General features: G+C 40.7%; 1 protein-coding gene across 1 annotated transcript; it reads left to right on the forward strand.

Annotated features, from left to right (window-relative positions):
* The first annotated feature begins 23901 nt into the window (after positions 1-23901).
* Positions 23902-24595, forward strand: LOC133784247 (uncharacterized). The gene has a single exon (XM_062223679.1). It carries the CDS (start codon positions 24134-24136, stop codon positions 24392-24394), a length of 261 nt encoding a protein of 86 aa, XP_062079663.1. The 5' UTR covers positions 23902-24133; the 3' UTR covers positions 24395-24595.
* The last annotated feature ends 119584 nt before the right edge of the window (positions 24596-144179 follow it).

Here is a 144179-nt window from a genome sequence, read left to right on the forward strand (position 1 = left end):
CGTACATGTTCGGCCTGCCCGACTGCTTTGGTTGGGGGCATTTTGAATATGGCTGTATTAACTTGTTCTTTTGATAGTCAATCAAGTGTAAATCTATTTTTGAGTTGTAAATATTTTGTAAACCTTATTTTTGGGATCCCAGATATTGATACTTAAAGTTTTCAATGAAACTAAGTATTTTCAAAGATTACAGCCTTAACTTCCGGTTAGTCACACTTTTGGTCTTTGAAAACCTCGCAGAGTCAGTTAGTTGCACAGTTGTGTTTTAAACTCACTTAGTAACGACTCTAAGGTAGTAGGGCGTTACAGCTTCAGCCCAGGTTAGCCCGTGATGTGCGTATCACCACTGTGGCTGGGGTTACTACCTATGCACAGGTGGTTAAGAAGGCACACACAGCTGAGAGTGCAGAGAACAAGATCTGGCGTGACAGTGCAGCCAGAAAGGATTTCAGGAGGCCAGGTCCTCCATTTGTGGGTTCTGGTAGGGGTATAGGCCCCAGTGAGCAAAATAGGAAGGTTCCTGACACCTTCCCAGTTCCAAGTCCTGATAGGCGGCCCCGTGGTATTTCAATGGGTCGTCCAGGTGGTAGTGAAGCCTGGAAGTCTTATCCTAAGTGCCCTAGATGCAAGAGGCATCATTTGGGAGAGTGTAGGGCAAGGGCCTGCTTCTCATGTGGAGCAGTGGGTCATCTTAAAAAGGATTGCCCTAAGGCAAGAAAAGAAGAACCCAAGAAAGCGGACAGCTCGGCCCCAGCTCGAGTGTTCGCATTGACTCAAGCAGAAGCTGAGGCTTCTCCCTCAGTTGTTACAGGTCAGCTTCTTAGTGCTGGAACCCCTTAGAATGTATTGATTGATTCTGGTGCTACACATTCTTTTGTGGCCAGTAGTATTATTGATAGACTGTGTAGACCGTATGATTTTTATGCTATGGGGTTTGGAACTTTGTTACCCACTAGAGAGTTAGTGGTATCCAGGAGATGGGTCAGATCTTTGGCAGTGACAGTGGAGGGCAGAGAGTTATCAGTGGACTTGACAGAGTTGGTTATGACTGACTTTGACATGATATTAGATATGGATTGGTTGGCAAAGTATGGGGCAACCATTGATTGCAGAAGGAAGATGGTCGCCTTTGAGCCTGAAGGTGAGGATCCTTTTGTGTTTGTTGGTGCTGTGCATGGACCTCGCATTCCTATGATTTCTGTATTAAGGGCTAGGGATCTATTGCAAGGAGGTTGTATTGGGTTCTTAGCCAGTGTGGTTGATACCACTTAGGTCGTGCCAGTGAGACCAGAAGATACCAGGCTTGTTTGTGAATGTCTGGATGTGTTTCCAGAAGATTTGTCAGGGTTGCCACCGCACAGGGAAATAGAGTTCATTATAGAACTGGCACCAGGGATGGAGCCAGTGTCTAGAACACCTTACAGAATGGCCCCAGATGAGTTGAAAGAGTTAAAGGTACAGTTGCAAGAACTGTTAGATTTGGGTTTTATTAGACATAGTTTCTCACCTTGGGGTGCGCAGTTCTGTTTGTAAAGAAGAAGGATGGCTCTCTGAGAATGTGTATTAATTACAGAGAGCTGAATAAGCTGACAATTAAGAATAAGTATCCTTTACCAAGGATAGATGATCTGTTCGATCAGTTGCAAGGTAAAAAGGTATTCTCAAAGATTGACCTTCGTTCTGGTTATCATCAGTTGAGGGTCAAGGAGGGAGATATACCGAAGATTGCTTTTCATACCAGGTATGGGCATTATGAGTTCCTAGTTATGTCATTTGGATTGACTAATGCCCCTGCTGCTTTTATGGATCAGATGAACAGAGTGTTCAAGGATTATTTGGACCAGTTTGTGATCGTCTTCATCAATGATATTCTAGTATATTCTCAGTCTGAGTCAGAGCATGAGCAGCATCTGAGGTTGGTTCTACAGAGACTGAGGGAACACAGACTTTTTGCAAAGTTAAGAAAATGTGAGTTCTGGTTATCTCAGGTATCCTTTCTTGGACATATTGTCAGTAAGGAGGGGATTAAGGTAGATCCAGCAAAGATTGAGGCGGTCAGAGATTGGCCAAGGCCAAAGAATGTTTCTGAGGTTTGAAGTTTCCTTGGATTGGTAGGCTATTATAGGCGTTTCGTGGAAGGGTTCTCAAAGATTGCTAGTGCATTGACTGAGCTGACACGCAAAAGCCAGAAATTTGTGTGGTCAGATAAATGTGAGAACACCTTCCAGGAACTGAAGCAGAGATTGATTACAGCTCTGATCCTGAGTCTTCCAACAGATCAGGAGAAGTTTGTGATTTATTGTGATGCTTCTCATCAGGGTTTGGGCTGTGTTCTAATGCAATCAGAGAAGGTAATTGCTTATGCTTCTCGTCAGTTGAGGGAGTATGAAAAGAGATATCCCACTCATGATTTAGAGTTGGCGGTTGTGGTTTTTGCTTTAAAGATATGGAGGCATTATCTCTATGGAGAAAAGTGTGAGATCTATACAGACCACAAGAGCCTGAAATACTTCTTCACCCAGAAAGACCTAAATATGAGGCAAAGGCGTTGGTTAGAGTTAGTAAAAGATTATGATAATGAGATTTTGTATCATCCAGGAAAAGCCAACGTGGTAGCTGATGCTTTAAGCTGGAAGGGTCCGGGACAGATTCATGGTATGAGACTGATAGCCAAAGAGTTAGCAGATGATATGACCAGAGCTAGTATAGAGTTGTTGGTGGGCCAGTTGGCTAATATTACGCTATAGTCTACGCTGTTAGAGAAAATTAAGGAGGGTCTGTTGAGTGATCCACAACTGATCAAGATCAGAGAGGATGTTCTGGCTGGAGCATCCAGAGATTATACAGTGTCTGAGTTAGGCTTGTTGAGATACAAGGGACGGATATGTGTTCCGTTAGACACTACTTTGAGGCGAGAGATTCTGGATGAATCTCATACTACACCTTACTCTTTGCATCCAGGCACCACAAAGATGTATCAGGATGTGAGATCGTTGTATTGGTGGCTGGGGATGAAGAGAGATGTAGTGGAGTATGTGGCTAAGTGCTTGACATGTCAGCAGGTCAAGGCTGACCATCAGAGGCTGGCAGGGTTGTTGTAGCCTCTGGATATCCCAAAGTGGAAATGGGAAGAAATAATGATGGATTTCGTGGTGGGCTTACCCAGGACTATTGGTCAGCATGATTCTATTTGGGTGATAGGGATCGCTACACCAAGTCAGCTCACTTCTTGCCAGTGAGGACTACTTATACAGTTGACCAGTATGCATATCTCTATGTGAGAGAGATCGTGCGCCTCCATGGAGCACCTAGGATGATCGTGTCAGATCGGGACCTTACTTTTACTTCCAAGTTTTGGGGGAGTTTGCAGAAAGCCATGGGGACACAATTGAAGTTCAGTACTGCTTATCATCCTCAGACAGATGGGCAATCTAAGAGGATGATCCAGATTTTAGAGGACATGCTGCGGGCATGTGTGATGGACTTTGGTGGATCTTGGAGTAAGTATCTACCTTTGATAGAATTCTCCTACAATAGTTATCAGTCTACCATTGGAGTTGCACCTTAGGAGATGTTGTATGGTAGGAAATGCAGATCTCCCATTCATTGGGATGAGACAGGTGAAAGGAAATACTTAGATCCTGAGGCAGTTCAGAGGACCAGTGAGACCATTGAGAAGATTAGAGCTCGGATGCTTACTTCTTAGAGTAGACAGAAGAGCTATGCAGATCCCAAGCGTAGGAACGTGGAGTTCCAAGTGGGAGACTATGTCTTCCTTAGAGTCTCGCCATGGAAAGGGGTGAGAAGGTTTGGGAAGAAAGGCAAGCTGAGCCCCAGGTTTGTAGGTCCATTTGAAATCCTAGAGAGGGTTGGTCAAGTGGCTTATAGATTGGCTTTGCCTCCAGCGTTGTCAGCTGTGCATAATGTATTTCATGTTTCAGCACTTCGGAGGTATGTATCTGATGTGAATCATATTTTGAGTTATGAGGATCTGGAGCTTGAGCCAGATCTCTCCTTTGAGGAGCAGCCAATCCAGATTCTTGATAGAAAAGATAAGGTCCTCATGAATAAGACGATACCTTTGGTTAAGGTATTGTGGAGGAATAGCAAGGTTGCGGAAGCGACCTGGGAGCTGGAGTCAGATATGCAGAGTTAGTATCCCGAGCTGTTCAGGTAAATTTCGAGGACAAAATTTCTGTAAGGAGGGGATAGTTGTAATGCCCCGAATTCTTCGATGTGGTTTAATGGAAGGATTAGTAGGCCGGGAGGGTCATACTTGTTTAATTATGCCATTAGTTGATAAATGCATGTATATGTGAATTATATTATAATATGATGTTAAATGCATGCATGTGGTCCACATTTTAATTACAGGGGTGTGATGGTAATTTGGCCCGTTGAGGGTATAATTGTATAATTGTATGCATGTCGGTGATATTTTGTTGAGACCACATTATAATGTGGATTTGTTCGAGCTATTTGGCATGAGACGATCTTGGAATATTGATTAGCGCTCTAGTCACAACAGGTTTAAGTTCGGGGCTTAGGATGAGTCTCGGGGTGATTTTAATGATTAGAACGTTGCTGGGAATTAAAGGGTAACGGGATATGAATTATTGAGAATAGCGGGAATTGGAGAGCGTTAATTATGATTAACGAGATAGGTGGAAAATACCAATTTTACCCTTGGGAGCCTTTAGAAACCTTTAATTGACCTAGGGGTATTTTGGTCTTTTCACCCCTAGGATAGATATAAACCATTTTTGGGCTGTGAAAGAGGTAGAAAACAGAGTCTACTTGAAGCTTCTCCCGTACCTATCTTCCCTTCAGTTTTCCTTGTGATTTTTGAACCATTCTTGAGGATTCAAGCTTGGGAAGTAAGCCTTGGGAGTTTGGGAGTGTAACGCCCTGGTTACCCCAGAACAGTTACGGTGAACAGTGAACCGGAAATTTGACTCATTGCCTGAGTCCTTTGGTTAAAAACGTGTTCTAGGTGTTATTAACAGGTTAAGGTGAAAACCAATCAAAAGGAAAGGATATGTTTTATTGATACATAAAACTGTTCATGGGCCCACAAGAACATTTACAATTTATTTACAACTCAAAAAGGTCACTACTGTTCCAAAATTATAAACCCCGCTGACCTAAAGGACAAAAATAGGGTAAACCCCCTAGTTCCTCTGAGAACTCCTTGGCCGTGGTGGTCAAGCGGCTGCATATGTATGCATCACCACCTAAGCTCTCCACTCAAGGCTGGGTGAGCTTTTCTTTTCCTTTACCTGCACCACATAGCACCCATGAGCCAAATTCCAGCAAGAAAACATAACATTATGTGTAAACATTATCAAATGATTATCATTATAATCACACTGAGCACAAAGCTTTCAAGCAAATGAGTGAGTATCACTTGAGGTCCTGATAAACCATACTGAGTGACTGACAAGCAAGTCACTAATTCAAATGGAAGGGTAGCTGTTGGGTAAGCCTCTAGCCTTTAAGCGCTTATAATGTTCATCGACCCTGAGGTTGGTCTGGCATTAATGCTCTTTGAGTCATTCAATGCAGATAATCGATTAAATCTAATCTTTGATGGCTTGCGTGATACACGCTAAGGCCGTTCTGACTAATGAGTCAGCGCTACGTGACCAGTGTCCAGTACCACTGCCGAACCTGACTAATGAGTCACAGCTTCACAGTTGATACTAACACCTTTGCCAATTCTTACTGATGAGTTAGTGCAACGTGACCAGTGCCCAGTACCACTGCCGAACCTGACTAATGAGTCACAGCTTCACAGTTGATACTAGCACCTTTGCCAAATCTGACTAATGAGTCAGTACCATGCACAAGTGAGCAACATTTGCTAAGTATTCCATAATCAATTCATGTCCATATTTATACAACTAACATGCCTCATGAATAACCATGCATGTCACGTTTGGGGTACAGTTTTCTTACCTCTGGTTTGAGCTAGAATGAATAAAAGAACGACCCTTGAGAACGATCAACCTTTTGGTCCTTTAGCGGTTACCTGGTCATAACCAATTATGGGATTCCATCAATAAAATAAATCATAATAGGTCCCCAAACCAAAACCTAGCCTCCAAGACATCAAACACTACTTAACCGGGTAGTAGGTTCGACCCCGAGGCCTAAGGCTTGAATCCCTAAGCTAAAGACACTTTTCTGGCCAAAATAACACTAAGGGCCGTGGCCCTCCCCAGCTGCGCTGCGGCGCGCCTCCAAATAGAGGCGGCCTTACCCTGACCAGCACCATGGGCCGCGACTCACCTATGCCATGCCGCGGCTCATTACCCTGTTCAGCCAAAAATTCAACACGCACCAGCTCGACTACCCCTGCATTTTCCCTTGAAACCAGCCCTTCAAACCAATCCAAAACACCAACCTAACACTCAATTTAACCCCTAAACTTCACCTACAACTCACCCTCATCAAAACCCAAGTAAAACATCAACCTAACTCCCATTAATTCCAACTATCCACCAAAGAATTACAAGATGAAAACTCAAAGCTAAAACAGAGATAAACCAGAAAGTTATGGCTAAAACTCACCTCAAATTCGAAATCAAACCCTCTTCAATGGCTGAACCAAGTCTACAAACTCAGCCCCTTGATTTCCTAGCTTGATTCCACACTTTGAGCCCAAAAACTCCAAAGAGGAAATGAGAGAAATGGAGGTACAGGAAGGAGAAGTTCTTGCTCTGTTTTTGTTCTATTTTCTATAGCCATCTAAAGCTTCACATATATCCAAACCAAATGACCTAAATGCCCCTAGGTCATTCAAGGCTTCTAAAATCATTTCAAGGGTAAAATTGGTACTTTCCACTTATCCCGTTAATCATAATTAACACTTCCTAATTCCCGCTAATCTCAATACCCTCAAACACCAATAATTCACATCCCGTTACCCTTTAATGCCTGGTAACATTCTAATCATTAAAACACCCCGAGACTCACCCCGTGCCCCGAACTTAAACCTGTTATGACCAAACCGATAATTTACATTCCATGATCGTCTCATGCCGAATGGCTCAAACAAACCCACATTACAATGTGGTCTCAATATATATCACCAACATGCATCCAAGTAAACAATTTACCCTCAACGGGCCAAACTACCATCACACCCCTGTAATAACAAATATGGACACACATGCATGCATTTAACATAATATTATAATATAATCCACATATACATGCATTTTATCATTTAATAACATAGTTAAGCAAGTATGGCCCTCCCGGCCTACTATTCACGCCTTTAAACACATCGGAGAATTCGGTGCATTACAGGGAGTGTGTTCCACCCTTGAAGAGCATCACAAGTTGAGCTTTGGGTAAGTTTCTAGCCATTGAATTCCCTGGTTTGCCCTGTTTTAGTTCTGTTTTGCAGTTATGATTTCTAGGTTGAGATCTTGGTTTTGTTGGGAGTTTTGGATAGGGTTCTTACGGTTGTGATGTTTAGGGTATGTTAGGATGGTTTTTGGGGTCATTTGGCACCAAAAATGGGATTTGGAAGCATTGGAATCAGGTTAGAATCGAAGGAGATGAAGAAGGAGGTTTCAGGGGGCATCTGGTCTGGAGGTAGCGCTATAGTGCCCACCCTAGGGCGCTACAACGCTACACAGGGGTCTTTTGGGCGTGTTGGGGGTTCTGAGAATAGCGTTGGGGCGCTAGGGAGCAGCGCTGTAGTGCTACTATATTCCTTCAAAGTCCCGTTTTGGGTGTTTTTAAGGGTTTTTGGCTTGAGGTTTCTATCTTTAAGGCTCGGGATCGAATCTACTCACCGTGTGGGCATGTTTCGAGGTCCCGAGAGTGGGGTTTAGGTTAAGACCCTTTCCATGTTGATTTTCATTAATGGAGGTTATAATTGGTTGTGATTAGGTAACCGCTAAGGAACCAAAAGGTCGATCATTCTCAGGAGTCGTTCTTATTATATTTCTCGCTCGAACCTGAGGTAAGAAAACTGCACCCCGTGTATATGACATGTATGATAGTTGTTCAGGCATGCTGTTTGATAAATGTGGACATTGATTGCATATTAAATGCTAGCGAATATTGCTTACTTGTATATGGCACTGACTAGTCAGGGGCACTGACCTAAGAGTCAGAAACGGCATAAGCGTCTTAAATGCAGGGCCAAATGAAGATTAGATCTAATCGATAGCAGCGTTGAATGACTCTAAGGCATTAACGCTGGACCGACCCTAAGGTCGATGAATCTTATAAGCGCTTGGCTAGTCTAAGACTAGTTACTAAGAGCTAGGGCCTAAGGCCCAGGTGATTGCTTGTCACATGGCTAGGGAACGATGTTCCAAGGTTATGACCCTATGATCATGAGGAAGGTTATGTTGGTGACTAGTCACCATGCACCTGTCCTGTTAAAGCTAGTGAAAGGTTCACTTATCTATTAAGCCCCGGTGACCTTATCGTCACATGGCTAAAGGGAGCTATACCCATCTTGGTGACTCTTGCGACTGTCACTTACTTGTTTTGGACTGAAAGTCCTTAATGATTATTATGATCATTGTTGACATTATATCATGCTATATTGTGTTTTCTTGGTGGGCCTTGGCTCATGGGTGCTATGTGGTGCAGGTAAAGGGAAAGAGAAGCTCACCCAGCCTTGAGTGGAGAGCTTAGGTGGTGAATGTGTACATTTGCGGCCGCTTGACCACCACGACCAAGGAGTTCTCAGAGGAACTAGGGGGTCTACCCTATTTTTTCCGCTTAGGTCGGCGGGTTTGTAATTTTGAAATAGTAATGACCATTTTGAGTTGTAAATAACTTGTAAATGTTCTTGTGGGCCCATGAACAGTTTTATGTACTTAATAAAATATATCCTTTCCTTTTTATTGGTTTTTCAGCTTAGCCTGTTAATAGCACTTAGATGCACGTTTTTAACCAAAGGACTTGGGTAGCGGGTCAAATTTCCGGTTCACCGATCACCGTAACTGTTCTGGGGTAACCAGGGCATTACAGTTATGGCTAGGCCACCCCGGGAGAGCAATATGCACTTGACTGGCTCAAATGCCATAGGAATGAATGGGAGTGCATTATGCACTTGACTGGATTGGATGCCATAGGAATGAACGGGAGTGAAACACACACTCTCCGGCTTCGGGGGATACCAAGATAACCTAAAAGCACTGTGAACCCTGTGCCCTTCGGGGGATACCAAGATAAGACCTGCTCCGGCTTCATTCTCGTTCGAGGACCCATCTACATACAACTTCCACGTGGGCCCAACTAATGGGGCTTCCCCGAGTTGCTCACGCGTTCCCGTACATTCGGCAATAAAATCCACAAGTGTCTGTCCCTTAGTTGTAGTCCTAAGGTGGTAACTGGATCAGTTCGATCACCCATTGAGGAGTCTCTTGGAGGACTCCAGTTTCTTGAGGTCTTGTTGCAATGGCTAGTTTGTGAGGACCCTGATAAGATGCGCCTGGAAGTAGGGCATTAGCTTTCGAGAAGCTACCATCAGAGAGAATGTCAACTTTTCCATGAGTGGATATCTGGACTTTGCTCTGAGGAGCCTTTTACTCACGTAGTAGACAGGATGTTGGACCTAGCCTTCCTTGCGAACTAAGGCAGCACTAATGGCATTCTCGGAGACAACCATGTAGAGGATTAGGGGCTCTCCATCTACGGGCTTAGACAAAATTGAAGGTTTAGCCATGTGCACCTTTAGTTGCTGGAATGCCTGCTCGCATTCCTTCATCCACTTGAATCTTTGGCCTCCTCGGAGGGTGTTGAAGAAAAGGGTGAACTTATCAGACACCTTCAAGAAAAAATTTCTCAGAGCTACTATCCTTCCCGTCAGGTTTTGCACATCCTTATGCTTCTTGGGGGAGGGCATTTCTATCAGGGCTTTGATCTTCTCGGGGTTTGCTTCTATTCCTCAGGTGCTGACTATGAAGCCAAGGAACTTCCTGGAGGTAACTCAAAAAGTGTTGGGGATTCAACTTCATCCCAAACCTACGGAGGATTGAGAATACTTCAGCCAGATCTTTCATGTGGTCGGGGGTTGTCCCAATCTTCACCAGCATTTCATCCACGTAATCCTCCATGTTCCTACTGAGTTGGTTTTTGAACATCCGGTTCACTAATCTTTGATACATGGCACCAACATTCTTGAGACCAAAGGGAATTACTTTATAGCAGTAGACACCTTTGTCTGTTCGGAAGCTGGTGTGCTCTTGGTCAGCGACATGCATGGAAATTTGGTTGTACCCAGAGTACGCGTCCTTAAAGGACAAGAGCTCATAATCAGAGGTGGCGTCGACCATCTGATCAATCTTAGGCAAAGGAAAAGAATCCTTTGGGTATGAATTGTTAAGTTCAAAGAAGTCTATGTAGGTCCTCTAGGTGCCATTAGGCTTGGGCACCAGGATCGGGTTTGACAACCACTTTGGGTAGTGGCCTTCTTGGATAAAACCGTTTGTGAGAAGCTTGTCGACTTCTGCCTTTAAGGCCAGCGCCCAGGCCGGGTCAATTCTCTGCTTCTGTTGCACTAGGGCAACATTAGGATCAATATTCAAGGCGTGGAATATGATGTTTGGGTCAATTCCCGTCATGTCGGAGTGAGACCAAGAGAAGATGTCCTGGTTCTCCTTGAGAAATCCCACCAAGGCCTATCGAACATCCGCCTTGATATTTTTCCCGACCTTGGTTTTCTTGTCTGGAATGGAGGCGCCAAGGGTTACCTCCTTGACCTCCTCCATGGGCTCCATACCCCTTTCTTCTTGAACTCTGGGGTCTAACTCATTGGACTCCCTTTCCTCTTGAACACCTGGACCTCCATCTCCTCGCGAGGAGGCTGCTCGAGGGCTGCCACCTCAATCACCATTACTGAATATTTGAGGGACACATTGTAGCACTGGAATGCCTCATTTTGGCCTTCGCGAACTATGCATATTCTTGCCTAAGTGGGGAACTTCATGAACAAGTGGCTTATTGAGGTGACAACTCCAAACTCCACCAGGGTTGGACGTCCCAGAATGGCATTGTAAGCGGAGGAGCAGTCTACGACCACAAATGTGCAGCACTTGAAGGCTTGGCGAGGCACTTCTCCAAGTGTCACTGGCAGCTTGATCTATCCCATCAGAATGAGACCTTCCCCTGAGAACCCATATAGAGTGGAGGTGCAAGGGTACAATTCACTAGCAGTCAGCCCATTCTTCTCGAAGGCTGAATTGAACAAGATGTTCATAGAACTCCCGTTATCCACGAGGATCTGAGCCACCATCTTGTTGGAAATTTGGCTCTCGACCACTAAATGGTTGTGGTGGGGAAAATGCACTCTCAGAGCATCGTCCTTGAAGAATGTGATAACTTGGTCCGCCATTCGGGGAATTTGTGCTGGCAGCTGGCTAGTGCCAACACTTTGTCGTCATGGTTCAGGGCTCGCACATAGTGATTCTGTGAGCCCCTCGATGTCCCCTCTCTAGTGGGGTCCTCCAGAGAAAGTCCGTACTCTCCCGTTCACTGGGGGAGGTCCGTGGCCTACCTGCTGCTGCAGGGTCGCAGGCACTTAGCCCGGAGCTTGAGGAACCACTTATTGTGGATGCAATCCTGCGGCTGAAGCCTGGGCTGGGCATGCCCCGGCCCTAGCATAATGGTGGAGGTGCCCCAGTTTGATGAGGTTCTTAATTTCATCTCTAAGTTGCATGCACTCGTTGGTGTGGTGCCCCACATCATTGTGGAACCGGCAAAACTTAGTGGAATCTCTTTTCTCTCGATCCATCTGGATAGGCTGTAGTTTCCTATAATGAACTTGTTGTTTCGTGGCTAGGAAAATATTCTCCCAAGTTTCCACCAAGCCCGTGTACTCAGAGTATTGTGGAGTGTACTTCTTGTCAGGAGCTGCTCCAATTCTCTTGGGCTTCTTGCCCTTTCCCTTTCCCCATGTTTGCTCCCGTTGGGTGCCGCGGACTGGGCTGAAGCCACAGTTCCAGCACTGAATGTAGAATGAAAAACACTTTATCAAGTGAGAGCCGCTCTAAAGCTTGTCAGGGCAACACTAAAACCAACATTTGGCATGGCGTTGAAGCCAGGTGGTTGAATAGCTTAATTGAACTATGGATCGCTCATAACACTCATTTGGACTGAAGTGTATGGCGAGTATTGGGTTCCCGGAGCCACAACTGGTCCCCCAAATGCTTCAATATAGGCATCCTCCCAGTTGATGTACTCTTGGGCTCGACGTATGAAGTCGTCGAGCCTGTGGCATCCTCTCCGCTGGAGGTCATCCCATAGTGGGGAACCTTCTCGGATGCTAGCTTGTAGGACCCTCTTCATCCTAGTTGCTTCATCCTTAAAGTGTTTAATGTAGGATTTAAGGGTCTTAAGTGGTCCATGTCTTTTGTTGGAAAATCATTGACCTCAAAGTTCACCTTCCGAGCAGCTATGAATTGTCTTCAAAAGGAGGATGAGAGTTGATTTAAGGAATGAATGGATCCTGGCTTGTGCTTCTTGAACCACTCATCTGCTGGTCCCATCAAAGTCAATTGGAAGACATGGCACTTGGCATCCTCGGAGATGCGGTGGACCGACATCAATCTATTGAACTTTGAGAGATGGTCAGTGGGATCTGTTTGTAATGCCCTGAAATCCCTAATGTGGTTTAATGGTTGGATTAGTGGGCCGGGAGGGCCATAATTGATTTATTATGCCATTAAACTGTTATATGCATGTTTATGTGAATTATATTATAATATGATGTTAAATGCATGCATGTGGGTCCACGTTTCATGACAGGGGTATTTTGGTAATTTGGCCCATTGAGGGCGTAATTGTATATTTGTATGCATATCGATGATATATTGTTGAGGCCACATTATAATGTGGATTTTTTCGAGCTATTTAGCATGAGACGATATTTGAATATCAAGTAGCGGTTTAGTCATAATGGGATTAAGTTTGAGGCTCGGGGTGAGTCTCAGGATGATTTAATGATTAGAGCATTGTCGGGAATAAAAGGGTAACGAGATATGAATTATTGGTATTTGAGAATATTGAGAATATCGGGAATTGGAGGGTGTTAATTACGATTAACGAAATAGGTTGGGAAGGACGATTTTACCCTTGGGAGTTTTTAGAAACTTTTAAATGACCTAGGGGAAAAATAGTCATTTCACCCCTAAGATATATATATATTAGCATTTGGGTTGTAAAAGCTTACCCGAAACAGAGTACTCTTCTCCTTCAACCGATCATCATTCCTCCTCCTTCCTCCTTTGAAGTTTTGAACCCCAATTTGAAGATACAAGCTAGGAAATCAAAGCTTGGAGGTTATATACTTAGTTCATCCATTAGAAAGGACTCAAATCCAACTTGAGGTAAGATTTTGTCCATGAATTTCAAGTATTGCTCTATTTTTCTTCATAGTTTTCAGCTTATAGTTTTGATGTGGATAGTTGGGAATTAAGGGATGTTTTTGTGTAAAATTGATTGGGTTTTGATGAGGGTGTGATGCAGATGAAGTTTAGGGGTTGAATTGGATGTTTGGGGGTGATGTTTGGGATTGGTTTGGAGGGTTGGTTTCAAGGGAAATCACAAGGAGGGAAAACCAGAAAGATTCTGGTATGTAATTGGCGCAGCATCGCTAGGCAGGGCAGAGAGCTGGGTCTCTCTGACTTGGAAATAGCGCCTCAGCACCATTTAATAGGGCTGCAGCGCTGGTCCATTTTCCAACAAGCCTATTTTAGGGCTCGGAATGACTTTTAAGGCTCGGAGTTTGGTTCCTTTGCCCCGTTTGGGTATATTAAGATTCCCGAGAGTGCGGGATTGATCCCGGAAGCGTGGTTTCAAATTGTGAACCATTTATTGATTTACTTTATTAATGGATTCCAATTGGTTATGACTAGGTGACCGCTAAAGAACTAAAAGTCAGATCGTTCTCAAGGGTCGTTCTTGTTCTATTTCTCGCTCGAATCAGAGGTAAGAAAATTGCATCCCATATGTGACATGCATGGTTATTCATGAGGCATGCTGATTGTGTAAATGTGGACATGGATTGATTATCGAATGCTTAGCAAATCTTGCTCACTTGTGCATGGTACTGACTAATTAGTCAGAATTGGCAAAGGTGTCAGTATCAACTGTGAAGCTGGGACTTATTAGTCAAGCTCGGCAGTGATACTGGGCACTGGTCACATAGTGCTGACTTATAAGTCAGGAACGACCTTAGCGTGTTCAACGCAAGCCAACAAAGATTAAATCTAATCGAAATCTGCATTAAATGACTCAGAAGAGCATTAATGCCGGACCGACCTCAAATTCAATGAAAACTAAAAACGCTTGTGTGACTTACCCATCAGTCATTCATCTGTTAAGTTAGAGACTTACCCATCAGTCTCTCACCTGTTTAAGCTAGTGACTTACCCAACAGTCACTCATCTGTTTCAGCTAGTGACTTACCCAGCAGTCACTCATCTCTTTAAGCTAGTGACTTGCTTGTCAGTCACTCAGCATGGTTTACCAGAACCTCAAGTGTTGAATCACTCATCTGTTTAAGAGCTATAAGCTCTGTGTGATTATAATAATAATCATTTTGATAATGTTTATATGCAATATTGTGTTTTCTTGTTGGGCTTTGGCTCATGGGTGCTATGTGGTGCAGGTAAAGGGAAAGAAAAGCTCGCCCAACCTTGAGTGGAGAGCAGGTGGTGATGTGTACATATGCGGCCGCTTGACCACCACGGCCAAGGAGTTCTCAGAGGAACTAGGAGGTTTACCCTATTTTTGACACTTAGGTCGGTGGGTTTGTAAATTTGAAACTGTAAATTTGAGTTGTAAATGACTTGTAAATGTTTTGATGGGCCCATGAATAGTTTTATGTATTAAATAAAATATATCCTTTCCATTTTATTGGTTTTCCACCTTAGCCTATTAATAACACTTAGATGCACGTTTTTAACCAAAGGACTTGGGTAGTGGGTCAAATTTCTGGTTCACCGTAACTATTCTGGGGTAACTAGGGCGTTACACTGTTCCTCCGATGTACGACATGATGTCTGGCATCTTGAAGCCTCGAGGAAATGAGGCTTCCACAATGTGAGGAGCACAAGGCTCCCCATCTTCATCCTCCGAATCAGAGTCATGGCCTTGTCTTCGAGCCATTCTACACATTATTCTCTTCAAACTCTCCAACTCTGCTCGGAGAGGGTTGTGGTCTTGGTTGGCATTAAGGTCCCGAGGACAAACTCCTTTGAGCATTAAGGTCATCTTGGAGGTCTGGTTGATTTCTTCTCCCAAAATTTTCCTCGGGAGCTTCCCTACCCCTGCGAGCGTTCAAGTCATCTCGGAGGTTAGGTTATGCTTGGTGGAGACCATCATCCTTGGGGTATCCTACTTTTGTTTCTCCCTTAGAGTCAACATACTAGTTATTGACCGAGACACTAATTCCTTGTCCTCGGCATGCAGGGACATTTCTCCTAGTGGCCCATTGGCCATGGTTTCTTGGAGGCTAGCGAGGTGCTGGTGGGACACCACCTCCAGGCCTAACGCAATCTGTCACAGCTGGGCTCTGCGGACGCTAGCGGCCTTGCGGTGTCCTCAGGCTCCATGCCCTTTGTCATCATTGGTCCATCTCGGGGCCTGAATGGGCTTGGAAGCCTAAAGAATTCTCTTCTGCCCCTACACGGGATCTTCATCAACTTTGCCTTTACCACGATCTTGTGGTGCAAGTGGGGCTCCAACTCTAGCTGGGTGTGCAGTGCAGGTGGCACGCCAGCTAGCGGATCTTGCGCCATGTAAGTGGGCTTTTCGGGAGGCACACCCACTAGTTCAATATGTGGCACTCCAGCTTGGTGCGCAAGTGGCATGCCAGCTGGCTGCCTAGGCAGTATCTCGCCATGATGATCCACTCGTAGCCCTTGGGCCACCAGAGTATCCCTCATGGTGGTAACCATCTCTTGTAGGGCGGCGATATTCCCCTCCTGGGCATTAATTTTCTGTTGCTGGGTGGTGACTTGGCCTTTGAGAGCCACCTCTTCTGGCGGTCCCTCCACGTCCACGAGCTAAGGATAATCATCCTCATAAAACTCAGCATTTTTGTCATATCCTACTGGGCCACCTCTGGGTATTCTGGCGGAGGTGGTTAGCTGGGTTCTCTTCCCTTAGCTCTGGTGGGAGGAGCAACGTTGTTTGGAGCGTTTCTTCTGGTGGTCACCTGGCTGAATCTTCGAAGCTTTCTTCAAACTCTCAATAAAAGCACCAAAATATTGACTGCATTTTTTGCTATCAACTATTTAAATAAGAACTTAAAGAAATGTAGGAAAAAGAAACGGGTTTTACATGGTTATGGTTATAAAAAGACCATAATCCACGAGACTTTAGTATTAGTGTTCTTGAAGCTTTAAATGTCAAGCTCCAATGGAGGTTTGTCAGGCAGCGTATATATTGCCCTAAGTACCAAGAATGAGATCAAAAAGTCCAAAAGTCCAAAAAGTCCTTTACAATGGAAGCCCTAGCCCTATTTATAGTGGTTAAGGACAATTAATTCCATTAATGAGGATTTATTACAAACATTCCCTATCATTTTGGAGTTTAATGCTAATTAACACCTCCGAGTGCACTAATTATGGTGGTGAGCCCAAGCGTATTGCACAGGGCCTAATTCGTAGGTTGTAGCCCACCACTTTACGGGAGACCCGACCCTGACACTATCAGAATGCAGCTGCACATTTTCTCATGTTAGACGTCGCATTAGGACATACCAATTGTCGGGTGTACGAATTCAACAACACTACTCGAGGCACCAAAACCTGTCAGACAACTGCTTGTGGTCCAAAGTCGCACATGGCGTTCCCTCCAAGTCCCGAGGACAAACTCCTAGACCTAGAGGACTAACTGACCAAGAATACGGGAGAACCACAATGGAGATCCTCGAGACGTGTCCTAAATTGAAGACATCCACGTTGTGAAATGTTTCATAACGCACTGGGAGGTGTTTACACTTTGTGGAGCTCTAGGCAATCTCCACCGGACTTCATTAGCTCCCAAGGTGCCTAACTACTTCTCTAATGAATGTCACGTGTCAAATGATGAAATCATGGACAACAATATAAATTTTTATTAATAAAAAATATTAACCAAAATTAATGAAATGTACAATTCTAAATTGATTTTCAATATACAAAGTATTAAAATGACATTAATTAAATAAAATGGAACTAAATTGGTTCCAGAATAAATAATAGCATCGCTAGTCACAACTTAATTTATGACTAGAATGTTAAAATTTGTAAGTAGAAAGCGTATACAACTTGATATCGCCCAATAAACTCCTAAGCGGTCGCAGTAGTAATCGGGCTATGTGGTATCCACAGAGAGGCAAACACAACTAAAGATTAGATTAGTAAATAAAAGATAAAAATAAAGTAGAATTGAAGAGATGGATTTTGTGAAATTAAAATGATAGATTAGAGAAAGCGATCAGATAAAGAGCATGGCAAGGTAGAGAGGCAGTGCTGTAAAACCTATTCTAATATTGATATTAATTCAAAACACAGTTGCAATTCTACACCATTAATTGCAACTAGAAGATGTATATGTTAACAACACAAATTAAATAATCTAGATTAAATTGAATCTAACTCCTAATTTCATAGCATATCACATTATACATTCAAGAGCGACAAAATACCACTGGCAGAATGCAGTAAAAGATATATAATATAACAAATATACTAAAATAAATTAATAATCTAAGTTACATAAGAAAAGCATGACTGAACTTGTGTAAAAGATGCAAAATAATTTTAGAAAAGAAATTAGAAGATGAGAAACAAAATAATTAATGAGATATGAAAATGAAGCATAAGAAGAATCAATATCACTATTGAAAATGAGAAGTACAACAACTACACTCTAACCTCACCAATATTTCTAAAATAATTCACTCATTTTTGCCACCTAAAACAAGTAAAATTAAACTAGAAATAAGAAAAGAAACAAAGTGTATTTTTCCACCCTCAAAACGTGATGATTTTTTCCCTACATTTGGTCCTCTATTTATAGTGAAAATAGGACCCAAAATGTGTATTTACGTGCATTAGGAAGTGGAGAAAGTTGATTCAAAATCTGGTGGAAAATGGGACAAGTGGGACACATGTCGGCCTTGGATTGGCTTTGGAAAAGGCTGCAGGTGGAGTGGGGGGACACGGTCAGAACATGGCAGGCGGCTGGTCGGGCGCGTGGGGAGCAGCTGCAGGCGGGCAGGCTGGCGCGGGACGTGTGGCAGCAGCTGGTTGGTTCAGCAGGCTGGTGCGGGACGCGTGGCAGCAACTGGTTGGTTCGGCAGGCTGGCGCGTCAGGCGGGTGGCAACAGTGTCAGATAGTGGCAGGCGCGGCAGGTGGCTCCGGCTCGGCTTGGCTCTGCTGGGCTGTGCTTGGCTCGGCTGGTTGCTGAAGACTTTGGGCCTGGGCCGTTTTGGGCCTAATTTTGTCAAAAATGCCATTTTCTTCATGATTTCTTCAATTTTCATTATTTCTTTCTTCTTTCTTTTTCTTTGTGTCAAAAATACATTTTATTTCTTGAAAATTAAGCACAAATTAAATTAAAATTAATATTTTAAAATATAAAATATATAACAATAAATCTATGAAAATATTAATTAAAACTTAATTAATTTTAAACTTTAAAACTAATAAAATGATATTTTTGAGCACTAATCACAACCTCCAACCAGCTTATTACTTGTCTCTAGCAATTCAAGCAAAATAATAAATGTCAACATGATATATTCCAGGTCAAAAATTATAAAAAAACTTAAGTATTAACAACAAATGTTAGTAATAAGTCAAGACGAGTTATCCAATTTACTTCGAATAAATCTAGAGTTGTGAGTGTGTGCACCAAACTTGAACCTTCTTACCACAAACCATAGCACATAAAGCTTTCAAAATTATGCCAAGTAAAAGTCTCAACTCCATTAACCTCTCATGTAATTGAAAATATTTAAAGTTTAAGGGTTTCGCTCATGGAGTTGGAGAAGAAGTAAGCACTCATCAAATGGGTATATATTTAGGACAAACTCTTAAATAATTATTGAAACGAAGATAGGAAATAAACTATTTGGACAACCACCATAAAGAGTACCACAAAATTAGTTTTTCGGGAATTCTAAGTTAAATAGACAATCTTTACATTTATTCTAAGAGCCATAAAATAGAACATGAAATTAATAAACACACATTTTTTTCTTGGATACAAGAGACAACATAATTGAAAATGATAGAAATATTGCTCTCTTTCTCCTTTTTTCTATTTTTTTTTCTTTTTTCTTTTTCTTTTTTCTCATTTTTTTTATGAAGAACATAATAAAAGGCTCTCTAATAAGATTTGTCTACAGAAAATATTATCCCTAAAACATCATCCATTCATACCACAATACCTTGTCCAAATAATTATAACCATTTCTAAGAATCAATAAAAATTAAAAGTTATTTTCTCAAGTTTCACCTCTCACAGAAAAGAATGAATTCTTAAACATGTAAAATTTCTAAGCAAATATGTACTAACAACCATCTTACCACAATGTTTGGCATGTGCATTAGGTAACTCTAGAGAAACTCTTAGTAATATAGATAACAAAAATTGACTCAATAGTAACATTTTGCAAGAATAAATAAGTAATTTTTAAAAAAAAATTGACCATGAAAATATTAGTATGACTTAAATCAACATGAACGTGCATGAATATGCTTACCACCCCCAACCAAAATCAGACAATGTCCTCATTGTTTAAAAATCTATACATGAAAAACGTGAAATGAGAACATGTAGAGAGTGAGTTAATGCAAAATGATATGATATTTATTCTTAGAAAAAGAAAATTAAATGACAAGACAAACTATCATAATAAAATAAAAAGGAAAAATAAAACAAACCAGAAATAAAGAAAGCAAGGAAAGATAGAACTTGATTAGTCTTGGCAAACCGGAGAAAAGTCTCCTCAGGTTGGTTCACCAACTCAATATTCTTGACTATCCAGTATCAAAAATGAATTTTCTTTTATCCTATGTCTAAAAAATGGAAGCATTAGTAACATTCTCAGGATAAAGAAAAGGTTCATTTTCAGTATCGTGGAGGAAATAGTGTGATTGATTCTTTGAGAAAAGTTTGTGAATTTCGTCCACAATATGGTTTATCACATCAATATGATAACACTTGTTTTCATTCAGAGTTGTTGGAAGAATTTCAGTATGAGAAATATTTTCACTCCGAATAGTAATGACATTGTCCTCATCAAATTTGTAGGAAATAGGATTAGAGATTGGTGCCATTGTTTCCTCATCTGATTGGAATTGACTGAAATAATGTGAATTAACTTTGTCGGTCAATTCTGAAAATTGAGTTCGAATTTCTCTAAGTTCCTCCATCATGTGTTTAGTAATGTTGCTTATGTGTTCAGTAAAGTTTATTTGTTCCTCCATAATTATATATAATGTTTCCTCTAAGGAATCTGTATTAGTCCAGACATTATGTGGAGGTTCATTGTACGAGTTAGAAAAATTGTGCTCAACATTCCTACTAGATGGTGCCAATTCCCAACCAATCGGTGCACTGTAGTTGTACTTAGACTTCCAACTTGAAGCAACAGGGTTTTTCCAACTAAGATTACTGTTCTTGTAGTAAGAATAGTATTGAAAGGCTTCCTCCCTTTCTCTAAGAGTTGAGCAATCTTTAGCAAAATGGTCGACTCTTTCACAGTCAAAATATGGTTCATCATACTCTACCCTTATGACCTCGTTACTTTCTCGACCATACTTAGCTTTCAAGTTTTCGAATTCTCTAGTCAAGAATTCTACTTCAGATTTAAGGTACTCTCTTTCGCTAAGTTGGTGGGCACCTCTAAAATTTCTAGTACCCTTTGTAGCACTAGATTTTGGATTGTTTTGAAGTGAAGAGAGATATATTGGATAATAGTACTCGAAACATCGATGATCTTCTTCATTCATTTGTTGTTTTTTTTTGTTAATATATATATTGTAAGTATTATAAGCGCAAGTGTGTAATAGCGTAATAAGTATACACCAAAAATGTTCCCAAACCAATTGGGAATGCTGCCAAGGTACCACTTTAGGCCCAAGAGCTTTTCTAGAACTCCCCGAGGTTCTTAGAAAAGGTTGGAGGGTAACGCTAACACATACCTTATTTAAGAACCAATTTTTCTAAGACAGAACAAGTTTAGTTTTTACTAATTTCCACAATTACACAAATGTTCTCAATACTTTGTTTTGATACAAAAATTTTTTTTAATTTTTTTTTGGATAAAAAAACTAAATCTAAAAAAAATAAAATCCTAAACCTAAACCTAAAAGTAAAATAAATAATAAAAAAAAACTAAAAATGAGCCCAAAAACAAAAATTAAAAACAAATAAACAAACTAAAAATAAAATAAACCTAAAAGTAAAATAAACACAATTAGAAAAATGAATAAATAAATAAAAAGAAATTAAAAATAAAATTACTAAGGAAAAAAATTAAAAGAGAAATTAAAAAAATTATACTACTTTTTTTTTTATAAAAAAAAATAATAATTTACTATGCAAATATTTAATTGTAGAATTACATCCCCAGCAACGACGCCAAAAATTGATATCTCCCAATAAACTCCTAAGCGGTTACAGTAGTATTCGGGCTATGTCATATCCACAGAGAGGCAAACACAACTAAAGATTAGATTAGTAAATAAAAGATAGAAATAAAGTAGAATTGAAGAGATGGATTTTGTGAAATTAAAATGATAAATTCGAGAAAGCGATCAAATAAAGAGCATGACAAGGTAGAGATGCAGTGCTGTAAAACCTATTCTAATATTGATATTAATTCAAAACACAGTTGCAATTCTACACCATTAATTGCAACTGGAAGATGTATATGTTAGCAGCACAAATTAAATAATCTAGATTAAATTGAATCTAACTCCTAATTTCATAGCATATCATATTATTTATCAAAGAACGACAAAATACCACTAGCAGAATGCAGTAAAAGATATATAATATAACAAATATACTAAAATAAATTAACAATATAAGTTACATAAGAAAAGCATGACTGGACTTATGTAAAAGATGCTAAATAATTTTAGAAAAGAAATTAGAAGATGAGAAACAAAATAATTAATGAGATATGAAAATGAAGCATAAGAAGAATCAATATCACTATTGAAAATGAGAAGTACAACAACTACACTCTAACCTCACCAATATTTCTAAAATAATTCACTCATTTTTGTCACCTAAAACAAGTAAAATTAAACTAGAAATAAGAAAAGAAACAAAGTGTATTTTTCCACCCTCAAAATCTGATGATTTTTTCCCTACATTTGGTCCTCTATTTATAGTGAAAATAAGACCCAAAATATATATTTGTGTGCATTAGGAAGTGGAGAAAGTTGATTCAAAATCTGATGGAAAATGGGACAAGTGGGACACGCGTTGACCTTGGATTGGCTTTGGAAAAGGCTGCAGGTGGAGTGGGGGACACGGTCAAAACATGACAGGCGACTGGTCGGGCGCGTGGGGAGCAGCTGCAGGCAGGCAGGCTGGCGTGGGACATGTGGCAGCAGCTGGTTGGTTCAGCAGGCTGGCGCGAGACGCGTGGCAGCAGCTGGTTGGTTCGGCAGGCTGGCGCGTCAGGCGGGTGGCAGCAGCGTCAGATAGTGGCAGGCGCGGCAGGTGGCTCCGGCTCGGCTTGGCTCGGCTGAGCTTGGCTTGGCTCGACTGGTTGCTGAAGACTTTGGGCCTGGGCCGTTTTGGGCCTAATTTTGTCAAAAATGTTATTTTCTTCATGATTTCTTCAATTTTCATTATTTCTTTATGTCAAAAATACATTTTATTTCCTGAAAATTAAACACAAATTAAATTAAAATTAATATTTTAAAATATAAAATATATAACAATAAATCCATAAAAATATTAATTAAAACTTAATTAATTTTAAACTTTAAAACTAATAAAATGATATTTTTGAGCATTAATCACTACTTGTGTAATTGAATGGTGACTAAAATATTTAGATTACATTTGATACAATGTGTTGTGTTTAAAATATTTTAGTCACAATAAATTATATTCTTATCTAAATAATTGTAGTACAAAAAAAATATATATTATTAAAAATTTTAATATACACTTAGTTACAGTAAATATGATTTTTTTACTTTAAAAAAGTGACTAAAAACTGATAGCTAAATATTTTCTTAACCCAAAATTATAAAACTTAAGAAGATAGGGAATTTAAAATTATTATTAGGCACAAATTTTTTCATTTTTTTTTTAATTTTGCAAATCAAAAAAGTCTGGAAGGTTCTATTTTCTTATTATTTAAATCAGGAACAACGTACAATTTTAATTTGCTCAAAATGATATGAACCAGCTCCTTAAATAAATAAATAAATTAAAAACTATATATATGGGCTGCCATGCCAACTTGGAGGCTTTATCCTTGAAAAACATGTATATTGCAGCTTAACACCATCTAGCCAACTACTTAACAGTGTGGATGACTTAAGTAAACAATGAAAAAGGAAAGTAGGGTTGGATCTTGCTAAGAGGTACAAGGTTGCATCTAGTGTAATCATATGTGTTCATTTCATAACAAACATATGTTCATTAATTAATTATACCAAAATGAAAGAGGCAACAACATGCTGTTTTGCTTAATTTTCCTAATATATTTGTAAAAGGTAATTATTTGGCATAATTTAAATTAATTAATAAATAAACCATGTTTTGGAATCAACTCTTTAAATAATACAGGGACCCTCCTCTTTTGTCGGTACACTCACTAGAATTTTATTTTAATTTACATGGACACGTTTGGAAGTAGTAATGAGCTAAGCAAATGGTTTTTATACCCAAAACCACAGTTTTCTCCCAAACGGGAGGTGAAGTAGTGTCTAGTTTTCCTCTTCCTTTTATCTTTCTTCAAACCAAACTCCCTCACATACTACTCCTCTATATAAGTTCATAAACTTTCTTAAACTCCACTCAACACAATCGCAAGAACCCAATTACTTATCTCTCTCTTTTGTCAACTCACAACACAACTTTCCCACATTCAATTTGATCAGTCTATATTATTCGAGAGCAAATATGAGTTCAACAAGCAAAGCTTGGGCAGTGGCAACAAGCATTGGAGTAGTGGAAGCTTTGAAGGACCAAGGTGTCTGTAGATGGAATTCTGCTCTGAGGTCAATTCAGCAGCACACAAAGGCCAATCTCAGATCATATTCTCAGGCCAAGAAAATCCCAGCTCAATATTCTAACAACATCTCCGAAGATGAGAAGTTGAAGAAATCTGAGGAATCTCTTAGGACCGTCATGTATTTGAGTTGCTGGGGTCCCAATAATTAGGCTCTCATATTCATCTTTTTTGTAGTATATATTTCCAATTTTATATAGAAATATAAATTATATGGACACATGATTTTGAGTTTTACCACATCAAGTTTTCCATAAACATATAAAGTAACAGAACAATTAGGTTTGATGAAAGAATATTCCCATTGTAATAAATAAATAAATAAAATAATGGAATAATAGATTTGATGAGAAGATTTTTTTTTTTTGCCATTCTCTCTTTCTAATACTAGAATTTCCCAACTTATATGTCATACTTATATATTTGAAGGAGGCAACAAAATCCGAAAACCAAAAGAAAAGGAAGAGAATTCGATTAGAGCTGTTGGTAAAAATTTATGGGTAAATTGCTGATCATTTTAAAAAAAAAGCAATCAATAATACAAATACCTTATAAAAACAGAACTAAAAAACTTGTGTAATAAGTTAGGGGAAAATATGTGATTGTCTTCTATTATAATTTACCTTATATCTTGTTGAGCTTTTAATTTCTTATTTAAATATGAAAAAAATTATGTTTTCAAAATTATTATTTAAATCATCTTCTAGCTTAAATTAAGTTTTATAATCAATTTATTTCGTGATATTAAAAAAAATAAGATTAATGAAAAATCATAATTAGATCCAATCAAGGGGATAAAAATGGATAATAAAAAAAAGAAGGTAAAAATCTAAAGAATTGGTAAATAGAAGGCATAAAACAGAATCAACCCCCATTTTCTCCATACGATAAAGCTCGACCTAGACCATGGTAGTAAAAACCCAACCCAAAACGAAGGTCGGTCGTGACCTCAGTCAGCATAGAGGATATTTTGAGCGACATCTCCGAGGAGATTGGTCGACCAATAAAGTCGTTCCAGCTTGAAATTTGGAGAACAAATTGCAATGATGACAGTGCAAGTTTTGAAAGGTGTCTAGATTACAAGACTAGGTCAGATATCTTAGCAATCTTGGTAATAGAAACTCAAATATCTATGAAGTACCCGATTTTTAAACATACAAACGATCTTGCATATTTTTTTTATCTTCTGCATTTATTTTGTGCTTATTATAAATAATAAGTATTTCACGCTTATGATGAAATTTCTGAATATTGTTTCACTGTTTTGTAGGAAAAAATCTTTATTAATTCACTAATTCGTGAAAAGATACTAAACTTCTGCATTTAAAATATCTTTCAAGCGGGATCCCTAAACTAGATAGTCTCATCCCTGAACAAATTGCAATGTTGTAAATAATAAATAAATGTTAATTGTTAGAAATCGCACTGCACGAAATAGAAATCTATAAACAAATAACTCCCATAATTAATCTGTTTTTTTTTTAATATCCCGCATGGTCTTTTAATCCAACTACTTCTTAAAAATTTAATTGTTGAACTAAGCCTCAACAAAGTACATAGTACATATATAGTTCTATCACAATATTATTGGAATAATTATGCTATTTCTATATAAACTCATCTTATATGTTATCTATATGTAAATAAAAAGAATAGCAAAGAATAAAAAAAATAAATTGTAATCCACAAAACATGAGTTGTGTAACGCCCTGGATAACCAAGACCATTACATTGTTTGTTTATAAAGGTGCAAGACTTGCTAATCAAGTCATTTAGTTGAAAATGTGTCACTAAAACCATTATTGAACTAGGGTTAAAAGATTTTGGTTATAAAAGATAAATTTCCATTTAAATAAGCATTTGATACACGGGATCCCCAAAACAGGATTAAATAACAGTTTACAAGATTTTCAGAGGTTATAAACAACCACAAGCCACTCTAATGGCAAAATAGGCATTTTAGGGTCTCCTGTCCCTGTATCATCCCTCAGCTGTGGCGGCCGAGCAGCCGGCTATGCACATTCCGCCCCTAGAGCTCTCCAATTTAGGGTTGGTCCAACTTACCCTTGCCTTTACCTGCACCACGTAGAACCCGTGAGCCAATGCCCAGTAAGAAAACCTATAACAGAGCATAATCAATAATAGTAATCACATAATTCACAGATCATTAATCAAATACTCAATAGACCACATCGTTCACATAATCAGTGATATCAGTCAACAAACCAATAATCAATCATCCAGGTAATAAACATGTCATAATCATCAGATTAACATCAATAAACATATCATACAATATCCAAGGTCGACGCCCTTAGGCCACAGCCTTTGTTTAACCCACTGACTTCGGCTCACTTAGGCCGAGCTCAGTGATTATATAATTAACCTCAGCTACCAGTGGCCGAGTCGCGTCCTTGTGTGCCAATATTAATTCCAGCACTCTTAGGTCGTTTATCTCATGTCCACATGGCATAATACCATCATATGACATTGCATACAAGTATAGGGAACTCTTAGTCCCAACATAACCACATAACCGGGTGCAGTTTTCTTACCTTTGATTCCGAGCGGAGAAGGTGAACCGGTTCCGAACACAATCCCTAGCCTCGAGCCTTGGTGACAAACCTAGTCACAAGAGTTACCAATATCTATCGACTTCCAAATCATAAATAAAATATTTAGGGAACAACACTAACCTCTGAGACCTCAATTTCTACTAAACCAGATAGTAGAAATTGTCCCGAGCCCCTAGGTTCGAACCCTCGAGCCCTAACAACAGTAAGAACTCCTTTAAGCTCAAAACTTCCAGGCGGGTCGCGACTTGGCTCAGCAAGTCGCGACTTGCCCTAAGTCAGAGAGCAAGCCCTCACACCAAAGGGGAGGCGAGTCGTGACTTGGCCAGGCAAGTCGCGGCGCGCCCCCAAGTCAGAGGGCTCCCATGGCTAGGAGGGCCACACGCGTTGTGGGGCCCTTAGGTTGGGTCGCGGCGCGCCCTGCGAACCTAGAGAAAACCTGGGGTTTCCTCCTTCTTCCAGCCAAGAACACACCAAATTACCCAGAATTTCCCCCAAACTCCACACTAAACCAATTACGAACTTAGACCCATAATCACCCCTATTTTCATCCTATAATTCCCAGCAACACAAACATACATCAACACCTCAATTCAGCACAAGAATCACAATATAACCACTGAATTTTCTACTCAAACCATCAGCCCAATTCATCACTAAGTTCATACTCAAGAACCTAACATTCAACTTAAACCATTGAGCAAAACTCAAAGATGAATATGAAGCTCTTACCTCAAATTTAGCTGATTTCCCCTCTGAACTTCCAGCTCCAACACCAGCTGAATTCTCCTTAGCTTTCTGTCTAATTCTTCCAAACTTCAAGTCTCTTTAACAACCAAAAGGATGAACACCAAGGTGAAAGGGAGAGAGAATTCGCAAGGGAGAGAGAGAGAGCAAGCTTAAGTTTTTTTCCACTTTTCTTTCATTAATTGTTCTATATCCTTCTGCATTAATCTAACATAAAGAGCTTATCATATCCTTAACTTAGAAATGACCATAATGCACTCCCAAATAAAACTAACATATAACTTATTCTAGGGGTAGAATGGTCATTTATTCCCAATTCCCACTAATTTCTCGAGTGTTTCTAATATTTACCATTTAAATCCCAGCATCAAGTTAATCACCAATTATTTACCCAATGACTAATAACCTCCAATATATCTCCTAAATTCCCGAAAATACCCCCAGGCTCCCCCGAGCCGGGTATAAATCCCCGCCGTGACTATTTCGCCAAACCGCTCATTAGGACCGTCTCGAGCCATATGCTGCAAATATATCCACATAATAATGTGGTCTCAACAATTTATCACTAATAATCATATTTATGCCCTCAACGGGCCAAAATTACAGATATGCCCCTATAATCTAAACATGGCCTACATGCATACTAATACTCATAATCGTGCATCTCACATATCCATATAATCATATAAGCATGCTTATCACATAATCATGCATTAAATCATTTAAATCGCACATAAACCAATTATGCCCTCCCGGCACACTAATCAAGGCCTTTAAACCTTATTAGTAATTTTGGGTCATTACAACTATCCCCTCATACTTAGAATTTCGTCCTCAAAATTTACCTGAATAACTCGGGATATTGATCCCGCATCGCTGACTCGAGTTCCCAGGTCGCCTCCTCGACCCTATTATTCCTCCATAACACTTTAACCAGAGGAATTGTCTTGTTCCATAGAAACTTATCCTTTCGATCTAAGATCTGAACTAGTCACTCCTCATAGGAAAAATCTGTCTGCAATTCCAAATCTTCCTACTTCAACACATGTGTCATATCCGAGACATACTTCCGAAGCATAGAAACATGGAATACATCATGAACTCCCGACAATGACGGTGGCAAAGCTAACCTGTAAGCCACCTGTCCGATCCTCTCCAGGATCTCAAAAGGTGCAATGAATCTAGGGCTCAGCTTGCCCTTCCTCCCAAATCTTCTCACCCCTCGTAGTGGTGAAACTCGCAGAAACATGTGGTCCCCAACCTGGAACTCAACGTCCCTACGCTTAGGATCAACGTTGCTTTCCTGTCTTCTCTATGAAGCAAGCATCCTAGCTCAGATCTTCTCAATAGCTTCATTAGTCTTATGAACCATGTTCGGCCCCAAATACTTCCTCTCACCAATCTCATCCCAATGAATGGGAGATCTACATTTCCTCCTATATAACATCTCATAGGGAGCCACTCCAATTGTCAATTGATAACTATTGTTGTATAAGAATTCAATCAATGGGAGATACTTACTCCAAGATCCCTCAAAGTCGATCATACATGCCCTAAGCATATCTTCCAACACCTTAATCATCCTCTCAGATTGTCCATCAGTCTAAGGATGAAAGGTTGTGCTGAACTTCAACTGAGTCGCCATAGCCTTCTGCAAACTACCCCAAAACTTTGAGGTTAAGATAGGGTCCTGGTCGGACACTATAGACTTCGGAACCCCGTGGAGACGTACGATCTCCCTCACATACAACTGTGCATATTGATCCACTGTATATGTCGTATTCACTGGAAGAAAATGAGCTGATTTGGTGTATCTGTCCACTATCACCCACACCGAGTCATGAAGCCTTACTGTCCTGGGTATACCTCCCACAAAGTCCATCGTGATATCCTCCCATTTCCACTTGGGAATACCCAAAGGCTGAAGCAACCCTACTGGTCGCTGATGCTCAGCCAGGTTAAACACTTGGCCAAGTACTCCACTACATCCTTCTTCATCCCGGGCCACCAATAAAACGTCTGTAGATCCTGATACATCTTCGTGGCACCCGGATGAAGTGAGTACGACGTATTATGAGATTCATCCAACATCTCTCGTCTAATCCCCACATCAGTCGGAACACAAATCTGACCCTGATACCGCAGCAGACCAACCTCAGAAATAGAATAGTCCTTAGCTTCCCCCGCTAAGACATTCTCTCCAACCTCCTGTAACTGAGGATCTACCAATTGATCATCCTTAATCCACTCTAGTAGGGTCAACTACAGAGTAATATTGGCCAACCGGCCCACCACCAACTCTATCCTCCCTCTGGCCATCTCATCAGCCAACTCTCTCGATATCTGAGTGGAACTAAATAACTGTCTCGGGCCCCTCCGACTCAATGCATCCGCCACTACGTTGGCTTTCCCTGGATGATAAAGAATGTCACAATCATAGTCTTTTACCAACTCCAGCCAATGCCTCTGCCTCATGTTCAGGTCCTTCTGCGTGAAGAAGTACTTCAAACTCTTATGATCGGTGTATATCTTGCACTTCTCCCTACACAGATAATGTCGCCAAACCTTCAGTGCGAATACCACCACTTCTAACTCTAAATCATTGGTAGGATACCGCTACTCATACTCATTCAGATCCCGTGACGTATAAGCTATAACCTTCCCATTTTGCATCAAGACACAGCCCAAACCCAATCTCGATGCATCATAGTATACCACGAACTTCCTTCCCTCCGTAGGAAGACTCAACACAGGTGCAGTAATAAGTTGTCGCTTCAACTCTTGAAAATTGTTCTCACACTTGTCTGACTAGATGAACTTCAAATTCTTCCGTGTCAATTCAGTCATCGGTGCAGCAATCTTCGAGAACCCTTCCACGAATCGCCTGTAGTAACCCGCTAACCCGAGGAAAATCCGAACCTCCAAGGCGCTCCTTGGCCTCGGCCAATCTCATTGCTTCCACCTTGGATGGATCCACCTTAATCCCATCTTCGCAAACTATGTGTCCAAGGAATGTCACTTATGGTAGCCAAAACTCACACTTCTTAAACTTGGCATACAGTTGATGCTCTCTTAACCTCTGCAAGACCTGTCGAAGATGTAATTCGTGCTCTGCCTCTAAACTGGAGTATACTAAAATGTCATCGATGAAGACAATGATGAACTGATCCAAAAAGTCCTTTAATACCATGTTCATTAAGTCCATGAAGGCTGCTGGGGCATTGGTCAAACCAAATGACATGACCAGAAACTCATAGTGCCCATACCTCGTTCAGAAGGCCGTCTTCGATATATCCTCGTCCTTGACCCTCAGCTGGTGATAACCAGATCGAAGATCAATCTTCGAGAATACCGTCTTTCCTTGCAGTTGATCAAAAAAGTCATCAATCCTTGGTAGAGGATACTTATTCTTTATGGTCAACTTGTTCAACTCTCTGTAGTCTATACATATCCTCAGAGTCCCATCCTTCTTCTTCAAAAACAAAACTAGAGCACCCCATGGCGAGTAGCTAGGCCTGATAAACCCTAAATCCAGAAGTTCATGTAACTGTATCTTCAATTCTTTCAATTCTACCGGTGTCATTCTATATGGTGCCCTCGACACTGGCTCTATCCCTGGTGCCAAATCAATGACGAACTGAATCTCCCTGTGTGGCGGAAATCTTGGTAAATCCTCAGGGAATACATCCAAGAATTCACAAACCAATCTAGTCTCCCCCGACCCTGTTGAAAAAACCCTAGTGGTATCAACCACACTAGCCAGAAAACCTATACATCCTCCCTGTAATAAGTCCCTGGCTCTCAGCGCTGATATCATAGGTATGCAAGGTCCACACACCGCACCCACGAAGACAAAGGGATCCCCGCCCTCCAGCTCAAAGGTCACCATCTTCTTCCTACAATCAATAGTAGCTCTGTATCTAGCCAGCCAATCCATTCCCAAAATCATATCAAAATCCTCCATACCTAACTCAATCAGGTTGACTAATAACTCCCTACCATCAACCATCACTCGCAGTGCTCTAATCCACCTCCTAGAAACCACCAGTTCCCCTGTAGGCAATATGGTCCCAAACCCCGCAATACAATACTCACTAGGTCTACACAATCTATCAATTACCTTACTAGAAACAAATGAATGTGTAGCACCAAAGTCAATCAATACAGTAAAAAGAGAGCCAGCGCTAGAAAGCTGACTTGTCACCACCGAGGGACTAGCCTCAGCCTCTGCCTGAGTTAAGGTGAACACTCGAGCTGGAGTCAAGCTGTTCACCTTCTCTGGTTCCCCTTTCTTCACTATTGGGCAATCCTTCTTTTGGTGTCCCACCACCCCATACACATAACATGCCTTAGCCCGACATTCGCCCGGATGGTGTCTTTTGCACCTCGTGCACTCTAGATAGCTCCTCCATGTGTCACTGCCTCCCTGATGGCCACCCTGAATACCCCGACCCCTCCTATCAAGACCAGTAGTGGTCGAAGTGTCCAGGGTCTTCCTCTTCAGATCACTGGGGCCTCCGCTCGTACCAGACCCAGAATATGGAGGCACCGCTCTACGACCCTCTCGTCTTGCAGCATTCTCCCTCAAGATCTTGTTCTCCGCTTCCTCAGCGGTAAGAGCCTTCTCAACAGCCTGGGCATAAGTTGTCCCTCAGGTACTGTTGTAATTCTCACATCCCGGGCTATCATAGCATTAAGCCCTCTGATAAATCTATCCTGCCTAGCTGCATCTGTAGGCACAAGATCTGATGCAAACTTCGCAAGTCTATCAAACTTCAGGGCATACTCTGTAACTGTCACATTGCCCTGAACCAACCCCACAAATTCATTAACCTTTACTGCCTTGATGGCAACATTGTAATACTTTTACTAAACAAATCCTTGAATCCGTCCCAACCTAGAGTAGTAACATCCCTAGTCTGTGATGCCACTTCCCACCAAATGCGGGCATCCTCTCTCAGCTTATAGGTGGCACATGCCACCCTGTCATGACCCTCTACCCTCATGAAGTCCAGGATAGCAGTAATCATACTCATCCACTGTTCATCTTTTTGTGGATCTGGTCCTCCATCAAATGTTGGAGGATGCTACCTCCTGAACCGCTCATACAACGGTTCCCACATATTCCCAACCTCCACTGGCTGTACAACTGGTGCCACTGCAGGTGGCACAATGGATGTGGCACTCCCTTACAGAGCCTGCTGTCTCAGAAGTTGGATCTGCTCATCTTGGCTCTGAAGTCGAGCTTGTATATCTACGATAATTTGTTGCCAGTTCTCAGGGACTGGCAGAGGGTTCTGGCCCTGGTCATCATCTCTTGTCTCAAACCCAGTGCCGGCTAGTCGTACAGATCGTCTTGGACGCATAGCTATCTAAGTTAATCTGTAATTAATGACTCGTCGGTCAGATTATGATGACAGGGTAATAATCTTTCCATGCATCACCATTGAAATGCAACCAATCACAAACAGTCAAAATATAACAATTCATCCAAATATTCATCCACATGCAGCAACAATGCTAATAAGCATGCCTCATTATCATCACACAACAATCAAGGGCCAGGCCCTATCAGTGTCTCATGCTCCCTATTAATCAAACATATATCAGCATTCATATTTCTTTCCAGTCACTTAAGCACATAAACATGTATACACAATTACCAAACCTTGAGTCGAACTTATCTTTAGCGGCGAATGTACATGTCCAGCCAGTCTTCAGGAACCCTTTAACCAAGACTGCTCTGATACCAAGTTGTAACGTCCTGGATAACCAAGACCGTTACACTGTGTGTTTATAAAGGTGTAAGGCTTGCTAATCAAGTCATTTAGTTGAAAATGTGTCACTAAAACCATTATTGAACTAGGGTTAAAAGATTTTAGTTATGAAAGATAAATTTCCATTTAAATAAGAATTTGATACACGGGATCTCAAAAACAAGGTTAAATAACTGTTTACAAGATTTTCAGAGGTTATAAACAACCACAAGCCACTTTAATGGCAAAATAAAGATTTTAGGGTCTCATGTCCCTGTATCATCCCTCGGCCGTGGCGGCCGAGCAGCCAGCTATGTACATTTCGCCCCCAGAGCTCTCCAATTCAGAGTTGGTCCAGCTTACCCTTGCCTTTACCCGCACCACGTAGCACCCGTGAGCCAAGGCTCAACAAGAAAACCATATAACAGAGCATAAGCAATACTAGTAATCAGATAATTCACAGATCATTAATCAAATACTCAATAGACCACATCATTCACATAATCAGTGATGTCAGTCAACAAACCAATACTCAATCATCGAGGTAATAAACATGTCATAATAATCAGATTAACATCAATAAACATATCATACAATATCCAGGGTCGATGCCCTTAGGTCGTAGCCTCTGTTTAACCCACTGACTTCGACTCACTTAGGCCGAGCTCAGTGATTATATAATTAACCTCAGCTACCAGTGGCCGAGCCATGTCCTCGTGCGCCAATATTAATTCCGGCACTCTTAGGCTGTTTATCTCATGTCCACATGGCATAATACCATCGTATGACATTGCATACAAGTATAGGGACTCTTAGTCCCAACAAAACCACATAACCGGGTGCAGTTTTCTTACCTTTGATTCCGAGCGGAGAAGGTGAACTGGTTCCGAGCACGATCCCTAGCCTGGAGCCTTGGCGACAAACCTAGTCACAAGAGTTACCAATATCTATCAACTTCCAAATAAAAAATATAATATTTATGGAACAATACTAACCTCCAAGACCTCAATTTCTACTAAACCAGGCAGTAGAAATTGTCTCAAGCCCCTAGGTTTGAACCCCCGAGCCCTAACAACACTAAGAACTCCTTTAAGCTCAAAACTCCCAGGCGGGTTGCAACTTGGCTCAGCAAGTCGTGTTTTGGCCCAAGTCAGAGAGCAAGCCCTCACACCAAAGGGGAGGCGGGTCACGACTTGGCCAGGCAAGTCGCGGCGCGCCCCCAAGTCAGAGAGCTCCCATGGCCAGGAGGGCCACACGTGCCGCAGCGTCCCTAGGCTAGGTCGCGGAGCTCCCTGCAAGCCCAGAGAAAACCTTGGTTTTCCTCTTTCTTCTTCCAGCCAAGAACACATCAAATTACCCAGAATTTCCCCTAAACTCCACACTAAACCAGCCACGAACTTAGATCCATAATAACCCCTATTTTTATTCTATAATGCCCAGCAACACAAACGAACATCAACACTTCAATTCAACCACAAGAATCACAATATAACCACTGAATTTTCTACTCAAATCATCAGCTCAAATCATCACTAAGTTTATACTCAAGAACCTAACAATCAACTTAAACCATTCAGAAAAACTCAAAGATGAAACTGAAGCTCTTACCTTAAATTTAGATGATTTCCCCTCTGAACTTCCAGCTCCAACACCAGCTGAATTCTCCAAACTTCAAGCCTCTTTAACAGCCAGAAGGATGAACACCAAGGTGAAAGGGAGAGAGAATTCGCAAGGGAGAGAGAGAGAGAGAGAGCAAGCTGAAGTTTTTTTTCCACTTTTCTTTCATTAATTGTTCTGTATCCTTCTGCATTAATCTAACATAAAGAGCTTATCATATCCTTAACTTAGAAATGGCCATAATGCACTCCCAAATAAAACTAACGTATAACTTATTCTAGGGGTAGAATGGTCATTTATTCCCAATTCCCACTAATTCCTCGAGTGTTCCTAATATTTACCATTTAAATTCCATCATCAAGTTAATCACCAATTCTTTACTCAATGACTAATAACCTCCAATATATCTCCTAAAATCCTGAAAATACCCTCAGGCTCCCCCGAGCTGGGTATAAATTCCCGCCGTGACTATTTCGCCAAACCGCTCACTAGGACCATCTTGAGCCACATGCTGCAAATATATCCACATAATAATGTGGTCTCAAAAATTTATCACTAATAATCATATTTATGCGCTCAACGGGCCAAAATTACAGATATGCCCCTATAATCTAAATAGGGCCTACATGCATACTAGTACTCATAATCATGCATCTCGCATATCCATATAATCATATAAGCATGCGTATCACATAATCATGCATTAAATCACTTAAATCGCACATAATCTAATTATGCCCTCCCGACACACTAATCAAGGCCCTTAAGCCTTTTTAGTAATTTTGGGTCGTTACAGGTTGCGAACTAGGAATGCATATATACGTTAAAACTAAGATTGTGGGTTGTTTTGAGTTATAAAAAATGACATATAAAGTTTAATAAGGTTTGCATTTATAATTATGTTTTAAGAGTTATTTTATTATAATGAGTTATTTGTGTAATTATTTTAAAAATATTATATGTCAGCATAATTATTCCTTAAAAAAATATTTCCACTTCAAATTCTGAAAAGTCTTAACAATTATAAAATATTCATCTTTTTGGCATGCTTGTAGTGACTTCAAATATAACATATATGTAGTCACCATGTTGGTGTAAAACTAATTTGATTACTATGTGTTGACCCTCGATTTGGCCAACGACACAGAGTCAAATAAATGATAAAGAACAAAAGGAAATCAAATGGAAAGCAAATGACACAAACAATTTATAGTGTTTCGGCCCCAACTAGATGGTAATGACTTACGTCCACTTAGTGTCCTTATTGATATTGAATCCCAATATTGTGATCAATGAACTAGGGTTCACGAGTTTCACAAGCCTTGAGAGGATTACAATTTCGGTGGATGATCACACTTTGCTCTATTCTACGAATACCAAGATCAGAAGTTCAAAAGTCCCTCCCTTGAGCTCTTTGATTCTTATTTATAGGCTCAAGAAGGCCACATGGGCCAATGGTCCTTAATTACAATTAAGATTTGTGTATCAAGGTACTAAAGGAAAATATAATTAATGCAAATATTACAAGCTTGGGCATCCAAAAGGAAATAGATGAAAGTGTGTGACCAGACTGGTCGCACTTAAGCATGAGGCTTGACAAATCAATAACTATTTGGTCGATAGTCGAACAAGACTCATTCATTTAAAGTTGCCATGTCCTTGCCACTTGAAGGTCAATCTTGCCACATCCCCATGAGCCATTTTAGTGTAATCATTTGCCCCCAAGTTTATTTTACTGCGACCAGCATAAAGTAAAATTAAGCAACAATCTTTTCGTATGCCCTATCAAATCTGTTAGAGCCGCCCATGCCTTCTCGAAAAGGGCAACCAATCACGTCTTTTCCCAAAAGTGGTCTGACGGTTATTACACTTACCCATGCCTCGGAAAGTTACCCCTTATGATTACCTTGGTAACTGCTCCTCGCTTAATATAAATAACCCCTTAGAATCATTTTTCACTTTTTACGTTTCACCTTATCCTCAAGAACATCGAAGAACAAGGCATAAAAACTCAGAAACCCAGATGACCTTGACGATCCACGAAGCTCCTGCCCAGCCAAATCGACTTAGCGTCTCAGAAATTTACTCCAACTTTTATCCAAGTAAGTTTCTCAAAATTTTCAGTCGTTGAGATGCCATGCAATATCTGTTTCATATTTGTTACTCTTGAATGTTCTTGACTGTTTTTGAAAAAAATTGTTTCGGGGTAAAAAGGGCACGCAGATGTTAGCCTAATATGGTAGGAAAATAACACTTTGTAGGGGTTAGGAATCAGTTTGGTAATTAGGATTATTAACCTAGGGCGTAAAATCGAAGTAAAAATTAGATTTTTAAGCTATTAGAAAAAAACTGGGTTTTTTCCCAGCCCTTCAGAGTCGAAAAAAAACTTTTCACTTTTGCTTTTTAATCTGTTTTTCGAACTATTCGCTTAGATTTCAGTGTTTTTGCTAGAATGTTGCTGGTCATATACAAGCTTAACTTTTATACACGAGCAACGTTATTCCAACTTTCACACTTCTTGGTCTTTTGGCCGTTGATTATCATCTCCCCTTCTCTACTCCCAGATTTTCATGCACGATTTGTGGGGAGGTGAGAGGCGACGACCTGCTAGCTCAACTAGTTGAAGATGAAGAATAGTCGTTGTTGCTGATCCGAGAATTCTTTTCTTTCGCAACCCTTCATAAAATCCTTCGACTAGACCGCAAAACATGGGTTGAGTAAAATCCACTGCCCAAAAGAAAAGGCAAACAAACACTCCTGCCAAACAGCCTACTCCTCAGGCTGAAATTCCTTCGACCAGACCGGTACGTGGTACCTCTTAGCAACAAAGGCCCTACTCCGGGACGTCCTTCGACTAGAGGTCAAATGGTACGTGGTACCTCTTAGCAACATCACTGTTAGGATGGTAGGGAACTATCTCAAAAAGTACGGACTTTCTGGGATAACCCTAACTAAACCTTCCATCGACCAGCGGGCAAACTTGCCTGGGGGCACCTACAGCGCCTGGTCGAGATTCCATATTGAGGCAAGGACAAACTAGCCTCTTCATCCATTTTTCCACGGGGTGGCCAACTATTTTGAGGTCGCCCCCTTCCAAATCACCCCAAACAGATATAGAGTGCTTTCTGCTCTCTATATCTTGTACAGCCACAAGAAGTGGCCTGTGCCTACACCGCATGAGATCAATTACCTATTTGATCTCAAGTCCAACCCTAATCACAACAACACGGGGTTTTTTTCATTTCTGTCATCAGGAATCTGCTCGCACTTTCCTGAGTGAGACCACCTACAAGTCCAATGTAGGAAAGTACTTCCAGGAGTACTTTTTAACCACATACCTGGTCGCCAACAACTTGGCCTTCACTGAAGGAGGTAAATTCTTTATTCACTAGTCGTTTATATTCATTTAGCTTTCCCGAGCGTTTCTTAGTACTTTTATGACGTTCAGGTCCATGGCATCGACCAGCTCCTATTCCAGATATGGAAATACAAACAACATCTTTGGCCAGCATGACTGATGTAGAAAAAAGCATCAAAGAGCTGGTTACAGAGGCCAATCTAAGGCTGGTCGGTCTTCTGGCACCTCACTAGGATGTGAGGGAATCAAAGACGGGGAGTGCTACCGGTGGAGAAGTTACTGAGTAGCATCAAGACGTGTCACAACCTCTGAGGAAGAGGACAGCTGGGGTGACAATCAGGGAACCCTCCAACACCCCACAAGCAGCTACTCCCCCTGCTCCTTTGGGAAAGGACAAAAAAAAAGTTTTCGAACACCCTACGCCCATTGACGAATCTTTAGATGAGAACGGTACTGACCTCTCACTCTTAGACAGTTTGCCCATTCCCTGTCATTTATTTGACGGGGACGACAACTTTAAATACACACCCAATTTAAATTCAGATTTCTTCCAGGCAGTGAGTGAGTGTAGTGGTAGTACAGTAAATAATGTAGTGACCAGTAGTTATAACTCAGGTCTTTTACTTATGGTTTCCCTGCTCTTATTTCCTTGACATTGTAATACATCTATTCATATTGTCTAACTGCTCGTATGTTTTCTTACTTGTAGATATGTCATTTGAAGATATGTTTGAGCTTTATAGCCCCGTTGCTCCCCCGAGCAAGAAAAAGGAGAGCAGGAAACACCGTGGAGAAAGCAGCAAGGCCCTTCCAATGAAAAAGGCTCGGACTAGGGATCTGCTAGCAGCAGTTCCTTCAAAGGAAACAATGCCCCCTACGTCTCCCCTGGACTAGACGTCTCCCCCAGCACCAGTCGACCAGAACCCTCCTCCACCAGCACCTGTCGACCAAACACCTCCTGACCAAACTGGAGATGTCCTGAAAAATGCCGTGGTTAGCTCAGCCAAAGAAAGAATGACCAAACTCTCAAGGCAAAAATGCAGCCGAGAGGCCATTGTCAGCACAGACTCCATGGAGGTTGACCAGATAATTAATCGAGCGCTGAACGAAATAGCCAACGTAAGCTGCTATTTATTGCTGAGTCTTTATTTAATTATTTTTCATTTTCTGCCATCACCTTATCTTTTTGTCTGATTGCAGGGAATGCTCACTATGACCGCCAGTTGGCGTCACTCGGGGGCTTTGATTACTCAATTCAAAGAGTCCGAGGCCAGGCATGCCGAGGAGTCCCAGATGGCTGAGAAGAAAAACACAGAATTGCTCGAGAAGAACACCAAGTTGGCTGAAGAGCTGAAGCAGTTCCAGGCTGCCTTGACCAAAGCCATTGGAGAAAAAGAGAAGTATAAAGAGTCTTCTAAACTTAACTTCCAGGAAGCCAAAAAGCTTGAGGGTGAGCTGGTCACTAGCAGAAAGGAAATTGAAGTGCTGGAGGGGCGTATCAAAGAGCTCGAGGAGGCCAACGCCAGCAGCTTGGAGAGGTATAAGGGAGCCACCTCCAATAGCTTCTATGCATTCTGGAAACACAACCGCGAGGCCAACTTCAACTATCTTTTCGAGCGCATGAGGCGAACTGAATTAGCCCGTGCTTTGCTCGCCTAGAGGAAGAGGAAAGATAAAATATTCCAACCTCCCCCGAGATCTCCTTGGCCACGGGCATTGAAGGCGCGGAAGTGGAAGCTAGGGCCTCTGTCGACCAGCCAACTCCTCAGGACCCTCCTACCGCTTCATAATTTTACTTGTTTTTCTTTAATTTTAACCTGTAGTTTAAGACACATGTACTACGGTTTGTGATGTCAAAAAAATTTATATTTTTATTGCTGCACATGCATCTTTCCTTTTAATAGACAATTACATCCGAGCAGTAGCTGCTCGCGATGTAAAGGATTTCATTTTTGATATTATAATATTTGCGCATTTTATTATAACATCTGTTGGCATGACCGAACTTAGCATAGAACTTTGGTTTGATTTAACAAAATAATTTTTTTTTGAAAAATTCTCTAAGTACCGTAGCATGCTTTCACTTATTTTTCTCGTGTGTTTACATACCTGTTAATATGCTTTGCTTACTAGATATATTATATGCCCCCAAGTGATTGAGGAACTTTAGGTCCTTGGTCACTTGCCTTGACCAAAGCCTGTTCGAACATTTCTGCTCGTAATAGAGATTTTAGAATGATAATATAGCAAAACAACACACGTAATGAGCAAATACTTGTAATAAATATAATAGTTTGGCAAGATTGACTGGCTGTGCACAGTCCCTTTTATTTATCGTAATAAATGGAAAATCTTGTCTGTACGAGTGATCAAGAAAATGATCTTACACTTATAAGCGATCAATCACAAGAATGACTAACCCTTGTTCATAAACTTGTAAAAAGTAAAATTAATACAAGCCAATTCTTTAAGAAGAATTGTTTATTGATAGTACTTGCGCAGGTGTTCTCCATTCCAATAGCGAGGAAGGAGATCTCCATTTAAGCGAGCAAGTTTGTAAGTGCCTGGATGGAGGACTTCTTTGATTTGGTACGGTCCTTCCCAGTTAGGTCCGAGTACTCCAGCAGCTTGATCGCAGGTGTTAAGGAAGACTCTTCTAAGTACCAGATGTCCCACATTAAATTTCCTTTCACGTACTTTAGAGTTGAAATATCGGGCGACCTTTTGCTGGTAAGCTACTACTCGGAGTTGGGCTTGCTCGCGCCTCATCGACCAAATCCAATGATTCCATCAATAACTAGCTATTAGCGCCTTGATTGTAAGTCGTCCATCAATGTGATGGCGGATCTAATTCAATAGGCAACATAGCCTCATATCCATAAGCTAAGGAAAATGGAGTATGGTCTGTTGCTGTTCGATGGGATGTTCTGTACGACCAAAGGACTTCAGGAAACTGCTCTGGCCGTGCCCCTTTTGCTTCCTCTAGTCTTTTCTTCAGAGTATCCTTCAGTATTTTATTGACAGCCTTGACTTGCCCGTTTGCCTGTAGGTGAGCAACTGAAGAAAAGCTTTCAATAATTCCATGCCGCTGGAAAAAATCCGTGAACAGATCACTATCAAACTGTGTGCCGTTGTCTGAGACAATTTTTCTTTGTAATCCATAGCGACACACTATGTTTTTGACCACAAAGTCCAGCACTTTCTTGGTTGTTATGGTTGTAAGTGGCTCAGCTTCAGCCCACTTTGTGAAGTAATCGATAGCCACCACGGCGTATTTGACGCCGCCTTTCCCTGTGGCCAAAGATCCAATTAGGTCTATACCCCATACTGCGAATGGCCATGGATTTTACATATGCTTTAGCTCATTAGGGGCTGCTCGCAGAATCTTGGAGAATCTCTGACACTTGTCGCATTTTCGAACAAATTCTATCGAGTCTTCATTCATTGTTGGCCAGAAGTATCCTTGCCTTATGATCTTTTTCGATAAACTCTGCCCGTCAGCGTGGTCCCCACAAAAACCTTCATGGACCTCTCTCATTAATTCTTTGGCCTTTTCCTTTGAAACACACCTGAGGAGTGGCATAGACTATCCTCTTCGGTACATAATTTCGTTGACCAGGATAAAACTAGCAACCTGCCGCTGAAGAGTCCTGGCTTTGACCCTGTCCATCGGCAATACTCCCTATGTCAAGAATTCAATGAAAGGTGTCATCCACGTATATGCTGCCTGAATCACCGGAGAGGTTTCTTCTACTTTGATGCTTGCTGTGGATAGCCATTCAACAGGTAATATATTCAGGGTGTCAGCATCCTTGGCACTCGCTAACTTGGCCAAAGCATCAGCGTTTGAATTCTGGTCGCGAGGTACTTGCTGGAGAGTATACTTTTCAAATTGTGCCAACAGATCCTTTGCTTTGTCCAAGTAAGCAACCATCTTCAGCCCTCGGGCTTGATACTCTCCAATAATTTGATTAACCACCAACTGGGAGTCACTATCGATTTCAAGTGACTTTATGTTTATGTCCTTGGCTAACTGTAAACCTGCGAGTAGCGCTTCATACTCGGCTTCGTTGTTGCCGTAGGGGCTGGTTGGTTAGTACAGTGATGGGGTGTGCTTGAAAGTATGGCCGTAACTTTATGGAGGCTAAAATAAAGAAGTAGGCTAATTTTTCGATGGGTGGATACCGCAGCTCTGCTCCTATTAGCCTTTTGCTTACATAATATACGACCTTCTGCACATTTTCCTCCTCCCTTACCAAGACAGCACTTGCAACATATTCTGTGACCGCCAAATAGATGAACAAAGTTTATTTTTTGATTGGCGTAGATAGAATCGGTGGCTGCGACATATGAGACTTTAAAGCTTGAAAAGCCTGCTCGCATTCCTCCGTCCACTCGAATTTCTTATTGCCTCTAAGTAGATTAAAAAATGGGATGCACTTGTCCGTCGATTTGGAGATAAATCTACTTAGAGCAGCAATTCTCCCGGTTAAACTTTGAACATCTTTTATCTTTGTTGGTGATTTCATATCGACCAGGGCCTTGATCTTTTTGGGATTAGCTTCAATTCATCACGAGTTTACTATAAATCCCAAAAATTTCTCTGATCCAACTTTTAAGGAACACTTGAGGGGATTCAGCTTCATTTGATATTTGTTCAAGACATTGAAGCATTCTTGTAGATCCTCAATGTGTCCTTCTGCCTTTTTTGACTTAACCAGCATGTCATCAACATATACTTCCATGTTTGTATCGATCAGCTCTTTAAACATGTGATTGACCAATCGCTAGTTAGTTGCACCAGCGTTTTTCAAACCGAAAGGCATTACCTTGTAACAGTAAAGTCCTGTATCGGTCTGAAAGCTAGTGTGATCATCATCAGGTGGATGCATACTGATCTGATTGTACCCAGAGTACGCATCCATGAATGACAGGGTCTCGTGTCCTGCAGCGGCATCGACCAGCTGGTCGATTCTAGGGAGTGGGAAACAATCTTTAGGGTAGGCTTTATTAAGGTCTGTGAAATCCACCATGTTCTCCATTTTCCATTCAGCTTTGAAACCAATATGGGATTAGAGACCCATGATGGATAAAATGCTACCCTGATGAATCCGTTCTCCTTTAGCTTCTCGACCTCTTCCTTTAGAGCTTTTGACCTGTCTTTGTCGAGCAGCCTTCTTTTCTGTTGTACTGGTGGAAAGCTTTTATCTATGTTCAGGACATGGCTGATAACTACTGGGTCAATTCCAACCATGTCTTTATGCGACCAGGCAAAGACTTCCTGGTTTTTCTTCATAAATTCCACCAACTTTTGCTTTATGGTTGTCTCTAAGTTTTTACCGACTTTCACAACCCTGGTCGGATCTGCTTCATCAAGTTGGACCTCTTCGAGGTCCTCGATGGGTCTCACTTCTTCATCCAAATCCCCAAAGCGAGGATCCAAATCCCTATCTTCACTTTGGGCAACACCCTATTTGGTGACACAATCACCTGATTGGGCTTGTACTTCATTGGCCGTCTGCAACTCTTTTCCAGTGGCTTCCTTCGATCCACCTTTCTTCGCCTTAGATATCAAGGAGTTGTAGCACTCCCTCGCTTCTCGTTGGTTTCCCAATATGCATCCTATCCCTACATCAGTTGGGAATTTCATGGCAAGGTGGCAAACTGAGGTCACAGCTCGCAGGTCGACCAGAATAGGTCTTCCAATTACAGCATTGTATGCGTAAGGACAATCAACTACTATAAAAGTAGTGAGTAATGTCCTGTTCGCATGTGCAGTTCCTGCGGTAAACAAAAGCCTAATCGACCCCGTTGGTGCGAGCCCTTTTCCAGAAAAACCATAAATGGTTTGGTTGCACGGCTCCAAGTCTTTCACGGACAACTTCATCCTTTCTAACGAAGATTTGTACAAGATGTTGACTGAGCTCCCTGTGTCAACCAACACCCTCTTAACCATCATGTTGGCAATCTAGACGTCCACGACCAGTGGATTCGAATGTGGGAATCAGACATGCTGAGCATCGTCCTCAGAGAAAGTTATTAACTCTTCCTCTGTTCGAGCTTTTTTAGGCGCTCGATCTTCCACACTCATCATCTCAATGTCCTGGTCATAGCGTAAGGTCCGAGCGTATCACTCCCTTGCCTTCCCACTATCTCCTGCAAGGTGTGGGCTGCCACATATGCTGAGTAACGTACCTGCCATAGGAGCTAGCTGTAAAGGTGGCGAGCGGTAGCGTATAGGCGCCTGCTCGTTGCCTCCTTGAGCCACTCATTGAGAACCTCATGTCGCTCGCATGTATCTCCTTAGATGTCCTTATCTGATAAGGTACTTAATCTTGTCCTTCAACTGGTTACACTCATTAGTGTCATGACCGTAGTCGTTGTGAAAACGTTTTGTTGTATCTCTCTTGGAGATATCCTTCCTTATAGGTGTTGGTCGCTTATAAGGGACATTGGAGTTGGTCTCCTGGTAGACCTCTGCACTACTCTTGACAAGGGCCGTATAGTTGGTGAATCTTGGCTCATACCTATTGCCTTTGGGGCATTTATTTTCGGATGTTGATGGCTTATTGTTCGCCCTTTTTCTACTGTTTTTACCATTCCTGTTCCTGTTTCCTTTGCCGTTTCCATTCGGTTTATCCAACCCGTTGGCGGCTTTGCCAGGATTTTCCTTTGGTCCCTTGTCTTTCGCAAGCGATTTCCCCTCATTGGCAATCGTATCCTCGAGCTTGATATACTGATCTGCTCGATCAAGAAATTCTTGGGTACTCCTCACCTTATTATTTCTTAGGCTATTCCAGAGGGGAGAATGGCGCCTTACTCCGGCAGTAAGGGCCATCATCTTTCCTTCACCGCCCACTGTTTTAGCTCCAGCAGCTGCTCGCATGAAACGTTGGACGTATTCCTTTAAGGATTCTCCCTCATGACCAACTGGCGTATCTCGACCAACTGGTTGGCCTCAGTGGGGTGTACATGACCAGCGTAAAATTGTCCGTAAAATTCCTTCATGAACATTTCCCACTATACTATACTAGCAGGAGGGAATTTAAAGAACCACTCCTGCGCAGTGTCAGATAGGGTGGCCAGGAATATCCTGCAGCGGGCATCGTCCGATACCTTCTGGATGTCCATCTGTATCTCAAACTTGTTTACATGAGATACTGGGTCCCCATACCTATCAAAGTTCGACAGTACTAGCATCTTGAACTTGCTGGGGATGTCTGGCTTCCCACCATACTCGATATGGGATGTCTGGCTTCCCACCAGCTGCTGGATAGCATGTTTCTGTGCATTAATTTGGGCCTGTACAACGTCTGGGATCGCTGGGGCGACTGGTGCCGAAGGAGCATACTCATCGCGCCTCTCGCGCCTGTCGTTGAGCACGTCCCTCAGGTCATCATCTCTGCACCTTTGCTCGCTAGCGCCCAACTGATCAAAGACGTTATGCTGGTTAGGCTGCCCCCAGCATTTTGGCTCGTAGGCCTATTTTCTCTTGGTGGGGTGCTCCTATCTCCACCCCTCGACCAGCATTTCTCTTGCTAGAGTCGACTTCATTATAATCATCGCCGTCCCTAAACTGCGGCTGACTATAGCGCGACCGGCTGGTCACACTGTTTCCTCCTCTAGTTGGCATCTCTCGAGCGTCAGGGGGAGGCCTGCGTTGGTTGGTGGGTCCCCGTGCATTATTATGCCGTGGGGGTCCCCTGACCGCAGAGTCTGACTCGGCGTGCCTTCTGTTAGCAGAAAGACGTTGCCCCCTGCTCGGTGGATTTGGCTCATCGGCCACTGGGCGTCTAGGGCTTCGGGGAGGCTGCCCGACCCTATTCTGCCTCTGGCGCTGGGGATTGCCTCGACCAACTTGAGAAGGTGGCTGCTGCTCAGGATCTTGAATTGGGATATCCTGTTGAGCAGCAAGCAGTTGCTCCAGCCTTTGAGGGCTTGCTAGCTAAAGTGGAGGACTTGGATTTGGGGCCCGTTGCGGTGGTGCATTTGGTGGCTGATCCAGTTGAGAAGCCGGTGCAGCTTGTCCCCGAGCCAACTGAATGGCTGCTTCTAAAGCGACTGTGACATATCTCTACTGGCGGTCTATTTCTGCCTGCCGCTCATTCAGTTCCTGACGCTGACGCTCGATTTCCCTCTGCTGTAGTGACAAGGTCTCCACTGCATTCTCTTGATTGGCCCTCAAATTGGCCAACTCGTCTTGCAACACACTTAGTGTTGTCCTCAGCGTTTTAGAATCCATTTCTTCCTTCTCAAAATCCAAGTGTGGCTTATTTTTAGCCACATTTGGAGGAGGAGGCTGAGTGGATGCGGCACCAGAAGTCTGCCCAGTTCTCTTGGATGTCTTAGCCATTTGATCTTCTTGAAGTCTCGAATTAAGCTCTCAATGAAAGCACCAAAATGTTGACCCTCGATTTGGCCAACGACATGGAGTCAAATAAACAATAAAGAATAAAAGGAAAACAAGAAGAGAATCAAATGGAAAGCAAATGACACAAATGATTTATAGTAGTTCGGCCCCAACTAGATGGTAATGACCTACGTCCACTTAGTGTTCTTATTGATATTAAATCCCAATATTGTGATCAATGAACTAGGGTTCACGAGTTTCACAAGCCTTGAGAGGATTACAATTTCGGTGGATAATCACATTGTGCTCTTTTCTCCGAATACCAAGATCAAAAGTTCAAAAGTCCCTCTTTTGAGCTCTTTGATTCTTATTTAGGCTCAAGAATGTTACATAGGCCAACGGGCCTTAATTACAATTGAGATTTGTGTATCAAGGTAATAAAGGAAAATACAATTAATGCAAATATTATAAGCATGCGCATCCAAAAGGAAATAGATGAAAGTGTATGACCAGACTGGTCTGGTCGATAGTCGAACATGACTCATTCATTTAAAGTTGCCACGTCCCTGCCACGTGTAGGTCAATCCTGCCACATCACCATGAGCCGTTTTAGGGTAAACACTATGAAATATTATTATCACTTAATATAGATGTTGGTGTAAAACTAATTTGATTACTACGTAATATATATAAAAGAGAGCTTCAAGTAGATTATGCAGTACTCTAAAATCTCTTCAAAGCACTATTTCTATTTTCTCCTTAATCTAATTTTTTAACTCATTTACAAAATCAAAATATATACTAATAAACTAACAAAAATTAATAAGATATTTTTTGAGTTTATATTTATATTTATTTTTAATTATATTTAATAATTTAAGATATTTAACCATTTAATAAATATATATGAATAATCATAATAAAGATCCCATTGTAGTACGAATCTATATATATATATAAAGTAGAGTTTCAAGAAGATTATGTGGCACTCTAAAATCTCTTCAAAGTACTCTTTCTATTTTCTTCTTTAATCTATATTTTTATTCATTTTATTAATTAATTTTAAAAAATGTAGTTACATGTAACTAATTAGTATAAATTTAGTTAGACATTTTAAATTAAAATAAGATATTTATAAGATGTTGTTATTTAAATTAATAATATTATATATAAAAAATTTATGTTATTATTTAAATTAATAATATTATATAAAAATATCTTTTCTTGAAATACATATATATATTTATATATAAAAGAGAGCTTCAAGGAGATTATGTTGCATTCTAAAATCTCTTCAAAATATTTTTTCTATTTTCTCCTTTAATCTAATTTTTTTATTCATTTTATGGATTAAAATAATAATAGTAATTTTTTTATTCATTTTAGTTTATTATTTTTATTAATTAATTTTAAAAAATGTAGTTACATGTAACTTGTTACACCTAGATTTCGAGCATGGGAATCATGATCTCGAAATCCAGGCTCGTTAGGTGTATGCTCGAAATGAACACGGCCATTATTTTATCCACTATTCAGAGACGGTTTCGCTGTGAATGACAACCTTGCGAGCTCGGGGAGTATGTAACCTCGAAAGTGCTCTGAGAGTTGGACTCGCAATTCGTTAACGGTAACTTGTTAGGAGCATGCGCGAACCGGTGTGATGAACTCGTAATGTGTAAATGGTCTCAAAGGCACATGGATCCAACATCCGAACACGTCAACTGTGTGTGAATGTATTTATTGTTATAACTTCCCAATGTTTGAGGGATCTAATGTGATATTGTTATTAAATCTCACATTTTATGGGATATTATCATGCACGTAGCAAATAATGCATTAATACGCATTATATTATTTGATTTACTGAATATCTTCCCGAAATATGTTGGAACGAATTCTGAAACCTTCTCTATAAATAGAGAAGGAAATTTCATTTGTAAGGGGCTGAAACATTGAGCTTTAGAGATAACTCTGGGCAACTATTCTCTGAAAGTTTCCAGAAAACTCTAAGGAACTAATAACATAGACTCGTGGACTAGGCAGATTTTAACTGCTGAACCACATAAAAAGATCTTGTCTTCATTCTCTTTATTCAAATCATTCGGTATATTATTGATTAATTGCTCGTTTTTCTTAAGTTGACAAAAAACGACGTCAACAATTTGGTGCTTTCATTGAGAGCCATTAAACAGTGCGTGAGTCTGTTTAGTCAGAGAGCCTCTTGGATTAACAATGGCTGCAGACGATCCCAATATACCTGAAGAGGAAATTCTTCATGAAGAAGAATACCCTCGGCGGCCTAGAAAGGAGCCTATGGTGGATTCCGATCCTGACGAGAGGAGTGACTCATCCAACTCCCGGGGACCACCTGCTCCCAGGGCCGACGAGTACATGTATTATAATCCCGAGAGATATGTTCCAATTGTGGAACTTGAGAATCGCCAACTGCGCAAACAGTTGGCAGAAGATAAAAAATGCAATGAAGAGCTAGCCAGACTAGCTACCGAAGCACAGGCGCCTCCTCGAGATACTCAGGCCCCACCTCCTCGAGACAATCAGTTCCCACCTCGTAGGCCTAGGGGACGCTCTTGTAAGAATGCGGCCACCAGGAGGGCGGAACACGCTCCGCCACCAACAAACCATCCTGTTCCACCAAGACCCCGGAGGAGTAACCAGTCTGAGGGTGCTGCCGACCCGCCTGCAGAGGCACAAATGGGAATGGGGAATAATCGAGCCCCCTCAGTGACTCGGACCCCAAATCCTGGTGCCACACAGAACATCCCAGAACATGATCGGGCGAATTCGGGACCATCTAGGCCCAACAATGGGAGGCAGTCACTTTCTCCAATAAGGCACCCACCATCGCCGTTAAGGCATCCCTCACCAGTCTAGAGGGCTCCGCGACCTATCCACCAAGATAGGGATAGGCGGGCTAGATGTAGACATGGAAATGAAGAGTCTCCTCGAGATCGCAGGGCTCCTTAGCCTACGAGAAGCCAAATGTCACAATCACAAACTGTTGAGACAAGAAGGCCTGCAAGAAGCCCATCTCGTAATAACCGAGCAACGAGCCATGTCAGTGAAAGCTAAGATTACACTAGGTCCATGAGTATATATAATCCAAAGCCAAGAAATGCTGGGAATCAAGGAGATCACTCGGATCTACAGGAACATTTAAACCATAATCGGGGGCATGATAATCCCTCGAACCCAGATCTACGGGATCATCTGAATGGTTACAAGCAGCCAATTTACAATCCTGCACCAAGACAGGGAGCTGGAGTTGTTATCAACAATAACCAGCCCCCTCAGGTCCAGGTCAGGCCTCTTATAGATCCAGTCCAAGAGAGGATTGAATAGATGGAGAGAGCGTTCAAGCTCTTGCAGAACGAGCCCAGCCGGGAAAGGGATGAAGAGTTCGATGAAGAACTCGAGTTGTTTGCTCCGCATATCTCCGACACTCCCTTTCCTCAAGGGTTTAGGATTCCTCATGTCCCACCATTTGACGAAAATTTTGATCCCTACAGCCATCTGAGCACGTTCAACACAATTATGCGAGCCAGCAATGTGGGCTACGAGCTCGGGTGTATGCTGTTCCCAGCCATTCTCACGGGACCAGCAAAAAACTGTTTCGAAAAAGTCAAAAGACATTGGATTGCATCCTGGGATCAACTATCGAGAGATTTCAAGAAACAATTTAAAGCCATGGTCGACATTAGGCTCGAGGCTTCAGCCTTTAATCAATGCCCGACAGCAGCCAAACGAGTCACTAAAAGGTTACCTCACAAGGTTTAACCTAGAAGTGGCCTAAGCTCAAGATGTCGACGATAGTGGTCATTTAATGGCTGTTCGAGCTGGTGTAATGCCAGGAAGTCCTCTCTAGGAAGACTTACAAAGAAAACCTGTCAGGTCCTTAACCGAGTTCAATCGAAGAGCTCAGAGGTTTGTTAACGTAGAGGAGGCGAGGTCAGCATTGAATATGACCTCTCAGCCCATAACTACAACAAAAAATGCAAACTCTGCCCCCCCCCCCCCTGAGGACAACCCTTCTAAGAGAAAGAAAAATGAAGGGAATAACCTCAGATGGAGGAAAGAAGAAGAAAAGGGGAAAGATACTTCTCCGTATACAAAGTGTATACCGAGCTCAATGAGTCTCGGGAGAATATCTACCTGGCTAATGAAAACCAGGTCCCATTCAGACGACCTGACCCCATGAGGAACCAAAAGGCGAAAAGAGACTCTAGTAAGTACTGTAGATTCCATAGGGATATCAGACATACAACCGATGAATGTCGACAGTTAAAAGATGAGATCGAAGAATTGATCTCGAGGGGATATTTTGGGCAGTATGTAAGAAACCAAAACCCTAATCAGACTTCCACTAGTAAGAGGGCAGCAACTGCACCACCTGCCCAGAATAGTAACTCTCGGGCTCGGGAGGAAGAACGACCCCCTCCGATTGATGGAAAAGATGTCATAACCATCTCGGGGGGACCCCATATCGTAGGACTGGGCAAGAATGCCCAGAAAAGATATGTGAATGAGCTAAAAACTGGTGACGGTTCTCCCTACGAACCCGAACCTAGAGCTCCGAAACAACAAAGGGTTGAAACTCAACCCATAACTTTCACTAGAGAGGACGCATCTCATGTCCAGTTTCCCCATAATGACACCCTGGTCATCACCCTTCAGCTCGCAAACAAGAGGGTGCATCGAGTCCTAATTGATAATGGGAGCTCGGTGAATATCCTCTATAAAGCCACTTTAGAAAAGATGGGACTCGTGCTTCGCGACCTAAAAGCCTATGCAACCACGTTGTACGACTTTTCAGGAGAACAGATTGCCTATATGGGATCCATCAAACTCCCTGTGACCTTGGGAGACTACCAGGTCTCTATAAACAAGATGATGGAGTTTGTCGTAGTGGATCTTCCATCTGCCTACAACGTACTACTCGGGAGACCCGCCCTAGTAGGGCTGGGGCAGTTTCATCTGTTAGGCATTTGGCCATCAAGTTCCTGACGATGAAGGTATAACCCCAACCCACGAGCTGTGGAAACTTTATGTCGATGGATCTTCCAACGAAAATGGATCGGGGGCAGGAATCATACTAATCACTTCAGCAGGAAATCAATTTCATTCCGCCTTAAGGTTCAACTTCGAAGCATCTAATAACAAGGCTGAGTATGAAGCTTTATTGGCAGGACTCCGAATAGCCAAAGAACTCAAGGCAAAAGTAATACACTGCTACAGTGATTCACAGTTGGTGATCAACCAAATTCTATGGGAATATCAAGCTCGAGGCATAAGAATGGTTGCGTATTTAGAAAAAGCTAAGGCTGCACTCGAACATTTTGAGTTCTATGCCATAGAGCCGGTTCCCCGAGAACAAAACTCAAATGCAGACGCCTTAGCCAGGCTCGCTACATCCAACGAGGCCGGCATGCTAAACATAGTACCAATAGAGTTCCTGTCGACCCCCAGAATCAGCGAGCCTAAAGAGGAAGACGTATGCATGATTGACTCCTAGCCAACTTGGATGACCCCAATAGCTGATTACCTCGAAACTGGCATTCTCCCAGCAGAATGGAACAAGGCTCAGAAATTGATGTATTAGATTCTGAGATACACTATTGTGGAGGGAAGGTTATATCGGAGAGGATATTCTATGCGACTACTCCGATGTGTGACTCCACCCGAGGCAAAGAAAATCCTAGAAGAAGTTCATGAAGGATTTTGAGGAGACCACACTAGGGGGCATAGTCTATCAAAGAAAATCATAAGACAAGGATACTTCTGGCCTACTGTCAAAGTAGATGCATTCGAATATGTCAAGAAATGTGATAAATGCCAATGATTCGCTACAATTTCGCGAGCTCCACCATCCAAGCTAACCACGATGACCTCCCTATGACCATTTGTGGTATGGGGAATCGATATCATAGGTTATTTACCAACCGGAAAAGGTGGAGTAAGATATGCTGTGGTCGCGGTTGATTATTTTACAAAATGGACCGAGGCCAAACCCCTGGCAATGATTACCTCGAAAAAAGTCCTGGACTTTGTGGTAAAAAACATCATCTGCCGATACGGAATGCCAAGGAAAATAGTATCAGATAATGGTACTCAATTTGACAGCAAATTGTTTACCAATTTTTGTGAAAAAAATGGAATAATAAAAATCTTTTCCTCCATTGCCCATCCCCAAGAAAACGACCAAGTCGAAGTAGTAAATAAAACCCTCAAGAGCTCTATGAAGAAGAGATTAGAAGAGGCTAAGGGAAAATGGCCTGAGGAGTTACCCCAAGTTTTGGGGGCATATCAAACCACAGCTCACACTTCGATAGGGCATACCCATTTTTCCCTGACATATGGGTGCGAGGCCATGTTACCAATTGAGGTTGAAATACCCACCATCCGAAGCCATGCTTACGACCAAGCCTCGAACCAATCCCAACTCGAAGTAAGTCTGGACCTTATTGAGGAAAGGCAAGATGAAGCTCAACTGAAAAATGCAGCATATCAACAGCGAGCTACCCGATATTTCAATAAAAAGGTTAAGGATAGAAAATTCAGATTGGGAGACTTAGTATTAAGACGTGTATTCCTAGCTACAAGGGACTCGACTGCTGGAGTACTCGGACCTAATTGGGAAGGACCTTACCAAATTGAGTCCATTATTCTACCTGGAGTATATAGATTGGCTAGATTAAATGGAGACCTGGTACCACGAGCTTGGAATGGCGAGCATCTACGACCTTACTATCAATAGTGTAGGAATGATGTCTCATTGTAACCAAGCAGGTTTGTTTTTATAAAACTTTCGATTTTGATCAAAAGTCATTCTCTTTCTTATATGTTGTATTTTTTACAAACTCTCTTAATTAAATAACCTATGGTCACACTTATAGGATATTAAGGGGGCATCAGTGGTATACAAGAATACCATAAGTTTTAAAAAGTAAATAACATTAATTAAAAAATAAGTGTCTGGATATAACCAGATGCGCAAGCTAAGATAATTTGGACAAAACCAGATTATTAAAAAAATAAGTGTCTGGATAAAACTAGATGCGCAAGCTAAGATAATTTGGACGTAACCAGATTATTAAAAAATAAGTGTTTGGATACAACTAGATACGCATGCTAATATGATCTGGACATAACTAGATTAAAGATATGTAAGTGTATGGATTACGAACCAAACACGACCTAAATAGGTTTGGAACAAACCAGCTAAAACTGATCACCAAAAGTTGGGAAAAAGATAAACCTACTTCGAGCTAAGTCGAGATCAAGGCTGGAATATTTTGCAAAAATAGTTTCGACCTTATAACCTTAAGGAGCTACTCAAGGAAGAGGAAAAGTGACTAGAAAAAGCAAGATATAACTAAACTACCTATCTTACATGCCACATAAGTACTTTCGAGTGCGTGGTAAAAGTAAGATCTGACCTTGACAAATAACGATATCGGATATGGATATATCGAGAAAACTGTGAATGAATGCATCAACACTCGAGCTTAAATCCAACAGATGTTTGTATGAATAAACAGACATAAAGGAGAAATTTTATATAAATTGCTCAAAATATTTTGATCTAAGAAATATGAGGAAAAAATATTAAAGTAAAGTCGAGCATAAAATTAAGAATACCAAATGTAAGTTTAGATAAACAAAAAATAACTCTTATACGAGCTGTGAATTGCTTTTGCCCCGATGGCATATATATATAAAAAAACAAAGTTCAATTATTACAAAAATTTTAATGGGACGCAGCCCATGATCTCGCTTCTAGGAAGCTGGAGCGTCCCCCCCGGCGGCATCTGGCATCTGCTTAGCCTTTTCAGCCTCCTCTTCAGCTTCCTCTGCCTCCAACCGAGCTTTCCATTTAGCCAAGAGCTCATCCTCAAGAGTACCCAAGAAGCTCGTATCAAGATCGACATTGTTGGCCCAGATCCCGTACATGGCCATGTCCACTGCTCGATCCTTCCTTTGCTTGAATTCTTCGAGGAGGCGAGCCTTTTCACCCTCCATTATATCGAAGGTGGCCTTTTTCTCCTCCTTGAGCTTAGCGTTTAACTTTTCAAGCTCCTTAACCCTTGAGTTCTCCTCCTCGAGCTCTTTGATTCTCGAGTTCTTCTCTTCGAGCTCGGCCTCCAACTTCGACTTGGCAGCTTTGAACTCGTCAGGGAGCTTAAGCTAGAGATTATTCGACTCTTGAGCATAGGACATGGTCGAATGAACCTCATTGTTCAGCTGGTAATTCAGTTAAGCAAATGCAGCAAGAGCCTACACACAAAAAAATTGGGTCAGAGCATATACTAAGTAAAACCCAAATAAATAACAACAAGAGTAAGAGAAAAAATTACCAAGGAGATGAGATCGATACCCTTGTCGTAAAGGGCATTGGAATCTTGCGAGTTGGTTAGGAATTGCCACTGAGGAGCCCCAAGATTGCTGAAGCTTTGGCCCACTCAAGACTGAGCATCCGAACCAAGAGTGGCTCTGTGGGTCTCCACAGCACTGTAGATAACATACTCATCAGAATGAGTAGAAATCGACAGCAAGTTCTCCCAAGTTGGAGCTGGTGCGGTCGTCTGGAGGGCTTGGGTAGCAGGAGGCAGGGAAGGAGCGGTTTCCACAGGATCCCCGACCTGGGGGTCTGAGGTCACAACTTGGCTTGGGCCTTGGGGGCCCAGAGGAGGAGGAGTCACCTCAGTCCTTTTGGGGACTTTAGCAGGTCGTCCTGCTTTTTGTGACGTTCTCGGGCGTTTGCTTTGCTTGGCTCCCGAGCGGCTATTGAGCACGTTTTCGAGGTCAGAGTCCATATCGCATGCATAATCAAGTCACACATTAGTATACGAGCTTAAAATACTAAAATAAATGTGAAGCAAACATTTAATGTAAACAAAGGTTCAAGTGACAAGAAAACTAACTGGAACTCTCCCCCGAGCTCGTGCTCGGTGACCAAGTAATCCCCCTATCTTCAGAGGAGGCTGGGGGAGTCCCTTCCCTATACGTGGAAGTTATCCTCGAAAGGTCCCTATACTCGTTTGTTCCGTATTGAACGGCTACCTCATCCCAAACTTCATTTAAATTGTACATAGTTTGGTATTTCCCTAGCCAACTATCGAACCTATGAACCCTATCATCTACCCAAGACCATACGTGGAAATTATCCCTAGAACCCGAGAATAGGATTAGGGTGTCAGGTTTATATTGAAGCAGGGAAGGGGACCACAATGCTGAGCTGAGAATGACTTTACCTCTGTCACTCGAGCTCGAAGCCTCGTCGTTCGCATCATTTCCCAAGCACGAACTCCTGCGATGACGGGCTGGGGATCGGGCCCTTGAGCTCGTTGACCTTTGCCTCGGAGGAAGTTTGTCAGTATGGAGTGGTACATGCTCCCACTTTGTGTATTTTCGGTAGGTGGCATCATCCATTGATTGATCCTGCTCCAAAAGGCCACATGCTCTAAGTTTATCTTCGTGGAGAAGATAGGATAGAGAACGCCTACCGTATGGCAGCTGGAGCAAAGCCTCCTTGTGCTCCCTCATTGTGTCTGTGGGGGTGGGACGGTGATAGTTGGCTAGAGAATCTAATACATTCCAATTAGTTCGAGCATAAATAATAATCGAGCACGAAAAGAAAGGAGGTTATATACTTACGAATTCGCTGAAATGAATAGAATTTCGAAGGAGCCATGCCATCCGTCTAGAAGAAGGCCAACTTGAAGTTGGGGAGATGGTTGGGCATGTCCTCAAAGATCTTCTTCTCCTTGGGATAGCTCGACAAGTAATAGAAGCCATTTCCTCCCCGAGCTCGGGAAGGGTTTCTTTTCAGACAAAAGAGATACAAGATCTCTCTTGGCGAAGGTTCTTCCCACTTCAGTTCGTGGTACAGCGACCTCAGGGCTGACAAGACCCTGTATGAATTGGTCTGGAGTTGGAAGGGCACGAGCCCAACAAAATCCAGAAAGTCCTTAAAAAAGGACTTCAAGGGCAGTAGAGCCCCTGCCTTCATATGCTCGCGACTCCAGGCCACGAGCTTAAGTTTCTTGTCAGGACGACCATCACCTGGGGCGTAGCAGCTTCGTTCGTTGAGGGTAGGAGTGATCATGAAAATCTATAGACGCAAGTATAAGTGGTCGAATAAAGTAATATATGATAAATAGAGTGTCGATCCCACGAGGACTGATTTCCAAATACCACTAATTGATTTTCAAATTCTATTTGGTGAATTAAAATATAATTGAATAATTAAAAGTAAAAGGGATACTATAAAGGCTATTTAGGATTTTTACCCCCCGAACTATTACTACTACCGTATCGTGCCCCCTAATTTTTTCAGGCCGTTAAAAATTCCCCCCGAAATATTCACAGTAATGTAAAGAAGGACATCCGTTAACTTTCAACACATGTGGCTAACAGAATGCTGACATGGCTCTTTACATGCTGATCAGTATCTTGGCCATGTCAGCGCCATGTGTGTAATTTTATTGTTTTTAAATATGGTTTTTATTTTTTTAATGTATAAAAAATGGTTTAATTTATTAATTCTATTTTTTAGTGTTTAATTCATTAATTTTTAATATGATTATAGATTTTTTAATTTAAAATTACACACATGGCGCTGACATGGCCAAGACGCATCAGCATGTAAAGAGCCATGTCAGCCTTCTGTTAGCCACATATGTTGAATGTTAACGGAAGTCCTTCTTTACATTACTGTGAATATTTCGAGGGGAATTTTTAACGGCCTGAAAAAATTAGGGGGCACGATACGGTAGTGGTAATAGTTCAGGGGGTAAAAATCCTAAATAGCCTACTATAAACTATGAACAAAAATTAAAGAATTGGAAACAATACAATGAATCAACTAATTAAAAATCAATAATAAAAAACCTAGGAATTAATTTCATCAACTGTTCATTCTATTAATTTTAATAATCAATTCTAAATCTCTTCTTTTTATTATAATAGCAGGTTAATATAATCGATTCCTATTCTTTTTCAAGATATAAGATCTCAATCTATATGCAGGTTTTCTACATTTCTGTGATAAACTTGAACATATAAAAGGCATTAAACATGGAAACCTAATTACTACACAAGTCATACAGGTACTTTCGTCCAATATGCAATCTATGTCTATACAATGATAGCATATTCAAGTTTCATCTTTCAAATTTTGAATCAAAACCATTAAATCAAGTAAATAGTGATCAAGTATTTACTAGCATTAAACAAACATCATATAGATTAGAATAGAAAAGAAGTATCAATAGAAAATCATAATAAAATTAAATAGAAATCCCAGTGACTATATTAATTCCTAGATAAAAGAAATTAGTTCATAAATAACATGATGGAAATACACTGCAAATAATTGTTCATAAAATCAACCTAAAGAATTCAAATGAAAACAGAAAAGTAATTACAGCAGCCTCTTCTAATCTAGGGTTTCTAAAAACTGAGCCTCCTCTCAAAATCGCAGAAAAATGTTCTTAAATAGCCCTCCAATGTTCCCAAGTGAATAGACCATTTTGCCCTTCAAAAAGTTGTTTAAAATCTGAAAAAGGCGTATACAACGCTGTAGCGCTAAAGTCAGAGCCAAAACGCCTAAAATTTTGTTCACTAGTGTTGTAGCGCCCTTTATATAGCACTGGAGCACTGCCTTTCAGTTCTTGATAGCGCTGGGGCACTACTTCCAGAATAGAACGAAAACTCGTTTCGAATAGCTTGCAGCGTCAACTCATCGTATTTTAATCATAACTCCTTCGATATAACTCAGAATTGAATGACTCAAAAAGCTATGGAAAGCTAAGAGAAATATATACAACTTCTATTTCTAGAAGTGTTTCCAGAAAGTGAATAAATCATGATCAAAATGCGGCTTGAAGTCTTAGACTTGCGTTATAGAGCATAAACGACGTGTGTTGAGCATCTTCAATGTAGTATTTTCTTCACATAATGTCTTGAAACTCCACAATCAACACGAAATCTATATTATTTATCATATTTAACATGTTTCTTCTCATTTCACTCCATATTATGTACTTGACTATTAAAACCCGAAACAAGAAGAAAACAAGCATAAATCTGCGCTAAACAACCCTAAATAACTAAAAACATAACATAAAAAAATCTCTAAAACAACCCTAAAATGAACCTAACAAGGAGCTTGACACCTCAGCGAGCCTGATAATCCTAGGCCGTGGCGAGCCAGGATGTCGGAGATTTTTCCTAATGAAGAAACCAAGCTCCAATAGTGCGCAGCCTAAAAAAATTCCTCCCTTGAGGTAAGAATGATAGTCGATTGCGAAGTGGATTGGCAGTTTGATGAATCCTCCATCAGCGAGAACACAAGATCACCAGGCTTGAAGGCAACAGTTACTTTGAGCGTGGGGACAAGAGGGACCGGTCTAAGCACGAGGTCAGGATCCGGGTAGATTGCGACCCGAAGTTTCCTCCTTTTCCTCTCCTCAACCTCGTCGATTTGACGTCGGAAGTGAGCTCGAAAATCTTCTTGATCACACCTCACTTTGTGTTTGCGAATTAGCCGCTAGTTTCGAGTGAAGGGCGATTCTGGACTTAGAGTTGTCAGAGAATAGGGAATTGCGAGCACTGACCCCCATTGTTTTTCAGAATTCTGTGACATCCAGCAAGAAAGAAAAGGGGGAGGGCCAGGCACACAAGAAATAAGAGTAAAATTTTAGGTGATTCGAGCTTGAAGGCCCGAAATCATGGAATAAGCTCGATCGAGATCGAAATTGTAACACCCTAAGTTGCTAATAAGGTTTAGGACCTTGATTAGCGTGCCTGGAGGGTAATAAGTAAATTAATATGATAATATGTGAATTTAAATGAATATGTGATTAGAATGCATGTTTAGGTAGTATAAATATGCATGTGGGCCCCGTTTGCATGATAGGGTTAAATTGGTAATTTTAGCCCGTTGAGGGCATAAATGTGATAATTATATTCTGTGATTTGTACCACGTGGATGTGGTAATATTAGTGTGATGCACGTGCCAAGACAGTCCTAGAGAGCTAGATAACTCAAAAGTCACAACGAGATTTTATGCCTGGCTCGGGAGGAGCCTAGGGGTATTTTGGGGATTTTGTAATTTAGTTCTTGAGAGATAATGGTAGCTGGTAATTTGGTAACTTGTGTAACTGTTAGTAACCGCTGAGAGTAACAGGTTTAGATGGAGAAATGGTAGAATTGTAATGGGTAGGAAATGACAAAAGAGCCCTTGAGGTTTAGTTAGGAAGGGATATGTAAGGAAGGGTAAAATGGTCAATTGGCTAGGGATAGATAAGCTTGAGCTGAAGGGAAAGGGTGGTTCACGCATAACACTTGGTGATAGTGGTTTATGCTGAATTTTGAGACCTAGAGATAGAGCAAAAGGAAAGCGGAAGAGGGAAGCTGAATTTGAGCCTTGGAAGGAAAATCAAGGCGTTTGAAGTAATCAAGATCAAGCTTAGGCCAAGGTTATTCAGAGGTAAGGATTTGTCCCTGTTTTGTTTAAGTTTCAAGTCTGGTTTTTAGAGAATAAGCAAGAAATTGAAAGAGGATGGTGGTTGGTTTTGCATGGAATTCAGAGTTGGGATAATCAAAAGGAAGGTGACTTGAAGCTAGAGTTGAGGAGAATTCAAGCTTGGTTCTTGACTGAGGTAAGAATTTATCATGTTTAAGTTTTGTATCTGGTTTGGTTTGAGATGTTAGAGGCATGGTTTATACTTTTCAAGCTTTGGTTTAGGTTTTAGGAGTTATGGTTTGAATTTCTGAAATCTGAAACTCAAGTATGAACTTTGGGAGTGATTGTGTAATTGAGCTAGGCTATGATGTTTATAGGTTGTTGAATGGTCTATGTGGGGTTTTGAATTGGTTTTGGGGCTTAGGTATGAGTTTGGGATGATTTGGAGTGGCTTTGACTCGGGGAAATGCAGGGGAAAAACCCAGATTTCTAGGTTCGCGAAGAAGCGTCGCGGCCCTCTAGGGCAGCGCCGCGGCGCTAGGCCATTTTCAGAACACAAGATTTTGCAATTTTGAGCCTTTGCTCCGGGGGATGTCTTTGATGTGTTGTTTTAGGGATTTGGGAGTTCCGAGAGTGTGGGATTGGCCCTGAAAAGTGGTTTTGGATTGGTTAGCATTAAAGGGTGTTTCATATGTGTTGTGACTAGGTTTTCGGAGGGGCTCGGGATAGAGGACCGTGCTTGTGATCTTGGTGCATCGGAAAGCTTGGGATAGAGGTAAGAAAACTGTAGCACCCGTAGAGCAGGGCTCGGGCCCTTAGTTTTGTTGCAGGGCGCGGCCCCAGATTGTATTATTGCTAGGATGTAGCATTACATGAATGATTATATGTTTGATTGTTATTTGAGAATGCTAAATGTGGAAATAGCCGAATGAACGGCAAAGGGCCGGGAACGACGAAAGGCCGAGAACGGCGAAGGCCGAGAATGGCAGTGGGCCTCGGCAATCGTCCAGACTCTGCGGCAATCGGGCCGAGGATGACAATCAGGGTCAGGACCCTCCACCTGCCCCACAGAACTGGCAGTAGATATTGGCCAAAATGGAGGCTAGACTGCAGAGAACAGAGGAAGAACTCCGTCAGATGAGGCAACAGGCCCCTCCGCAGGTTGCAGGGTTGACAATACAGCAGAATGTGCCGCCAGTGCTGGTTCAGCCCGTGACTGAGTACAGGTGGGAACCCTTGTACGAAAGATTCAGGAAGCAGCAACCACCTACCTTTGAGGGTGGGTCGAACCCACTGCGGGCAGAGCAGTGGATGAACATGATTTCTTTGATCTTGGACTTTATGAGGGTCAAAGGAAGTGAAAGGATAACCTGTGCTAGCTATATGTTTAGGGATGATGCCCGCATCTGGTGGGATGTGGTGAGACAGCGGGGAAATGTTGCAGACATGACATGGGAAGAATTTAAGAGTGTCTTCAATGAGAAATACTACAGTATAGCAGTCCGAGTTGCAAAGGTTGATGAGTTTATCAACCTCACTCAGAACCGGTTGTCAGTTACCGAGTACGCCTTGAGATTTGACAGACTGGCGAAGTTTGCGCCAGACCTAGTGCCAACAGATGCGGCCAGGAGAGACAGATTTATACGGGGATTGAATGTGATGATTGCCCGTGATGTGAATATTACATTGGTTCCAGAGACTACTACTTATGCACAAGCAGTAGATAAGGCCCTTACTACTGAGAGGGTTGAGGATCAGATATGGAAGGTTAGTGCTGTTAGGCATGATGCCAGGAGGACGGTGCCTCCTTTTGTTGGGTCTAGTCGGGGCAGTGGCCCTAGTGAGCAGAAAAAAAGGGCTCCAGATTCATTTACTCCTCCTAGTTTTGATAGGAGAGTACGGAGTTCTGTTGGTGGCCGTCAGGGCAGTGGTGACAACTGGAGGAGCTTTCCAGTGTGTCCCCGATGCAGGCAACGACATCAGGGTGAGTGCCGGATTAGGGCATGTTTTGTTTGTGGGAGTGCCAACCATTTAAAGAAGGACTGCCCACAAGCTAAGAAGGAAGAGCCAAAGCAGGGAGACAGTCTTGCTCCCGCCAGGGTATTCGCTTTGACTCAGACTGAGGCAGAGGCTAGTCCCTCAATTGTGACAGGTCAGATCTCTAGCGCTGGTTCTTTGTATACTGCATTGATTGATTCAGGGGCTACCCACTCATTTGTATCTGCTAGGGTGATAGACCGGCTTTGTAGAGCTAGTATTGTGTATGCTAGGAATTTTCAGACTTTGTTGCCAACAGGAGAACTGGTAGTCTCTAAGAGATGGGTTAGAGCGTTACCAGTAGAGATAGATGGTAGGGAACTGTTTGTTGATCTGGTTGAATTAGATATGGATGATTTTGATATGATACTAGGAATGGATTGGTTAATGAGATATGGAGCAACGATTGATTTCAAGCGGCATATGGTGACTTTTGAACCGGAAGGTGAGGTGCCTTTTGTGTTTGTGGGGACGGTGAATGGACCGCGAGTGCCTATGATTTCAGCACTGAAGGCTAGGGACCTGGTGCAGGAAGGCTGCATAGGATTCCTAGCGAGTGTTGTAGATACTTCTAAGGTGGTGGCAGTGGGACCGAATGAAACCAGATTGGTATGTGAGTTTCCAGACTTATTTCCAGCAGACTTGCTGGGGTTGCCGCCACAGCAGGAGATTGAGTTCGTCATAGAGTTGGCACCGGGGGTGGAGCCAGTTTCCAAGGCTCCTTACAGAATGACTCCAGTAGAGTTAAAGGAATTAAAGATCCAGCTACAGGAATTGTTGGATTTGGGGTTCATCAGACCGAGTTTCTCGCCATGGGGTGCTCCAGTGCTATTTGTTAAGAAGAAGGATGGGTCGCTTAGGATGTGCATTGACTACAGGGAGTTGAATAAGCTGACCATTAAGAACAAGTATCCACTGCCTAGGATTGACGATCTATTTGATCAGCTTCAAGGGAGTACGGTGTTCTCAAAGATCGATCTTTGGTCAGGCTATCATCAGTTGAGAATTAAAGAGGAGGGCATACCGAAGACAGATTTTCGGACAAGGTACGAGCATTATGAATTTCTGGTGATGTCCTTTGGATTAACCAATGCCCCAGCAGCTTTCATGGATATGATGAATAGAATCTTTAAGGACTACCTGGATAAGTTTGTGATTGTGTTTATCGACGATATACTAGTATACTCCCGGTCAGAGACAAAGCATGAGCATCATCTGCGCCTGGTATTGCAGCGATTGAGAGAGCATAAGCTATATGCGAAGTTTAGCAAGTGTGAGTTATGGTTACCGCAAGTTATATTTCTGGGCCATATCGTTAGTAAGGAGGGGATACTGGTTGACCCAAGCAAGATAGAGGCAGTAAGAGATTGGCCTAGATCGGGTAGTGTTCCTGAAGTCAGAAGTTTTCTTGGATTAGCAGGGTACTACCGATGGTTTGTAGAGGGATTCTCCAGAATTGCCACTCCATTGACGGAGTTGACAAGAAAGAAGACTAAGTATGTGTGGATAGATCGGTGCGAGAATAGCTTTAAGGAGTTAAAGCGACGGTTGATTACTGCACCAGTGTTGAATTTGCCGAAAGAGAATGAGAAGTTCGTGGTTTATTGTGACGCTTCTAGACAGGGTTTGGGATGTGTGTTGATGCAAGTTGGGAAAGTAATAGCTTATGCATCAAGGCAATTAAAGAGTTATGAGCAGAGATATCCCACGCATGTCCTGGAGTTGGCTGCAGTGGTATTCGCACTTAAGGTATGGAGGCATTATCTGTATGGTGAAAAGTGCGAGATATACACTGATCACAAGAGTCTAAAGTATTTCTTTACCCAGAAAGATCTGAATATGCGCCAGAGAAGGTGGCTAGAGTTGGCAAAGGATTACGATTGTGACATTTTATATCATCCTGGAAAGGCTAATGTTGTGGCTGATGCATTGAGCCGGAAGGGCCCAGGTCAGTTGTATAGTTCGAGGCAGATATCAGACAGACTGGCTGAGGAAATGGCCAAAGCAGGTATAGAGTTAGTGGTTGGTAAGTTAGCTAACATAACTCTTCAGTCAACACTCCTTGAGAGGATTAAGGAAGCACAGGGAAAGGATCACCAGTTAGTTGAGCGTAGGGAGAATGTCCTAGCTGGAACGATTAAGGAATTCTCTATTTCAGAGATGGGTCTATTGAGGTACAAAGGACAGATCTGTGTTCCGATTGATCCAGATATTCGACGAGAGATTCTAGATGAGGCTCACACCACTCCCTACTCTTTACGCTCGGGTACTACGAAGATGTACCAAGATTTGAAAGTTTTATACTGGTGGTCAGGCATGAAGAGGGATGTGGTGGACTATGTGGCAAGGTGCCTAACTTGTCAGCAGATTAAGGCTGACCATCAGAGGCCAGCAGGGTTGTTGCAGCCTCTAGGGATTCCTGAGTGGAAATGGGAGGATATTGCGATGGACTTTGTGGTTGGATTACCGAAGACCGTGGGTCAGTAAGATTTGGTGTGGGTGATTGTAGACAGGTATACTAAGTCTGCTCACTTTTTACATGTGAGAACAACCTATACTGTGGAGCAGTATGCTGAGCTTTATGTGAAGGAAATTGTTCGACTTCATGGGGCTCCGAGGTCGATAGTATCCGACAGAGACCCCACCTTCACCTCCAAGTTTTGGGAGAGCCTGCAGAAGGCAATGGGCACACAGCTACGGTTCAGTACCGCTTACCATCCTTAGACAGATGGGCAGTTTGAGAGGACAATTCAGATACTAGAAGACATGCTTCGAGCCTGTGTGTTAGATTTTGGGGGATCTTGGAGTAAGTATCTCCCATTGATTGAGTTCTCGTATAACAATAGCTATCAAGCGACTATCGGAGTGGCTCTGTATGAGATGCTGTATGGGAAAAAGTGCAGGTCACCGATACACTGGGATGAGACAGGGGAGAGAAGTTATCTAGGTCCTGAAATGGTTTAGAGGACCAATAAGGCAATTGAGAAGATTAGGGCTCGTATGCTCGCCTCCCAGAGTCGTTAGAAGAGTTACTCGGATCTGAGACACAGGAGTGTGGAGTTTCAGGTTGGCGATCATGTGTTCCTTAGGGTTTCACCCCTGAGAGGAGTGAAATGATTCGGTGTTCGGGGCAAGCTGAGTCCCAGGTTTGTTGGCCCCTTTGAGGTTCTGGAACGAGTTGGTGAGGTAGCTTACAGGTTAGCGATGCCTCCAGCTCTATCAGGGGTTCACGACGTGTTTCATGTGTCTATGCTCCGGAAATATGTATCAGATACTACCCATGTGTTGAGCTATGAGAATTTGGAGTTGGATCAGGATTTGTCATACGAGGAGAAGCCTGTTCAGATCCTTGATAGGAAGGACAAAGTCTTGCAGAGCAAGACCATCGCCTTGGTTAAAGTTCTGTGGAGGAACAGCAAGGTTGAGGAGGCGACGTGGGAACTTGAGTCCGAGATGCGGGAGCGGCATCCTGAGTTGTTCAGGTAATTTCGCGGAGGAAATTCTTGTAAGGAGGGGATAATTGTATCACCCTAAGTTGCTAATAAGGTTTAGGACCTTGATTAGCATGCCTGGAGGGTAATAAGTGGATTAATATGATAATATGTGAATTTAAATGAATATGTGATTAGAATGCATGTTTAGGTAGTATAAATATGCATGTGGGCCCCGTTTGCATGATAGGGGTAAATTGGTAATTTTAGCCCGCTGAGGGCATAAATGTGATAATTATATTCTGTGATTTGTACCACGTGGATGTGGTGATATTAGTGTGATGCACGTGCCAAGACAGTCCTAGAGAGCTAGATAACTCAAAAGTCACAACGGGATTTTATGCCCGACTCGGGAGGAGCCTAGGGGTATTTTGGGGATTTTGTAATTTAGTTCTTGAGAGATAATGGTAACTGGTAATTTGGTAACTTGTGTAACTGTTAGTAACCGCTGAGAGTAACATGTTTAGATGGAGAAATGGTAGAATTGTAATGGGTAGGAAATGACAAAAGAGCCCTTGGGGTTTAGTTAGGAAGGGATATGTAAGGAAGGGTAAAATGGTCAATTGGCTAGGGATAGATAAGCTTGAGCTGAAGGGAAAGGGTGGTTCACGTATAACACTTGGTGATAGTGGTTTATGCTGAATTTTTAGACCTAGAGATAGAGCAAAAGGAAAGCAGAAGAGGGAAGCTGAATTTGAGCCTTGGAAGGAAAATCAAGGGGTTTGAAGTAATCAAGATCAAGCTTAGGCCAAGGTTATTCAGAGGTAAGGATTTGTCCCTGTTTTGTTTAAGTTTCAAGTCTGGTGTTTAGAGAATAAGCAAGAAATTGAAAGAGGATGGTGGTTGGTTTTGCATGGAATTCAGAGTTGGGATAATCAAAAGGAAGGTGACTTGAAGCTAGAGTTGAGGAGAATTCAAGCTTGGTTCTTGACTGAGGTAAGAATTTATCATGTTTAAGTTTTGTATCTGGTTTGGTTTGAGATGTTAGAGGCATGGTTTATACTTTTCAAGCTTTGGTTTAGGTTTTAGGAGTTATGGTTTGAATTTCTGAAATATGAAACTCAAGTATGAACTTTGGGAGTGATTGTGTAATTAAGCTAGGTTATGATGTTTATAGGTTGTTGAATGGTCTATGTGGGGTTTTGAATTGGTTTTGGGGCTTAGGTATGAGTTTGGGATGATTTGGAGTGGCTTTGGCTCGGGGAAATGCAGGGGAAAAACCCATATTTCTGGGTTCGCGAAGGGGCGCCGCGGCGGAAGGCTGTGTCTAGGCAGAGGAAGCTCTCTGACTTGCTGGGCGCCGCGGCCCTCTAGGGCAGCGCCACGGCGCTAGGCCATTTTCAGAACACAAGATTTTGCAATTTTGAGCCTTTGCTCCGGGGGTTCGGGGGATGTCTTCGATGTATTGTTTTAGGGATTTGGGAGTTCCGAGAGTGCGGGATTGGCCCTGGAAAGTGGTTTTGGATTGGTTAGCATTAAAGGGTGTTTCATATGTGTTGTGACTAGGTTTTCGGAGGGGCTCGAGATAGAGGACCGTGCTTGTGATCTTGGTGCATCGGAAAGCTCGGGATACAGGTAAGAAAACTGTAGCACCCGTAGAGCAGGGCTCGGGCCCTTAGTTTTGTTGCAGGGCGCGACCCCAGATTGTATTATTGCTAGGATGTAGCAGTACATGAATGATTATATGTTTGATTGTTATTTGAGAATGCTAAATGTGGAAATAGCTGAATGAACGGCGAAGGGCCGGGAACGGCGAAAGGCCGAGAACGGCGAATGCCGAGAACAGCGAATGCCGAGAACGGAAGTGGGGCTGGGAACAACACTTAGCACATGGAGTGCTCGCAGTTAGGGTAAGACCCCAGTGGATACATGGTATATCCTTACGGTGTAGACCGAGATTCCAGGCTTTGGTAACGCTTCTGGGACGACATGGTCGTATATGTGTTAGATTTTATGGACCGTCTGACTAGATATGAGCTATCTGCTGTGATGACTGTATATTATGCATGTGTTATGTACTGCTTGAGTTTTCTTGTTGGGCTTCGGCTCACGGGTGCTCTGTGTTGCAGGTAAGGGCAAAGAGAAAGTCAACCAGCCATGAGTACGGAGAGCGTGGGGGCGGCGCGTACATGTTCGGCTTGCCCGACTGCTTTAGTTGGGGATATTTTTGAGGAATGGCTGTATAAACCCTAGTTTTGATAGTTAATTACTTATAAACTTGATTCGGGTTGTAAATATTTTATAAACTGAGTTCTGGGATCCCGTATGTTAAACTTTTGAACTTTTAGTGAAATAAAGTACCTTTTTAAAGATTACAGCCTAGATTTTCGCTTAATCACACTTTTGTTTTAAAAACCTCGTTTAGCGAGTTGATTGCACATTTTAACTTCACTTAGTAATGGCTCTAAGGTAGTAGGGCGTTACAGAAATCTTGAAGGAACGGGACAAACTCGAGGGAACCCCCGAGCCATTGTAAGGTTCGAGCTTCGAGCGTGTATTTGATGCGAAGGAGGGAAAGTGGATTCATTTTAAGAATCCTGGATCTTTAGGAAAAAATTTGACGGTTACTCAAAAAAGGTGATAATTTTGGGTAACGTGCAATTTAAAACCCTAAATCAGTACCCTATTTCTTGGTCTACACAATACATTACCCGTAGTCTAAAAATTATTATAAAAGCTACATTTGCATCCTTTACGCTAAATCTGGGTTTGAAACCCATGATATTAGAAATCTTTTTAATCCAAAATCTATGCAATATCTGCTAAACAATGTGGTTGAGGTTACTAATTGCTATAAACATTCTAGTGCGAAACTAGCAAATATGCTCATGATGCGACATAAACACAAAAATGTAATATATATATATATATGTGAACATATGGGATCAAGAACAGAAACTTACACACAGTGGCTTGCGGATACAAAGAGATTGACGACTGGAGGAGTGGTTGCAAGAATGATCTCACGGAGTTGAACAGGCCAAGATTGTTTTGTTTTCTCGGTTTGGAGAACAAGCAAAGAAAAGAGGATTAGTTGGGTCTGGTTTTTCTTTCCAAAACTTGAGAGGTTAAAATGAAGAAGAAGGGGATGACATAGTTATATATGTGTCCCAAGAGGAAATCAAAGGTCGAATTGATCTGAGCCATTGGCCAGATTCGGTATTTGATCAGATTGCCGAGAAAAACGTGATGATGGCGGCATAAAGTTGGCGACGAACGGACGTGAGAGTGTTGAAAAAAGTACTTGAGTACTCTAGTTGAGCAACCCGTGACTGACGCGTGTCCACACTTGAGTATATTAGGTTGCTCAATTTCCAAGGAGGGCAGTTCAAAAGTTTCATTCTCATAGGATTCGAACTGATACTTTTGAGGGGGCAAAATGTTACACCTAGATTTCAAGCATGGGAATCATGATCTCAAAATCCAAGCTCGTTAGGTGTAAGCTCGAAATGAACACGGCCATCATTTTATCCACTATTCAGAGACGGTTTCGCTATGAATGACGACCTTGTGAGCTCGAGGAGCATGTAACCTCGAAAGTGCTCCAAGCTTATAAGTTGGACTCGCAATTCGTCAACGGTAACTTGTTAGGAGCATGCGCGAACCGGTGTGACAAACTCGTAATGGGTAAATGGTCTCAAAGGCACATGGATCCAGCATCCGAACACGTCAGCTGTGTGTGAATGTATTTATTGTTATAACTTCCCAATGTTTGAGGGATCTAATGTGATATTATTATTAAATCCCACGTTTTATGGGATATTACCATGCATGTAGAAAATAATGCATTAATTGGCATTATATTATTTGATTTACTGAATATCTTCCCGAAATATGTGGGAATGAATTCTGAAACTTTCTCTATAAATAAAGAAGGAAATTCCATTTGTAAGGGACCGAAACATTGAGCTTTAGATAAAACTCTCGGAAACTATTATCTGAAAGTTTCCAGAAAACTCTAAGGAACTAATAACATAGACTCGTAGACTAGGAAGATTTTAGCTGTTGAACCACGTAAAAAGATCTTGTCTTCATTCTCTTTATTCAGATCCTTTGGTATATTATTGATTAATTGCTCTTCTGTCTTAAGTTGACGAAAAACTGCGTCAACATAACTAATTAGTATAAATTTAGTTACACATTACTTTAAATTAAAATAAGATATTTATAAGATGTTATTATTTAAATTAATAATATCATATATAAAAATATCATGTTATTATATAAATTAATAATATTATATATAAATATATCTTTTTGAACTAACGTATACGATAGATATACCATACAACTTTTAACATGTAGTTTTTCATTAAAAATTACTAAAAAATAATATGAATTTAAATGACAAACTAAAATATCTTAACAATTAAAAATATCAATATATATATACATAATAATTTGATTAAAAATTTATTTAGTTTAAATATCTTAACCACTTAATCATTGAAAAATACTAAAAATATAAATCTAATTACAAAAAATGTACAATACATGTTTTCTCATGTAGTTATTCCTATTTACCATCTTAATGATAATAATAATAATCTAATAAAATGTACCTCACACGTTTTCATGTGATTTGATTCACAAGAATAATATTGTACTTGATCAAGTACTGCAATTATTTTATTTTAAATTCAAGACCATTTATTTATGATGAGTTTCCATATAATTCATATATAGGTAACATTTATGCAAGTCAAAATTAAATAAAAATAAAATATAAATTATTTATGTAATTATATTAATTATTAATATGTGTATAATTTATGATAGATATGATGCAATGCACCTAGATCTTGTTAGTAAAACAATGAGCTCAATTGTCTAGATAAAAAAAAAATTTATATTTATATTTTGAATTTAAATTTGATTAGATATTTAATTACCACAACTATTTGATTAAATTATAAATATAAGTAAACATTATTTTTTTCTCATTTTTTTTACTTTTCTAATTTATGGCTATTAATTAATTAAGATTTTTTTTTTATCTATTTTCTCACTTTTATTTTTAATAAAAATTAAAATAGATAAAGTATCTACATATAATAATAATAATAATAATAATAATAATATCTATTTATATTTTAACTTTTTGACAAAACACGGGATCCAAATGTTAGTTTTTAACAATAAAAAATCCAAACGGATTATCAATCAAATTATACGTGGTTCAAATAATCTATCTTTATATTCCTATTTTTAATATTTTGACAAAAACATAAGGTGCACAAATTAATTTTAATAAATAAATGGTCAAAATGGGTAAACGGCTAAAGTATAAGGTTCAAAATGATGCGAACCCTTATAGAAAACATAAATTATATACATATTTATATAATTTACTCGTTATAAAGAATTTTTAACATGTTGAATAAATATATGATCCAAAGGTTAATTTTAAAAAATAAAGAATCAAAACGAGTAATCAACAAAAATATAGTTTTCAAATAATCGATATATCTATTCCTATTTGAACCTTTTGACAAAACTTGAGACTCACAAGTTCATTTTTAAAAATAAAGATTCCAATGGGTAATTCACTAAAATACAAGGTTCAATATGGTGTGAGCCCTTACAGAAAACAAAAATTATATAAATATATAATTTAATTTTTATAAGAAGTTTGAACCTTTTAAATAAATACATGGTCCAATGGTTTTTTTTTTTTAAATAAAGGGTCAAAACGGGTAATCGGCAAAAATACAGTGTTCAAATAATCTATATACCAATTCCAATTTTTAACCTTTTAACAAAACACAAGATCTAAAAGTTAATTTTTAAAAATAAAGGCTTCAAACAGGTAATCGTCCAAAATAAGTCTTACACAAAACATAAATTTTCTTATACATAATTTACACATTATAAAAAAAAAAACCACGCAAAGCATATAATAATAATAATAATAACAATAATAATAATAATAATAATAATAATAATAATAATAATAAATAAAAGCACATGTACAACAAGTTTTTTTAATTTTGTTTTCAATACTTTAAATTGTGGGAATTTTTCATAAACCTATAGGAGATTCACTATACAATGAATAGTTAACACTATCATGAAAAAAAAATTATAGTCAAAATGCATTCACATGTCCATATAAAAAGCATGTTGTACGAGTAGGGTGAAAATGAATCACTACCCCCACAATCTCCCAAAAAATATTTAAGAATATATATTTTTTAATAATTACAAAAGACTGCACAGAGTGCAGTTATGTTTTCTAGTATTTATATAAATGAGAGCTTCATATAAATTATGTGGCACTCTAAAATCTCTTCAAAGCACTATTTATATTTTCACCTTTAATCTAATTTGTTTTATTCATTTACAAAATCAAAACATATACTAATAAACTAACAAAAAATTAAATAAGATATTTTTTGAGTTTATATTTATATTTGTAAAGTCCTTTTTTGGCTAACTTTATTTTAGACAAAATATTTTAAAGTTATTAAGGAAAATCAGAGTATCTCCATATTGATTTTCGGTTTTATTTGGCAATATTTTCAGCTGATTTTGTAATGTGAAAAGATCTCTAAATGTGAATATATTTGTTGCCTTTTTTATCTCAAATAATCAATTTTTGGTAAAAATATATTGTGCAAATATCTTGAGATTATTTTCAGGGATTATATGAGATTATGGTTATCCTGGAAATAAAGAAGGTGTCGAAAATGAACATGGTCAAGAGAAATGACCATGTTCGTTCTGCCAGATCAAACGGATCACGTTGCTGACTCATCAGTTTCCTTTTCTGTCGACTCAGAATCCATCTGGCTGGCTGTTTTCCTAAATCAAAGGAATTCGCAAATTGATTTCAAAGATACCAGAAAATCATGGCCTTGGACGATTTCCCTTCCTATAAATACCTTGCCAAGGCCTTTGGATTTTTCACCTCTTCCATTTTCAATATTTGTAAACATTATTTTGAAGAGTGTCTTTATTTGTAGAGATTAAGTTTGTTCACCTTAATCTTTGTGAGAGTGCTGAGTGTACTTGTGGATATCTATCTAGTCCATTGTAAACAGATAGTGTCTATTGTGAACGTGTTCATAAGGATCTTCGGGAGAGGATTCCATCTAAGTCTCACTTCGGGAGGAAGTGTGCACTCGCTGTTATTTGAAGGGAGTTCAAGAGAATCAGCGTTTCATCAAACCAGATTCGTAGAGAAGAGTACAACAAGATTGCGGCAATAGTTTAAGAGGGAGTCTTACATTGTTTAAGTCAATGCTTTTGTACACTTTGTTTCTTTACTAATTGGTTTATTCTCTGGGCGTGGCCCCAAGGAGTAGGATATCCGAAAGGGTTTCTGAACCTTGTAAAAATTCACTGTGTTCTTTAATTTTTGCACTGTCTATTTTTTGTGTTCAGTTCTGTCGTGACAAGTTTGGATTCTGTCCCGACAAAACCGTTTTCTGTGTAAACAACTAATTACCATTCCGCATTTTAATTAATTCATTATTTAATTAATCTGGTAATTACTAAAAACGGAATTTCAATTGGTATCAGAGCGGGTCACTAAACTTTTAGTGCGATCTTGTATTTTTCCGTTTGTTTTGTGCCTTGTGCAATGTCTATCTTTGCAGAAGGTAGTTCTATAACTCGCCCTCCATTGCTGAATGATACAAATTATCCATACTGGAAAGTAAGGATGAAAGCTTTTATCAAATCCCTTGATGAAAGGGCTTGGAGATCAATATTATCTGGTTGGACACCACCTGTCGAGATAAATTCGAAATCTGGTAAGACTCAGGTAAAATCTGAACTTGAATGGTCTAATGAAGAAGATAAACTGTCAATTTATAATAATAAAGCTTTACATGCAATTTTTAATGGTGTTGGTGAGAGTTATATAAAATTGATTTCATCTTGTGAGTCTGCCAAAGATGCTTGGGAAATTCTTCAAACTCAATTTGAAGGAACCACTGATGTTAAGCGATCTAGGCTTGTAATGTTGACCACAAGATTTGAAAACCTTCGCATGTCTGAAAAAGAAACCCTCACTGAGTTTTATGAAGAATTGTCTGACATTGCTAATGAATATTTTGCTTTAGGAGAAAAGTTGTCTGACTCTGTTTTGGTTAGGAAAATTGTTAGATCTCTTCCTGACAGGTTTCAATCCAAGATCAAAGCCATTGAGGAGGTAAAGAACCTTGACACCTTGAAAGTTGAGGAATTAATGGGATCTCTTCGAACTTTTGAACTTAATCAAAAGATTCGCCAAGAGAAACCAATTGCCGTGAAGGAGAAATCGATTGCCTTGAAATCTTCCAAAGAGAAAATGGAAAGCTCAGATGAGGAAGATGATGATGAAATGATCTTGTTATCGGAAAAATTTAAGAAGTTTATGAAAAAGATTGGTAACAAGAAAAACATGTCTAAATCCTCCAAAGGTAATAATTTTTCAAAACCTTTTGAATCTACTAATAAAAAAGGTATTCAATGCAGGGAGTGTGAAGGTTTTGGACATATTCAAGCTGAATGTGCCAATACCTTAAAGAAAAATAAGAAGGTCATGGAAGTCACTTGGAGTGACCAAGACTCTGAAAGTAGTGATGAGGAAGAAAAGTCTAATCTTGCCTTAACTTCTGTTTTTTCTTGCTTACCTCCTTCTGTGCAGGTGAATGAGAATCTTGTTTGTTTAAATAATACTATTTCAACAGATGAGGGTTCCCATGGTGATTCAAATGAATCCGATTTGGATGAGGATTCTTTGAAAGAATCATACAAAAACATGTATGATCAATGGTTGAAAGTATGTTCAGATAATCGTTTGATGGCAAACAATAACAAAGTTCTCGAGAATAAAAAATCTGGTCATTTTATTCCAATTTGCAATTTCTGTGGAGTGATAGGTCATATTCGACCTAAATGTTTTACCTTGATGAATTTTCTTCACAAAAATTGCTTTAATCATCATGGTAATTTGAGACAAATGCCCTTGAAGAAAAGGTCTCCACCTAAGAAAGTTTGGGTGAAGAAAAATAAATTCAAATGTCTTGCTGCCTTTTCTTGTCTTAGAACATGTGCTTCTAACTCTTGGTTTTTTGATAGTGGTTGTTCAAGGCATATGACAGGTAACAAAAGCATACTCACTGACTTCAAGACTTTGAAAAATGGGGAAGTCACATTTGGAGATGGTAAGTCTTGTAAGGTACTTGGTAGTGGGACTCTAAATTCTGAAGGACTACCAAAGTTGCAAAATGTTATTTTGGTTGATGGACTTAATACTAATCTAATTAGTATAAGTCAAATTTGTGATCAGGACTTGTTTGTAAATTTTTCTCTTGATAATTGTTTTGTGCTTGACCAAGGTGGAAATTGTGTTTTGAAGGGTTATAAATCTGTCGATAATTGTTACACATTATCTCAATCACACAATTGTCACACAATTACAAGGGGTGATACTAATCTGTGTCATGAAAAACATGATCATGTGGTTTGTGAAAATTTGAGAAAAATTGGATGTATGAGTCATGTTCATGATTTACCGATTTTAAGTAAATATTCTTTTGGTAAATGTGAACCAGGTCAATTGGGAAAACATTTGAAAATTTCTCATGAAAAATGTTTTTGTGTTGATGATGTGTCTCGACACACTGAGGATATTGTTGAAAATAAAACTTTGGTCTTAGAATATATTGAGTGTGACAAACAAATTGCACATATTTTCACAAAAGCCCTTGATACGGTCAGGTTTTATTCCCTCAGGAAATCCTTGGGGGCTTGTACTAATTAAATATTGTTTGTGTTGTGCCATATCCATGTGCTAGAAAGAGTTGCTTGATGTCTTCTTGTTCTTGTCCAAATAGAAAGTCTCAAACATTATGTCAAAATGTATTTTTACTACTTGTTAGAATTTATAGTTAATGTATATCATGCACATTTTTTTAAAAAAAAAAAAATCAAAATAAATAGTCCTTCCAATTAATATTTTTCCAAATCAATCTGTGTTTGTAGTGTATGAGCATTTGATCCTTAAAAGTATTTTCAGGCTCCATCTTAGAATAGAGCTACCTACACTGTTGTGTAAAATGCTATCTTTGAGTAAGTTGGAACTATGTAACTAAAAATTATGTAGAAGATACTCTACCATTGATAATTGCAGCCTTCAGTATAGTGTGAAAGCGTCTAATTTGGGTACTCTTTGAGAAAAAGGCTAAAAATTTCCACATAGGGCAATGACCCTGAAAAAGGCTAAAATTGTCATACAGGGCAATGATCTCTGCTTTCACAATCACACACAAATGCTTAAGATATACTGTTGGAAAAATTTGTAAGTCTCATACACACTTATTAATTTGGATAAAATATTTTTTGTGTCAGGAGTACATATTTTGTGATTTTTTCTAAAAAAAAAAAAGTAATAGCATGATTTATATTAAATATATTTTCTAACTTTATAGTAAAAATATGTTAAGAATTAATGTTTGTTACTTTCTCCAAGGACAAGGCACGAAGACATTGGGCACAATCAAAATATGATATTTTTGGTACTTTTGTTTATATATTATATTATATAAAAAAAATCAAAAAAAAAAAAGGGGACTTGACCGTGGCTATCAAGAAAGGGAAACTGTGTTAATATGTTGTTTTTTGTCACTTATTATATTATTTGACATCAAAAGTTTCTATTTTTGGTTTATTTTCCTTAACTGTGCAAAGTTTTTTTTGGGATATCAATTCATTAATTTGGTCTTGAAAAGGAATAAAATCAAATCCCTGAGTGTCATTTTCTTCTCTTTATAATCGGTCAAAGAGAGACTCATTTTCTCATTATTTTAAAAAAAAAAAAAAAAAAAATCTCTTTGTTTTTGTTTGTTGCATCTTTGGTGAAAACTCGAGGCAGTGGAGTACATGCATTTCTCATTGGTAACAACCGTCTCGGTCACACAAAGAAGGCTTGAAAAATTGTGTTGTCATTGTCTTTTGATTTTTTTGATAGACAAAGAGGGGGAGTAGTAGTTTGACTCTTTGGATTGTGTTTTGTGTTGGTATTACTCCGTTGGCTTATTGATAGACAACAAGGGGGAGTAAAAGGTTCATTTTGATCGGTTTATCTTGTTTTATGTTTTGATCCTTGTTACTTTTGAGATGCTTTTCGCAGGGGGAGTAATGTAACATTACTATTTGCTCTAATCTTGATTGTCTTTGCAGGATCTTTCAAATAAACTCTTAAAATATTTTTGTCTATCAAGTTGCCAACGGGGGAGATTGTAAAGTCCTTTTTTGGCTAACTTTATTTTAGACAAAATATTTTAAAGTTATTAAGGAAAATCAGAGTATCTCCATATTGATTTTCGGTTTTATTTGGCAATATTTTCAGTTGATTTTGTAATGTGAAAAGATCTCTAAATGTGAATATATTTGTTGCCTTTTTTATCTCAAATAATCAATTTTTGGTAAAAATATATTGTGCAAATATCTTGAGATTATTTTCAGGGATTATATGAGATTATGGTTATCCTGGAAATAAAGAAGGTGTCGAAAATGAACATGGTCAAGAGAAATGACCATGTTCGTTCTGCCAGATCAAACGGATCACGTTGCTGACTCATCAGTTTCCTTTTCTGTCGACTCAGAATCCATCTGGCTGGCTGTTTTCCTAAATCAAAGGAATTCGCAAATTGATTTCAAAGATACCAGAAAATCATGGCCTTGGACGATTTCCCTTCCTATAAATACCTTGCCAAGGCCTTTGGATTTTTCACCTCTTCCATTTTCAATATTTGTAAACATTATTTTGAAGAGTGTCTTTATTTGTAGAGATTAAGTTTGTTCACCTTAATCTTTGTGAGAGTGCTGAGTGTACTTGTGGATATCTATCTAGTCCATTGTAAACAGATAGTGTCTATTGTGAACGTGTTCATAAGGATCTTCGGGAGAGGATTCCATCTAAGTCTCACTTCGGGAGGAAGTGTGCACTCGCTGTTATTTGAAGGGAGTTCAAGAGAATCAGCGTTTCATCAAACCAGATTCGTAGAGAAGAGTACAACAAGATTGCGGCAATAGTTTAAGAGGGAGTCTTACATTGTTTAAGTCAATGCTTTTGTACACTTTGTTTCTTTACTAATTGGTTTATTCTCTGGGCGTGGCCCCAAGGAGTAGGATATCCGAAAGGGTTTCTGAACCTTGTAAAAATTCACTGTGTTCTTTAATTTTTGCACTGTCTATTTTTTGTGTTCAGTTCTGTCGTGACAAGTTTGGATTCTGTCCCGACAAAACCGTTTTCTGTGTAAACAACTAATTACCATTCCGCATTTTAATTAATTCATTATTTAATTAATCTGGTAATTACTAAAAACGGAATTTCAATATTTATTTTTAATTTGATTATTAGATCACACATAGTTAATTTTATAAAATATTTAATAATTTAATAAGATATTTTTTTAGTTTATATTTATATTTATTTTTAATTATATTTAATAATTTAAGATATTTAACAATTTAATAAATATATTTATGAATAATCATAATAAGATTCCATTGTGGTACAAATATATATATATATATACTAGTTACAAGCAATATGCAATGTGCACGTTTGCTTAATTTTATTTATAGAATTTATTAATTATTTTTATTAAATTTATATTAATGTCATATAAATTTCAAATAAATATCATATTTTAATTAAATAATTTATTTATTTTTGTTTAAGTTTATGTTTGTTTTAGTTATGGAGTTGGGAGTGACAACAAGAGATTATATATTATATGTTTAATGTAATATTAAATATTATACGTAGATTTTAAATTTAAGTTTCTTGCTAGTTTTTTTAAAACAATATTTTGTTGCTAATTCACAGTAGATTATATTATATGTTTAATATGATATTATTCTGAAAAGTGAGTTTAAATATAATTAAATTTGTTTAAGTTATAAAACGTATGATTTTATTATTTTTAAATAATTATCATTGTAAAATATCTCAAAAATATCATACTTGAATTTGTTTAATTATTAATTATTTTTAAATAATTATCATTGTAAAATATCTAAAAAAAAGATCCTTTTTTAATTTTTTTTAATTATTTATTTTATTTTATTAAAAGATCCTATTTTAATCAGTAGAGTTTGTAAAAACATTTTATAAGTGTTTACAAACTATCGTTAAATATAATAATATTCTGTTAAATATAATAATATCCTGTTAAAGTTAACATTAAGAAAATAAAAAACCGTTAAAACTAATAATTTACGTTATCTACACATTTATTATATAGAAGATATATAAATGAGAATTTCAGGAAGATTATGTGGCACTTTAAAATCTCATCAAAGCACTATTTCTATTTTCTCATTTAATCTAATTTTTTAATTCATTTACAAAATCAAAATATATACTAATAAAGTAACAAAGATTTAAATAAGATCTTTTTTGAGTTTATATTTATATTTATTTTTAGTTTTATTATTAGAATCCACATAGTTAATTTTATAAGATATTTAATAATTTAATAAGATATTTTTTGAGTTTATATTTATATTTATTTTTAATTATATTTAACAATTTAATATATATATATATGAATAATCATAATAAAGATCTCATTGTGGTACAAATGGTGCTAATTAATAATTTGATAATGTCATAATTAATTATAATCACTTAATCATGCATTAAGTGTGTATATATATATTGACTTATATACATAAAATATAATTTTTGATCTCAATAGTTTATAATACGTTCGGTGTATGGAAGTAAAGAGAATTATTAGAATATACTGAATATAAATTTTATATGGTGCATTATTATATTGGATAAATATATATTACGAAGCTAATGGGTTAGTGATTGAAAAAAAAATCTTTAAAGTGATTGATTCTAAAATAAGAATCAAAATTTTATGTATTAAAAATATTTTAAAATAACAAATAATTTAAGAATAACAATGAAACATTCATATTCATATATAATTTAAGGAATACAATGAAATTTTAAATAAGATATATAGTTGATTTTAAGAATAATGTTCATATATAAATATATACTATAATTTATATATGAGATGTATAGTTGATTTTAAACATTATTTGTTTTTAGGATATATGAATAAATGTTTATATATGAATAACTACATCCGATGGTAGTTTCATTTGATTCATTTTTTATTCATTTGATTAACCGTATACAATATTTTGTAACCATATATTCATTTTATTCATTTTTTACCATTTAGTTATTATTTAAATTAATAATATTATATATAAATATTTTTTCATAATTTTGTATATATTCTAAACATTCTCTTTAACTCTCATATTTTCTTCTTGTTATACCCAGATTTCGAGCTATGTTAAATATGACCTCGAAAGGTGGATTCGCAGCAAGTGGACTCATAAGGTTTGAAGTATGCTCCAGGATTGAATATCGAGCCTGCAAGACATAGAGGACCTCGAGTATGGTGACCTCAGAGTGTTCATGATCTCGAAAGGTAGCTCCGAAAACGCATCCATCTTCAGGGATGACCTCGGATCAGGGGTCCCGAGCTCGACGCACATACGATCTCGAAAGCCATGTGACCTCGGGAGATGTCTCTAGCTCGAAAGATGACGGGAAACCTGGGAAGCTAATGCCTTGGAGATATATGTTAACCACCTTGAATATCTATAAGTGTTGTCCATACGAGATGTAATCCTCATTTATTACTGTAAATCTCCTATAATCGTGGGATATTATTTGGTCAGTTATACGTCCCCTGGTCTTCAGGGGACGTTTCCTTTTATATCTGATTATAGGCATTTAAGGCCATTAATTTTATTCACAAAAAGAGTAACTACCCAAAATATGTGGGATAGTATTCTGCAGCCTACTCTGTAAATAGAGAGGTCATGCACCATTGTAATGGACCGAAATTCTGAACCTTGAGAGAAAACTCTGAAGAATTCATGTTTAAAGAATTTTCAGAGATAATCTTGAGTTTAATAACAGAGACTCGTGGACTAGGCAGATTTAACTGCTGAACCACGTAAAAATCGTGTGTTTGTGTTGTCGTATTTAAATTGGCCATTATCAGTTATTGTTTACATGCTCTTCTTTCACTGCTGACGAAAAACGGCGTCAACAGTTTGGTGCTTTCATTGAGAGCCTTAAGCATTCATCCCTGAGAAAAATCATGGCCACAAACAATCAGAACACACCTGAAGAAAATTACCCAAGACGTCCTGGAAAACAACCAATGGAAAACCCGGATGTTGAGGAGAGAAGTGGGTCCTCTGATTCCCGGGGACCACCCCCTCCACCAAGGGATGAGGATATGTACTACAATCCGGAGCGGTATGTTCCTATTGTGGAACTTGAAAACCGGCAACTGAAGCAGCTGTAGGCAGAGGCCAACAAACGGAATGAGGAGTTGACAAGGATAGCCACAGAGGCGCAGGTGGCTCAGCCCCCGCCTCCGCGCGAAAACCAAGTCCCTCCTCCAAGGGACGTGCATGTTCCTCCCCGGAGGCCCCGCGGGCGTCCACGAAAGGATGCTGCCACAAGGAGGCCGACTCAACCTCCGGCACATCCGCTCCACCTAGGCCCCAGAGGAGTACTCAAGTTCGGGCCCCGGTTAACCCGCCTGTGGAAGTGCCTGCAGGAGCTGAGAATAACCGAACCCCTGCAGAGGCTCGGACTCAGGTACCTGGGAGCGCACCAAAATGCAACTGACCCATCTCGGGCGAATTCCGGACCCTCTAGGCCACGACAAGGGTGGCAGCCACCGTCGCCTATACGGTTTCTTCCGTCACCCATAAGATTTCCTTCGCCCCCCCGCAGGAACGCTCAACCTGTTCGAGATCAGAATGAAGGGCGTACGGGGGAAAGACAAGGAAACAGGGAGACTTTCCAGGAGCGGAGAGGCGCTCCATCTGAGAAAAGTCGAACGTCTCGGTCTCGCACGGCGGAGACGAGGCGACATAGAAAGAATCCATCACGGAATAACCGAGCAATGAGCATCACCAGTGATGAGTCCGGAGAGACCAGGTCCGTTAGTAAACATGACCGAGGTCGCAATAACACTGGAAGCCGCAAGAATCGTCCCGACCTGCAAAATCACCTGAACCAGAGTCGGGGTAATGGAGAGCAAACAAACCCGGACCTAAGGGATCGCTTGAATAGGCGTAGAGATCCCTTGCAGAGACGTGAGCCTGGAATCACGATCGATGACAATCAATTCTAGACAGCACCTCCTACTGACCCAATTCAAGAAAGAATCGATCAGCTCGAAAGAGCCTTTAGGCTTTTAAAGAATGAACGAGGAAATGGTCGATATGAGGACTCTGATGAGGAGCTCGAGCCGTTTGCTCCCCATATTTCTGACACTCAATTTCCTCAAGGGTTTGGGATTCCTCACGCCCCTACATTTGAAGGAAAGACCGATCCGTGTAGTCACCTGAGCACGTTCAACACTATCATGAGAGCCAGTAACGTGGGTTACGAGCTCAGGTGCATGTTGTTTCCAACATCATTGGCAGGACCTGCCAAAATTTGGTTCGAAAAGTATAAGAGACACTCAATAACCTCATGGGAGAAGTTGTCTAAAGACTTTAAGAAGCAGTTCAGAGCAATGGTGGGGTTCAGGTCAGAGGCATCCACCTTAACTAACGTCCGACAACAACCGGGCGAAACACTAAAAAGTTACCTGACAAGATTTAATCTGGAAGTAGCCTGAGCTCGGGACGTGGATGACAGTGGACACCTAATGGCTATCCGAGCTGGTGTATTACCAGGAAGTGCCCTTTGGGACGACATGCAAGGGAAACCAGTAAGGTCAATAACCGAGTTTAACAGACGAGCGCAGAGGTTTGTCAATGTAGAGGAAGCGAGGTCGACGCTCAAAGCGACTTCCCATTCCGAAACTACAACGATAAACATCAACTCTACCTCAACCTCGGCGGACCCAGCAGCTCCAAAGCCTGCCACGGAGAACCCCTCCAAGAGGAAAAAGAACGAAGGAAGTAACCCCGAAGCTGAGGGAGGAAAGAAAAAGAAAGGGGAGAGATATTTCTCTCTGTATAAAGTATACACCGAGCTCAATGAGTCTCGGGAAAACATATACCTGGATAATGAAAACCAGGTCCCCTTTAGGCGCCCGGACCCGATGAGGAATCAAAAATCCAAGAGGGACTCCAGTAAATATTGCCGGTTCCACAGAGACACCGGACATACAACAGATGAATGTCGACAATTGAAGGACGAGATCGAAGGGTTGATCTCGAGAGGTTACTTCCGGCATTATGTCAAAAACCAGAGTACTGGTCAGGCGGCCGCGAGCCAGATAGTAGCCGCGCCTCCGACCACACAAAACAATAACTCCCAAGGTCAGGAAGAAGACAGGCCCCCGCCGATAGATGGAGAGGATGTAATAACCATCTCGGGAGGGCCTCATCTCGCAGGAGGGGGCAGGAATGCCCAAAAGAGGTATGTTAACGAGTTGAAGACAGGGGACGGGTCTCCTTATGAACCCGAACCTAGGGCACCAAAAAGCTAGAGGATTGAAACACAACCAATAACCTTCACCGAGGAAGACGCCTCCCATGTTCAGTTCCCTCATCATGATTCGCTGGTCATTACTCTTCAGTTGGCCAATAAAAGGGTCCACCGAGTTCTCATAGATAATGGGAGCTCAGTCAACATCCTTTATAAAACAACCCTCGAGAAGATGGGACTCTCCCTTCGCGACCTGAAAGCATGTGCAACTACTTTGTACGGATTTTCAGGAGAAGGAACTGCCTGTATGGGATCCATTGAACTCCCCGTGACCTTGGGAGACTATCCAGTCTCGGTGACCAAGATAATGGAGTTCGTGGTAGTAGACTTACCGTCTGCCTACAATGTGCTGCTCGGGAGACCCGCTCTGGTCGGGCTGGGGGCAGTTTCATCAGTAAGGCATCTGGCCCTTAAGTTCCCGACCCCTAGCGGAGTCGGGACATTAAAAGGAGACCAATTGGCAGGGAGGGAATGCTATAGCATCTCCTTGAGGGGAAAGAAACAAACGAACGCTCAAGCACTCGTCATCGTACAAAACAAAGACGGAACGGTCTTAGAGATTGACGAAGAGATCGATCTGAGGATTGAGGAGAAAGTTGACCTCGAACCTTTAGAGGAGCTCGAAGAAATTCAGCTCGAGGAAGCTGATCCCTCGAAGAAGGTGAAGGTCGGAAAACACCTCCAAGACGAGGCAAAATAGCAATTAATCTGTTTTTTGAAGAAAAACCAGGATGTCTTCGTGTGGTCGCACTCAGACATGGTGGGGATAAGCCCGAATGTAGCAAGCCACGCACTAAACATAGACAAAAGCTTTCCTCCAAAGCAACAAAAGCGAAGACAGCTGGACGAAGACAGAAAGAAGGCGTTAAAGGAGGAGGTTGACAGGTTAAAGGCAAACCGATTCATTAGGGATGCCTTTTACCCTGACTGGGTAGCCAATCCGGTGTTGGTCCCAAAGCCCAATGGGACGTGGAGAACCTGTATTGACTACTCAGATCTCAACAAAGCTTGCCCAAAAGATTGTTTTCCATTACCAAGAATTGACCAACTCGTAGATGCCACGGCGGGGCATGGCCTGATGTCGTTCATGGATGCTTATTCTGGATATAACCAGATTCCCATGCATGCCCCCGACCAAGAACATACGAGCTTCATCACGGATAAATGGCTATACTGCTATAATGTCATGCCATTCGGGCTCAAGAATGCTGGAGCCACATACCAGCGGCTCGTAAACATGATGTTTTCAGAACAAATAGGGAACAACATGGAGGTTTATGTTGATGACATGCTTGTAAAGTCTCAACTCAACAAGAACCATGTTGATGACCTCGAAGAGTGCTTCAACGTGCTCAGGAAGTATAACATGAAGCTAAATCCTCACAAGTGCACCTTTGGGGTGTCTTCAGGAAAATTTCTGGGCTTTATTGTGAACTCTCGTGGAATCGAGGCTAACCCCGACAAGATCAAGGCCCTGATCGACATGCCCTCACCTCGAAGGCACAAAGATGTCCAAAGTCTGACCGGCAGGATGGCAGCCCTAAGCAGATTCATCTCGAAATCTACGGATCGTGGTCTTCCATTTTTCAACTTAATAAGGGGAGGTAAGAAGTTTGAATGGACAGAGGAATGCGAGCTGGCCTTTCAGGAGCTCAAAAAGCACCTTGCGGAACCACCCATCCTGTCAAAACCTGAAACGGGGGAAATACTGTACCTATACCTTTCAACTACCGAACACGCGATAAGTGCAGTGCTCATCCGAGAAGAAGAGAGGGTGCAACGACCCGTTTACTACATCAGTAAAAGATTACTGGGGGCAGAGTCAAGATATCCATTGATGGAGAAACTCGCGCTCAGTCTAATTCATTCATCCCGAAAGCTCCGCCCCTACTTTCAGGCACATCCCATCCATGTGCTGACTGATCAACCACTTAGGCAAATGGGCTGTTGAGCTCAGACAGTTTGAGATCACCTACCACCCAAGAACGACCATTAAGGCACAGGCATTGGCGGACTTCATAGTGGAATGTACGGGTATAGCCGACGACGAGGTAATAACCACGGCCCACGAGCTATGGAAACTTTACGTCGATGGCTCGTCAAATGAAAATGTAGCAGGGGCAGGGGTCATTTTAGTTACCCCCGCAGGAAGCAGATTTCATTCTGCCCTAAGATTTGGCTTCAAAGCGTTGAATAATGAGGCCGAATACGAGACTTTACTCACGGGACTTCGTATAGCTAAGGAGCTCAAAGCTAAAGCTATACATTGCTACAGTGACTCCCAGCTAGTGGTTAATCAAATATTGGGTGAATACCAGGCTCGCGGCACGAGAATGGCAGCTTATTTGGAGAAGGCAAAATCAGCGTTAGAGTGTTTCGAATTCTATACAATCGAACAGGTTCCCCGCGAGCAGAACTCGAATGCAGATGCCTTAGCTCGACTCGCCACGTCCGCCGAAAACGAAGAACTGAATGTTGTACCCATAGAACACCTATCGGCACCTAGCATTAACGAGCCAGAAGAGGAATATGTGTGTATGATCGAAACAGAGCCGACTTGGATGACCCCGATAGTTGATTATCTCGAGAACGGAGTTCTTCCAAAAGATCGGAACCAAGCTCGAAAGTTGATGTATCAACTTCCCCGTTACACAATTTTGGATGGAAGGCTGTACCGAAGGGGATATTCCATGCCGTTACTCAGGTGCGTAACCCCTCCCGAAGCTAAGAAAATCATTGAAGAAATTCATGAAGGGTTCTGCGGAGATCACACCGGGGGGCATAGCCTGTCCAAGAAAATCATACGCCAGGGATATTTCTGGCCAACCATTAAAACGGATTCTTTCGAGTATGTGAAGAAATGCGACAAATGCCAGAGATTCGCCACGATACCCCGAGCCCCACCATCCGAGCTGACCATGTTGACATCCCCATGGCCTTTCGCGGTATGGGGCATCGACCTCATAGGCTCTCTCCCGACTGGCAAAGGCGGAGTGAAATATGCTGTAGTCGCCGTGGATTACTTCACAAAATGGACGGAGGCTGAACCATTGGCAACTATAACCTCAAAGAAGATCCTTGATTTCGTAGTAAAGAACATCGTGTGCCGATACGGAGTGCCGAGGAAGATCGTATCCGACAACGGAACCCAGTTCGATTGCGACCTGTTCACCAACTTTTGTGAAAAGAACGGCATAATAAAGAGTTTTTCATCAGTGGCTCACCCCCAAGCGAATGGCCAGGTCGAAGCTGTGAACAAAACTCTAAAGAGTTCTTTAAAGAAAAAGTTGGAGGAAGCAAAGGGACGGTGGCCCGAAGAATTTCCCCAAGTCCTTTGGGGATACAGGACCACGGCTCGAACCTCAACAGGACATACCCCGTTCTCTCTAGCATGCGGCTGCGAGGCAATGTTGCCCATAGAAGTCGAAATCCCAACGATCCGAACTCAGATTTACGACCAAAGTTCAAACCATACTCAGCTCGAGGAAACCTTAGACTTGATTGAAGAAAAAAGAGAAGAGGCTCAGCTGAGAAATGCTGCCTACCAGCAACGAACTACCAGATATTTCAACAAGAGGGTTCGAGATCGAAAGTTCAGAATGGGAGATCTGGTGTTGAGACGCGTATTCTTGGCAACTCGAGATCCGGCAACTGGAGTGCTCGGGCCAAATTGGGAAGGACCATACCAGATAGAGTCAGTCATCCGACCTGGTGTGTACAAACTTACGAGATTGGACGGGAGCCTAGTACCCCGAGCATGGAATGGCGAACACCTTAGACCTTACTATCAGTAGTATAGGAAAAGTGTTGCCTATAACCATGAGTTTCTATTTATATTAGTTTGTTTGCCTTTTGATTACCATCAAATAAAGATTTATTTCATTCAGTATATTATCTCTGTTTATTTTTTATTTTTGCAATCTCTCTTAATTTAATAACCTATGGTCACACTCATAGGATATTAAGGGGGCATCAACGGTAGATATACTATCAGCTTAAAAAACAAAAAATATATGAAGTATTTGGATATAACCAAATACGCGAGCTTAGATAGTTCGGACCTAACCGAATTATCAAAAACATATGAAGTATTTGGATATAACCAGATACGCGAGCATAGTTCGGACATAACCGGATTATAAAAAACATATAAAGTATTTGGATGTAACTAGATACGCAAGCTTAGATAGTTCGGACATAACCGAATTATCAAAAACATATAAAGTATTTGGATATAACCAGATACGCGAGCTTAGATAGTTTGGACATAACCTAATTATCAAAAACATATAAAGTATTTGGATGTAACCAGATACGCGAGCTTAGATAGTTCGGACATAACCGAATTATCAAAAACCGAAAACGTTTGGAGTTAACCAGATGTGCAAACTTAACAGGTTTGGAACAAACCAGCCAAAAAACTAATCGATGATAAGTATGAACCTAAACCTATTTCGAAATAAGTCGAGATCGAGGCTGGAATATCTTAAAGAAAAATAGTTTTGAACTCTTAACCTTGGAGCAAAAACTGAGGATGAGGAAAAGTGACTAAGCAAAAAAGATATAACCAAATCATTCACATTACATACCATATAAGTACTTTTGGGTTCATGGTTAAAGTAATATCCGACTTTGAAAAATAACGAGGTCGGAAGCGGATAATTTGAACAAACTGTGCATGAATGCATTGAGCTTCAAACCTAAATCCACAATATGTTTGTATGAATAAATAAACATAAATGGTTCATCCATAAAAAATGTGCAAAATATTTCGAGCCAAGAAATGTGAAGCATATATAAGTAATATTTAAAGAAATTGTATCAGCCCCGAGGGCATAAATTAAAATAATTACAAAAATAAGGGGACGCAGCCCCAATAAATGATTTCCCCGAGATCAGATTTAAGGAAGAGGAGTCTCCTTGGCCTTCTCAGCATCAGCAGCACCGAATTCCTCAGGACGAATAGCATGGCTGTCCTCCTGGGCTCCCTCCGAAACGGCATCCCGAGCAGCCTTTTCCTTCTCGAGCTCATCAGCCTCTTCCTTCTCGACCCGAGCATTCCACCTGTCAAGAAGAGTCGCCTCGTGAGGACCTAAGAAGCTGGTGTCCAGATCTTCATTGTAGGCCCACATTCGGTACATGGCTGAGTCAACCGCTTGTTCCTTCTTCTCTTTGTACTCAGCAAGGAGACGAGCTTTTGCATCCTCCATGATGTCAAAGGTAGCAGCCTTTTCCTCTTCAAGCTTCTTGTTGATCTCCTGAAGCTGGGTGATCTCCTTCTTATGCTCCTCGAGCTCAGTTTTCAGCTTCCCGAGCTCGGTGGCCATGTCCTCACGTTCCTTGGCTCCTGCCTCAAGCTTCGCATTCACTGCCTTCAGATCATCGCTCGCTTTGAGATGGAGATTCTTCGCCTCTTGGGCATGAGACTTGCTCGAATGAATCTCGTTGTTCAACTTATAATTGAGCTGGGCGGTAAAGGAAAGAGACTGAAAAAGGAAAAGTCATCATTAACACCAAGTCTGTGCGATTATAACCAAGAAGAAGGACTATAGAAGGATACTTACCGCGGCAGCGAGCTCGATACTCTTCTCATAGAGGACAGTGCAGTCTTGGGTATCGTTCAAGCATTGCCATTGGGGAGCTTCGAGGCTGCCAAAGCTCTGGCCGATCCGGGACATAACATCCGAGACCAGCGTAGATCCATGGGACCCAGCGGCATTGTCGACCACATATGCATCCATGTGGGTGAAAATTGATAGCTTCTGAGCTCGAGAAGCAGAAGGCCTTCTAGAAGGCAGAACTAAGGATGACTGAACCACCACAGGAGGTTGGGACTCAACCATAATTGAGGGACCGACCAGCGAAGTCGGCGCCACTGCAGAAGCGATGACTTGCGAGGACGGCGCCGTTGCGGAAGCACCGGCCTGGGAAGTCGCCGCAGTGGTGGAGCTCGAAACCGGAGGAGCAGGAGGAGGGGTTTTCTTGGACCTCTTGGGGCCCTTGCCCGGCCGGTCGGTCTTCAGCGACCCCACTCTGGGACGCTTGCTCCTCTTGGCGCCAGCACCATCGATGATGTTGTCGAGGTCAGAGTCCATCTTGCCTGCACAAGTCACAACACAGAGTGAGTTAATAAAAGAGAAGCATACAAGTTGTTTCAGTATCACAGACGTATAAAGTGATGATAGAAGAAACCTAACTGGAACTCTCCCCCGAGCTCGAGCTTGGGGACCATGAAATTTCCCCGTCTTCAGAGGAGGCGGGGGGAGTGCCTTCCCTATATGTAGGTGATAACCTCGAAAGGTCCCTATAATCGTTGGTCCCGTACTGAACAACTATCCCGTTCCACACCTCGTCCGTGGTATACATGGTGTCGTATTTCCCGAGCCCACTATCAGACCTATGGACACAGTCATCTACCCAACTCCATATGTAGAAGTGGTATCTATCCTGTGGGCACGAGACTAACCTATTGGGCTTATGCTTTAGTAGAGTGGGGGACCACATTCTCGAGGTAGGGAGGACTTTACCTTCATCCGAATCTGAGCTCGAGGCTTCATCATTAGCCTCATTCCCCGACTGCGGACTCCTTAGGCGAACTGGAAGTGGTGGCCTCGTTTCTCTCCTCGGAGGAAGGGCGCCTGGGGGCAGGGGCACCTGCTCCCAGTGTTCATATTTTTTATTGGATCAGTCAAAGGTGGACTGGCCCTCCCCCAAAATTCCACACTTTCGGAGCTTATCCTCGTGTAAAAGGTATAAGAGAGACCTCCTGCCATGTGGGAGTTGGAGCAGGGTCTCTCTATGCTCCTTCATTGTCTCGTCAGGAGTGGGACGCTGAAAATTGGCTGAAAGACAACATATTTCTACTAAGCATGAATCTAAGAGCTAAAATCTCGAGCACAGAAATAAAGATAAGAAGAATACTTACGAATCCGCCTGAACGAGTAGTGTCGAGACGGGGACAGACCGTCTGTCCAGAAGAAGGCCCTCTTGAAATCAGGCGGATGATTGGGAAGATCTTCAAAGACCTTCTTCTCCTTGGGATAGCTCGAGAGATAATAAAAGCCATCCCCTCCCCGAGCTCGGGAGGGGTTACTTTTCAGACAAAAGAGATACAAAATCTCTTGAGGCGAAGGTCCTTTCCACCCCATCTCGTGGTATAAGGACCTTAGGGCAGACAGCACCCTGTAAGAATTGGTGTTGAGTTGGAACGGAGCCAACCCAACGAAATCCGTGAAGTCTTTGAAAAAAGACTTCAAGGGCAACAGTGCTCCCGCCCTCATGTGTTCCTGGCTCCAGGCCGCGTATTTCACATTGGCGTTGCGGCCCCCAGGGGCGAAGCAGCTTCGTTCATGGTCGACCGGAGCTCGACACTTCAAGGAGCCTGACAGGCTAAGGCCGTGGAAAGCCAGGATTTCAGTTATCTGACTAGTTATGGTAACCGAGCTCCAATAGTGCTCAGCCTCAAACATTTCTCTCCTCGGCTACGAGGAAGAAGGTTCCCTCGTCAGTGAAAATTGGAGCTCTCCTGGATGGTATGCGACGGTGACCTTTAGTGCAGGGTCGTGGGGAATCGGCCTAGGTCCTGAATTGGATTCCGGATAGAGGGCCTCCCGAAGAACTCTCCTCTTCCCCTCTATGACCTCGTCTATCTGGCGGCGGTAGTGAGCTCGAATGTCCTCTTGCTCGCGCGCAAGCTCGTATTCTCTTATCCGATGTTGATTCCGGGCGAACAACGATTCTGGGCTCGGAGATTTTGGCTCGTAAGGGATTGCCAGCAACGACCCCCACCGTCTTTCCAGATTCTGTGACATCTAGCGAGAAAGAAAAAATGGTGAGGGCCATGCATGCAAGAGTTTCGAGCTCGAAGTTACGAGCTTGGGGTTTAGGAACAAAACAAGCTACATATTAAGGCCCTTATTAATGAGTCAGGACGTGCGTTCCACGAAAAAGGAAGGAGAGTGGATAATTTTTTGAAAATCCCAAAAATCAAGGGAAAAAAGAGTGGCGGTTAACCAGAAAAGGCAGCCTTGGGTTTCGTGCATTTGTCAAGGCCAATGTTTTTTACTCGAAATCTTGGTGTACAAGAAACGTCTCTTAAAATTTTGAAACCTAGAAAACAAGAATCTTGCTCAAACATCAGAACTGGGTATGAACCAGTGATGCAAATTCTGTGTTGGGAGTAAAAAAAAAAAAAGAACCTATCGGATAGAAACATCCTATCATATTATGCTGAGGATGTAAACTAGTATATACACATACACAAAAAGAACAGTATGAACAAAAAATAACAAAATGGAAAACGAAGATTGCAGAGAGATCGTTGATTGAAGGAGAGGTTGCAAATAAGAACTCACGGACTTGAACAAACCAGGGTTTCTTTGTTTCTTTGGCTGAGAAAACATGCACGGGATAGAAGCTTTATAGGAAGGTCTCTGGTTCTGTTTTTCCTTTTTTCTTGCTCCTGGTGAACGAAGGTAAAAAAGAAGATGAAGAGTGGGGTCTCGTATATATAGATGGAAAAAGGGGGATTAATTCGAGGCGTTGAATGAAATCCTTGCTAGATCCAACAGATGGGGATCAATGAAAAGATGGCGCCGAAAAAGTGGCAGACGGATGATCGTGGGCATGTTTCCAAGGTACTCAAGTACCAAAAATGAGCAATACCCAGCTGACGCGTGTCCATTTTCAAAAGTGTATGACGGTACAGTTCTCAAAGAAAGTAGTTCAAAAGTTTCCTTCTCTTAGGATTCGAACAAATACTTTTGAGGGGGCAAGATGTTATACCCAGATTTCGAGCTATGTTAAATATGACCTCGAAAGGTGGATTCGCAGCAAGTGGACTCATAAGGTTTGAAGTATGCTCCAGGATTGAATATCGAGCCTGCAAGACATAGACGACCTCGAGTATGGTGACCTCGGAGTGTTTATGATCTCGAAAGGTAGCTCCGGAAACGCATCCATCTTCAGGGATGACCTCGGATCAGGGGTCCCGAGCTCGACGCACATACGATCTCGAAAGCCATGTGACCTCGGGAGATGTCTCTAGCTCGAAAGATGACGGGAAACCTGGGAAGCTAAAGCCTTGGAGATATATGATAACCACCTTGAATATCTATAAGTGTTGTCCATAAGAGATGTAATCCTCATTTATTACTGTAAATCCCCTAGAATCGTGGGATATTATTTGGTCAGTTATACGTCCCCTGGTCTTCAGGGGACGTTTCCTTTTATATCTGATTATAGGCATTTAAGGCCATTAATTTTATTCACAAAAAGAGTAACTACCCAAAATATGTGGGATAGTATTCTGCAGCCTACTCTATAAATAGAGAGGTCATGCACCATTGTAATGGACCGAAATTCTGAACCTTGAGAGAAAACTCTGAAGAATTCATGTTTAAAGAATTTTCAGAGATAATCTTGAGTTTAATAACAGAGACTCGTGGACTAGGTAGATTTAACTGCTAAACCACGTAAAAATCGTGTGTTTGTGTTGTCGTATTTAAATTGGCCATTATCAGTTATTGTTTACGTGCTCTTCTTTCACTGCTGACGAAAAACAGCGTCAACACTTCTACTCTAATTTCTTTTTTTCTTTTCTTCTCTCTAAACTCATTCAATTACAATTTTCATAATGCAATTTTCTTTTCTCTCCGACTTAAATAATGATAGAAATGATTAGATGATAACGATTAGAGTTTGTAGACTATACGTAGGAGTCTCTCAATACTAAGAAGAATGGAGAATTAATTAGTATGAATATGATTTTAATAGATGAGAAGGTTGTATCAAAATTTGTTTCCTTAGTTTTCTTTATATTATCAATTATTTTATATTCAATTAATATATTGTGTGTTTTTGTCAAATGCTAATATAATGCATGCAACAATTAGGAAAAATTTAGTGTCTAAGTTCTAGCACCTATTGAGTGAGGGTTCTTTATATAGTGTAAAAAATTTGAAAGTTGTTGCAAGCAAAAGACAGTATAGACCACTTTCAAATGACCATAAAATTATTTTTTTGGTTACAACCAAGCTTAAGAGGCTAGAAGAAGGAATGGTGAACATTCCAATCAATGAATTACAATTCATATCTTCAAAATTATTGATTCGGGTGTTAATAGTAATACAATCCTCTCAGATTATTCAATTATTAATGTTCGTTATTATTTAAAGTTTTAATTTTAAATTATTGATCTTATTATGAATTAAAAAGAATATTAATAAAAATAAATAAATTAATTAATTCAAAAAAATTTAAAATCGAATAAATCAGTTTCAAGTTATACATATTCATGTGCTTAAAAAAAATGACACCTTTAATTTATGATTGATGATGACAATAACAATAATAATAAATATAATAAATGTTTATTTAAATTATTTATATATTTTTTAATTTAAATGTAATAGTTTTACAAAAATATATCTTAACAACATATATAATTTAAATTTCACAACTATTTAATTAAATTATAAATATAAGTAAACATTAATTTTTTTTCTCATTTTTTATTTTACTTTTCTAATTTATGGCTATTAGTTAATTAATGAATTTTTTTTTATCTAATTTCTTATTTTTATTTTAATAAAATTATAATAGATAAAAATATCTATATATAATAATAAAATATATCTTTGCTATATTTTAACTTTTTGACAAAACACGAGATCCAAATGTTAGTTTTTAACAATAAAAGATCCAAACGGGTAATCAAGCAAATTATACATGATTCAAATAATCTATCTTTATATTCTTATTTTTAATCTTCTGACAAAACACAAGGTACACAAGTTAATTTAAAAAAATAAAGGGTCCAAATGAGTAAATGACTAAAATACAATGTTCAAAATGGTGTGAACCTTATAGAAAACATAAATTATATATATTTATATAATTTATTTTTTATATATAATTTTTAACCTTTTGAATAAATATATGATCCAAAGGTTAAATTTTAAAAATGAAGAATCAATAAAACGAGTAATCGGCCAAAATATAGTTTTCAAATAATCGATCTATCTATTTCTATTTTAACCTTTTGTCAAAAATTGGAGGTCCACATTTTAATTTTTAAACATAAATGTTCTAACAGGTAATCGACTAAAATACAAGGTTCAAAATTCTGTGAACCCTTTCAGAAAACAAAAATTATATAAATATATAATTTAATTTTTATAAGAAGTTTTAACCTTTTAAATAAAAACATGGTCTAAATGTTCATTTTTAAAAATAAAGGGTCAAATTGGGTAATCGGCAAAAATACAGTGTTCAAATAATCAATCTATCAATTCCAAATTTTAACCTTTTGACAAAACATGAGATCTAAAAGTTAATTTTAAAAATGAAGGCTTCAAACAGGTAATCGACCAAAATAAGTCTTACACAAAACATAAATTTTCTTATATATAATTTATACATTTTATAAAAAAAAAATCACGTAAATCGTATAATAATAATAAATAAAAGTACATGTACAACACACTTTTTGAACTTTATTTTCAGTATTTTAATTTGTCAGAATTTTTGAAAAACATACAGGAGGTTCGCTATACAATGAACAATAAATACCATTATGAAAAAAATTTATGGTCAAGATGTCTTTATGTGTCCATATAAAGAGTATATTGTACGAGTATAGTGAAAATAAATCACTACCCCATAATTTCTGAAAAAATATTTAAAAATATATATTTTTTAATAATTACAAAAGACTGCGGGAAGCACAGTTATGTTTTGTAGGTATTAGAAATATATATATATATATATATTTATATATATTTATAACAAGAATGCGCTCCTGTTGATGAGTTATTAGGTAATATGTATTTGTATATTCAAATATTTGAGTGAACCCTACACAATAAATTATCTCGATCATTTTTACATATTTTTTTCTTTTTACTATATTTTAAACTTTTAATGTAATATAACATATATTTTAGCAACATTAAGATAACTACGATACTATTTGTACCTATATTTTTTTTTCTCGTCCCACCCTTTTTAATTATATTTATTATTATCATACATATTATTTGAATAAATTAATGGGTAAATATTATTTTGGACCCTATATTTTATAAAAGTTACCAAGAGGCCGTTGTGTTTTGTTAAATGATAATTCAGACCATACGTTTTACAAAATTGAACAAAATGGTACCTTATATACCTAATTTTGGTAAAAAAAATTCAATCAATTTTCGGGTCGTTAGTGATGTGATGGGTTCATAGAAACAAGAAAAGTAGTCAAAGAGCTGATAATGAAATATTATATTTGAATTTCTTTTTACCAAGATTGGGTATAATGTATTATTTTATTCTATTTTGTAAAACATATGGTCCAAATTGTCATTTAACAAAATAAAATGTCTGATCGGTAACTTTTGTAAAGCACATGATCTAAAATGATATTTATCCTAAATTAATATAAATATCCTCATTAAATATTAAAAAAGAAAAGTATTATGTACATCATATGTGTTACACCCAGATTTCGAGCCTTGAGAATTGTAATCTCGAAAGCTGGTTTCGTCAGGTGTGAGCTCGCAATATCTAGAATACGTGTTTGCAACCTAGGCGCCGAACCTCGAAGCTGGGCAGCCTCGAAGTCCTTACAAGCTCGAAAGATAGAATATCGAAGTGCGTCCATTGTCGGGTAACCTCGGATCAAATGGTCTGAGCTTGCTTGAGTGTGAACTCGGGGTAAGGCGGCCTCGATGGTATTTATCCTTTCCAAGTTGATCTTGAGAAAATAATACAACTCGAAAGTCAATGCTGTCGATGTTGATTACTGACCTCGAATAGCTTGGTGAATCACTTGGAGAGACGCAGTCCACATTTATAGTTGTAACTTCCCTATAATAAATGGATATTTATTAGTCAGTTATACGCCCCCTGGTCTTCAGGGGACATTTCCTTGTATATAGGAGTTACAGGCTTTTAAAGCCATTAAATTTATTAATGTAAATGATAACTTTCTAGAAACGTGTGGGATAGTATCCTGAGACTTCCTCTATAAATAGAGAAGTCCTGTACCTTTGTAAGGGACCGAAATTCTGTGATCTTGAGAGAAACTCTGGAGAATTCACCTCTGAAGAATTTCCAGAAATTTCCTAAGTTCTAATAATAAAGACTCGTGGACTAGGCAGAGTTAACTGCTGAACCACGTAAAAACCCTCATTGTTTTATTGTATTTTTCTGGCCATAATTATTTACTGTTTACGTGCTCTACATTTACTGTTGACGAAAAACGGCGTCAACAATATGTGTAAATTAGTTTATCATTTATAAGAAATAATTTTTTATATACTTTGATTTTTACAAGCATATAACTTGAATATTGTGATTTTGCAAATAATTTTGATTCTATTTCAAATTATATGTTTCTTATTTTGAGTTTAAAAAATAAATTAAAATTTAGGATTTAATTTTTGATTCTTAAGATTTATTTATTTTTAGATTGAGAGTATAAAAATACTTTATTTTTTTTAAAAAATAATAAATTATATGAAGGAAAAAGTTCTACAAAGTATTTATTAGTGAGCAAATAAGTGTTAAAATACTTTAGAATGTGTAAAAAGCAATTTTAAAAATTTATGATAAATTTATTTAGAAATATGTGAGAAAACAAAAGGTGCATACCATAGAGATAATTATTACTGTACATGAAGATAAAGTTTTTAACACAAGGCTTAAAAAAATTGTAATTTATAATAGTTTGTCCAGATTAGAATTAGTATTTTTTTTGGGATCATAAAAATATTATTATCCAATATGGTATCACTTTGTAGAGAGATTATGCTACTATATTAACGAAAATCCATTTGGTTTCTCTTTATACAATATTTTTTGCTTATAAATATCAGAAAATAGAGAAAACCCAATTGGTTTCTTCTATTTTTCTAATAAATGTTTTGATAAGATTAGGCAGGTAGATTGAATAAGTTATCTTTTTTTATATTGAAAGAGTACGCAACATAAAACGTGGGAGATTAAAACTGTACATAAATTGGAGTATATGTTACTTAAATAAAACAATTGAGTATTCTCTATTTTCTGAGACGAAATTAAAGTACTGGATGAGTAGTATTAAATTAACCCACTGGAATATTATATAATGAAGCCAATGGTTTTTGGCTTATATATTCTCTATAGGTAGTATAATTAGATCAAACTAGGTTGATACTTCGTTGCACACAGAGTAGAATATTAATTAGAACATAATTATTAATTTAATAAATGTACGAAACAAGTTAGAAAAGCAGTAGATGTTTTATGTTTGCCGACTTATATATTTCGCTACTAAGCTACCAGCTACGCCTGTTTTCTTGATTGTTTACTTGAAAACCATCCAAATTTTCTGAGACTTGATGAATTAAGGACAAATAATAATAAATGATGCACGACAACCATACTAATATAATGGAATAAAAACATTTGTCAAAAAAAAAAAAAAGAATAAAAACAATGCCTTATATATCCTTTACTTCATCCATCTTATATGGACCCAGTTACAGGATATTTACCTTATCGAATAATTAATATAATTATATATACATAATAACATATTGATTCTCACAATTCTTTTTTAATCTAATAAGATCTTTAGCAATTTTTAGTTTTTATTTATTATTATTTTAGAGTGGATATTTGTTTGAAATAATACATGTTTTTTTTCTTCAAATATTTAGCTGGCCAATTATCATTATGATCAAAAAAGAGTTTTGACAACCCTTTTTTCATGACATTTGTTTAAAATAATTGATGTGCAAATTTCACTTAATTGTTCTATATTTAACACATGTAAAACAAAACAAAAAATGGCAAGCAAATTCATAATAAAATAATTTAGCATATCTTGTCATGAAAAATTATAGAAATCATCAAAATATAATATCTTTTATTCAATGATGGAGTTAGGCTAGGGTGGCCATGCCCCCTAACTTTTTTTCTTTTTTATATCTTTGTACAATGTATTTTTGAAAAAAAAATATTATTATAAACATATGAAAAAATGTATATTGTCCTCCATAAAATTAATAAAAAAATATATTTATATATTTTGTATATTAGTATGAATTTTATAAAAAAAAATTGGCCCCTTTATTTTATGTTTTAATCCTGGCTCCATCACTGATTTTATTACCTTACGTGGTAAAAGAAAAATTGATTATATTTGTAATAAGTAAAAATATGTGTTAGTCGTAATAATGTGTTCACACAAAATCCTAGTAGCCCCAGTTTTCTCTTTTAATCTCCTTTTTTTCTTTTCGTCTAGCCAACGACGTCTAAGTCTCTATATCCTCCTCCATTCATTGGACGGAGCTCCACTATCGTCTTCCTTCACCTTGGTATTAGTCGGATATGATGATGGTACCTCAGATTTATGCCTCTTGTGTCATCGTTTTATAATGTTAATTAGATATTTTGTGGCCACTAGAGAGACAGATAGCGGTGGTGGTGGTGATGCACGAGTGATGGTCATGGTTGACAATTTTTCATCATCTATTGTGATATATGCCTCTAAAGTTATATTGTACCTTGTCTGATGTTATGTCATGGGTCTTTATTTTTTGTGTTCGTAAAAATACTGGTTTAAAAGAGTTAATTTCTAAGTTGGTGTTTTTCTCATTTTTGTTACATTCCGTTAGTCACAGATTTTTGTCTTGCTGTGTAACTATTTCGTAACAACTTCCAGCTTTATAATTCTTTCCAAAAGCTTCTAAAAGTTTCTTGTGCAATCGTGTGTATAAATATATATATATATATATTTATTGTAATTGTTATTTTTGTCATGCATTGTTTTTCATATTTAAATATTGTTTTTATATTATAACACTGAAAGCCTAGCACGTGATTTTTATTTTAGCACATGAATTACTTAGCTGACTTTTTTATTTTTAGCCCTAACATATATATTCGTTTTGTCCGTATTTCTCTTACTTTTTTGAGCAGCCAAAATGTTTCGTCTCCAAAAAATAGTCTCTGCAAAAAGGTCTGAAACATTCAAAGCTTCATTATTCATTAGCCCATGGCGGTTTGGTGTTTGTTCATCATTCATCTTGAAAATTCTGGTGCAAAGCTTGAAGGGAGTTCAAGCTAAGTCTCAAGGGGAGCTTGAGCAGTAGCTAGAGGGAGTCCAGCAACGTTCAAAACCAGTGGGAGGCTGGTTTCTTGAAGATCTTCACAAAAATAGGGAGTTATTTGTTCTTTGTAAAACAAATTAAAAGGGAGTTTTAAATTGTTTTACTGTTTTGTAACTTGTATCAACTCTGAGTATTTTTAGTGAATTTGCTTCACCTCTGGACTAGGTCCCATGGAGTAGGTAGTGAGACATCATGGTTGAACCATGTAAAAATGATTGCATTATTTTTATTTTTCTGCACTTATCCTTGAACTAAATATGATTTTTATTTGTTAATCTAAATAGGTAATTGAGTAGTTGTAGTGAACTAACTTTCATTTGGTACCAAAGCTTGTGTAGTGATCCTTGCTTGTCTTTTGTTAGTTTATTTGCTTATACTATTGTTAACGTGATTGGTTGGTTCCCTAGGGGCTGAGTGTGTTTGTTTTTGTGTGTATTTTTCTTGCTGTTTTTTTTTATGGATTGCTTCAAAGAAGGTGAGTCTACTACTAGACCCCCCATGCTTGATGGAACCAACTATGCTTGTTGGAAAGCTCGGATGATAGCTTTTCTCAAAGCTATGGATGAACGTGTTTGGAGTGCTGTGGTTGACGGCTGGACTCCGCCTACCATCCAGGTTGGAGAGGACACTAAACAAAAGCCCGTGTCAGAATGGACTACGGCTGAGATTGAAAAGGCTAATTGGAACTCTAAAGGAGTTCATGCTATCTTTAATGCAGTTTCTGTAAGTCAAATGAAGGCTATATAAAATTGTGAAATAGCCCAAGATGCTTGGGATAAGTTGCAAACTAAAAATGAAGGAACAAAAATGTCAAAAAATCTAGATTGAGATCTTTCACTACTAAATTTGAAAATTTAACTATGAGAGATGATGAATCTATTACTGAGTTTCATGCTAGATTATGTGACATTAATAATGAATCATTTTCTCTAGGTGAAACTTATTCGGACTCCAAGCTTGTGAGGAAGGTACTCAGAGCTATTCCTAGGAACTTCAAGCAAAAGTTAGTTCCGTTGAGGAATGTCATGATGTTGATACCCTTAATTTAAATGAGCTGATTGGATCATTGCAGAACTATGAACTCACTATGAAAAGTGGTCCAAAGAAAAGAAAGATAAGAAAGTTTCTAGTGGTGTTGCCTTTTCTCACAAAGTTGTCGAAAATCTTTTTGTGGGAAATCTCTTGAGAATTTAGATGAGGAAAAGGTTGCACTGCTCACCAAAAATTATGCTAAGTCTGAGGAACAATATGAAAAAAGAAAACTCAAGAAAACCTCCCAATTTTCCTCGAAAGTATTCTAATATGGGGGAAAAGAGAAATCCAAAGAGTATTCAATGTCGTGAGTGTGAAGGCTTCGGGCATATACAGGCTGAGTGTGCTAACACCCTGAAGAAAAAGGGGAGAGCTCTGGTTGCAACCTGGAGTGGCAGCGAAGAATATCAAAATGCTGCTGAAGAGGAGAGTTTAGATTTGGAAGAGAACTTCGTTGCTTTCATTGTTAAGACATTTGAAACACCATGTTTAGAAACTTACTCAGATGGAGTGTGTAGTGATGAGGAGGAATTGGACCAACAAACTGCCTATGAACAAATGTATAATCAGTGGGTTAGTGTGATAAAGAAGGCAAAAAGTTTGGAGGTTAAAGTGGGAGAGGTCGAAGAAGAAAGGAGAAACTTGTTAGGAAATGTTGAATTTCTTACTTTGGACATTGAAGAGAAAAGAGTTGCTTTAGAAGAAATGCAAGTGAAGTTGGATTATGCCAATAAAACCATTGAGACATGCACTGTGGGGCAGGATTTAGTTGACAACATAATGGGAATTGGTCAGTTTGCTAGAGAAAAACATGGTATCAATTTCAATCAACCATTGGTTGGCAAAAAGAAAGATCTTCCAAGTTCATATCAAGAAGTGCCTCACATTCGCCCTTCTCATCTTACTGCTCCCACAAAACCTCCAGCCACAAGAAAGTTTATTCATAACTATCACTTCTGTGGAAAAAAGGGCCATATTCGTCCAAGGTGTTACAAGTTGAACTTTTACTTGTCTCGGCTCATAAAAAACTCTAAAGACAAGCCACTTGTCTCTCTTGTTGGACGAAAATTATGGAGGCTGAAGAATGCTCAATCTAATGCTCTAGTGGTTCATACCTCTCTACTGGCGTGCAACAATGATCAATGACACTTTGATAGTGGGTGTTCTTGCCACATGACGGGAAACAAACATCTCCTCACTAATATTTTGTCTCATGTTGGAGGATATGTCACTTTTGGAGATGGAAGTAAAGGAAGAATTATGGGAAGAGGAAAGCTATGTCTGCAGGGACTACCTCCCCTGGAAAATGTTCCCTATGTTGAAGGTTTGAAAAATAAATTGATAACTGTTAGTCAATTCTGTGATGAAGGGTGCACAATAATATTCTCCAAGACTGACTGTACTGTTGTTTCAACATCTGGTTCACATGTCTTAACATGAATGAGATAAAGTGACAATTGATATCTTTTAAGTACTAGCTTGGTGTGCAATGCAGCAAAGACAGATGATACATAATTATGGCACTAAAAGTTGGGTCATCTGAACTATAGAGATCTCAGCAAACTTGTAAAATTGAGAGCAGTTAAGGGTGTTCCAAATTTACCCCCTTTGAAAGACATATGGTCCTTGTCAACTCGGCAAACAAGTCAAGAGTAGCCACCCTCCTTTGAAGTTTTTGGTTACTTCTCAAGTTTTGGAGCTGCTTCATGTTGATTTGATGGGTTTCATGCAAATAGAAAGTCTCACTGAAAAAAGATATGTTATGGTGTGCGTGGATGATTATTCTCGATTTTCTTGGGTTAAATTTCTTGGAGAAAAATTTGACTCATTTGAGAATTTCAAAGGATTGTGTCTCTCTTTGCAAGCTGAAAAGGGTGAAAAGGTCAAGAAAGTGATTCGTCTTCGAAGTGACCATGGCAAGGAATTTGAAAACAACATATTCGCTTATTTTTGCAATTTAGAAAGGATAGCTCATGAGTTCTCAGCACCCAAAACTCCTCAGCAAAATGGAGTTGTGGAAAGAAAAAATTGAACTTTTCAAGAGATGGCTCGTGTTATGTTGAATGCAAAGAAATTATCCAAAAGACTTTGGGCTGAAGCCGTGAACACAACTTGCTACATTAACAATAGGGTGCATCTTTGTCCTGGCACTAAATAAACCTCTTATGAGCCGTGGAAAGGCAAAATGCCAAATTTGGCTTATCTTCATGTGTTTGGTTGCAAGTGCTACATTCTCAATGATAGACAAAAACTTGGCAAGTTTGACGCCAAGAGTGATGAATGAGTGTTTTTGGGGTACTCTACCAATAGTCGTGCTTACAGGGTCTACAACATGAGGACAAAGGCAGTTATGGAATCCATCAATGTGGTGTTTAGTGACTTGGAAGACTTTGCTCATTACTCAAAAGAAGAAGAAATACACACTCTTGTCGACACATCTATTCTACATGTTGCATCACAAACTATAGATGAACCAAGCAGGTCCAAAATTGAGGAAGTTGATGCTACCACTGAAACCTAAGTTTTCGATGTGTCTCCCATTCCAGAGAATGTTGTTCCTTCTGATACAGAAATTCATAAGAAAAAGGGACGACCCACATGGATTCCCAAAGGTCATCCTGTATCCTCCATTGTTGGAAATCCAAATGAGGTAATGGTCACTCGAAAGAAACTAGCTAACGAGATTGCTAATGATTGTTACCTTTCTTCAGTGGAGCCAAACTTAGTCAAGGACGCCCTTAAAGATGAGCATTGGATATCTGCCATGAAAGATGAGCTTCAACAATTTGAGAGAAATGAAGTGTGGACTCTTGTTCCTCGTCCTTTGGGTGCCAACATCATTGGTACTAAGTGGATATTCAGAAATAAGACTGATGAAGTAGGAAATGTGGTGTGCAACAAGGCCATATTAGTTGCTCATGGGTATACTCAGATTGAGGGAGTAGACTTTGAGGAAATATTTTCTTCGGTGGATAGATTGGAATCCATAAGACTATTGTTGGATGCGGCGTGTTACATGAAGTTCAAGTTGTATCAAATGGATGTCAAGAGTGCTTTCTTGAATGAAATCCTTGTGGAAGAGGCTAATGTGTCGCAACCTCTTGGATTTGAGGATCCTCATCATGGAGATCATGTCTATAAACTAAGCAAGGCATTGTATGGGCTTAAGCAAGCCCATCGGGCATGGTATGATCGTCTTACATCTACTTGCTTGAAAATGGGTATACTAGAGGTAATGCTGATCAAACTTTGTTTATTAAACAAGATATTTGCGGAAAAAGTACCCAAAGTTTGGGGTTTGTACGCAACATGGACCCAATCTTTTCTTTTTACAGGTGAAGTACCCAAAATTAGTAAAACGGCAATTTCATTCGTTACTCTCCGTTAGGTGCTAACTGGAAAAACACGTGTCACCTCGTGATTAATCCAGTTATAAAAATAAATAAAAATAGATTTAAATTAAAAAAATAATATAAATTAATTAAACATATTTTAATTAATAAAAGAATAAAAAAGTAATTAAAAATTATTTAAAAAAAAAACATATAAAAGGAAAAGATAATAAAAAAATTATTTTAATTTCACAAAATCAATTTATAAAACAAAACTTGAAAAAAAAGTCTAAATGAGACAAAAAAAGAAAAGAAAAAAAAAGTCTAATGTAAATTGAAGGAAAAAAAAACTTAACGTCATATGACCACCTCTTCAAGTCTTCCTCCTTCTTCTTCTTATTCTTCGGATTTGACCATGGAGATCTTTGACGATTTTGTGGCCGGAGGAGAAAAGATTTAAGCAACAAGATGTGCAGGCAGATACCGTTGACCTTGTGGATGGACAATGTCAACCTCAGATCTGGGTTTCACGATGTTGCCATTGACGAAGCTTGGTTTGATCGAGAGCTGGGGTTTCATGAAACTGTCGGTAGATGCGCGGTGTACCTCTGGCGGAGCTCATAGATCTGGGTTGCTCTTCCACAGATCTATTTTTTTTAAATTTATTTATTTTGAGATTGAATGTTAGTGAAGATTGCTAGTTTGAATGTTAGTGTAAATTTGAGATTGAAAGTTTGGATTGATCTTGTGCATTGAATTTTTTGAGATTGATTGTGTATTTAATGTGAAAGTTTTTCTAATTTGGATTTTGTATGATTGTTTATTTTATGGTTTATTTAGAAGCAGATATAAACATATTTGATTTGGTTCAGGGTTTTCATAGTGATAGGCTGTTGAGCTAGGTTTGTATTTGATTTGGCTCATGGTATTTTATTTTCTTAAAATTTCTGGGCTTATTTGGCTATTGATGTTGGTTGCTCGTATTTTTTTTCTTGAAGAAGAAGACAATGAAGACGAAAGGAATTCAACTTCTTTTTCTGATTCGTTTCAATTTAGTTTTTTTATCTTTAAATAATTTATAATATTTTAGTTTAAAATCAAGTTTTGAATTTATAACAAAGATTAATGTTTTATATTAATATTTAAAAGTGTATTTTTTAATAATTTTTATTTTAAAATTAATTAAAATGATATTTTAAAAATATTAATGAGCTGGACCAATCACGAGGTGACATGTGTTAGTCCAGTCATCACCTAATGGAGAGTAACGGACGGAGACTGACAGAATTACTGTTTTACTAACTTTGGGTACTTTACTCGCAGAAAAAAGATTGGGTCCATGCCGCGTACAAACCCTAAACTTTGGGTTTTTTTACCGCAAATATCCCTTTTCAAACCTCTGAATACTGGTATTGTTTGTGCCCAAATCTATGTAGATGAATAGTATTTGGATCCACTTGTGAGGCACACACTCACTCCTTTGTTCAATTAATGACAAGGAATTTGAAATGAGCATGGTTGGTGAACTAAGTTACATTCTTGGTATACAAATTAAACAACTTGATAATGATATTTTCTTATCTCAATCAAAATATGCCAAAAACATGCTCAAAAAGTTTGGTTTAGAAAATGCAAAACATGCTCGCACTCCTATGGGCACCACTGCCAAATTGATCAGAGAAGAAATAGGTAAAAAGGTTGATGCAACACTGTATAGAAGTATGATAGGCAGCTTACTTTACATTACTGCTAGCCATCCTGATATTTGTTTATGTGTTGGGGTTTGTGCTAGATATCAACCTGCCCTCATTGAACTGAATCTTATTGCTGTGAAAAGAATTCTAAAATACCTGGCTGGTACCACTGACTTTGGTGTTTGGTACTCTTGTGATACTAATATTTCTTTGGTTGGTTTTAGTGACTCTGATTGGGCATGTAACCTTGATGATCGAAAAAGTACTTCAGATGACTATTTTTATGTTGGGAACAACCTGGTCTCTTGGCACAACAAAAAGCAAAACTCCATCTTGCTTTCCACTGCTGAAGCGGAGTACATTACGGCAGGAAGTTGTTGCACTCAACTTCTTTGGATGAAACAAATGTTGTGCGATTATGACCTTTTTCTTGACACCTTGACCATCTATTGCGACAATACCAGTGCCATCAATCTCTCCAAAAACCCTGTCCAACATTCTCGTACCAAGTACATCGATATCTGACACCACTTTCTTCGTGAGTTAGTTGAATCTAAACTTATTGTCTTATCTCATATTGCATCTGAAAGTAAACTTGTTGATTTGTTTACAAAGGCTTTGAGTTCCCAAACTTTTGTTCACTTGAGAAAGTCAATAGGAGTTTGTATGTTTGAATGATAACATGCGGCATTTGAAAATAAGCAATATAGGTTGAGATTTCATCTTCTAACTTGACTATCTGCATGTGTGAGTCTTTCTTCAACTTTCTTTTCACAGTCATATGTCTTGAAATGATGTAGGCTTGCTTATGCTCAGTTGTAGTCTTACTTGATGCTTGACTTCTTAGTCTTGGTTATTGCATTGAATTGTCTCCCCTATTAGAGATGCCTTATGTTCTAGTGTGAAAGCTACCATTGGGTCACTTTGTTCTGTGTAGTTTGCTCCTTCACTTAGGACTGTGTGCCCGTCGAGAGGAAAAAAAACCAAAACAAAAAAAAAAAACAAAAAAAGGACAAAAATATAAATTTTTTTTTTTGAGGGAGAGTTTGCCTAGTACTTCTATAGTAGGTAGCTCATGAGGACACTTCACACACAAATGGAGATTGACTTTATTCGCATCTGCCTTGTTGAGGTTTATCTTGTGTCTTGTTAAGACTCACTTTTGCATCTGTCAGGTTTATGTTACAACATGATATGTGTCTGTTTCAACAATATGTAGAAAGTCTTTCATTTTGCTTTGTGTCTTTTCAAGTTGATGTTTATCTTTGTCTATATTGTGTTTAGTTTCATGCTATTTGTTCTAGCTTAAATATTTCAAATTTTTTGTGTTCTCCTGGGTCCAAATAGTTGGTCTTACTTTTCCAAAAATTTCAAAATAAATTATATTTTTCTCAAATCAGCATTGTCATTGAGTCTTTGGTTTTGTCATTTCTGTCCTTTTTCTATTGTTTTCTTTTCAATTTAAAAAAAAAATCAAAAATCAAAAAGTTATTATTAAATACTATTGGGTGTCATTTTTTTTTTCTCTTGAGTTTTTTCCCTCCCAAACTCCATTTTTCTCCAACCCGTGCCCGTTCCCTTTCTTCTCTGATGCCGATACCAAATACCAACCGCCTCTACGCTCTTCGCCATCGTAATCGCCTCCCCATCCCGTCCCCTGAATCCTCTGACTTCCTCTAGCTCAGAATCAAGCCTTTCAGTCTGAAGTTCTTAGCCACCTTGGTCTGCCTCCTTTCTCAGTACCGTCCTCCGCTATTGATGACTCCTTTGAGGAAGCACCACCATCTTAGGGAGAGAAAGTCCCTAGTCCTGCTGAAACCCAGACTATGCCTCCTGTCGCTGCCCCTCAGGAGGAGTTTGTTGTGCCTCCAGGCACCTTCAAGCATCGCAAGAAGAAGAAGCAGCCTTCTTCCTCCAAGTAGTTGCGGTTCAGCTTTAGCATGCCCTCTGAACATTGAGGGGAGTTTCTTTAGATTCTCTTTTCTTACCTATCATTGTTTGTTGTCCTTTTAGCTGTGTTTGAACTAATTTTACTGCCTACTACTTTTGAATATTCTTTCTTGGTATCTGATTGTATTTTGAGCCGGTGGATTTGTTACTAGTATCACTTATATGACAATTTATCTAATTTAGTTAGCTGTTGTTATCGAATTTGTCTGTTGTTATTTCTTGTCAGCTTTGTGTGCTAAAAGTATAAATCAAATTCACTATTCATATGCATGCCAAAGGGGGAGTTTGTAAGTGTTATTTTTTCCATGCATTGTTTTTCATGTTTAAACATTGTTTTCATGTTATAACACTGAAAGTCCAGTAGCACATGATTTCTATTTCAACACATGACTTGCTTAGTTGACTTTTCTATTTTTAGCCCTAGCATATATTCGTTTTGTCCATGTGCTCCCTTACCTTTTTTAGCAGCCAAAAAGTGTCTTCTCCAAGAAATAGTCTTTGCAAAAAGGTCTGAAGCATTCAAAGCTTCATTGTTCGTTAGCCCATGGCGGTTTGGTGTTTGTTCATCATTCATTTTGAAAATACTAGTGCAAAGCTTGAAGGGAGTTCAAGCTAAGTCTCAAGGGGAGCTTGAGCAATAGTTGGAGGGAGTCTAGCAACGTTCAAAACCAGTGGGAGGCTGGTTGCTTGAAGATCTTCACAAAAATATGGAGTTATTTGTTGTTTGTAAAATAAATTAAAAGGGAGTTTTAAATTGTTTTAATGTTTTGTAACTTGTATCAAGTCTGAGTATGTTTAGTGAATTTGCTTCACCTCTAGACTAGGTCCCATGGAGTAGGTTGTGAGAAATCATGGCTAAACCATGTAAAAATAATTGTGTTATTTTTATTTTTCTGCACCTATCCTTGAACTAAATCTGATTTTTATTTGTTAACCTAAATGGGTAATTGAGTCGTTGTAGTGAACTAACTTTCATATATATAAACATACATGTATATCTCAATGAATCAGAGAGTGACTCTATAACGACCCAAAATTACTAATAAGGCTTAAGGGCCTTGATTAGTGTGCCGGGAGGGCATAATTGGTAGTTATGTGAATTACTGATAAAACGCATGATTATGTGATATGCATGATCCTATGATTATATGGATATGTGAAATGCATGTTTATGAGTATTAGGTAAGCATGTGGGCCCTGTTTAGCTTGTAAGGGCATAATTGTAATTTTGGCTCGTTGAGGGAATAAATATAATTATTTGTGATAAATTGTTGAGACCACATTATTATGTGGATATATTTCTAGCTTACGGCACGAGGCGATCCTAGGGAGCAAGTTAGCGGGAAAGTCACAACGGGACCCAATACTTGACACGGGGTGAGTCAAGGGGTATTTTGGGTATTAGATATTTATTTGGGTTGTCGGGTTGTGGAAATAAGTAATTGGAGATATATTTGAAGTTAGAGAGTTTAGGAGGGAATATTGGGGAAATTTACCATTTTGCCCTCGGGGACGTTTTTGGTACCCCGAGCCTTGGGATTAACTTAAGAGACTTAAGTTATATAAGACAAATGGTAGGAAATGTTTAGAAGCCAATTTCTCTCTCTCTCTCTCCCTCTCTCCTCTCAAGAAGTCCTTCCAATCTTGCCATTGAACCAAGGGATTTTTGGGCTAGGTTCATAAGAATTGGAGCTCTAGACTTGGAGATTAATTCAGTATTAGCTGGTGGACTCAAGCAGATTTTGAGGTAAGCTTTGAATGATGGTTTTAACATTTAAATTCTAAGTTTTAAGTGTTCTTGGATCTTTGAAGTTAAAGGTTGAATTGGAATTGTGGATAAGGTTTTTAGCTAGCTTTCTGTTGGGTTTTATTGGTGGGAACATATTATAATTATTGGGATAGTTAAATTATGTTGTTGGGATGATTCTGGATTAATTTGGTTGATATTTGGTGGATGAAAATGGAGATTTTTCTGGGTTCGAAGGGGTCTGGCCGTGACACTGTTCTTGGTGTGCCGCGGCCCTCTAGAACAGATGGGGGCTGAAATGAAGGGCGGGCCACGACATGGGGACTGTAGGGTCATGTCCCATGTGTGCTGTTTGGGGAGGCTGGGCCTCTGATAAGAGGCGGGCCGTGGCATGGAGGGCCTAGGGTTGCGACTCTGAAAGGTATTTTTGGCTTTGAGAAGGTTTTAGGTGCGGGAACTTAACCTATGGTGCTCGGGATCGATTCCACTACCATGTTTGGTGGAATTCGATGTCCCGAAGGCTAGAACTTAGTCTGGAAACCTTTATTCATTTATTATTGATGGAATCCTCTATCATGGTTGTGACTAGGTGTACACTAGGGCTCGAGACAAGATCGTGCTCGAGGGTCGTCTTTCTTAATCAAAGCACTCGGAATTAAAGGTAAGAAAACTGCACCCGGTTGTGTGACTATGTTGGGACTAAGGGTTCCCTATACTTGTATATGATATTGTATGATGGTATTATACTGTGTGATCATGAAATAAACGGCCTAAGAGTGCCACAATTAATATTTGCGCACAGGGTGCGACTCGGCCACTGGTAGCTGAGGACAGCTTAATAATCACTGAGCTCAGTTTAAGCGGACCGGAGTTAGTGGGTCAAACACTGGGCTTTGCCTAAGTGAGCCAAAGACAGTGGATTAAACAGAGGGTGCAACCTAAGGGTGTCGACCTTAATAATGTATGATATGTGTATTGATGCTAACTTGATGAATATGACATGCTGAATATCTGGATGTTAGATTATTGATTTATCGACTGTTATCACTGATTAAGTGAATGCTATGGCTTGCTAGAAATGTCTTGTAAATCATTTGGTTATGCTTTGTGAATTATTTGGTTATCGATATTGATTGTGCTATGATGTTATAGTTTTCTTGTGGGCCTCGGCTCACAGGTGCTTCGTGGTGCAGGTAAAGGCAAGGGTAAGATGAATCAACCATGGGTTGGAGAGCTCTAGGGGCGAGGTGTACATTGTCAGCTGCTCCGCCACCACGGTCGAGGGATTGTACAGGGACAGAAACCTAAAATGTGTGTTTTTCCATTAGAGTGGCCTTGATTATTTATAACTTGTGGAAATCTTGTAAACATGTCATTTAAACCCTGGTTTGGGATCCCATGTACCAAACATTTATTTTAATGAAAATTATTTATTTATGACCAAAATCTTTTAAACCTAACCTGCTTATGACTTTAGATTCACATTTTTATTTAAATGACTTAGTTAGCAAGTCTTGCACTATTTTAAACACACAGTGTAACAATCTTGTTTATCCAGGGCGTTACAACTTGGTATTAGAGAGGTCTAGGTTTAAGGGTTCCTGAAGATTGGCTGGACATGTACACTCGCCGCTAAAGACAAGCTCGACTCAGGGTTTTGTAATTGAATATATGAGATTATATGCTTAAGTTCTTGAATGAAATATGAATGCATTAAGTTGTATGATTAATAGGGAGCATGAGATACTGATAGGGCCTGTCCCTTGACTATTGTTTGATGAGATTGAGGTGTGCTGATCAACATTGCTATTGCACATGAATGAATATTTGGATAATGGTTTGTATACTGATTGTATGTGGTGAATTGTTTAAATTGAACTTATATGTTATACCTATTTATTGATATATGGAAAGCATGGTAAGTGTGAAATACCTGGTAGCAATAAAATTTGATAGCTAAATGCATAGTATTGTAGATTGGTGTTTATTATGCTTTGTGTGTGCATGATTATTGTGGTTGTTTGGACCTGGCCGTGGGATGGTTCGGAGTATGAACATCAAGGCTGAGAGGTTTAGTCAGTAATGGTGGATGAATTCAAATTGTGTGCGCTCAGAATGGTTAAGTGGACTTGGTATTGTTATAGTGAGGGTTGCAGATGATAGTTGGGGTTGGAATCCTCCATCTGCCCCTGAAGGTCGCAGCAGATGTTCGCTAGTGTGTTAGTAAGTTGTGGGGTCTAATAGACGAGACTAGATGAGTGAATAGCAAACTTCTCTGGGGAAATAGCTGCTTTGTATATTTTGACAGTAGGGTTACCAGTGTTGGTTTAATATGAGGATATAGACAGATAAGAGTACTATATGGAAGGCTTAAAAGGCATTATCCTCTGGTTTTGAGGAAAGTTCAGATTTGCCTAAGAATTGGTCAGTGGATGGGCATAGCTAATTCCATCCTTGATTATATGAGGAGGAGAAGTCGTGATTGAGGGGTTGCGCTAGGTATTTGTGTCAGAAGGATGCCCAGAAATGGTACTCAGACCTAGATGTGGCATGATGGATTGGGAAGAACTCAGATGGTGATTTGATAAAAGAGGTTATAAAGACGTAGTCTGAGCTGTGGAGACTAATAAGTTTATAAACTTGGTTTGGAATGGTAAAGTAACGACAATGTATGTCAATAAGTTTTGTGAGTTGGATAATTCATTTTTGAAGTTGATACAAGCGAATGTGGCTGGAAATGATGGCTCATTTAAGGATTAAACTCTGGGATGGTCCAGAGCATTAGGGCCGCAGGGAGGGCCGTGTTATTTGATCTATATGGAATGAGGTATTGTAACGACCCAAACTCCAGGGACCGTTACGGTGTGCCTTGTAAACAGTGCTAAACTCGCTAATCGAGTCATTTGGTCAAAATCGTGAACTAAGTATGATTAGCGGTTTAAGGATTAAAAACTTTGGTTAAGATGTAACGTTTCACTAGAACGTTTAATATATACATTGGGATCCCGAAAATATAATTTCAGAGTCTATTACAGAAAATATTTACAACATGCCATTCTAAGCAGCAAAACAGGGTTCAACCTTAGTTCCACTTTAAACCTCGGCCGTGGAGGACGAGCAGCTGCATATGTACACATCATCACCTAAGCCCTTCAACTCAAGGATGGTCTAGCTTCCTCTTGCCTTTACCTGCACCACGTAGCACCCGTGAGCCAAAGCCCAGCAAGAAAACACAATAAAGCATGATATAATATCAACAACAATCATAATAACCATTCAGAACTATTAGTCCAAGCAAATAGGTGACAATAGCCAAAAGTCACAATAATGAGCATCGCTCCCTCTAGCCATGTGATGATAGGGTCACCAGGGCTTAACTGATAAGTGATTCTTCCATAAGTTTGATTAGGACAGGTGCATGGTGAATGGTCACTAACATAACCTTCCTCCCGACTCTAGAGTCGTGCTATGGACAGCGTCCCCTAGCCATGTGACAAACAGTCACCAGGGTCATATACCTTAGCTATAAACATCTGGTCATAGACCAGGCAAGCGCTTATAAGTTCTTCGACCTTAGGGTCGGTCCCGCATTAATGCCATGGAGCCATTCAATGCGTGATCATCGACCTTAGGGTCGGTCTAGCATTAATGCCATAGAGCCATCCAATGCGTGATCATCGACCTTATGGTCGGTCTAGCATTAATGCCGTAGAGCCATTCAATGTGTGATTCTCGACTTTAGAGCTGGTCCTTGACTAGTCAGTGTCATACACAAGTAAGTCATGCCACCAATCCTATATCACATGTTCCATATCCATAAACAAGGTATTCAGCATGCTTACTGAACAGGTATTAGTACAAGTAGGACCATGCACAACCACAGAGGCTTAAGCTCTGAACAATATCATACCCAGTATACAAAGCATGTCCTAACCACATGTTTCTCATGCATCATATGCAACATATCCAACAATCCAACATGCACCAATAACAGCCACGCATGTCACGCTTAGTAATCAACCAACATGCATCAGGAATAGCCATGCATGTCATACCCAATAATCAACCAACATGCACCAATAATAGCCATGCATGTCTGTTATCCAATAAATTAGCATTGATGATGTGGCAAGTAATCCCTGGACACGTGGCTGACACCTGGAAGCGTCTGCTAGGGTATCGACCAGAGGACACAGTAGAAGCAGGGTAAGCCCGTCTTACCCGCGACCAGTCTGGTCGATGGTTCCGTGTACAAGGCAACATTTATGGGAAGATCTTTGTAATCCCGAATTTATCTCACTCAATCTCCTGAGTACCCGATTATTCAGGGGAAAATATCTGTAACAATCTTTTGTAACCCCCCTTGAGCCTATAAATAGCAAGAGATAGCTCAAGGGAGGGACTTTTGGCTTTTGAATCATTCGAAACTATAGTAATTCTCCTAGGAAACTTGTATTGTTCTTCAGAGGTTAGTGAAACTCATTGAACCCTAGTTCTTTGATCACTCTTCTGATTCTTATATCAATATTAGGCTAAGTGGACGTAGGTCATTACCAGATCCTGGGGCCGAACCACTATAAAAATTCTTGTGTGATTTATTGTTTTTTCCATACGTTCTTCTCTATACATTCATTCATATCAATCACATTTTGAATCCGTGTCAGTTGGCCAAATCTTGGGTCAACATTCTGGTGCTTTCATTGAGAGATTGATTTATTGCTGTTAAGAAAACTAATGGAAAAAGCTGGAAGGAAAACTGGACAGGCGGCTGCCGCTGCACCGTCAAACCCGCCACCTCCTCCTCCTCCTGCGACCATGGCGGAGGATGAGCCACAACTGGACTTTGAAGAGGAGGAAATGGATGATGCAATGCTGAAGAGTACTCTGGGCGCGTTGCAGGAAGAGCTGGCTAATCTGAGAGCCAGTCAGGAGACTGCCGCTGAAGTTATGGCGCGACAGCAGCAGGAGATTGAACGGCAGCGCACGGAATTGAACGAAAGGCAGGCGGAGGTTGATCGCCGCCAGAACGAAGCCATGGCAGCCCTTGAGGCAGCCTTGCTGTTGGCTAGAAATCAGGCTGCACCTGCCTCCCAGCCTGACCAACCGGTGAATGGGCCACCCCAGAGGGGTCCTAATCCGAGCCCACCCATTCAGCCTTCGAGTCCGCAAAGGCCCGAGTAGTCTCAGATGCCCCATGACGATGTCCCACAGGATCCTGAGGCGCAGCCACCATCCCAAGCTGCTCGGGGTAATCCCCCGCAACAGAGGCAGAATAGGGCTGAGCATCAGCCTCGCAGCCCTAGACGCCATAGGGATGATGGGCCGAACCTACCGAACAGAGGTCAGTACCCTCCTGGAAACAGGAGAGACTCAGAGTTAGGCTCTGCGGTCCGAGGCCCCCCACGACGCGATGGTGCACGGGGACACCACGACCAGCGCAGACCACCCTCTAACGCTCGGGATGGTTCAGCCAGGGACGGGCATCGAGGGAACAGTCGATCTCACCATAGCCAGTCAAGGTTCAGAGATGGCCACTGATACAATGAGGCTGACTCAGGCAAGGGAAATGCCGGTGGGAGGAATGGAGAAAGAGGTAAAAGCAGGAGCCAAGTACCTCAAGATGACCAACCAAATAGACAGGATGCTGGGGGGCAGCCCAGACAAAATAATGTCTTCAACCGGCTTGGTGGTAGTGAGTAGCGAAGAAGAGAAGAGGACCTGAGAGATGTACTCAATAATCGTCGCGAGAGGCACGGCGAGAACGTCCCCCCAGCAACAGAGGCCACCGCGATTCCTACCGCAGTGCAAGCCCAGATAGACGCACTCAACCAGGCTGTTCAGCAGCTGGTCGGAGGAAGGACTTCTTACATCGACCACGACAGGAGGAAAGACACTCCTTTCGTCCAAAGGATAGCTAACGCCGAAACTCCCAGCAAATTCAAGATGCCTACGCTCCCAAACTTTGATGGATATGGGGATCCAGTCTCGCATGTGAATAAGTTTGAGATTCAGATGGACATTCAGAAAGTGTCCGAAGACGCTCGATGCAGGATCTTCCCTGCAACATTTTCTGAAGCAACGCAGGAGTGGTTCTTTAAGTTCCCGCCTGCAAGCATAGTTTCCTGGGAAATGTTCGTAAGGGAGTTCTACGGACAGTTCTATGCGGGTCGTGTGCACCCAACCGAAGCGAACCAGCTAGTCGAAATTCACCAACAGGACGGGGAATCAGTGAAGGATTACGTCCAGCGCTTTATGCGAGCGGCAGCTGGAGCAAAAAAAGTAGGAGACGAAGGAAAGATGATGGCCATTACCGCAAGGGTTAAACGTTGCTCTCCCCTCTGGAAAAGTCTCCGAAAGGAAGGAGTTAGAACCACCCAGGAGTTCTTGGACCGAGCTGATCGTTACATCAAGCTCGAAGAGGCCATTGCTGATGATGGAAAACCCTCGAACAAGGGTAAGAAGGCCGCCGAACCCGCCAAAGCCGCCAATGGTTCCAAACCTAATGGCAACGGCAAAGGCAACGGAAACGGCAACGGTAATGGCAAGAATGGTGGAAAACGGCCGTATAACGAGCCTTCCACCTCTGACAACAAATGAGCCAAGGGTAATCGTTATGAACCTAGGTTCACTAACTACACTGCCCTCGTTGAGTCTTGGGGAGAGGTTTACCAGGCCACAAGCTCTAGTGTGCCTTACAAGAAACCTGGACCCATTCGAAAGGACATTTCGAAAAAAGACACTACCAAGTTCTGTCGTTACCATAACGACTATGGGCATGACACTAATGAGTGCAACTAGTTAAAAGACGGAATCGAGTTCCTTATTAGACAAGGACACTTGAGAAGATACGTACGGGCCTCGGGAAATTCCCAACGAGAAGCTCCAGGTGGCAACGAGCAGGCGTCCACACGCCAACGCTCGCCACCATTACAGCCTGCCCCCGTGGCTGGAACACTCTTAACCATCTGTGGAGGCCCGCACCACGCGGGAAATAGCGGAAAGGCCAGAGAACGATATGCTCGGACTCTGCGCCACGACCAGGACATCGAGATGATGATTGTGGAGGACCGTGCACCAAAAAAGGCTCGGTCAGAGGAAGGTGAGATAACCTTCTCTGATGGAGATGCCCAGCACGTCCGGTTCCCACATTCCGATCCGCTGGTCGTGGACATCCAGATGGCCAATATGATGGTGAAAAGGGTACTAGTCGATACAGGAAGTTCAGTGAACATTCTGTATAAGTCAACACTGGAACGCATGAAATTGTCCGTAAAAGACTTGGAGCCCTGCAATCAAACGATATACGGCTTCTCTGGAGAAGGACTTGCCTCAGCCAGAATGATCAAACTTCCAGTAACGACGGGTACAACGCCTACAACAAGGATATTACTCGCCACTTTCGTAGTGGTCGATTATCCTTCGGCGTACAACGCCGTTATCGGAAGGCCCATACTGGTTGATCTACGGGCCGTCATCTCTATGTGGCATCTAGCCATGAAGTTCCCAACAGACGCGGGGGTAGGACGCGTTTTAGGAAACCAAAGGGAAGCCAGGGAGTGCTACAACACCTCGATTACAAAGGCGAAAAGTGGAACATCGAGGAGCACTACCCCAGACCGATTGCAGATGGCAGTAGATACGCGAGCCCAATCAGGTGGTGAAGTCACCAAATAGGGTGTTGCCCAAAGGAGGATGGAGATTTGGATCCTCGCTTTGGGGATTTTGAAGAGAATGTTGGACCCATCGAGGACCTGGAGGAGGTCCAACTCAACAAAGAAGACCCGACCAGAGTCGTGAAGGTTGGGAAAAACTTAGAACCTTCCACGAAGCATGCACTGGTGGAATGCTTGCGAAGGAGCCAGGAAGTTTTCGCCTGGTCGCACAAAGACATGGTGGGGATAGATCCTGCGGTAATCAGCCATGTCTTGAACATAGATAAAACTTTTCCACCGGTGCAACAAAAAAGAAGGCTGCTCGATAAAGATAGATCAAGAGCCTTAAAAGAAGAAGTTGAAAGAATTAAGGAGAATGGGTTTATCAGGGTGGCGTTTTATCCGTCGTGGGTCTCGAATCCGGTGCTGGTCCCCAAGCCTAACGGCAAGTGGCAGACCTGTGTGGATTTTACAGACCTTAATAAAGCCTGCCCAAAAGACTGCTTCCCACTCCCAAGAATCGACCAGCTGGTCGATGCGACTGCAGGACATGAGACCCTCTCGTTCATGGATGCATATTCGGGCTACAACCAGATCAGCATGCATCCCCTTGACGAGGATCACACCAGCTTTCGGACCGATACGGGCTTATACTGTTACAAAGTCATGCCCTTCGGACTGAAAAACGCAGGTGCGACTTACCAACGGCTAGTCAACCACATGTTTAAGGAGCTGATCGGTGCAAACACGGAGGTATATGTGGATGACATGCTGGTAAAGTCTAAAAAGGCAGAAGGACATGTGAGGGATCTACAAGAGTGCTTTGATGTGTTAAACAAGTACCAGATGAAGTTGAATCCCCTCAAATGTTCCTTTGGAGTTGGATCAGGGAAGTTTTTGGGGTTTATAGTAAATTCAAGGGGAATTGAGGCCAACCCTGACAAGATAAAAGCCCTGATCGACATGAAGTCGCCGGAGAAGATCAAGGATGTACAAAGTTTGGCGGGAAGGATTGCTTCCCTGAGTAGATTCATCTCGAAATCAACTGACAAATGTGTCCCTTTCTTCAATCTACTCAGGGGCAATAAGAAGTTTGAATGGACGGGAGACTGCGAGCAAGCATTCCAGGCCTTGAAAGCTCATATGGCGCAACCTCCCATCTTGTCAAAACCGATCGAAGGAGAAACTTTGTTTATTTATCTGGCGATTACTGAAGTTGCTGCTAGTGCGGTACTTGTACGGGAAGAAGAAGGCGTACAGAAAGCAGTCTACTATGTCAGCAAGAGGCTAATCGGTGCAGAATTAAGATATCCGCCAATCAGAGGTTAGCATATTGCTTAATACTAGCCTCCAGGAAGTTGCGTCCTTACTTCCAAGCCCATCCTATCACAGTTCTAACCGACCAACCCCTTCGGCAAGTCCTCCAAAAACCTGAGGCGGTTGGGCGATTGTTAAAATGGGCAGTCGAACTAGGGCAGTTCGATATAACTTATTCACCGTGAGCAGCAATAAAGGGACAAGTCTTGGCCGATCTTGTTGTGGAGTTCACCGAACTCCCAGATAGTGAGCAGTGCGAACAGCCTGAAGCGCCCATGCCTCAAGACAAAACTCCTTCGTGGAAGCTATTCACGGATGGTTCATCCAACAAATCCTACGCTGGAGCGGGAGTGATATTGATAACGCCGGAAGGGCATCGATTTCACTGCGCAATCAGGTTCGACTTCACCGCGTCAAACAATGAAGCAGAATACGAAGCACTCCTCGCTGGATTGAGAATGGCCAAAGATATGAGCATAAAGAAGCTTGATATTTATAGTGACTCACAGCTAGTCGTGAATCAAGTCCTAGGAGAATATCAAGCACGAGGCTTAAAGATGATGGCCTACCTGAATAAAACGAAGGATTTGCTAGACCAGTTTACAAAGTACACCCTCCAGCAAATTTCGCGAGACCAGAATTCGAATGCAGACGCCCTGACTAAACTCGCGAGCGTAAAGGATGCAGACACCTTGAACATAGTTCCAGTAGAAAGACTGAATAAGTCGAGCATAGAAGCGGCCGAAGCCAATATGGAGATTCGTCTAGAAGATACATGGATGGCGCCTTACTTGGAGTATCTGACGAATGGTACACTGCCAGCAGATACATACTGGTCGATGGTGTTATGTACCGAAGAGGATATTCAATGCCACTACTCAGGTGCGTTACACCAGAAAAAGCTAAGGAACTCATGAAGGAGGTGCATGAAGGCTTCTGCGGGGATCATGCTGGGGGGCAAAGTTTGGCGAAAAAGATTCTAAGGCAAGGCTACTTCTGGCCAACAATGAACGAGGATTCGATGGAGTATGTACGAAGATGCGACAAATGTCAAAGGTTCTCCAAGATTCCACGAGCAGCTCCAAATGAACTAAAACAGATGCAGAGCCCGTGGCCTTTCGCAGTATGGGGGATAGATTTGATTGGATCCCTGCCTACAGGGAAAGGCGGAGTAAAGTACGCAGTTGTGGCAGTTGATTACTTCACCAAATGGGCCGAAGCTGAACCACTCGCAACCATCACGACCAAGAAGGTTCTTGACTTCGTCATCAAGAACATTGTATGCCGGTATGGTCTGCCCAGGAAGATAGTTTTAGACAACGGGACCCAGTTTGACAGCGACTTATTCACCGATTTCTGCGAAAGGCATGGAGTTATTAAAAGCTTTTCTTCAGTCGCACACCCCCAAGCGAATGGGCAAGTAGAAGCCGTGAACAAAACTCTTAAAGACACCCTGAAGAAAAGACTTGAAGAGGCTAAAGGAGCGTGGCCAGAGCAGCTGCCTGAAGTCCTATGGTCGTATAGAACGTCCCACCGAACAGCAACAGGCCATACCCCATTTTCCTTGGCCTATGGATATGAGGCCATGTTGCCTGTCGAGTTAGATCCCCCCTCACATCGGCGCTTAACTTACGACCAGGATCAGAACAGCCAGCTAATGATGGAATCCCTAGACACAATCGATGAGATGCGAGAGAAATCTCAACTCCGAGTTGCTGCTTACCAGCAAAAATTCGCCCGGTACTTTAACTCCAAAGTTAAAGAAAGAAAATTCAATGTCGGTGACTTAATGCTACGACGAGTTTTCTTAAATACCCGCGACCCCACTGCTGGAGTGCTCGGACCTAATTGGGAAGGACCTTACCAGATTGAAGAAGTCCTTCACCCGGGCACATACAAACTTGCACGCTTAAACGGAGATCTCGTTCCACGTTACTGGAATGGAGGACACCTGCGCAAGTATTATCAATAAACAGTCCTTTTTAAAGGACTGGCTTGTGTAAATATTTTCAATTTTTTACAAGTTTTGCAAAGAGGGTTAGCCACGTTGTATGGCTAACTTCTCGTATATGTAAGGTTCTATTATAGAATCACTCATAAAGACATGTTTAGTCCATTTTTAATACGAGATTATAAGGGACTGTGCGCAGCCAGTCATTCTTGCCAACCTTTGTGAATTTACATTTGCAAGTATTTGTTCATTACGTGTGTTGTTTTGCTGTATTACAAGTATCATTTTTTACACGAACAGGAATGTTCGAACAAGCCATGGTCAAGGCAAGTGACCAAGGACCTAAAATCTCCTCGATTACTTGGGGGGCATATAAGGCACATCGATAGCAAAGCATACTCTCAAGGTATGTAAACACATGAACAAAATGAGTGAAAGCATGCTACAATACTTAGAGTATTTTTCAAATTTAGGTTTTGTTAAATCATGCCAAAGCACTATGCTAAGTTCGGTCATTCGGAAAAATTTTATAATAAGTAAAAATATTATAGCATCAAGATTTAAGCTTTTACACCGCAAGCATCGCTGCTTGGATGTAACTGTTCAAGTAAAAGAAAAGAAAAAAGATTTACTGCCCGTGCAGCAAAGTTTAAAAAAGAAACTATTGTCTTTACATCACGACCTGTGGGTCGTATATCCAAAAAGAAAGAAAAAATATAAGAGAAAATTCTAAGAGGCATTCGGGGCCGGAGGGTCCTGGGCAGCATCCTGGTTGGTCATGTCCTCGACAACTTCTTCTTCTTCCACACCAGCGGCGCTTGGAGAGGCAGGGGTTGCAGCTCTCGCCTCCTCTTCGGCCAGTTGGGCAGCGCATCGAGCCAACTCAGCAGTTCTGACTTCCTCTGAAAGGTAACTAAAGTCAGCACCCTGATTATGTTTCCAGAAATTGTAGAAACATCGGAGTGTCGTCCTCTTGTACTTTTCCAGATTCTTGGAGTTGTCAAGCTCCAACTGCTTCACCTTGCCCCCGAGAGTGACAATAGCCTCATCCTTCGACTTGAGTACCTCTCCCACATGCTTGATTTCGCGAAGATGGGCTTGGTTGAAATCTCGATACTCCTGCCTTAACTTGACTGCTGCATTCTTCGCAGCTTCAGCCTCTGATAGCTTAGTCACCGCCGCATCCCTCTCTCGGACCATTGCCTCCAACTCCTTGGCATGCCTAGCCTCAGCAGCCGAGAGCTCCTCGGCCGCCTTCACCTGATACCTCTCGATGGCCTTTGCCTTAGCCTGCTCGAGGTAAGCTTGGGCTCGGGTACGAGCAGTAGTGGCAGACAGCAAGGCCTGTGAATAAAGAAAAAAGGAGTTAGAACTTATCATGAGGACTAAAAGACTAAAGCTTGAAATACAAAGAAGTACTTACGCTGGAGATTTCGTTCAGAGCCCTGTTCAGGATCTGGTCGACTGGCATGTCTTCAACTTCGACCATTGCAGCTCTAACACGGTCGCCTTTGCCGATGCGATCGAGACGATCCCTGGCAGATCGAATGGCACGGCTCATGAGTCTGGCCCCAAGAGCTTCTTCACGAGTAAGCTACTCTCCGGCAGGCGCGACTGGAGGTTTCGACGGGGCAGGGGGAGTCTGCTGCTCGGAAAGAACTGGAGGAGGGGTAGAAGTTTGCCCTGTTGGCGCAGGACTTTGCCCAGTTGGCGCGTCCTGAGGAAGGTCTTCTGTTCGACCCTTCTTGGCTGGAGGGCCTCGGCTGGATTCACCAGTTCTCTTCTTAGGCTTCCGTTGGAGTTGAGGAACCTCCTCTTCATCCTGGGCCTGGTACATGCCGAAGATGTTGGGAGTAGACATATCTGCATGTAGGTAAACACAGCAAGTTAATAAGAAAGGAGGCAGGTGAAAGTATGTTATACAACTGAAAGGAGGTAACAAAGTAAATACCCGAGCTACAACTACTGGTCGCTACACTATTGACTTTATTAGTCATATACTCATTATCTGGCATGAAGAAGTCTGGCCCTAGATTTGGAGCATATGTAAAGTAACCATCCCCGTCAAACAAGTGATAGGGAATTGGCAAACCATTTAAAAGTAAAATAACTTTACCATTATCGTCAGAAGATTCTCCCAAGTCAACTATAGGCTCTTTGGCCTTTTCTTTCCCCTTGCCTTGGGGAGCAGAAGGCCTTTCTGCAGAAGGGCTACCCGTGGGTTCCCTGATTGTAACCCCCGTTGGCCTCCTCCGGGGAGGAGGCACAGGAGGTTGCTGCTCGGGAACCCCCTCGGCAGTGGCTTCGTCCACCACAGACCCTCTATTTTCATGGCGAGGAGCCAGGAGGCCAGAGAGCCTCAAGTTTGTTTCAGTTATCAGGGTCTTGACACTTTTTGCTGTGTCAGACGTCCTGGCCAGAGCGTTGGACCTCAACACCATGTCTGGTGTTGGGGTCGGACGTAACCAAGGGCCTGAAAAAATAGATTACAGTTTGAGAAAAATGAAAGGAGACACCTTAGGTTAAAGTATCGACCAGTCAAAGACAAGCTCTTACCTCCTCGTGCGAAGGCCAAATTGTTGCTGGTTATGTCTGGAGTAAGGAAATACTCCTTATTGTAGTGCCCCACGTTTGATATATGGGTAGTGCCACTCAAGAACGTCCGGCCGGTCTCCTGGTGGTAGAAATGGAAGAAGCCCGTCCCGTTGTGCTGTGGGTTAGATTTAAGGTCAAAAAGATAGTTGACCTCATGGGGCGAAGGTTCTGGCCATTTGTTAAGTTTATACAAGATATAGAGTGCGGCCAGCATCCTATATCCATTTGGAGTTATTTGGAAGGGGGCGACACCAAAATAATTGGCCACCCCCACAAAAAAAGGATGAAGAGGGAGGTAAGCTCCCACCTCAATGTGATACCGGGACCAGGCGCTGTTCGCACCTCCTGGGAGGTTAGCCCTCTGGTCTGCGGTAGGACGTATAATAGTAACCCCCGTGAGGGGGAATTTCCTGAAGCAGTTAGCGACCATTCGAGGGGTCACTAGACTGGCTGGGGAAGTATACCACTCGACATCAGGCGGATTCCGATGGTGAGGGCGGGCTCTAGTTTGGATATTAGGGTCAGGAACGAGATTTTCTCGACCACTGGTCGAGGGAACCCTAGCCTGCGAATCAGGCTGGGCAGGAGAATTTGGGTTGCTTTCGGACTCAGGTCTTTTCTTGCCAGTAAACTTGGAGCAGGCCATTGGAGAGGAAGGATGGGGTCTGGAAGAGGATCGCGAGAAAGGAATCTCGTGGACACGGTCAGCTGGTTGTTCTTCTCCCTCGAGCAGCTGGGCGAGAAGGTCGTCGTCGATGGGTCTTTCACCTCCCCACAAATCTGGCATTAAAGTCTGCAAACAGAAGAATGGGGAGGTGAGGATATAGAACTTTAAAAGGCTTTTTAGAATAACGCTGGTCGAGTATAAAAGTTAGGCTTTTATACAACAGCATTCTAACAAAAAGCTAAATCTTTCTACACGAATAGTTTGAAAAACGGATCAAAGGGTGAAAGTAAAAAGTTTTTCTAGAAAAGCTTTTTCAACTCCCCTTAGGGCGGGAAAAATTTATTTTTCAACTGGCTTAAAGATCGAAATTTTACTTCGATTTTACGTCCTAAAAAGCATGATCCTGGATTTTAAACTAACTCGTAACTCTACTTTGCCTACAAAACATTCTGTCTACAAGCACCTTAAACCAGAAACAGAAAAACTTAAACAGTCCACCATCAGAAGCATGCACCACGAGAAATTAGAAGCATGAGGTTTCGAAAACTTACCAAGAAGAGTGATCGTGGAGGTGGAAGAATGGTCTTCGGAGATAAAGGAGCTCACGGTCTGAGTCTTGGAAGTGCAGGAAAACGGTCTCCGGAGAAGTTTAAAGCTCTGGTTTTTAGGGTTTTCTGCAAAGACAATGGCGTGCGTAAAAAGAAAAAGGAGGCTTCGACGGTCTTATATAAGTTTGTCTCTGATATTAAAAAAGTGTAATCATTAGTTTTCCTTTTTCAAAGTATGGGGAAACGGGATGGCCGTCAAAATCGTTTCTGGGGAACTGAAAAGGCATGATTAGACAGAAGTGGGTTGCTTTTTTCAAGAACACACGAAGGGTTCTGACACGTCAGGTGGGGTTACCGAAGAGTCGTTCGTTCAAAAGTTTATTTACTGTTCGTAGTAAATAAACTTTGGGGGGCAAATGTTATCCAATAAATTAGCATTGATGACGTGGCAAGTAATCCCTGGACACATGGCTGACACCTGGAAGCGTCTGCTAGGGTATAGACCAGAGGACACAGTAGAAGCAGGGTAAGCCTGTCTTACCCGCGACCAGTCTGGTCGATGGTTCCGTGTACAAGGCAACATTTATGGGAAGATCTTTGTAATCCCGAATTTATCTCACTCAATCTCCTGAGTACCCGATTATTCAGGGGAGAATATCTGTAACAATCTTTTGTAACCCCCCTTGAGCCTATAAATAGCAAGAGATAGCTCAAGGGAGGGACTTTTGGCTTTTGAATCATTCGAAACTATAGTAATTCTCCTAGGAAACTTGTATTGTTCTTCAGAGGTTAGTGAAACTCATTGAACCCTAGTTCTTTGATCACTCTTCTGATTCTTGTATCAATATCAGGCTAAGTGGGCGTAGGTCATTACCAGATCCTGGGGCCGAACCACTATAAAAATTCTTGTGTGATTTACTATTTTTGCCATACGTTCTTCTCTATACATTCATTCATATCAATCACATTTTGACTCCATGTCAGTTGGCCAAATCTTGGGTCAACAATGTCATATTCAATAACCAACCGACATGCAACCATATTAACCATGCATGTCACATATACACAGGGTGCAGTTTTCTTACCTCAAAGTCGAGCTAGAACGATTAAAAGAACGACCCTTGAGAACGATCAACTTTTAGTCCTTTAGCGGTCACCTAGTCATAACCAAATATAAGGTATCATCAATAAAAATTATCAACATAAGTTCCCAAATCAATATCTAGCCTCCGGGACATCAATCCCCACTTAACCGGGTACTAGGTTCAACCCCGAGGCCTATGGCTTGAATCCCCAAGCTAAAAACATGTTTTTGGTCAAAATGGCCTTAAGGGCCACGGCCCTCCCCTGCTGCGCCGCGGCGCGCCCCCCAGACAGAGGCAACCCCCTCTGCCAGGCGCCTTGAGCCGCGGCGCACCATAGCCATGCCGCGGCTCAATACCCAATTTTGCCCAGAAAACTCAGCACGCACACCAGAATTTCCCCTGCGTTTTCCCTTAGAACCAGCCCCTCAAACTTGTCTTAAATCACAACTTGACACCCAATTCAACCACCAAACATCACCTACAACTTATCCCCATCATAACCCAACCAAACACACACAACAACTCCCCTTGATTCCCACTTTCTACATCAAAAACCACAAGCTAAAAACCAAAAGAAAAACAGAGCACAACCTGAATTCCATGGCTAGAACTTACCTCAAACACGATTTGAGTCCTTCCCAATGGCTGAGCTAGGTCTAGAATTCCCAAGCTTAGACTCCCTAGCTTGCTTCCTCAACATGGGCTCTCAAAACTCAAAGAAAAGGGTGAAGGAGAACTTGTACGGGAAGAAAAGGAAAAAGATGAAGATAGGCTCTGTTTTATTTCATTCCACAGCCTTCTAAAATTCCCTTAGGCTGATATAAATCCTTAAGGTCAAAAGACCATAATGCCCTTATGCCAAATAAACCCCTCTAAAAGCTTCCGAGGGTAAAACCGTCCTTTCCCGCCTATCTCGTTAATTATAATTAACGCTCTCCAATTCCCGCTATTCTCAATACTCCTAAATACCAATAAATCATATCCCATTACCCTTTAATTCCCGGTAATGCTCTAGTCATTAAATTCACCCCGAGCCCCGAACTTAAACCCGTTATGACTAGACCGAACACTTACATCTCATGATCGTCTCATGTTGATTAGCTCGAACCAATCCACCTTATAATGTGGCTATATTAATTAATCACAACCATGCACCCAAAATATATAATTACGCCCACAGTGGCCAAATTACCAAAATACCCTCACAATAATAAATTCTCCCATATGCAGGCATCCACCATCATATAATAATATAATTCACGTAAACATGCATATAATCATTAAATACTATAATAAATCAATTATGGCCCTCCCGGCCTCTTAATCAAGGTCCTAAACCTTATTAGGAAATTCGGGGCATTACAGGTATGGAGCGTGAATGCCGTAGGGCAAGAGATGCAAATGACAGTATTCCCATTGGTGGAATTTAGTAAGGACAAATTCTTGGTAATCGAAACAGGAGAACCCCGGACAGTTCTATTGCTCCTGGCTTTGACAGGAAGGGGTCTGGTCTACAAGATAGCCGTCAGGATAGTGATGGGATCTAGTGAGGTTATTTAGTATGCACCAGAGGCAGAAGACGCCATCTGGAAAGACGCTAGGTAAGGGCACGACTTCTACATGGAATGGTTTGATATGTTAGGGGGGATTGCCAAGGATTAAAGAATGGAAAACTGGAATGCCTTGTTACATTTGAAGCCCGAGACTAGTTCCCCGGAGATAACCAGTTGATTGGATATTTCACGTTTTTGGTTATATAACGAGCTAGAAGAGTTCGGTGTTGAGTATCTCCCAGGAAAGGTTCAGACATGGAGTATATGCCTCAAGGATAGTATATGAAGGGCTTGAGATATTAGTGCTTGTTGGGGAGGAATTAGAAACTTCTGAAAGAAGAATTGGAACACAAGTAATAAAGAGGTTCGTAGTGAAAGTAATCTCGTCATATGGGAGCCTTTACATGAGCCGGAGTGGGAGTCAATTTGTTAAGAGACAACCATGGATTGTAGGGGATATCACTTGGAGTATTTTAATTGGACAGAATGGAAACTGAGCTGATCAGTAGGGATTCAGATGGGTATGCAAGGAGTGGTTTGGTACGCTTCAGGACTGGGCTACGGATAGATTCAGTATTAGGGACATTATGAAGGATGGTAATGGTTTGACAGAAAGAACTACTGTTAGGAAAAATTAGATTGCCTCAATGGAAATGGTAAGATAATACGACTCTATGCAATAATATTACAAATAAATATTGATTGATTGAATAAGGTTACAACTCTATAATTGAAAATACAAATAAACTAAAGAACAAGAAGAAGAGAAGAAGATTAGAATAGTGAAAAATACAACTCAAAGCAAAATGTTACAAGTAAAGTAAAAGTGTTTTGAAATAAAGAAAATAAGATTACAACTCAAAAAAAGAAATAAACAAAAGAAAAGAATATGAAGATGAAGAGAAATGGAATAGAAAGAAAGAACAAACAAACTAAATAGAAACAACTCTAACTTGCACTACCAAAGTGAAGAGTGTTGGGGATCACCAACTTGAGCAAGGTTTGAAACCTTTGTCCAAAAGCTTATTTCCCCTAACTCAAGCACTAAGGGATCTCTCACAGATTATAGGAAATGTTTTATGGAATTATCAAGCCTCAAGGTGTTTCTAGCCAAGTGCTCTAATGGATAGAAATGTTGTGTCTTTCAAGTGAGCTATAGGCTCCTGTTTATAGAGTTTAGAGACACCCTTTGAATTTCAAATTCCACCAACCTCCATGGCTGTTACCAATGTTTAATTGGATTAATATGGAATTAAAATTGAGATTTGGGAGTTATTTGGGTTTTTGGAACCGTTCAACATATTTGGAAAAAACTAAAAAATTGGCCTGAAATGCACCTGTGGCCGCGGCCACTGCACTCTGTCCCCCAGGCCGCGGCCACAGCCCAGTTTCAACACTTGAAAATGTGCTGTTTTTCCAAACGGTTCCAAACCCTCCCAAATGATTTTGTAACTCCCAAAACACATTATTGGGATTAAATATCTCTAACAGCCATTTCACATATATGGCTTTATGAAATTCATCTCAATATTATGTAACACCAAATTTACACAATAAAGGGTAATATTTGGAAGTTACAAATTTGTAACACCAAATATGTTACATTATTTGGATATATCTCATATATCTAAATATTGTAACTCTCTATTATATGTTACAATATGTGACACTCTTTGTCACATTTATTTAATCTAAAACATTATATTATAATATAATATAATATTACATTATATTATAAAATAATATAACATTCCACCACTAGATTAAATAGTTGTCATTGTAACACTTATTGTTGACGCCGTTTTTCGTCAACAGTTAAATAAGAGCACGAAAACAATAATTGGTTATGGCCAAGAAAAATACGATAAAACAAATGGGATTTTTTACGTGGTTCAGCAGTTAACTTTGCCTAGTCCACAAGTCTTTGTTATTAAAACTTAAGATGATTTCTGGAAATTCTTTAAGAATGAATTCTCCAGAGTTTCTCCCAAGATCACAAAAATTTGGTCCCTTTTCATGGTGCATGACCTCTCTATTTATAGAGAAGATTTCAGAATCCTATCCCACACATTTTGGGAAGTTATTCTGTATATGTAAATAAAATTAAATGGCATTAAAAACCTGTAATCCTATATACAAGGAAACGTCCCCTGAAGATCAGGGGGCGTATAACTGAATAATAAATATCCCTTATAGGGGATTTACAGCAACGAATGAAGACTGCGTCTCTCTTTGATGATTCACTAAGACATTCAAAGTTATTATCTTATATCGTCAATGCCATGTTCACCCAGGTCTCTTAATGACTTTCGAGCTATAGCATTTTCCCGAGATCATGTGGCTTCGAGCTCATACTTAGATCAGGCTCGGAACCCCTGATCCGAAGTCATCTGAGAATAGTCGTACTTCGATGTTCGTCTTTCGAGCTTGTGAAGGTTTCGAGGCTACCATCTTCAAAGTTGTCCTTGCTTCGCAGGCTCAGTGCCTAGGTTGCGGACACGTTCCAAACATTACGAGCCCATTCCTAACGAATCCAGCTTTCGAGATCACAATTCTTAGGGCTCGAAATCTGGGTGTAACACTTATTTAATCAATCATTATATTTTACACGCATCAGAAACAAAAGAAAAAGGGATGAAACCAGAAGCCATCTCAGAGAGCTTTTTGCTTTTGCATGTTCTCCTAGCCGAGGAAACAAAGGACCACCACTTTGCTCGAGACCGTAAGGTCATACCTGCAGCCTCTCCTTCAATCAAAGATTTCTCTGCAATCGCCGTCATTGTGTAAGTATCTGGTGCTCTTTTCGTTTTCCTTTATGCCAGTTTCTGTCTGTGTTGTTCTTTTCGGTTTCTGGGAATGCACTACTTTATTTTCTTAGTTTGACACGCTAGGAAGCTTTTGACCAATAGGCTTTCACGTTTAAGTCTCCATGCTAGGTTTAAGTCACTGGTCCCAAATCCGGTTTTGATGTAGAACAAGGTCTCTTTTTTCTGGGTTTTCAAATTTTAAAAGACATATCTTGCACACCAAGATATCGGGTACAAAATCTTGGTTTTAAAGAACGCACGATACCCAAGATTACCATTTCTGAATAACCGTCACCCTTTTTCCCTGATATTTCAGGATTTTCAAAAAATTTATCCACTCTCCTCCTTTTTCTCGTAGAATACACGTTCTGACTCTTAATCGGGTTTTTAGTATCGAGCTCGTTTCGCTCCCAAGCACCCGAGTTTGTCTTGTCAAGCTCGCAATTCTTGAATCCTTGCATGCATGGCCTTCACCATTTTTCTTTCTCGCTAGATGTCACAGAATCTGGAAAGACGGTGGGGGTCGTTGCTGGCAATTCCTTACTCGCCAAAAACCCCGAGCCCAGAGTCGATGTTTGCTAGGAATCAACGTCTGATTTGCGAATACTATCTCGCGCGCAAACAAGAGGAAACTCGAGCTCACTATCGCCGCCAAATCGTCGAGGTCATAGAAAAGAAGAGGAGAACCCTTCGAGAGGCCCTTTATCCAGAATCTGATTCAGGACCCAGGCTGATCCCCCTCGACCCTAAGTTAAAAGTGACCATCACGTACAGTCCGGGAGAGCTCCAATTTTCACTGATGGGGGAGCCTTCTACCTCGCAACCGAGGAGGGATTTCTTTGAGGCCGAGCACTACTGGAGCTCGGTTACCTCACTAGGACATATAACTGATATCCTGGCCTTCCACGGTCTTAGGCTATCAAGCACCCTAAGGTGTCGAGCCCCTACCTCCAGCGAGCAAAGCTGTCGTGCCCCAGGAGATGGAAATCCTGATAACAAGCTGAGGTACGCGGCTTGGAGCCAAGAGCATATGAGGGCAGGAGCGTTACTGCCTTTGAAGTCATTCTTCAAGGACTTCACAGACTTTGTTGGGTTGGTTCCATTCCAGCTCAACACCAATTCTTACAGGGTTTTGTCTGCCCTGAGGTCGTTATACCACGAGTTGAAGTGGAAAGGACCTTCACCAAAGGAGATTTTGTATCTCTTCTGTCTGAAAAGCAATCCCTCCCGAGCTCGGGGAGGAGACGGCTTCTACTATCTTTCGAGCTACCCCAAAGAGAAAAAGGTGTTCGAGGACCTTCCTAACCATACACCTGACTTTAAGAAGGCCTTCTTCTGGATAGATGGCCTGTCCCCATCTTGATACTACTCATTCAGACGGATTCGTAAGTTCCCCAACCTTCTTTATCTCTGTGCTCGGACTTTTGTCTGCAGGTTCGTACTTAGTTGAAATGTGTTTTATTTTCTAGCCAACTTTCACCGTCCTACTCCCGATGACGCGATGAAGGAGCATAGAGAGGCTCTGCTCCAACTCCCTTATGGCAGGAGGTCTCTCTCATATCTTTTGCATGAGAGTAAGCTCCGAGCTTGCGGGCTTTTGGGAGATGGCCAGTCCACCTCGGATTGGAACAATAAAAAGTACGACCTCTGGGAGCTCGTGCCTCTACCAACTGGTATCCTCCCTCCAAGGAGAGAGGTGAGGCTCCCGTCTCTGGTTCGCCGACGGAGCCCGCGGTTGGGGAACGAGGCCAACGACAAAGCTTCGAGCTCTGGCTCGGATGATCAAGGTACAGTCATCCTAAGCTTGAAAATGTGGTCCCCCACCCTGTTAAAACACAAACTCGATAGGTTAGTATTATGCAAGGACGATAGAGACCATTTCTATATATGGACTTGGGTAGATGATCGGGTTCATAGGTTTGATAGTTGGCTCGGGAAGTATGACACTATGTACAGTCTGAATGAGGTGTGGGGTGGAATAGCCATCCAGTATGAGACCAATGACTATAGGGACCTTTCGAGGTTGACGTCCACCTATAGGGAAGGTACTCCCCCCGCCTCTTCTGAAGATGGGGGAATTTCATGGTCTTCGAGCTCAAGCTCGGGGGAGAGTTCCAGTCAGGTCTTTCTCTACTTGGTTTTTTTTTTTATCTTCCAAGTTTATTAGCATTATGTTTAACTTCAATTGGAACTGTGCAGGTGCTATGGATCCTGATCTTGACGCCGTGCTTTTCAGCGATGAGGGAGCTCAAAAGAGTAAACGCCCGAGAGGCTCGCAGAGATCCGATCGGTCATCCAAAGTCCCCAGGCGCAATGAGAAGACCCCAATGGCTCAAACTACTGCGAGCACAGCCGAGGAGCTGAATGGCCAGGTTGAGGCATCTGTTTCGACCGCACCTGCCAGGCTTCCTTCAGCCGCAACTCAGCTAACCATCGGCCGACCTCCGAAGAAACCCTCGATTTCCAAGGTACTCCTGCCGTCGGCCTGACCTCATGTTGAAGAGTTCGTGCTTGATGGTACTGCTGAGACCCAAGGAGCTGTACTTAGCTCGAACGTCCTCTCTCGAGTGGGTCAGAGTTTTTCAGGATTCGGCGCTGACCACTGGGATCTTGTGCACAAGGCCCCAGACTGTAATACTCTTTATGATAAGAGTATTGAACTTATTGTCGCAGTAATTTTCGCAACTCTCCTTTAATTGTTTATGTCTTCGCTCATGATCTAATTCATCCTTTGTGTTTCAGGCCCTCGTCGTTTCGGCGCAGCTTAATTATAAGCTGACCAACGAGGTGCATATGAGCATGTCTCTGGCCCAAGAGTGAGGGATCTCCAGCTTAAAACGGCTGATGAACTCAAAGACTCGAAGGCCGAGCTTGAGAAGGTGAAGGCCGAGCTCGAACAGGTGAAGACTCGTCTTGCGGAGCTGGAGAGGGTTAATGCCAAGCTCGAGGAGGAGAAAGCTGCCACTTTCGAGATCATGGAAAACGAGAAGGCCCGCCTCCTTAACGAGTTCAAAGAGAAGAAGGAAAAGGCAGTCGACTAAGCCATGTACAAAATCTGGGTCGATAATGCCGACCTCGACACCAGCTTCCTAGGTCCCCTTGAGGCAAAGTATGTAGAGCGGTGGAATGCCCGTCTTGAGGCGAATGAAGCTGCTCGGGAGGCTGCTTAGAAGGATAGTCATGCTATTCGTCCTGAGGGGTCTAGTGCTGCTGATGCTGAGAAGGCCATGGGAACTGCTCTCTCCTGAACCTCACCTCGGGGCTGCGTCCCTTTATTTTTGTAATTACTTTAATTTATGCCCGTAGGGCTGATACAATTTCTTTTTATTTTAATACGTATGCTTTACATTTCTTGGTTTGAAATATTTTGCACATTTAAAGAATCGTATATGTTTATTTATTCGTACAAACATAGTTTGGATTTAGGCTCGAGACTCAATGCATTCATGCATCGTTTGCTCGAATTATCCGCTTCCGATCTCGTTATTTATCAAGGTCGGATATTACTTTAACCATGAACCTGAAAGTACTTGTATGGTGTGTAATGTAAACGGTTTAGTTATATCTTATTGCTTAGTTACTTTTTCTCGTCCTCGGTTATTTCTCCGAGGTTATGAGTTCGAAACTATTTTTCCATAAGATATTCCAGCCTCGATCTTGACTTATCTCGAAGTAGGTTTAGGTTCCAACTTATCATCGATTAGTTCTAGCTGGTTTGTTCCAAACCTTTTAAGGTTGTGATTGGTTTGTAATCCATACACTTTTTTTTTTTTTATAATTTGGTTATATCCAGATTATCCTAGCTCGCGCATTTGGTTACATCCAAACACTTGTATGTTTTTGACAGCTTGGTTATATCCAAACCGTCCCAACTGGCGCATTTGATTATCTCCAAACGCTTGCATGTATTTCGTGTATGTTATTTTATTTTTCAAGCTGATGGTATATATACCAATGATGCCCCCTTAATATCCTATGAGTGTGACCATAGGTTATTAAATTAAGAGAGATTGCAAAAATAAAGAGAAATATAACATATTGAACGAAATAGATCTTTATTTGATGGAATTCAAAAGTAGACAAAATAGTATAGATAAACAATCATGGTTACGGGCAACATCCTTCCTATACTATTGGTAGTAAGGTCTTAGGTGTTCGCCATTCCATGCTTGCGGTACCAGGCTCCCATCCAATCTCGCTAGCTTGTAAACACTGGGCCGGATGACTGATTCTATTTGGTATGGTCCTTCCCAATTTGGCCCGAGCACACCAGCTGCTGGATCTCGTGTTGCCAAAAATACGCGTCTCAACACCAGATCTCCCACACTGAACTTTCGATCTCGAACCCTCTTGTTGAAGTACCTGGTAGCTCGTTGCTGGTAGGCAGCGTTCCTCAACTGAGCTTCATTTCTTCTTTCTTCAATCAAGTCTAGGGTTTCTTCGAGCTGGGTGTGGTTTGAGCTTTGGTCCTAAATGTGAGTTCGTATTGTTGGAATTTCGACCTCGATAGGCAACATAGCTTCGCAACCGTATGCTAGAGAGAACGGGGTATGTCCTGTTGATGTTCGAGCTGTAGTCCTATATCCCCATAGGACTTGGGGCAATTCTTCGGGCCATCGTCCCTTTGCTTCCTCCAACTTTTTCTTTAGTGAAATCTTGAGAGTTTTGTTTACAGCTTCGACCTGGCCATTTGCCTGAGGATGAGCTACTGACGAAAAACTCTTTATTATTCCATTCTTCTCGCAAAAGTTGGTAAACAAGTCGCTATCGAACTGGGTTCCGTTGTCAGATACAATTTTCCTCGGCATCCCATATCGGCATACGATGTTTTTTACCACGAAGTCAAGGACCTTTTTGGAAGTTATTGTTGCCAACGGTTCAGCCTTTGTCCACTTTGTGAAGTAATCTACGGCAACCACAGCATACTTCACACCTCCCTTGCCAGTTGGGAGAGAACCTATGAGATCGATTCCCCATACCGCAAATGGCCATGGGGAAGTCAACATGGTCACCTCAGATGGTGGAGCTCGAGGAATCGTGGCGAATCTCTGGCATTTGTCGCATTTCTTTACGTACTCGAAAGAATCCGATTTAATGGTAGGCCAGAAATATCCTTGGCGTATGATTTTCTTGGACAGGCTATGCCCCCTGGTGTGATCTCTGCAGAACCCTTCATGAATTTCTTCAATGATCTTCTTGGCTTCGGGTGGAGTTACACACTGAAGTAATGGCATGGAATACCCCCTTCTGTACAGCTTTCCATCCAAAATGGTGTAACGGGGAAGTTGATACATTAACTTTCGAGCCTGGTTCCGATCTTTTGGAAGGACTCCGATCTCGAGATATTTAACTATCGGGGTCATCCGGGTAGGCTCGGACTCAATCATACATACGTCTTCCTCATCTGGCTCGTTAATGCTAGGTGCCAAGAGGTGTTCTATGGGCACAACGTTTAGTTCATCACTCTCGGCGGAGGTAGCGAGCTGAGCTAAGGCATCTGCATTTGAGTTCCTCTCTCGGGGAACGTGTTCGATTGCATAAAACTCGAAATGTTCCAATGCGGATTTTGCCTTTTCTAAGTAGGCTGCCATTTTCATGCCATGAGCCTGGTATTCTCCCGGGATTTGATTAACCACAAGCTGGGAGTCGCTGTAGCAATGTATTGCTTTAGCTTTGAGCTCTTTGGCTATACGAAGTCCTGCCAGTAAAGCCCCGTATTCGGCCTCATTATTCGACGCCTTGAAGTCAAATCTTAAGGCATAATGAAATCTGCTCCCTGCGGGGGTAACCAAAATGACCCCTGCCCCCGATCCATTTTCATTAGATGAGCCATCGATGTAAAGTTTCCACAGCTCGTGGGCTGGGGTTATAACCTCATCGTTGGCCATGCCCGTACATTCCACTATAAAATCTGCCAATGCCTTGGCCCTAATGGTTGTCCTCGGGTGGTAAGTGATCTCGAACTGTCTGAGTTCAACCGCCCATTTAAGAAGTCGATCTGAAGCCTCCGATTTAGACAAGACTTGCCTAAGTGGTTGATCAGTCAACACATGGATGGGGTGCGCCTGAAAGTAGGGTCGAAGTTTATGAGATGAATGAATTAAGCTGAGAGCCAGCTTCTCCATCAAGGGGTATCTCGACTCTGCCCCCAGTAACCTTTTGCTGATCTAATAGACGGGTCTCTGTACCTTCTCTTCTAGCACTGCACTTATTGCGTGTTCGGTGGTGGAAAGGTATAGATACAGTACTTCTCCCGTAACAGGTTTTGATAAGATGGGGGGTTTTGCGAGGTTCTTTTTAAGCTCCTGGAAGGTCAGCTCGCACTCCTCCATCCATTCGAATTTCTTGCCTCCCCTCAAAAGGTTGAAAAACGGGAGACAACGGTCTGGAGATTTTGATATAAACCTACTCAGTGCCGTCATCCTGCCAGTCAAACTTTGGACATCCTTGTGTCTTCGAGGTGAGGGCATGTCGATTAGAGTCTGAATCTTGTCAGGGTTGGCTTCTATTCCACAAGCATTCACGATAAAGCCGAGGAATTTTCCTGAAGATACCCCGAAGGTGCATTTCTGAGGATTTAGTTTCATGTTATACTTCCGGAGCACGCCAAAGCACTCTTCGAGGTCATCAACATGGTTATTGTTAAGTTGAGACTTGACAAGCATGTCGTCAACATAAACTTCCATGTTGTTCCCTATTTGTTCTGAAAACATCATATTCACGAGACGTTGGTATGTGGCCCCAACATTTTTGAGCCCGAATGGCATGACATTATAGCAGTATAGCCCCTTATCCGTTATGAATCTCGTATGTTCCTGGTCGGGGGCATGCATGGGAATATGGTTATATCAAGAATAGGCATCCATGAACGATATCAGTCCATGCCCCGTTGTAGCATCCACGAGCTGGTCAATCCTCGGCAATGGAAAACATTCCTTCGGGCAAGCTTTGTTGAGGTCCGAATAGTCAATACAGGTTCGCCACGTCCCATTAGGTTTTGGGACCAACACCGGATTTGCTACCCAGTCAGGGTAAAAAGCATCCCTAATGAATCAGTTTTCTTTTAACCTGTCGACCTCCTCCTTCAGTGCCTTCTTTCTGTTGTCATCCGGCTGTCTTCGCTTTTGTTGCTTCGGAGGGAAGCTTTTGTCTATATTTAGTGCGTGGCTTGCTATATTCGGACTTATCCCTACCATGTCCGAATGTGACCATGCGAAGACATCCTGGTTTTTCTTTAAAAAGCAAATTAGTTGCTATTTTGTCTCTTCCTGGAGGTGTTTTCCAACCTTTACCTTTTTCGAGGGATCGGACTCCTCGAGCTGAATCTCTTCGAGCTCTTCTAAGGGTTCGAGGTCAGCTTTCTCCTCAACCCTTGGATCGATCTCTTCATCAATCTCTAAGACCGTCCCATCTTTACTTTGAATAACGACGAGTGCTTGTGCGCTCGTCTGTTTCTTTCCTCTTAAGGAAATGCTGTACCACTCCCTTCCAGCTAACTGATCTCCCTTCAACGTCCCGACGCCACTAGGGGTCGGGAACTTAATGGCCAGATGCCTTACGGATGAGACTGCCCCCAGCCCAACCAAGGCGGGTCTCCCGAGCAGCATGTTGTAGGCCGGAGGCAGGTTTACTACCACGAACTCCATCATCTTGGTCGTCGAGACTGGGTAGTCTCCCAAGGTCACGGGGAGTTCGATGGACCCCATGCAGGCGGTCCCTTCTCCTGAAAATCCGTATAATGTAGTCGCACATGGTTTCAGGTCGCAAAGGGAGAGTCCCATCTTTTCAAGGGTTGCTTTATAGAGAATGTTAACTGAGCTCCCATTGTCTATGAGAACTCGGTGGACCCTTTTATTTGCCAGGTGGAGAGTGATGACAAGCGGATCATGGTGAGGAAACTGATCATGGGACGCATCTTCCTCAGTGAAAGTTATTGGTTGGGATTCAATCCTTTGACTTTTTGGAGATCTAGGTTCGGGTTCATAGGGAGACCCGTCCCCAGCCTTCAGCTCGTTAACGTATCTCTTTTGGGCATTTCTGCCCATGCCCGCGGGATGAGGCCCTCCCGAGATGGTTATCACGTCTTCTCCATCTATCGGAGGGGGCCTATCCTCTTCCCTAGCTCGGAAATTATTGTTTTGTGTGGGTTGCGACGCGGATGCTCTCTGGCTCGCGGTCGCTTGATTAGTACTCTGGTTCTTGACATATTTTCTAAAGTAACCCCTCGAGATCAATCCTTCGATCTCATCTTTCAGCTGTCGACATTCATCAGTAGTATGCCCATTGTCTCTGTGAAATCGACAATATTTGCTGGAGTCCCTCTTGGACTTCTGATTTCTCATTGGGTCCGGACGCCTGAAGGGGACTTGGTTTTCATTAACCAGGTATATGTTCTCCCGAGACTCGTTGAACTCGGTGTACACTCTGTACTCGGAGAAATATCTCTCCCCCTTCTTTTTCTTTCCTCCTTCGGCCTCGGGGTTACTCCCTTCGTTCTTTTTTCTCTTGGAAAGGTTTTCCGCAGCAGGCTTTGAAGTTGATGGGTCTGCTGAGGTTGAGGCAGAATTCACGTTTATCGTTGTAGTTACCGGCTGGGAAGTCACATTAAGTGTTGACCTCGCTTCCTCTACATTGACAAACCTCTGTGCTCGTTTGTTAAACTCGGTTAGGGACCTCACCGATTTTCTTTTCATGTCGTCCCAGAGAGCACTTCCTGGCATAACTCCAGCTTGGACAGCCATTAAGTGACTGCTGTCATCCACATTCCGAGCTTGGGCAACTTCCAAGTTAAACCTTGTAAGGTAACTTTTCAATGTCTCTCCTGGCTGCTGCCGAACGTTAGTCAGGGTTGATGCCTCAGGTCTAACCCCCATCATGGCTCTGAACTGCTTCTTGAAGTCATTAGACAGCTGATCCCAAGAAGTTATTGAGTGTCTTTTATATTTTTCGAACCAGCTATTGGCTGGTCCTGTCAGTGATGCTGGAAATAACATGCATTTGAGCTCGTAACCCACGTTACTTGCTCTCATTATGGTATTGAACGTACTTAAATGGCTGTACGGGTTGGACTTTCCCTCAAACGTTGGGACGTGAGGGATCCGAAGTCCTTGGGGAAATGGAGTGTTGGAAATATGGGGAGCAAACGATTCAAGCTCCTCATCAAAATCTTCATATCGATCCTGACCTTGCTCATTTTTCAAAAGCCTGAAGGCCTTTTCTAACTGATCAATTCTTTCCTGGACTGGGTCCGCGAGGGGTCTTGTCTGGAATCGGTTGTCGTCGATCACAATTCCAGGTTCGTACCTCCGCAGGGGGTCTTTACACCTATTTAAGCGATCCCTCAGGTCCGGGTTTATCGGGTTAACATTACCCCGACTTTGATTCAAGTGTTCCCGTAGGTCGGATCGATTCCTGCGTCTCCCAGTATTCTTTCGACCTTGATCATGCATGCTGACCGATCTGGTATCTCCAGAGTCATACTTAGTAAAACTTGTCGCATGATTATTTCGAGATGGGTCTTTTTCGTGCCGCCTCATTTCCGCCGTGCGAGACCGAGACGTTTGACTTTTTTCAGATAGGGCGCCTCTCCGCTCCTGGAAAGCTTCCCTGTTTCCTTGTCTCCTCCCCGCACGCCTTTCGTCCTGATCTCGAACTGGTTGAGCATTCCTGCGAGGAGGTGAAGGATATCTTATAGGCGATGGAGGGAACCGTATGGGTGATGGTGGCTGCCACCCATTTCGTGGTCTGGACGGTCCGAAGTTTGCCCGAGATGGGTTGGTTGCATTTTGTACGTTCCCAGGGACTTGAGTACGAGCCTCTGCAGGGGCTCGGTTGTTCTCAGTTCCTGCCGGTACCTCCGCATGTGGATTAACCGGGGCCCTAGTTCGGGTACTTCTCTGGGGTCTCGAGGGAGCGGATGGCTCTGCTGGTGCCGGAGGTTGTTCCGGCCTTCTTGTGGCAGCATTCTTTCATGGACGCCCACGAGGCCTACGGGAAGGAACATGCACGTCCCTAGGAGGGGGAGCTTGGTTTTCACGTGGAGGCGGGGGCTGAGCTGCCTGCGCCTCTGCGTCTATCCTTGCTAACTCCTCATTCCGCTTGTTGGCTTCTGCCAACTGCTATTTCAGCTGCCGGTTTTCAAGTTCCACAATGGGAACGTACTGCTCAGGATTTTAATACATATCCTCATCCCTTGGTGGTGCGGGTGGTCCTCGAGAATCGGAGGATCCGCTTCTCTCTTCAACATCTGGGTTTACCATCGGCTGTTTCCCAGGGCGTTTCGGATAATTTTCTTCAGGAACGTTCTGATCATTAGCGGCCATAACTTGTTCAGGGACTGAATGCTAAAGGCTCTCAATGAAAGCACCAAACTGTTGACGTCGTTTTTTGTCAACAATGAAATAAGAGCATGAAAACAATAATTGGTTATGGCCAAGAAAAATACGATAAAACAAATGGGATTTTTTACGTGGTTCAGCAGTGAACTTTGCCTAGTCCACGAGTCTTTGTTATTAAAACTTAAGATGATTTCTAGAAATTCTTTAAGAATGAATTCTCCAGAGTTTCTCCCAAGATCACAAAAATTTGGTCCCTTTTCATGGTGCATGACCTCTCTATTTATAGAGAAGATTTCAGAATCCTATCCCACACATTTCAGGAAGTTATTCTGTATATGTAAATAAAATTAAATGGCATTAAAAACCTGTAATCCTATATACAAGGAAACGTCCCCTGAAGATCAGGGGGCGTATAACTGAATAATAAATATCCCTTGATTATAGGGGATTTACAGCAACGAATGCAGACTGCGTCTCTCTTTGATGATTCACTAAGATATTCAAAGTTATTATCTTATATCGCCAATGCCATGTTCACCCAGGTCTCTTAATGACTTTCGAGCTATAGCATTTTCCCGAGATCATGTGGCTTCGAGCTCATACTTATATCAGGCTCGGAACCCCTGATCCGAAGTCATCCGAGAATAGTCGTACTTCGATGTTCATCTTTTGAGCTTGTGAAGGTTTTGAGGCTACCATCTTCGAAGTTGTCCCTGCTTCGCAGGCTCGGTGCCTAGGTTGCGGACACGTTCCAGACATTACGAGCCCATTCCTAACGAATCCAACTTTCGAGATCACAATTCTTAGGGCTCGAAATCTGGGTGTAACACTTATTTAATCAATCATTATATTTTAAAATATAACATATCCCCCACTTGATTAAATAAGAACTCTCTCTTATAGGAGTCATTGCATTAGTGCATAAAGCAAAGTGTTTTTAAACTTGAACTTTACTATAGTGTAATTATCACAAAATTTGTCGAAAAATTTGGTTGCACTAGGCATTGAACCATCTTTTCATGATAACAAATTGGTGATAACACATACCTTTGCGATGTTCACTTGAGACCTCTATGTCTCGCTTTGCACTGTTAATGGCCATGTCCACTTTCCATTGATGGACGTTCTTGAGAATATTCCCAATTCTAATGAGAGGCGGCACCACCCCTAGGTCCATATAGGTAGAAATATTACAGTATTTTGTTACCAAAAATACTTTGTCTTCACAAGACTGAATTCTATTAAAAAACCTTTCAGTTTTAACCCTTAACTTGGTAACACACAAGTACTCAATATCTCAGATGGGGCATGTTTTGAGTACAACTAATATTCACTTGATTGACTTGTTGTTACCTATTGAACCTAACACTAGTTGAATAAATAGTGATAAGATAGGTTACCATCAATTGTGAATCTCTTTAGGGAGTTTAAGTCCCATCCCTCGAGATGATGCATCCACTAAATCCCTCGTTAGTGGCTTGGTGAAAGGGTCCACCAGATTTTCACTTGTTCTCACATAGGATATTGAGATGACTCATCTTTGAATCAATTCTCTTACATATCCATGTTTTAGACTAATATGTCTAGACTTCCCATTATACACTCTGCTGTATGCTCTAGCCAATGTCGCTTGGCTATCACAATGTATCGATATAGTAGATGCATTCTCTTTGATTAGGGGAATCTCTATCAATAGATCCCTTAACCATTCGGCCTCTTTGCCGGTAGCAGCTAGAGCTATGAACTCTGCTTCCATAGTGGAATGAGATATACAGGTTAGTTTCTTGGAACCCAAAGAAATTGCACCTCCACCAAGTGTAAATACCCAACCAGTTGTGGACAAGTTTTCCCCAAGTTTTGATATCCAACTTGCATCTGTATATCCTTCTAAAATTGAAGGAAATTTGGAGTAGTGAAGACTTAGTCCTTTGGTTTTCTTGAGATAACTTAGGACTCTTCCAATTGCCTTCCAGTGATCCACACTTGGATTACTTGTAAACCTACTAAGTTTACTTACCGCAAATGTTATATCAGGTCTAGTACATTGGGCAGCATAAATTAGACTCCCTATAGCACTCGCGTACTCCAATTGAGCCATCGCTCTTCCTTCATTCTTCTCTAGTTTTACACTATGATCGAATGGAGTATTGGAATCTTTAACCTTGAGATGGTTAAATTTGTTCAATACTTTCTCAACATAGTGGGCTTGCCCTAACACAAAACCCCCACTATGTTTCTTTACTTTGATACCAAGTATGGTGTCAACTTCTCCAAGATCTTTCATCTTGAAGGTTGATGATAGAAACCTCTTCTTTTCTTCTATCCCTTTCATGCTATTACTTAGAATAAGCATGTCATCCACATATAAGAAAACAATGATCACATATCCCTTACAAGTTTTGGAATACAAACACTTGTCTCCATTGTTATGTCTAAACCCATTAGACATGATGGCTTGATCAAATTTCTCATGCCATTGCTTAGGAGCTTGTTTCAATCCATATAAGGATTTTACAAGTCTACATACTTTATGTTCATATTTTGGTATGACAAACCCTTCGGGTTGTTCCATATAGACCTCCTCATTGAGGTCACCATTAAGGAATGCCGTTTTGACACCCATTTGATGAACATACAAGTTGTGTATAGAAGCTAAAGTGAACAAAATTCTTCTAGAAGTTGTTCTTGCAACAGGCGCATAAGTATCGAAATAACCGATACCCTCTTTTTGCCTAAACCCTTTAGCTACTAATCTAGCTTTAAAGGTTTGGATAGTGCCGTTAGTGTGGTATTTTCTCCTAAATACCCACTTACAACCAATTATCTTAGACCCTGGTTGGAGGTCTATCAATTCCCAAGTGTTATTGGAAAGAATGGAATCCATTTCATCATTGATGGCTTCTTTCCAAAATGCACTATCTCTCGATTGCATAACTTCTCTATAAGTCTTAGGATCATCTTCAACGAGAAGTACAATAGGAATTTTCCTAATAACTTCCTCTATATTTCCTTCTACCATGTAGAATGAAATTCGTTGAGAATCTATCTCATCCACTACTAGACTTTTATGATTTTTAAGCCTTTGACTTCTTCTAGGTTCAAAGGGTTGCTTTACATCCTTTTGAGAATTCTCCTCTTGAGAATCAACTTTGGATGTAGAAGCTTCAGAATTGTTATCATATAACAAATTCTCCTTTAGAGATGTTGAAGCTTGAGAATTGTTGTCACATAACATATTCTCAAAAAATTCAACTACTCTAGATTCAATCACAATATTAGACTCTAAGTCTAATAGCCTATAAGCTTTACTATTGTTGGCATAACCAACAAAAGCACACTTTATGGCTCTTAAACCTAACTTTGTTCTATTAGGTTCGTTTTTCTTGCAATATGCAAGACACCCCCACACTTTGAAGTACCCTATGTTGGGTTTTATTCCTTTCCATAACTCATATGGAGATATCTCATTTTTCTTTATCGGTATTAGATTAAGAATGTGACAAGCGATTAAAAGCACTTCACCCCATAAGTTGAAGTTTAACTTAGAAAATACCAACATAGAATTTATCATCGCTAGATAAGTCCTATTTTCCCTTTCGGCAACACCATTGTGTTGTGGTGTATAAGGTGCAGTGCACACATGAATTATACCATTTTCTTCACAAAATGTATTGAATTCATTAGAGAAGTACTCTCCTCCTCTATCACTTCTTAGTACCTTAATCTTTTTATTTAGTTGATTTTCAACTTCTAATTTATACAATTTGAAAGCATCAAAAGTTTCATCTTTATACTTTACAAGAAACACATAGGTATATCTAGTAAAATCATCTATAAAAGTAAGAAAATAACTTTTACCACCTCTAGTTAAAACACCATTTAATTCACAAAGATCACTATGGATTAAATCTAATAAATTAGATGATCTTTCTAAACTAGGAAATGGTTTCTTAATCATTTTTGCCTTAACACATGTTTCACATTTACCGTAGTTTTTAATATTGCATGCAATCATACCACATTTTACTACTCTTTTCATGGTTGAAAAACCTATATGTGATAGTTTAAGATGCCACAAAAATAAAGAATCATACTCAACAATATAGGCGGAATTAGCAGTTTTATTGATAACATTGAAAGTTACATCATTGGTGCACAATTTAATCATTCCCTCACAAGAGTACCCTTTTCCCAAGAATACATTTGATTTGGTAAGTATAAGTTTACCGGACTCAAAAACGGCTTTAATGTCAGGCTTGCCAAGAAAATCACCACTTACCAAGTTTCTACTCATTTCGGGAACATAAAGTACATTCACTAATGTAACTTTCATGCCGGAGGTGAAGTAGGCATCAATAGTACCTTTGCTTTGGGATGTTTTGGTTGTGACACCACATTTGCTTTGGACGTCTCTCCATTAGACCCCTCCACAAGTTTATCTCTACATATCGATTCCTCTTCGATTCGAATACGCTTTTGGATTTCCTCCAAATTATATTCCTCATTTTTATGAAGGATTATTTTCCTATAGCTCTTCCAAGTTGGTGGTAATTTAGCCACTATAGCACAAACTTGAAAGGCCTCAGGAAGCTCAATCTTTAAAACT

Source organism: Humulus lupulus, chromosome 6, assembly GCF_963169125.1.
Source record: "Humulus lupulus chromosome 6, drHumLupu1.1, whole genome shotgun sequence".
Taxonomy (NCBI): Eukaryota; Viridiplantae; Streptophyta; class Magnoliopsida; order Rosales; family Cannabaceae; genus Humulus; species Humulus lupulus.

Coding starts and splice junctions, on each gene's coding strand:
- LOC133784247 (XM_062223679.1), top strand. CDS start 24,134: ATGAGTTCAACAAGCAAAGCTTGGGCAGTGGCAACAAGCATTGGAGTA.